Source organism: Scylla paramamosain, chromosome 14 (genome assembly GCF_035594125.1).
Source record: "Scylla paramamosain isolate STU-SP2022 chromosome 14, ASM3559412v1, whole genome shotgun sequence".
Taxonomy (NCBI): domain Eukaryota; kingdom Metazoa; phylum Arthropoda; class Malacostraca; order Decapoda; family Portunidae; genus Scylla; species Scylla paramamosain.
Window position 1 is genome coordinate 1083715 of NC_087164.1, and position 144179 is coordinate 1227893.

At 41.6% G+C, this 144179-nt stretch overlaps 2 protein-coding genes across 5 annotated transcripts in view; both read left to right on the forward strand.

Annotated features, from left to right (window-relative positions):
* The first annotated feature begins 14828 nt into the window (after positions 1-14828).
* On the forward strand, positions 14829-116387 carry LOC135106733 (structural maintenance of chromosomes protein 2-like). The gene is made up of 24 exons (XM_064015991.1): positions 14829-14969; positions 18473-18650; positions 23261-23410; positions 26800-26961; positions 27492-27602; positions 34852-34989; positions 37741-37881; positions 44128-44277; positions 48569-48758; positions 51180-51355; positions 56083-56201; positions 65846-65984; positions 66226-66372; positions 67179-67383; positions 67512-67633; positions 78803-78941; positions 86392-86585; positions 86768-86911; positions 87531-87725; positions 92765-92965; positions 98228-98344; positions 103330-103428; positions 108323-108532; positions 115596-116387. Exons 2-24 carry the CDS (start codon positions 18483-18485, stop codon positions 115716-115718), a joined length of 3540 nt encoding a protein of 1179 aa, XP_063872061.1. The 5' UTR covers positions 14829-14969; positions 18473-18482; the 3' UTR covers positions 115719-116387.
* A 23454-nt stretch (positions 116388-139841) lies between these two features.
* The window catches only part of LOC135106734 (GEL complex subunit OPTI-like), a 39169-nt gene continuing 34831 nt past the window's right edge, over positions 139842-144179 (forward strand). Inside the window, exon 1 of one of the 4 annotated variants that reach the window (XM_064015992.1) lies at positions 139842-140064. In XM_064015992.1, the coding sequence (XP_063872062.1) occupies positions 139957-140064 (108 nt within the window). In that variant the 5' untranslated portion in view covers positions 139842-139956. The remainder of the gene's footprint in view (positions 140065-144179) is intronic. The other 3 variants (XM_064015995.1, XM_064015994.1, XM_064015993.1) reach the window with 3 other exon arrangements.

A 144179-nucleotide genomic window follows, 5' to 3' on the forward strand; every position in this document is an offset into this window, starting at 1 on the left:
AAGAGGGTCAGAATGTGCTCCACTTTGGAAGTTAAGTAGTCAAAGAATTTCTTATAGTCAGAGGAGTTAGGAGAGAGGTATACAGCACAGATAAATTTAGTATGAGAATGACTCTGTAGTCGTAGCCAGATGGTGGAAAACTCGGAAGATTCAAGAGCGTGGGCACGAGAGCAGGTTAAGTCATTGCGCACATAAACGCAGCATCCAGTTTTGGATCGAAAATGAGGATAGAGAAAGTAGGAGGGAACAGAAAAGGGGCTACTGTCAGTTGCCTCAGACACCTGAGTTTCAGTGAGGAAAAGAAGATGAGGTTTAGAAGAGGAGAGGTGGTGTTCTACAGATTGAAAATTAGATCTTAGACCGCGAATGTTGCAGAAGTTAATGAAGAAAAAGTTGAGGGGGGTGTCAAGACACTTAGGGTCGTCGACGGAAAGGCAGTCCAATCTGGGGACATTTATGGTCCCCTCCCCAGATGGGGACTCCGAGGCTGGTGTAGGAGTCGCCATGATTTTAAAATTTTTTGAGTGAAGGGTGTGTGTGTTATTAGGTGCTTGTAGTTTTGTGTGGAGGAAGAGAGTTATTGCTTGTTATAACTGTTTCTTCCTAGTCGTGAACATTGATCCTTTCACAGCTGTGGGAGTTAATTGTTGTTAGAGTATTTCCCTTGTTTGTAGATAGGTAAAACAGACTGACAACCTCAATTAGTGTGACCTGGTATTACAACTATTGTGAAAAGGGTGCAGGAGTCACAAGTGACCCTGTACACCCGTTTTTTAGTTAGTCCAGTGTGAAGGGGTCAGAAATTGTGGTCATAACAAAGTATTGTTGCAGTGCTGGGGTTGCATTGGCAGTGCTGTGACACTGTGCAGGGAAGATAGGTGTTGGCAACACTGTAGTAGGCTACTTGGTGGTAGTGAGGCCTAGAGTGCTCCTGACAGGTGAAGCTGGAAGCCGGTGGTTAGCTAAAGCACTAGACAGTCACCTGCGAACCAAGTCTATGCAGGGAGCTGCTGTCACCGGAGAGTCACAGTGTGACTCTCTTTCTCCTACACAATACCTGTGCTGACAAGCTAAGAAGACGCCTGCAATACGCTCCCCTCATGCTATGCTAAGACACCCATCACCCACTGCTGCCACTACATGACTGTGCCCTGAAGCATGCTGTGAGAATTGCGTGCCCTAGCAGCCTGAAACATTGGTACTGGGAGCTGTGTTGTTTGCACACCTGTGTTGTCTGTGACGGCACGAACTGCGAGCAGAGACAGTGTGTGACTCCGCCTGCAAATTGTGATGCTTTTCTATGCTGTACCACTGCACTGTGAGGTGAGACACATTACCCAGTGAAAATATATGCTTTGCTGAGTGAGGCCATGTGGTGCATGCCTTGCTTGTTCTGTGATGTGTTGGTGTGCCTTGTGCCTTTAAGTGCTACTCTGTGATGTAAATAAAGACAAGAGTGCCAGATGAAACTGTGTCTTGTTACCCTTCTCTCTCAGTAGTCTGTTGAGTCCAGACAGTGTTGAGTGCCTGCCTTGCTTTTCACTAGCCAAATGAACCCGACAACAATGACAGTTGTGGATCCTTGTTGTGTGCACTGACTGCCCCTTGTCTGCTGTTGTGTGTAAGTGAGTACCTGAAGGTGCCTGAAGGCTGAAGGGAGCTGTCACAACAGTATTAAGTTATCATGTCATGAGATTTTCATGAAAATTTCACCATCTTCATAACTGATATGGTGTAAGATCATTACATTAGTTACACTTCTGATGCAAGTTCATTCCATAAAGTCTTCCATTAACACCCTGCTTTATATGGGCGACATCCCAAGACCTCTTGGTGTTTTCCATCCTGTGATGTCAGCAGAACCGCACTCCAAAATGCACATGTGATCAAAATTCCCTAGGAAGATCCATCTTATTGGTCGGCTTTGCACAGTACAAGGATGAAAGCACAGTACAAGGATGCAATACCTCAGTCACTCTGGCAATCATCCTACAGGACAGGCACAGAATCTGTGTGAACTGCAGGCTTAGGGAGTTGTGTGATGCTGCCTGCTTGGTTTGATGCTACCTGCATGGTGAGACGCATTACTCTGCAATAATGGACGCTGTGCTATGGTGAGGCCATTGGGGTGCATGCCTTGCTTGTACTGTAATGTGTACTGCATGCCATGTGCCCTGTGGTGCCGTTCTGTGCCATAAATAAAGACATGAGTGCCAGGTGAAACTGTGTCTTGTTACCCTCCCCTCTCAGTAGTCTGCTGAGTCCAGACAATAAGTGTGTGCCTGACTTGCTCTTCACTAGCTAAACGAGCCTGACTACGGTGTGGATCCCTGTTGTGTGCTAACTGCCCCTTGGCTGCTGCTGCTGCGGTGAGTACCTGAACATGTCAGATGGCTGAAGGGGGCTGTCACAACAATATGAAGAAAAAGTTGAGGTAAACAATAAGAATACAAAGAAAATAAGTGAAAAACAGAACCAGTGGAAGATTGAAAGAGAGGAAGGAAAGACAAGTTTTAAAGAATTTCTGGAGAAGCAAATAAAGAAAAAGCAGAAATCAGTGGTGAAGGTTATAAAGGAAAAGGAAGGGTTGGTGAGAGATACAGTAGAGAAAAAGAAATGTGTTGTAATATTTGTGATTAAAGAAAAATGTTCTACCGATATGGCATGTGGAAGAAAACAAGAAAGGAGTGCAGTAGTTAATTTAGTTAAAGATGTTCAAAATGAAGGAAGTAGTATTCATGAAGAAGTAGTCCGAATAGAAAAGTATACCAAAGGAGGGCAGTGACCACTGAAAGTCAAGTTTAGGTCACAGGTAGCTGCAGAAGAAGTGGTGGCTGGAGCCTGGAAACTTTCTAGGAAAGAGAAGATGAAGAATATATAGATTAGGAAAAATTTAAATGAGGAAGAGCAAGGAAAATTTAAATGAGGAAGAGCAAAAATGAACGAACTGTGGGAAGAAGCTAAGTAAAAAAAAAAAAAAATGAGGACAGGACAGAAGCAGAGAAAAAGAGGTTCCGTTGGAGGGTCAAGGACATGAGGTTAAAGACATGGTACTTCAGGCTAAGGGAGATGGAGGGAATGAACTGAAAATGTCACACACTAATGTTAAGAGGTTAATTTAATCACGGATGGAGTTAAATTACTATCTAAGAGAAAATCTAAGAGAAAATTAACTGCACATAATGGGAATAGTTGAAACAAAGTTAATAAATTAGTGTCCACCTCCTTTAAGGAGGGTTTACATGGGACTTTTTTTTTTTTCCACCTGGCTGCTTACAGCCACCCTGAGCAGCCGGCAGATTTCACCTGAAAGTATTCACATGGTGGAGAGCAGCCGCTAGCCTGCTAGCTGGCTGCATTAAAAAAAAAAAAAAAATTCAGGATGGAGCCCTCCTCCACCAAGCTGGTTGCTATAATTGCAGTTTTGCTGTCCATGAAGAAAGAGCAAAAGAAGAAATTATTGTGGACTTGTTTCCGGTCTATGTAGCCTTGCAGACTGTAGTGCTCATGATGCTTTCTGGTACACACATGATGGGCCGCTGCTTTGTCAGTGATTATGTAAATAAACTCATTCTGCGTCTGTTTTCCATTTTTTTTTTTTTTTTACAAAGAAGTTTAAATATTTCATTTGTTTATTTACAGTCAATGGTTATTACAAAGGGGAGGTTTACATGGGGCAGTTCTTGGCTGTTTGCAGCAGGTAATGCAGCTGGGCTGCACAATCCTGGCTGCTTCCAGTCGGTAGCTAGATGCAGCCATGATTTGCTGAACTGCCGGAGCAGCCAAGAAACCACTCTGTCTGTCTGATTGGCTGCCTTACCAGCAATTTTCTATGGTCAAATGAGAACAACTATTAATATAAAAATAAAAATAAAAGGAATGTTGTTGGAAAATGTTTTAATAATACCTATTGATTGTAACATTATATAAAATAAATAAATGAAATATTTCAAATTTATTTATTAAAAAAATGGAAAACAGACACGTAATTGGTTTTGTTTACATCGTCAATGACGAAGCCAGCAGCCCACCATGTGTATACCAGAAGGCATCATGAGCACCACAGCCTCCAAGGTTATATAGACCAAGAACAAGTCCACAATAATTTCTTCTTTTGCTTTTTATTCAAGCAGAGCAAAATCGCAACTATAGTACCCAGCTCGGAGGAGGAGGACTCCATCTTGATTGCTTATGTTTTGATGCAGTGGCTAGCAAGCCAGTGGCTGCTCTCGACTGTGTGAATGCTTTCAGCTAGAACCTGCCAGCTGTTTTGGGTGGCTGTAACTCACAGAAACTCACAGATGACTCCTGAGAGAGGCCGATCAAACCTGTGACCCCAGCTCCGAATTACACATTCTGGATCTTATAGTCATGTGGTCCATGTGGGCTTACTATTTTTGCAGTGTAATCAAATCTTTGTTCTTCATCTATCCATACTTTACCTAACTTTCTTTCAAACTCACAAACTGATTCAGCATTTACCACACTGTCTGGGAGGCTATTCTAATTATTTACTACTCTATTACAGAAGGAATATTTTCTGATGTCTATTTTTGCTCTTTGCTTGAATATTTTCTTTCCATGTCCTCGAGTTTTCAATCCTTCCTACATCTTAAACAAACCTTCACAAACTCTGTCGTACACTCCACTGACAATTTTAAAGGTTTCCACCATATCTCCTCTTGATCTCCTATATGCCAACATTGGTAGATCTAGTTTCTTCAACCTTTCTTCATAAGAGAGATCCTTCAGGCCTGGTACCAATTTTTGTTGCTCTGCGCTGAACCCTTTCAACAGCCTCCACATCCTTTTTCTTATAGGGACACCACATCTGACTGGTGTATTCAAGGTGTGGTCGAATCAATGCCACATACAAAGATATGAATATTTCCCCATCAGTGGCAACAAATGTCCTTCTTATTAAACCAACCATCATGTTTGTTTTATTTATTTTCTTTACAAAATGTTAATTGAAATTTAAATCCTGTTTGATCTTTACTCCAAAATCTTTCTCTACTTTAATCTGGTTCAGATCTTCATCCATAGTATATTGAAATATATCTGTATTTGTTCTACCAATCCTCATCAAATTGCATTTCTTGGGGATGGAACCTTAATAGCCATTTCTTTGACCATTCATTCATTCTACTGAGATCTTGTAATTTCCTACAGTCACTCTCATCCTTTATCATTCTGAACACTTTGGTGTCTATCTGCATACAAAGACATCTCATTATTCAGTATTATTTCCAGGAGATCGTTAATATACATAGCAAACAAGAGAGGACCAAGCACTGACCCCTGAGGCACTCCACTTATCACTTCCATCCAGTCTGAACTTGTCTATTTACAATTACCTGTTGTTTTCTTCCTCCAAGAAAATCCAAAACCCACTCCAAGATATCACCTACATTGAAGCCTTTTATTTTCTCCAGCAATCGTCTGTGAGGTACCATATCAAACGCCTTCTTAAAATCACAGTAAGCGACATCCACAACTCTTCCTTCATCTAATATACTTGTCAATTTTTCCATTGCAGTTATCAGTTGGAGCACTGTTGAACATCCACTCAAAGCCATATTATTTCCTTGCGATGAGCTCATTTTCTTTAAAATGACCAATAATTTTCTTCTAATTATGGTCTCTATTAATTTATAAATTACACAAGTCAGACTAACTGGTTTATAATTTTCTGGGTCCTTTCTATCCCGCTTCTTGTGTATTGCCATAATATTTACGGTTTTCCAATCCTTGGGCAATTTTCCCTGCTTTATCGATAAATCAAATATAATTTGTAATGGACATGCTATTTCATTCCTCACCTCTTTGATTATCCTAGGGTGAAATCCTTCTGGATATGGTGCCTTGTGTCTTTTTAAATTGTTAATAGCAAGTTTAACATCTTCACAAGCAAACTGTATTTGTGTTAACATGGAAACATCCTTCACCCGTATGCTTGGTACTTCTCCCTCAGGTTCCCTTTCTCTATGTCATTTTGTGTTTCTACTGTTTTTTCCTTGTTCATATACAAATTTCTTATACCAGCTGCAATTTTTGTCTTTATACGTATTTCCAAAATATTTTTGAATTTGATTTAACATTTTTGGCAATTACTTTCTCATTTCTTTTCACTACCCTTCTTGTTTCTCATCTAATCTGGTTGCTGATTTGCCTTTACTCCACATACACCATGCTGTACTCTCTTTCTCCTGCCTCATTCATTCTCTTCAGTCTCATCAAAAGTCTCTGTTTTTTCTTAATCTTAGACCACAATTTTTTATTCATCGTCAGATCTTGATTTGGTCTTTTCCTCAACCTTTCCTGACTTACAAACTACCTTTTCAGAACACAATCATCGATATCTTCCTGGAATTTCTTTTAAACTTATCCCACATCACCTCTACATCTTGGTAATTAAGATATTCATCCCACTTTATGGATAATAATTTGCGCAGTTTAATGTAGTCTGCTTTTTCATATGAGTACACATGTTTTTTATACTCTTCCTTCTGTGGTTCTATACTACACTTGAATTGCACACAGCCATGGTCACTTTTCCCCAGTGGGCTCCCAATCTTAATATTCTGTACAAGTAAATCATCATCCGGGAATATAAAATCAAAAGTATTTCCAACATTTTCACCTCTAAACCATGTAACTTCTGTAACGTGTTGAAGAAAGAAATAGTCACGAACTTTTTCAATAAAGCTTAAACTTAAATTATCATTTCCATGCCGACAAGTTGAGTTTTCCCACTTTATATTAGGCAGATTAAAATCTCCAACTATTAGCTTATGCCTTGTGTCATATTCACTGCTTTCTTGTAGCAACCTTAACATTCCTTCATTATTTTTCAATTGACTATTTGGACTCGTGCATATAGATACCAACAGCACATCATCAAATTCACCTTTAATTTTTCTTACAATATATTCACAAGCTTCATTTTTAAGCACTATTAAGTCGTACTGGATATTACTTTTAATATATAACAGCATACCCCTTTCCAATTCCTCCTGTAACAAATTTTTATCATACATCTTGTAGCCATTAATCTTATATCCCACCTTTTCTCTTTCAAATCTAAAATATTAAGGTTTTACTTCTTGAATAGCAATTACGTTAGGAGTTGTATGTTCTTCGCATACTCTCGATTTAAGTTCATCAATCTTAGAGAACCAAATATAAAACTCATTGATTCTATGTAATTGATTTTTTTTTTTTTTTCGTTTTTGCTTAGATCTACATATCCTTTTCTTTTACTGCCTTGATTAATAAATATGCTAGATTCTATTTCCTGCCCAATAGTCTCTCTATATTACATTTTTGTTTCTTTACTTACTGTCTTCTCTTCACTTTCAGAATACATCAGTTCCACGGACTTCCTCTGACAATGTAGTAGTTTCCAGAGCTCTGCGTGTCTTCATTCCTCTTTTTAGCCTCTTCCTTCAGTTCACTGTCTTTCTTTCTTTCCTCCTTGGTCATATCATGCAATATCCCAACTTTTGCAAAAATCTTTTTTTGAGGTCCTCCAGTTTGAACGAATTTCTCATAAATCTTTCTTTCGTACCTCCTCTGAGTTTTACAAGTATAGGTCTTGGCTTTGCTGAGCCTGATTCTCCCCCATATTTGCCAAGTAGTAGAGTGGAAAAGCAGCCCCATGTAAACCCACCTTAATAAAAGATCCTGGAGCAATGAAGGTCATCAGTCTATGATGAAGGACACAAGTGAGGAAATGGCAGAACTTAATAGCAAAAGTGACAACTTAACAATGGTGGGAGATTTTAATTGTAAGATGTGTTGGGAGTGGACAACAGAAAGAGGTGAAGGATCATGGGGAAATATGTTACTATAGATAGCAATGGACAACACACTGACACAGTGGATCAGAGAAAACAAGATTTCAAGGGAGTAATGAACCATCAAGGTTGAGCCTAATGTTTACTGAAGAGCCAGAAAAAATGGAAAGCATGAACCGTAGAACCCCACTAGGAAAAAGTGATCACGTAGTTATTGAGTTGCTAGTAAATGCAAGAACACAAAATTGGGAGATGCATTTACAATAAAGCAAAATTTACTCTAAGGAGGAAGTATTTTGAAGAAGCCAACTGGAGTAATTTTAATGAAGCACAGGGAGTAGAGGAAAAATGGATGTCTTTACTTAAGATTTATAATGAGGGCGTCAAGAGATGTTCCCAAAATGGGGAAGAGAGAGATCACTATTAAAGTTTGGTTTAATAGAAAATGTGAAATAGCAGAAGGTTAAAGGGATGTAGCATGGAATACAGTATTTGCCGGTGCATTTCACACACTTTTTTTCTTCCCCCCCAAAAAAATTATCTGAGAATTACCATACATCTAATGCGGCTGTAGTATAGACGCCCAGGCCTGTAAGCCTATGCCTTTAGATGGGGAGTTGAAGCAGTAGTACACTATGCACAAATATTGTTGCTAATAATATTACCACTAATAAAGTCTCTCTCTCTCTCTCTCTCTCTCTCTCTCTCTCTCTCTCTCTCTCTCTCTCTCTCTCTCTCTCTCTCTCTCTCTCTCTCTCTCTCTCTCTCTCTCTCTCTCTCTCTCTCTCTCTCTCCTTTCCTTTCCTTCTCTCCCTTCCCTGCCTTCCTCTCCCTTCCCTGCCCTCCTCTCCCTTCCCTGCCCTCCTCTCCCTTCCCTGCCCTCCTCTCCCTTCTCTCCTTCCCTCCCCCACATCCCTGTCCTCTCCCTTCCCTCCTTCCCTCCCCCATATCCCTGTCCTTTCCCTTCCCTCCCCATCTTCTCCCTCCATCCATCCAGCCACCACCACACACACACTCTCTCTCTCTCTCTCTCTCTCTCTCTCTCTCTCTCTCTCTCTCTCTCTCTCTCTCTCTCTCTCTCTCTCTCTCTCTCTCTCTCTCTCTCATGCATTTAACAGTTCTTTGGTGGGGTATTCACAGACTTGTGAGTAAGGCCACCACCCTTATGCAATACATACATACACAACACAGCTGTCATTGCCCTACAGGAGACCATGGTGACGGATATAACAGTTCTGAAACTTGGAAGGTAGTATCAACTCTTCCATGAACCTCACCGGCAAGACGGGTCATGAAGTCTTATCACACTGGTGCGAAAAGATATTACGGCCACCCTGATACTTGACCCTCCAGCCATAGGGGAACAGGTGGACTCTCTCTGTGTCATGCTCCATATCGGCCATGCCCCTGCAATAGACATGTACAATGTGTATTGCCAACAAAGATCAAATTTGAATATCTTCCCTCTGCTCAAAAATGCTGATGGAAGCCCCGTGCTGTTAAGTGGGGACCTCAATGCTCATCACCCACTCTTTGAACCTTGGAGCGGTGGAAGCGTGAACCAGGGAGGGCAGCACATCACACAGATGCTGGAAGGCCTCCCAGTGGTGGTGCTTCACAGCGAGCCGTGTCCCACCCACATCGCTGAAGGCAGTCTGGACCTCACCATCACGGTGAATGGGGACAGCCAGGACGTTCAGGTTACTCCTTTGCCAGAGCTCCTGAGCGACCACTTTGCCCAGGAAAGTCTTCTGCACATTAGCAAATAAAGTGGCACTACACCAACCACCAAACAAAGATTGGACACATGGAAAGCTAACTGGAAGACATTCAAGGAGTTCCTTAGTACCTGGTATGCCAATTATAATGTTCCTGAATCTGTGTAACTATTTGCAAGTGATCTCACCATCGTCATTGAAGCTGCAGCCAATGCCTCCGTGCACATTCAGGGAAAGGAAAAATACAGTCCAAACAAAAAGTGTCTCTGGTACTATGATGAACGAAAAAAATTCCTCACAAGGGCAACTCACCAGTTAACAGACATATATCACTCCACAAAAAAATGAGGCAGATGGGGCAAACTTGTGGGTATGGCTAATTTATGCAAGGGAAGAAAACAACATCATCCATGAGGAGAAATGGCTGTAGCACATGGGATGCCTCACCCACATCAACATGGCACAGGTGTGGCAGCACATCAACCGTGAGGGGCAAGCACTCATGCCCACCTGCCCACCCAAATATAGCAGGGAAAGCTGAACAGCTGATAACGGACTATCATGATGGCTCAGCGAGCATCAGGTTGCTGGAGCAGCAGCGACATAGAAAAGTAGAATTTGACCCTGCACGGTGGGTCATTATAACTGCCGCCACCCTCCTCCATGATGACACGGGCCACGAGATAATAAGGGATGAGCTGCTCAGGGCACGGAAAACAAGCAAAGACACGGCTCAGGGAACGATAGTATTACGTATTCTATGCTAAGCCATGTATGCTGCATGGTAGGAGACCCTCTGCTCTGCTTATTCAGTATGTCCCTCGCCCAGAGCATGCTCCCTGAGAAATGGAAAGCTGCAAACATCATTCCCATCCTGAAGATGCAGGAGCCCAACGATGTGCAGGATGATGGAACGAGTCCTCCTCAACTGTTTCCTGTGCAAGATCGGCAAATTCGACCCAAGGGTCAATGGCTTTGTTCAGCACAGAAGCACTGTTAACTGTCTGCAAACTATGAGTCAAACACAAAGGCAAAAACGGCTGTCTTCATTGATACAGAAAAGGATAGAGTGCAGCCTCTTGTCTTCCTGGAGGAGCTAACCAAACTTGGGTCAAAGGGAAGCTTCTGTGGATCCAAAGTTATTTGGATAACAGAAGAGCCAGAGTCATCTTTCAAGGCCAGGCATCAAGCTACTGCACACTAGAGAATGGAAGACCACAGGGAGGACTCATGAGTCCCACCCTCTTCCATGTATTAATGAATGTTCTGGCAACATTACCATACCCAGAAGGCACACAACACATCGGTTATGCAAATTACATTGTGCAGTAAACCACAGGGGAGAGCTCCATAGGAGACATGCAAATAGCCCTGGACACCCTCAGACACACGTGTGGAGATATTGGCTTCATTATCTTGCATTCCAAAACAAAAGCCATGGCAAAGACGCTCCACACACCCCCGACCCAACTCACATTTCAGGGTCACTACATCGACTGGGTAGCCACGCATCTCTACCTTGGTATGGTTGTGAGTTGCAATGGCAGCTGCAAGATAGAGGTGCAACTGTATCAGTCATAATAATTATTATTATAAATATTCATCATTCATATATTTCATCCCATGTGCCCATGTAGCCAGCCTCACTTATATTTAACCTTTTCTCCTTCCTATTGCCCTCTCAAGAGAATACCACGCATGTTGTCTTGCTTGGTCACTGGAAAGAATAACAGCCTCTGTGATTGGTTCCTTTACCCCATTTACAGGCACCTGATTGGTCATTTCTTCATTTCATGTTCTGAATACTGATCCATTTTTTAACATAAATAGAGCCTGTATGGGTGGGTAGCTAGAGGTCAGTTCAGAGAGAGAGAGAGAGAGAGAGCAGACAGAACAGAATTACAGGGAGAAGGAGCATCAGTTCAGTTCAGTCCATCAGAGAGTTCAGATCAGAGACAGAGTCAGTCTTCAGAGAATGAAGTATCGTAGAGTCCATCATAATCTGTCTCATTATCACACATGTACATCTCTGACCATCATTAAACCAAGAAGAAATCTGATCAGACCTTGAGTTCTTTTACTTGCACAATCAACCATAGTCCAGACTACTACCCATGATCTCCACGCTTTCAACAATATTCAATGGAGAAGCAGTCAGCCTCCACCATCTAAACTGCCACCGTCATCTCCAGCAACATCCAGTAAGTCAAGCAACCAGTGATCTTACCAATACCAGTGGTGTGCAGCCTCAATCAAAACAGTTGTGAAATAATCTTACCAGAACAGTGGTGGCCAGTGGTATCCAGCTACTACCAGGTCCTCCAGAGTTAATCACTACAATACCAAGGCTTATCTGCTACACAACACCTGAGGGACAAATGCCATGCTCGTAACTGAGTATTCAAGGCACTGTCTTGGGGAGGCATGGGGGCATCCAGTACTGTGATTCTGGCTACATATAAGACCCTGGTGCACTCATTAATTGATTACGCAAGCCCAATGCTCCTCACCATGTCTGACGGGGACACAAAAGTCCAGAATAAAGCATTGAGGACCATGTTTGGCTCCCCACACTGAATAAAAACAAACAATTTGCAGGCAGATGCGCACATCCCAATTGCCTAGTCGTCAAACTCTTTCATCTCCGTCTATCATCATCTACCTTCCCCTTCTTACTGGAAGTTTGCCTACATTCTGCCTGTTCCTAAGAAGGATGACCATTCTAATCCCTCAAACTGCCGTCCTATTGCTTTAATATCCTGCCTCTCTAAAGTTTTGAATCTCTCTTCAACAGGAAGATCCTGAAACATCTTTCACTTAACAACCATCAAGGCCGCTCTAATGGTGATCTGGCTTTCCTTGCTGAGTCTTGGTCATCCTCTTTTAGGGATTTTGGCGAAACTTGCTGCTGCCTTAGACATATCAAAAGCTTTTGATAGAGTTTGGCACAAAGCTTTGATTTCCAAACTACCCTCCTACAGCTTCTGTTTTTTTTCTCTATAACTTCATCTCAAGTTTCCTTTCTGACTGTTCGATTGTTGCTGTGGTAGACAGTCACTGTTCTTCTTCTAAATCTATTCACAGTGGTGTTCCTCAGGGTTATGTCCTGTCACCTACTCTATTCCTATTATTTATCAGTGATCCTCTAAACCAAACTTCTTGTCCTATCCACTCCTACGCTGATGATACCACGCTGCATTTTTCCACGGCTTTTCCTAGACGTCCAACCCTTAAGGAAGTAAGTAGTTCATGCAGGGAAGCCACAGAATGCCTGACTTCTGATCTCTCTGAAATTTCTGATCAGGGCAGAACAAACTTAGTATTGTTCAATGCCTTAAAACTCAATTCCTCCATCTATCAACATGACAACCTTCCAGACAACTATCCCCTCTTCTTCAATGACACTCAATTGTCCCCCTCTTCTACGCCAAACATCCTCGGTCTGTTCTTCACTTATCTAAACTAGAAATCTCACATATCATCTCTAGCTAAAACAGCTTCTATGAAATTAAGTGTTCTGAGTTGTCCCTTCAGAAAGTAAACAGTTCATGCAGGGAAGTCACAGAATGCCTTTCTTCTGATCTCTCTAAAATTTATGATTGGGACAGAGCAAACTTAGTATTGTTCAATGCCTCAAAACTCAATTTTTCCATCTATCAACTCGACACAACCTTCCAGACAATTATCCCTTCTCCTTCATTGACATTAAACTGCCCCTCTCTTCTACATTGAACATGCTCAGTCACTTTTTTTCTTATAATCTAAACTGGAAACTTCACATCTCATCTCTAGCTAAAACAGCTTCTATGACGTTAGGTGTTCTGAGTCATCTCTGTCAGTCCATGTATGGAGTATGCTTCACATGTATGGGGCGTTCCATTCATACTGCTCTTTTAGACAGAGTGTACTCAAAAGTTTCTCATCTTACCAACTGCTCTTCTGATCTTGCTTACTGCATGCCTCCCCTCCTCCTGCAGCCTCGCTGCACAAGACTTTCTTCTGTCTTTCACCACTTCTGTTCACCTCTCTAATGCAAGAGTTAACCATTATTCTCAATCATTCTTCTTTTCTCTGGTAAACTCTAGAACTCCCTCCTTGCTTTAGTATTTCCACCTTCCTATGACTTGAACTCTTTCAAGAGGGAGGTTTCAAGACACTTATCCTGTAATTTCTGACTATGGCTTTGTACTCTGTTTGGAGACCGGCACTTCAGTGGATATTTTTTTTTATTACATTTTTTGTTGCTCTTGACCGGTCCCCCTCCTACATGGAAAAAAAAAAAAACATTCAAACCTTTTGTTTTACTTTAGATTATTTTTAATTGCTTACTTAAACTGATTTACATGTAAATATGAAGAATAAGCAAAAAATAAATAACCCCCCCAAAAAAAACTTATTAAGCCGGGCATTTTTTTATTTATTTATTTTTTCCAATCCCGGCTTCCCACCTCTCACCCAAGTCCACCCAAGTTGAAAACAATGTATGATCTCACTTGTATGTATGATTTGCCATCCAAAATCTGGAGGCACAGCACCACACCACTAACTACCTTAGTCTTTTGTGGTCACAGATATGTTGGGCTGCTGAGAAGCAACAGCAAAAAAACAGGAAATGAGGAGTGGTACACCGGCCTTTCCCTATACTTTCAGTGCTCAGTTGGTAATGTTTTGGGCAAAGATTCTACATTCTTATACGTTCCTTAGTGTGGACACTCGGCGCTGCATTCAACACTGCCATCTGCTTCATGCACTGCTGCACGAGACTCTTAGGAGCATCAAAGAATCACTGAGAAAAACTACCTGAAGATGAAATATGTTAGCTGTAAGAGACTTTCGCAGGGATGGAACCTTCATCAGGACATTGCGTCTTTCCAGTCACTGGAGGGAAACTTGGAAAGAATGGCAAGCAGAAAACTCTTCCACTCCGAACACCATCAGCGGAAATGCTGAAGACCAACTCTTCCCACTCTCAGTTTTGAAAGTTCCGCCAAAAGAACGTCTCTCTCTCTCTCTCTCTCTCTCTCTCTCTCTCTCTCTCTCTCTCTCTCTCTCTCTCTCTCTCTCTCTCTCTCTCTCTCTCTCTCTATATATATATATATATATATATATATATATATATATATATATATATATATATATATATATATATATATATATATATATATATATATATATATATATAATTGTAATTTTGCTTCCATTTCACAAGTCAGTAATCTGGTGTGTTGTAATAGATGAGTATCCATATGATCTGGTAAATTAGTTTAATTTGTCAGCCAAAAATAAATCAAGAGACGGTCATTTGGCAGACACAGTTGTTCGCTTGATAAGTTTTGGCGCGCTGGTGGTTGTGTTGACGTTTGAAAATTTGTTACCCATAGTTGTATCTTCAGTACCTTTAATGGACCAATAAGTAATCGGAAACTTCACCGGCTGAGGAAGGAGTTGACAGGTGAGGGAACAGCCGTGTAGGCAGAGTGGGACAGGGCTGTGACACTGACAGGGGCAATAGGCAGGCCCAGTGTGCTCCCTCACCCTGGGTCCCTTGCTTGTCATCCCAGGATTACTTTGCCTTCTGATGCCTCACTCTTGACGCACTGACAACCAGGATGAGCTGCAGTTATCATCTACATATGAATCCAAAAATTTTCACTCATTCCATTGTAGGCCCTAACCTGACCTTGCTCTTGCCCACTCAACCCCTCCTGTGCCCGAGGACTGCTCCCGCCTTCCCCCATCACGCCTGTGTTTGAATTTGATGTAGTAAAGGCACTGTAGTCATTCATGCAGTGCAGCAGTAGAGGTGTAGGTAAGGTGCTCCGGCCAAGGGCAGCAAAAAGGCAGAGGATTGGTATATTTTTACTCTTGCACCAGTCTATTCTGGATGACTTTTTTTTTTTTTTAGTTTTCAGCCTGCTTTAAATCAATCTGCATGTTGTTTTTCCCACAAATCATTAGTTTCTTTTTTTTCTTTTTTTTTTATCGTATTCCCCCAACCCCCCAAATCCCTCAAACAAACTTAGGAGTCTGTGGGGAATCAGGGGTTGTGGTGGGAGGTGGGAAGAAAAATAAGTGAAATATGGACGTTCAAAATTTTAAGGAAATTTATCTTACTATTACCCAACCTAACCGGGAGGGCTACACCCCCCCGGACCAACCTGCTAGGACAGGGGTTCTCAAGCTTTTGCAGGCTGGGGCCCCCTAAAGCTGGTTCAATGCAGTTGTCCCCCCACACCTCCCTGCACCATCCACTCAACCCCTCTCCCCAACTATGCCATCATAGATAGATAGAATCGGATAGATAGATAGAGAGCTCTTGCTGCATCTCCTTTGTACTAATAGCCATTGAGTCCTTGATTTTCTGTGATTTTTCCCCTCCCATCCTGTGCTCGTGCCTCCCAGGAAAGTGTCCACGCCCTCCAGTTGAGAACCACTGTGCTAGGACGTTAACCTAACCTAGCATAACCTAACCGAACCACAGGGGGCCCCTGGACCACCACCCCCCTAGGATGTTAACCTAACCTAGCAAGGGACTTCAAAAATTATACCATTATGCCTTACCAGTGTGGTATAGAGACTCAGGGTTATAGAGGTGGGTAGTTTGGCAGCTTCCTTAATAAACACATACAACCTCTTCTTTATGTCTGTATATCACATCTTAAACATTACTATTGATGAATATCCCACAAAGGGACTTTTTTCTTGAAAACTGGCACTGTTTGTTTCACCTCCCTCCACTGGGTAGCCACATTAATAAATAACAGCAAGCCTCTTTCAGAATGCCTGACATGTCTCTAAGACAAATGAAAAGTGTAACTGAACCTACCATGGAGTCATAATGGCCTCACAAGTGGCAGTGTATGATTGGAGGGATCAGCTGTATAGATACCATGAAATCCTAATATGCTGCTACTCGCAAATCCCATTTATAAACAAAAGAAAATAATTTCAGTGTTTATTCTTGACTGGTGCAGAGCTTGTTGAACTTAGAAAATGTCAGCCACATTAGACACAGGTCCCCAAATTTTTTAACATTTACAGCAAGGTCACCGAATCTTCTACATCACACATGAGTTTTGTGCTTGTATGTAAAGCAGATGTGATATTCAGATTAACCTTTTTTCTTTTTTTTCTTTTTTATCCCCCGACTCCCAATCAAAAACTAAAGTTTTGCAATAATAATGAATAGCAGATTAATATAAAATAGATGGAAATGTACCAGAAAAAAATAGTTTTGTCCTCACAAATAAGTAACACAGCAGTAACACTCACTGGCAATATTTCCTTGAGAGGTCTGGCTGGCATTTGCCTGTGGCTGCCAGCTGGCCGTCTCATACTACAAACTAACAAAACCAGCCTAACCTAACCAAACTAATCTAACCTAACTAAACTAACCTAACTTAATCAAACCAACCTAACCAAACTAACATAACCTAACTAAGCTAACTTCACCTAATCTAACTAAACTAATCTAATCAAATCAAACTAGCCTAACCTAACTAGCAAGGCTAAGAAATGAATATGAAGTCATTACCTTATTTATCTTCATAAAATCTTGCAATAACAAAGAAAACATCTGCTGCTGACAGACATCTTCCTCAGACTAATTGAAATATTTCAAATTGAGCTGCTTTTCCCTCCTCAGGAGGAAATAAAATGCAGTGATTGGCTAAGTTAATTGTTTTTTTTTTTTTTTTTTTTTTTCTCTCCTCCAGTGGCTGCATTCTCACTGTGACTAATTTTGCGCTTGTGCAACAGATGTGATGTACACATGCATGAATGAACACACCTTCACCGGGGAAGATCAGTGCCTGCCTGTCCATCACATGCGTGGATGTGTCCACTTGCTAGTGTTGGCATGGCAGTGAGCAAGCTTGTTTTCAAAAACAGATAAATATTTAAGAATTGCTGTTGGCAAATGAGAAGCTTTATATGATGAGAAGGGTAAGAAAAGCCATGGTGGGAGTAGTGCAAGAGTAAAAGAATACCAGAGGATCCACAAAAGGCATCCATTCCCAAAGAGTGAAGATGCATGGCATATTAAAACTAACTGCATCTAAACCAATCAGAAAAATCTTCAGTACTGAGCCTTGGCCTTTCTTAGATACCCAAAGTTAAGCTAACAGCTGTGTGTCAGTCTGTTGGCCATGTAACAATGAAGGGCTTCTGGCCATGTAACAATGAAGGGCTTCACAAAACTAGATCCTGGCACACATTATAACCTAACCTTAGCTCCTTTGATCACTCCCAAAGTTATGGTGACAGCTGTGTCTGTTAGAACCCCAGCATGGAATCCCTAATGTCCTGCTTGACCAGGACCACCTATTGTTATATTGCAACATGTTGGGCATTGTTGCTCAGAGTTCTGGGCTCAAACCTCAACATGATGCCTTTCCCCTAAAGCTTAGAGTTGAGGTCCCAGATTAATCATTCTGTATTTCCATTTACTGAGAGTGTCAGGTTAGGCTCTAGTTTGAAGTCATGCAAGTGGGAATGCCTTAATTTTATTTATTTTTATTATTATTAATTAATTAATTGATTGATTTTTTATGTAAGAGGGTCACTGATGAAGGCCAAAAAAAAAAGGCACACTCAAATGCCAGTCCCCAAAGCAACATCAGATAGAAGGATCAAGTAACAGAGGCTGAGTGTCTTCAGGTGATACATGACGTGTGGTGCATTGTGCTGGACCACAGCACAATGCACTGCCATTGTCTTGTTATTTATTTTGCTCTAAATCTACCTTATTTTGATGAATTTGAGCAAATATTGGAGTGATTATGTCACCCTCTCTCTCTCTCTCTCTCTCTCTCTCTCTCTCTCTCTCTCTCTCTCTCTCTCTCTCTCTCTCTCTCTCTCTCTCTCTCTCTCTCTCTCTCTCTCTCTCTCTCTCTCTCTCTCTCTCTCTCTCTCTCTATATATATATATAAGTTATCCTGTCTCACACTTGCACAGGGCTGCCAAGATGTACATCAAGTCAATAGTCATTGATGGATTCAAGAGTTATGGACAGCGGACAGAAATCAATGGTTTTGACCCTCTCTTCAATGCCATCACAGGCCTCAATGGGTCTGGCAAGTCTAATATTCTGGACTCCATCTGCTTTCTCCTCGGTATTACTAATCTCAGCCAGGTTAGCATACATTGCCTTTGTGTGTGTGTGTGTGTGTGTGTGTGTGTGTGTGTGTGTGTGTGTGTGTGTGTGTGTGTGTGTGTGTGTATGTGTGTGTTTACCTAGTTGTATTGTACAGGGAACAACCCAAAGTTCATTATATCCTGCCTCCGTAACCATATTTATCCAGTTTCTTTTTAAACATGTGTACACTGTTTGCCACAACCACCTCTTCCTTCAAAATCATTCCAAATTTCAATAGGTCTATACAGGAAGCTGTATTTCTTGATGTCGCTCGAATATCTACTCTTCTTTATTTTCTTTCCATACTTCCTCATCTGTCTGTCTCCCTCCTCCATCTTTGGTACCAACTCATTTCTGTATATTCTTTCTATATTGTTTAGTAATTTGTACATTGTTATCAGGTCTCCTCTTTCTCAACTCTCTTGTAGTGTTGGTAATCCCATCTCTTCAAGTCTTTCTTCATAGTTTAAGTCTTTCAATTCTGGCCCCATCTTTGTCGCTTTCCTCTGTATTCTTTCCAGTTTACATATATCTTTTTTTTTGTGTGGAGTCCAAACTACTGCTGCATATTCCAATTTACGTTGTATTATGCTTATTATAATTTTCATTATTTCCTTATCTAAATAGTCAAACACCACCCTAATGTTTGTTAACAATCTATATGTAGAGCTGAATATTCCATTTATGTGCCTTTCAGGTGATAGTGTGTCCTGGATCATTAGTCTCAAATCTTTCTCTTCATTACGAGTACTTTTTGTTATTATCTGTCCTCCCATTTTGTAATTCCATGAATCTCTTACTTTTTCCTGTTTCCAACGTGTGGCATTTTCTGGCATTAAATTCTAGTTTCCATCATTGGCTCCATGCATGTATCTTGTCCATATCCTTTTGTAACTCCTTGCAGTCATTTTTATCCTTTATTGTTTTAGTTATTTTGCATCATTAGCAAAAAAAAGTTTATATAACTATTTAGATCATGTTACATCATTTACATGTATTTGAAACTTCAACTTGACACAACCTTCCAAACAACTATCCCCTCTTCTTCACTGGCACTCAACTGTCCCTCTCATTTACATTGAACATCCTCAGTCTCTCCTTTTCTTATAATCTAAACTGGAAACTTGACATCTCATCTCTAGCTAAAACAGCTTCTATGAAGCTAGGCTTTCTAAGATGTCTCCTCCAGTTTTTCTCACCCCCATCTGCTACCTCTGTACAAGGGCCTTATCTGTCCATGTATGGAGTATGCTTCACATGTCTGGGGGATTCCACTCATACTACTCTTTTAGATAGGGTGGATTCAAAAGCTTTTTGTCTTATCAGTTCTCCTCTAACTGACTGTCTTCAGCCTCTTTCTCATCGCCACAGTGTTGCATTTCTTCGTACCTTCTACCACTGTTTTCATGCTTACTGCTCTTCTGATCTTACTAACTGCATGCCTCCCCTCCTCCCGTGGCCTCACTGCACAAGACTGTCTTTTTTCTCTCACCCCTATTCTGTCCACCTCTTTAATGTAAGAGTTAACCAGTATTCTCAATCATTCATCCCTTTCTCTGATAAACTCTAGAACTCTCTGCCTGCCTCTGTATTTCCACCTTCCTATGACTTGAATCCCTTCAAGAGGGAGGTTTCAAAACACTTATCCTTCAATTTTTGACTACCACTTTAGACCATTTTCTGGGACTGGCATATCAGTGTTTCTCTCTCTCTCTCTCTCTCTCTCTCTCTCTCTCTCTCTCTCTCTCTCTCTCTCTCTCTCTCTCTCTCTCTCTCTCTCTCTCTCTCTCTCTCTCTCTCTCTCTCTCTCTCTCTCTCTCTCTCTCTCTCTCTCTCTCTCTCTCTCTCTCTCTCTCTCTCTCTCTCTCTCTCTCTCTCCCCTTTGCTGGTGTCCCTCCTACATAAACAATAAATAAATGAATAAATAAATAAAAATAATAGGAGCCAACACAGATCCTTGTGGTACCCCACTTATCACTTTGTGCCAACTTGAATTAGTGTCTGATTACTTTTCTCATTTCCCTCTCTTGTAAATAATCATCCATCCATCTCAATGTTGCTCCCTTTAGTCCTTCATTCTCTGATTTCCACATGAGACTTGTGGGGAACTTTATCAAATGCTTTTTTGAGATCCAGGTATACTGCATCAACCCATCCGTCTCTCTCTTGCACTCCATCCATTCGTCCATCCATCCATTACTCTTTTATAAGAACTCAGAAGATTTGTGACAGGATCTCTCTTTCCTGAATCCAAATTCCTTTTCTGTAATTATCTTTTCATCTTTTAAATATTGCACCCATCTATCTTTAATTAATATTTCACAAAGCTTGCCTACAATACTTGTTAGTGACACTGGTCTGTAATCTAATGGTTCCATTTTATTTCCCCTTTTGTATACTGGGACTATTTAAGCTCTTCCATTCCCTTGGTACTTTTCCCTCTTTTAACAAGCTGTTAATTATATCCCATATGAGTTTTTCCATTTGTTCTCTGCATTCTTTTGATATCCATCCATTTACTAGTTCTGTCTCCCATTTTAAAATTGTTCATTCCTGTGCAATACTGTTTCCTCCTGTAGTACTATTTCTATTGTTACATGATCACTTCCCAGTGCACTCAGACAATGTATACTTGGTCTACTTTCTGGGCTTTTTGTAAACACAAAGTCCAATTGTGATGGTTCTTCTCTGCATCTTGTAGGCTTGTTCACCCATTGTCTCATTGTATTCGCCATCATGGTATGCATAAGTTGTTTGCTCCATGACCCAAAATTTTCTTTCACTTCCATCTTCTGCCAGTTATTTCCTTTAGTGTTGAAGTCATCTACTAAGAGCACTTTGTTACTTTTCCTTATCATTTCCATTATGCTATTTTTTATTTCTAGTTGCATAGTTTTAGATTTATTGGTCTCCCATGCATTAGTTTTTGGTAATACATATATCACAATAATTATCCTTTTTTCACTTCCTTTGATCTTAATCACAACACTCAAAGTTTCTGCCATTCCATCACCAAATTCCACTTCCTCAACAACAATATCCTCTTTTATTAATATTATCACTTGTCCTCCTCCCTTTCCTTTTCTGTCTCTCCTCCATGTACTATAACTTTCCTTCGCAAAAATCATCTTTATTTCCTCTTTTTAGTTTGGTTTCCGTCAAACATACCACATCTGGTTTATTGTTCTTTTAGGTAGTCTTTTAGTTCCAATAGGCTCAGCGCCAAACCATCTACATTTTATTAATTATTATCACTTGTCCTCCTCCCTTTCCTTTTCTGTCTCTCCTCCATGTACTATAACTTTCCTTCGCAAAAATAATCTTTATTTCCTCTTTTTAGTTTGGTTTCTGTCAAACATACCACATCTGGTTTATTGTTCTTTTAGATAGTCTTTTAGTTCCAATAGGCTCAGCGCCAAACCATCTACATTTGTATACATGATTTTTAAGCTTCTGCTAGGTGATCTTCTGTGGCATCTTTGTGCCACCAGTTGCTCACTTTCATCTCAACTTTTTAGATGAATCTCCTCTCTTGTTCCTATGTTCTCTCCTTGTTTTCTGACTGGACCTCTGCTCTCAACTCTTTCAGTTTACTTCTCTCTTCTTCGTTCATATCTCTTTTTATCCATTTTCCTTCATTCCTTCTACTTTTGTCAATTTTCCTGTTCTTTGTAACACATGTTCCACTGCTGTTTGTGGCATGAATGTTATTTTCATTGGTCGTACTTTCAATCCCATAAACCTCTTCAATTTGTTCAACTGTCTCCTCTCCATCCCCTGCCACTTCTGCTATAATTTCCTTAGTCCTTTTTGCCTCTTCTTTCTCTCTAGCTATTTTCATGGTTAGGTTCCTCTCCTTGACCCCAAATACCACCACACACATCTTTCTCTGTATTGTCTCTCACAAGATTACATTTTTCCTTTATTATTTTAAACACTTGTTTTTCCATATCCTTATTGTGTTCCTGTTGCTGTTGCCTTATTATCTCCTCCATATTCACCTTTTGTTGTTCTCTTCTTTCCAACTTTTGACTTCCTCTGTCACTAACTTACTTTTCCAACCTTAATCTCTCTCTTGTAAAGCTTTCTTTAACTCCTCCTCTTTCTTGAGTTTCTTGATTTCTTCACAGTACTTCTTGTTTAAGTCCACTATTTTTGTCACCTCTTCTCTCAGTTCTTTGCTTTCTTTTTCTCTTTCCATCTCCCTTTTCTTTATTATATCACTCTGTGTATGTGTTTGTGTTTGTCATTTTGTTTGTTTTTCACCCCCCCCCACCCATGATCCTTTGCTGGTCTCAGACTGATCTTTGCATAGGACTGAGACCACAAGTAATTGTGAATTTTGTGTGGTGGATCCATTTCCTTTAAATTAACATGTCCTAGGAGGAATGTCAGCTTCCTGGATAGTGAGAGATGTAGGAGGGGAAGGGAGATAGGCTGAGAGAAGAGTGCACTTGAGAGAGGCTCTGACAGACAGTGGCAAAGTGACCATTAATCTCGTGAGATGCCAGGTTTGGGCGTAAGAGTGAGGTACAGGAGAGAGTGGAAAGATGCCAGCAACTGACAGAGGGAAGCACCCCGTGTTTGAACTGCCTGATGCTTTGCAGGTGCGTGCCACAAACCTGCAAGAGTTGGTGTACAAGAATGGACAGGCAGGTATCACCAAGGCAACTGTCTCCATCACCTTTGACAACACAGACAAGAAGCAGAGTCCAATTGGTTATGACCACTACTCAGAGGTCACCATCACACGGCAGGTGAAGATTTTTATTTTGTTTGTTCATTTTTTACACTGAGGATAAAATAGAGTTAATTTCATATACCTAGTTGTCTTATTTATATATTTATTTGTTTGTTTATGTTTTGTCTGTGGCTGGACAAAAATCATATGGTGCCCTTCAGTGCATTGCATTACCTCCACTTGTTGACAGGAATGTTTCATAAGTTTTCCTTCCTTTACATAAGACTTTCCCAGTTTCTTGCTCTCTAAGAACCTTGATTTTCTCTCTCTCTCTCTCTCTCTCTCTCTCTCTCTCTCTCTCTCTCTCTCTCTCTCTCTCTCTCTCTCTCTCTCTCTCTCTCTCTCTCTCTCTCTCTCTCTCTCTCTCTCTCTCTCTCTCTCTCTCTCATGATGCTAGCTCTATACAGGGTCTTGTTTTCCAAATATGTTACTCTTTCTTGGGAAGCTCCTCTCATGTAGCACTTTAAAGAGGGTATGCAACACTTAAAACTTTTCTCTTTTATTCAATGACAAACTCTTTCTCTGAACTTCCACAATCCCTTGCAGTGATGTTTATTATGACACCTCCCATCACAACTTTGTGCGCAATGACTTAACCTGCTCTCGTGCCCACGCTCTTGAATCTTCCGAGTTTTCCACCATCTGGCTTCGACTACAGAGTCATTCTCATACTAAATTTATCTGTGCTGTATACCTCTCTCCTAACTCCTCTGACTATAAGAAATTCTTTGACTACTTAACTTCCAAAGTGGAGCACATTCTGACCCTCTTCCCTTTTGCAGAGATCTCCATTCTTGGAGACTTCAATGTTCACCACCAGCTTTGGCTTTCCTCTCCCTTCACTGACCATCCTGGTGAACTAGCCTACAACTTTGCTATCCTCCATGACCTAGAGCAATTGGTGCAACACCCTACTCGTATTCCTGACCGTCTTGGAGATACGCCCAACATTCTTGACCTTTTCCTGACCTCTAATCCTTCTGCTTATGCTGTCACCCTTTCTTCTCCGTTGGGCTCCTCCGATCACAATCTCATATCTTTATCTTGTCCTATCACTCCAATCCCTCCTCAGGATCCCCCTAAGCGAAGGTGCCTCTGGCGTTTTGCCTCTGCTAGTTGGGGGGACCTGAGGCGGTATTTTGCTGATTTTCCTTGGAATGACTACTGCTTCCGTGTCAGAGACCCGTCTTTGTGTGCTGAGCGCATAACAGAGGTGATAGTGTCTGGCATGGAGGCGTACATTCCTCACTCTTTTTCTCGTCCTAAACCTTCTAAACCTTGGTTTAACACAGCTTGTTCTCGTGCTATACATGATAGAGAGGTGGCCCACAAAAGGTACTTAAGCCTTCCTTCACCAGAATCTCATGCACTTTATATTTCTGCCCGGAACCATGCCAAGTCTGTTCTCCAACTAGCCAAAAACTCCTTCATTAACAGAAAATGTCAAAACCTTTCAAGATCTAACTCCCCTCGTGATTTCTGGCATCTAGCCAAAAATATCTCCAATAACTTTGCTTCTTCTTCTTTCCCTCCTCTACTTCAACCAGATGGCACCACTGCTATCACATCTATTTCTAAAGCTGAACTCTTTGCTCAAACCTTTGCTAAAAACTCTACCTTGGACGATTCTGGGCTTGTTCCTCCCTCTCCTCCACCCTCTGACTACTTCATGCCTCGTATTAAAATTCTTCGTAATGATGTTTTCCATGCCCTCGCTGGCCTAAACCCTCAGAAGGCTTATGGACCTGATGGGGTCCCTCCTATTGTTCTCCGAAACTGTGCCTCCGTGCTTGCACCTTGCCTAGTCAAACTCTTTCAGCTCTGTCTGTCAACATCTACCTTTCCTTCTTGCTGGAAGTTTGCCTACATTCAACCTGTTCCTAAAAAGGGTGACCGCTCTAATCCCTCAAACTACCGTCCTATTGCTTTAATTTCCTGCTTATCTAAAGTTTTTGAATCTATCCTCAACAGGAAGATTCTTAAACATCTATCACTTCACAACCTTCTATCTGATCGCCAGTATGGGTTCCGTCAAGGACGCTCTACTGGTGATCTTCTGGCTTTCCTTACTGAGTCTTGGTCATCCTCTTTTAGAGACTTTGGTGAAACTTTTGCTGTTGCCTTGGACATATCAAAAGCCTTTGATAGAGTCTGGCACAAAGCTTTGATTTCCAAACTACCCTCCTACGGTTTCTATCCTTCTCTCTGTAACTTCATCTCAAGTTTCCTTTCTGACCGTTCTATTGCTGCTGTGGTAGACGGTCACTGTTCTTCTCCTAAATCTATTAACTGTGGTGTTCCTCAGGGTTCTGTCCTGTCACCCACTCTCTTCTTATTATTCATTAATGATCTTCTAAACCAAACTTCTTGTCCTATCCACTCCTATGCTGATGATACCACCCTGCACTTTTCCACGTCTTTTCATAGACGTCCAACCCTTCAGGAGGTAAACATATCACGCAGGGAAGCCACAGAACGCCTGACTTCTGATCTTTCTAAAATTTCTGATTGGGGCAGAGCAAACTTGGTATTGTTCAATGCCTCAAAAACTCAATTCCTCCATCTATCAACTCGACACAATCTTCCAGACAACTATCCCCTCTTCTTCAATGACACTCAACTGTCCCCCTCTTCTACACTGAACATCCTCGGTCTGTCCTTTACTTATAATCTGAACTGGAAACTTCACATCTCATCTCTAGCTAAAACGGCTTCTATGAAGTTAGGTGTTCTGAGACGTCTCCGCCAGTTTTTCTCACCCCCCCAGCTGCTAACTCTGTACAAGGGCCTTATCCGTCCATGTATGGAGTATGCTTCACATGTCTGGGGGGGTTCCACTCATACTGCTGTTCTAGACAGGGTGGAATCAAAAGCTTTTCGTCTCATCAACTCCTCTCCTCTAACTGACTGTCTTCAGCCTCTCTCTCACCGCCGCAATGTTGCATCTCTTGCTGTCTTCTACCGCTATTTTCATGCTAACTGCTCTTCTGATCTTGCTAACTGCATGCCTCCCCTCCTTCCGCGGCCTCGCTGCACAAGACTTTCTTCTTTCTCTCACTCCTATTCTGTCCACCTCTCTAACGCAAGAGTTAACCAGTATTCTCAATCATTCATCCCTTTCTCTGGTAAACTCTGGAACTCCTTGCCTGCTTCTGTATTTCCACCTTCCTATGACTTGAATTCCTTCAAGAGGGAGGTTTCAAGACACTTATCCACCAATTTTTGACCACTGCTTTGACCCTTTTAGGGACTGGCATTTCAGTGGGCATTTTTTTTATTAGATTTTTGTTGCCCTTGGCCAGTATCCTTCCTACATAAAAAAAAAAAAAAAAAAAAAAAAAAACTTGGAAAATAAACAGAACAAACATGACATAAGTAATACACCTGATGTTGGTGCCATTGCAGGTTGTTATTGGTGGGCGCAACAAATACATGATCAATGGCAGCACAGTACAGAACAGCCGTGTGCAGGATTTCTTCCGCTCCGTGCAGCTCAATGTCAACAATCCACATTTTCTCATCATGCAGGGACGCATCACGAAGGTGCTCAGCATGAAGCCCCCTGAGGTGAGCGTGTGGCTCCTTGGGCTTTGTGATGTCTCTCTCCCCGTCCAACTTCAAATTCAGTTATCAGATGTTTGTATTCTCTCAATTACAGATATTACTGCTAAGTGTTATTATTCCATCCAGTGAGTTTTATTCAGTGTCCTGTATTATGACAACCTAATCACCATGGGCTTATTTCTTATTAATACAACTATTGCTGTGACTGTTGCCACATGTACACTTCACTTGATTTATAAGATCAAAATAGTAATGTTTTTATAAGGATTTATTTCTTGCTCTGTTGAAACACTTTGATATGGAATTCATCCTTTTTTTCTGTTTTAGTCAAGGACAATTCAAAGTTGTTGGTAGCACTATTAAACAATAAGAATAATCTGCAATTATTTTTAGAAATTGCAAATTTAGATAATTGGAAATTAGACAAGACATAGATATGTGGTATGTGACTTTGTGAGAATAAAAGTGGCAGCAGTTGAGTAACATGACAATTGACAGCGAGCATTGGCAGTGTATTATGTTTTCTTTGGCAGATCCTGGCCATGATAGAGGAGGCAGCTGGCACCCGTATGTATGAGGCCAAGAAACAGCAGGCAGAGAGGACCATTGAGAAGAAGGATGCAAAACTGCTGGAGATGAATACTGTGAGTGGAGAAGTTAACAAAGACAGAATTTGCACAGCTCTACTATCATGTCAGAGTCCTTTACCTGGTGGGCTTCCTAGTACCTGGGATTGACATCCCAGGTGCCCAGCTGAAGCTGCACTCTGCTGGTGTACCAGCTTCAATATTATGTGCTATATTCTTCACAGGTCTTTCACAATTAGCTGGGTAGTGCATCATGTGCAGCAAAAAAAAAAACATAAATTCATAAAGATGGTCACCAAGATGAGCAGAAAGGGATGCCTGGAAATCAGATACTTTTTTGGCTGAAACAACATTCTGGGAAGAGACTTTCAAAGTGTAATTTCTCTGACACCGAATTGCTTGCGTATATCTACAGTCTGCGCAAAAAGTTACTGCGTCACGGGAATGGTGTGGTAACTTTTTGCGTAGATTGGAATTCTCCCGCAAGAGAGCTGAGAGGGTACATTCTCCTCCTCACAGCATGGGTGGAGATGCTCCTCTGTATGGTATCAGTTGTTAAGGATAGCACATATATGGTACTGCCTTATTTCCTTTTCCTGCTTTCTGCCCTCATATTGTACTTCTGTTTTTACATGTCTTGTACGCCAGGGATGGAGTGCACTTATCATGCCAGGGTGTTTGGGTGTTGGCCGGAACACTCGAGCTGGTGGCAACTGCACTCCAGTGCTTTTTTCGTTAGACAAGAGGGAGGAAGGGGTTGTGAGGTCGAAATGAAGGACAAATTAGTTAAATCTAGAAAGGTAACTAGCTCAGAGGTGAGAAATAGCTTAAGTGTTTATTACACAAATTATAGAAGTATTTTGAATAAAATAGACTTGCTCAGAGGAATGGCATGTGTAGAGAACCTTGATATCACTGCTTTAACAGAAACTTTGTTAGATATGTCTGGAAAAGTATTTAATCCAGAGGTTAAGATAGATGGTTTTACACTATTCTATAAAGACAGGGAAATAAGGAGAGGAGGAGGCATTGCATTATACGTTAGGGACAATTTACAGTGTTGTATTAACAGTAGAATTAAAACAGATAGAAAAACAGCGTCGATAAGAGTAGATATTAAAGAAGTCAATAGTACTGGGATTAGTGTACAGGCCACCAAACGGTATAAAGGAAATTAACACCTCACTATGGCAGGAGATAAATAGAGTAGGCAGGTACAGTCAGGTATGTGCGGTAGGAGATTTTAGGAACAATGACTGGAGCCTGATGGTGGGTAACAGGGAAGCAGAGGAATTTCTTAAGGTAATTCTGGATAATTTCTTAAAACAGGTAGTCATAGAATCCACAAGGGGGAACAATATTCTAGATTTAATTCTTACTAACAGTGAGGAAGCAGTCACGCAGGTAGAGGTTGGAGGACAGCTAGGTAACGGTGGCATTGGTAAATTAGGTACAAATTAAAATGTGAGGAATCTTTTAGAAGCAAAAACACTTGTGAAATACATGACTTTAGGAGAGCAGATTTTGAGGGATTAAAAAGGTACCTCCAACGAGTTGACTGGCAACAGATGCAGGTTGAGGTCAGGTCTGGGACGGAGTTGAGAGAGATAAGGCAGGATGAGAGAGGTGTGAGGGTGTAGGACAAGAGGAGGGAAGATGTGTCTGTAAGGAGGAGAGGAGAGAGGGGGAGATATGTGTATGTTGGAGGGTCAGGTCATGCTGAGATGAGAGAGGTGAGGTCGAGGCGAGTAGATGAGGGAGTGGAGAGGATGGAATGGACCGAGATGTGAGGATTAGGTGAAGTAAATGTAGATGAGTTGTATAAATATTTTGTAGATAAATTGTATACAGGATAGTTAGCAAAAATCCCGTATAGAGCAATAAGATCACAGAAAAATTACCCTAAATGGATGACTGTGAAGTTAAAACACTATACAGGGCAGAAGAGAAGTATATGTAAGAGATTAAAGGCAGGGGTGGAGGTTTTTAAGTATAATGAATTAGAACAGTCAGGAGGTTAACGAGGAAAGCTAAGGGCAATTATGAATTAAAGCCAGACAAAGATGGACCCCAAGGGATTTTATCAGGTGTACAGGATGAAGAATAAGGATACTATAGGTCCATTAAAGGCAGCAGATGAGGAGCTGGTTAGTTCTGGGGAGGAGATTAGCAAAATTTTGAATGAGTATTTTCTAACTGTCTTCATCCAGGAAAACATGCAGGATATGCCAAATAGTGTGCAGATGTTTAGAGCAGATGAGAATGAGAAGCTGACAGATATTTCCATAACTAAGGAGATATTGGAACAGGAGATAGATAGGCTAAAAAAATTCAAGACACCAGGACCAGATGAGATATATCCCAGAGTACCTAAGGGATGCAAAGAGGTTATTACTGAGCTGTTAGTTTCTGTCTTTAAGAAATCACTTGAGTCAGGTGAGGTACCAGTAATGTGGAGGCAGGTTAATGTAGTACCCATCTTTAAGAAAGGTGATAAAACTTAAGCATCTAATTATAGACCTGTCAGCTTAACTTTAGTTGTAGGTAAAATATTGGAGTCATTAGGGAGCATTTAGACAAACATAACTTGATAAATCAGTCACAGCATGGCTTCATAAAGGGAAAGTCTTGCCTGATGAACTTGTTAAGTTTTTATAGTAAAGTGTATGAGGCAGCAGATAATGGTGATAGTTATGACATCTTATATCTGGACTTTAGTAAAGCATTTGACAAGGTACCCCATCAGAGGCTCCTGAGGAAGGTTAGGGCACACAGGATAGATGGGAAGGTGTTAGGCTGGATAAGGTCATGGCTAAGCAACAGGTGACAAAGAGTTGTAATAAACTCTAAATCCGAGTGGGGTCATATAATTAGTGGAGTGCCACAGGGATCAGTATTAGGGCCATTGTTGTTTTTAATATATATTAATGACTTGGATAGTGGAATTAGTAGTGATGTTAGTAAATTTGCGGATGACACAAAGATAGGTAGATTAATTAGGTCAGAAGCAGATGCCATTGCCTTGCTCGCAGATTTGGATAGGATGAACGAATAGACAGACAGATGGCAAATACAGTTTGATATCAACAAATGCAAAGTATTTAGCATAGGTAGAGGGAACCCACACAGTAGGTATACAATAAATGATGAAACTGGTAGGTTCAGGGTACAAAAAAAAATTTAGGAGTTATAGTTAGTTCTGAACTCCGTCTAGGAAAGCAATGCATAGAGGCCAGATACAGGGCAAATAGGGTGTTAGGATTCATTTTTAGGAGTGTTAAAAGTAGAAGGCCCAAAATAATATTAAAGTTATGTTTGGTGCTGGTCAGACCTCATCTAGACTACACTGTGCAGTTCTTTTCCCCACATTACAGGAAAGATATAGGTCTATTACAGTCAGTACAAAGGAGAATGACTAAAAGGATACAGGCAATGAAGAGGTGAGATTGAAGCTGTTAAATTTACATTCTTTAGAGAGATATGTTAAGAGGGGGCCTGATAGAAGTTTAAATGGTATAAGGGTTATAACAAGGGGGACATAAGCAAAATTCCTAGGATCAGCAATGAGGACAGAACAAGAAATAACAGATTCAAGCTTCAAAAATTTAGGTTTAAGAAAGAGATAGGAAAAAATTGATTCTCATATAGAATGGTGGATGTTAGTGCTAGGACATTAGGGAGCTTTAAGAGAAGATTAGATGGATTTATGGATGGGGATGATAGGTGGAAATAGGTAGGTATATTTCATACAGGGACTGCCACGTGTAAGCCTGGTCGCTTCTTGCAGCTTCCCTTATTTCTTATGTTCTTATTAAAATTCTTCGCAATAATGTTTTCCATGCCCTCGTTGGCCTAAACCAACTTATGTTCTTATATCAGAGCCTAGTAGAAATGGAAAGTGCACTGATGAGCAAACTATTCTAGCTATCTTAGATCTCCATAAAGCAGGTCTCGCTAGCAGCATATGTACATTTCATACGGTTGGTAGCGACATACATACATTTCATACAGGGACTGCCACTTATAAGCCTGGTGGCTTATAAGAAAGGGTTCAAAAGGGGTTGAAGCTCTGCACTGTCCAGGAGCTAACACAAAAATTCAAAGCTGGCTGGAGCAAAAGTTTACCGCTCCCACGAAAGCAATCTGATGGCCCATGCAAGGTACCTTAGAGGACAAGGACACTTCTCAGGAGGTAGCTGGAGATCAATCCCAGCCTTAAAGGATACCAAATTAAGGAAGTGAGTCCATATATATTAACTGGTGTCTCTCTCTCTGCACTGTCCATGATATTTTGCAGCGTGATCTTGGGTACTGCAGTTACTGCGCAAAGAAAAAACCTCTTATAAATGACTCATAGAGAAAGAAAAAGATCCAGTTTGTAAAGAAATATCAAGATTGGACCTTAGATATGTGCTGTACAGTATTGTAGTCAGATGAAAGCACTCTGTGTGAATGGTACATCTACCAGATGCAGATGCCCAGGGTCTGATCCCAGTGACACCCACTACACTCAGAAAACCACAAGACATCCTCAGAATTTAATGGTTTGGGGATGTTTTACTTTCAATGGCCTCAGTGATTTTTGTGTTCCCTAAAAACACTACCATCACTAAAGAAGTGTATTTGGAACTCTTAATGAATAATCTTTAGTCATCATTTGAAATAACCAAAGCTAAAATTTTCCAGCACTATGGGGCACCAGCTCATACTGCTAAAATTGTTAAGGGATGGTTAGATAACTGAAGTCAACACCATAAAAGATTGGCCTGGCAATTCACCAGATATGGGCTATAATTAAGGCCAAATTACAAGACACCTCCACACTCTCCAAGTTGGAAAAAGAGTTTTGCAAATGTTGGGCAGAATTCAAGCCTGAGACACTTCAAAATTTACCTGATAGTGTACTAAAACATCTCAGAGAGGTGCTCAAGAAACAAAAAAAATACATTAAAATGCTAAATATTGTGTGGAGGTAGATTTTTTTTTTTTTTTTTTTTTTTTTTTTTTTTTGACAGGCATGTGCAACCAAATACCACTGGCACAGTAACTTTTCGTGCAGACTGTAATTGTGTTCTCATGTGAGAAATCTTGTACTAATGACCTCTTGTGGTATCTAGTGTTTTGGTTACAGAACATACCTTAGGGAGCAATAGCACAATGACTGAAAAATTTGCCATTACTTTACCATTTTGTGGCACAACAGTTGACCAAAAACTGAGTTTAAATCCAAAGCTTTCAGTCTTTGGAAGTAATCCAGGTGTTCTATGCCTTGAATGTCCTTTTTTCCATTGTCTCAGAACAGATTCCACTAGCCTTTGATCTGTAATATATCCCAAATTCCACCGAGATGAACAGTATTGCAGTGGGGCCCGTAAGTGTGCTATATAAATAGGAATGAGAAAAGATGCCTCAATTAACAGTAGATTTAAGTAAGTTTTGAGCCATGCCACTTGTTATATGCTGATGAAATTTCAGAGATGAGTCTGTAGTTACTCCAAGGTCAATTGCTGAATTCTTAATTGGAATTGGTGTGTCATTCATAAAGTATAAAGCCCGAGACTGGTAAAGTTGACCAGTCCACAGGTCATCTACTGAATCATAATACTACTCATTTATTGGCATTCCTGGACAGTCTCCAAGAGGATGCCACTTAATGAAGACAACATTTGACAAATAGTCATATCCTGCTCAAGAGCATTTGGAGAGCTTGTGTTAACTGTGATAAATAATTTATGGTCATCAGCAAAAATTTTTGTGCTTGATTTAATGTTAGTGTGAAAAAGCAATGGACTAGGAATAGAGTCCTTTGGCACCCCACTCACTACATCACCAGGGCGACTCAGTTTTTGATGCATTACCACATTCATCACTCTGTTGATCAAAAATTCTCTGATCTAACCCAAAATGTTGCCTGTGATACCTAGATTACTTAGTTTGTTTAATAAAATACTGTGGCATACTGTGTCAAAGGCCTTGGAAAAGTAAAAAAGAATGAGATTAACATTGCCACCTTGATCTAGTGCATAGGAGATATCATTATATGTTAACAAGATTTGGTCCTCAGTAGATCTTTCTGGGTAAAAGCCAAACTGGTCATTACATAATTGGTGGTATAATCTTCAATAATTTTGCACAAAATACATTTAAAATGACTTTCCACAAACTGATGTCAAAGATACTGGTTGGTAATTTAAAGGATGGTGCCTAATCCCCTTTTTATAAATTGGAACAATGAAGCACCTCTTCCTTATAGAAGGCAGGGAGCAAGAGTTATGTGAAGCTTTGAAAATAAGGAATAAAGGATATATATAACTTCATCCATACTTGATTTCAATAAGCAAGGGTGAATCTCAGCTGGTCCCATTGAAGACAACACATCAAGAACAGAGAGTGTGGCCTTAACTGAATCCACAGTAATATCAGTATGCCTTTATACTTCCATCAAAAGTTTATTGCAGCTCAGGATGATCAGGAACCTCTTGAACATATACAGCAGAAAATACTGCAGCAAAAATATTGGCCATGCCCTCAGCATCATTAACAACACTTCCATCACTTAATTGGACCCACTTTAGGTTTACCTACCTTGCTTCAGTGTCAATGAGAGTTCTGCAGTGTGTATGTGGGGCTCTGGAGCTGTGTGCATTGTGGCTGTATGTCCTCACTGATGCCATCTCCTGCTGTTACTGTAGGAAAAGAGAGTTGTCAAAAAAAGAGCATCCAAGATTGCAGGAAGTGGCTTAAAACATTCCTTTTTAAAGTGTTGAAGTTATGCCTGCAGGCTCATTATAGTACTTAGTGATTGGTTCTTGGTTCACTGCATCCCAGTGTTGAGTGGTGGGTAGTAATGGTTTGAATGATGATGACCTATCAGTCTGCTGGGATGATCTGACAAGAGGGGTGGTGTATTTCTCATCATTAATGAATGATGGGATGATGGAGAGGGGTGTGGGATGCTTATTGTAATGATGATAAAGATGATGCTAGGATGTAATAATAACAGTGCAACACAATACTGTTATTGTATTACATATACCACTTGTGTGTATTTGACCCAGCACCTAAAAAAAAAAATTAAATAACAATGAAATATGTTTAAAAAGTTTCTCTCTTGTTTCATAGAAGAATAAACTCTTTAGGGGAGGTTTCTCTCCTCTCCTTCCATCCCTTTTTATTAAGTATTTGATGTGTAAAGAATGAGATATATATTTTAAGTGTATAAGCATCAGTGATAATAATGATGAATGCAGCAGGAATAGTAATAATGGAAATTATGATGCTACCAATACTGTTATTTGTGCGACAGATCTTGGCTGAAGAGATCAATCCAACACTTAGCAAACTAAAGGAAGAGAGGTCAATGTACTTGGAGTATCAAAAGGTACAGAGGGAGCTGGAACACCTATCCAAGTTGTATATTGCCTACAAGTTTGTTACAGCACAGGTAAGGTGTATTTACCTAGTTGTGGTTTACAGGAGGGGAGTAATCTCATTGTATCCCATCTCTATATCTCTATATCTATCCAGTTTGGTCTTAAAAGCATGGACAGTTACGGCATTGACAGTGTGTGTGTGTGTGTGTGTGTGTGTGTGTAATAGTAATAAACAGTGTATTTTAGCTAGCAGCTGTGAGGCTGGAAATGTACATGTTAAAATTACAAGATTCTTGGGAGGATACATAGTGGAGGTAGTTGACAGTGACAAGTGAAAGTCTCACATTGAAATTTAAAGAAATCCTATGTGCTTGGTTGTGTGTGATGCCTCCCAGGCAAGGCTCATTCCTGGGTGAGGGGCAGGGTGTCAGGGAACTGGCACAAAGCAGCAGGAGGCTGTGGGGATCCTTCAGCCTGGGCTGCACTGTGGGTGGCGAGACACAAGTGGGAGTTGTGGCTTGTGCATGGTGTCAGGTGGCTGCCAGTGGGGATGTATGGGTCAAGGTGGTTGATAAGGGTGGAGCCTAGGTTATGGGGAGGTGGTGGGGTTGTGTAGGGTGGCAGGGTCTCTGTGCTAATGGATACCTTGCCCAGCAATGATTAGCACTCAGATACAGATGCCAGTCGTGATCACTCTTCTGCTCCACACCTGCCCCATGCACCCACTCCACTCACCATCCAGCTTCATCATCAGAACTGACCAAGACACAGGTGAAATCATTGCTTCACATTTGTTGTCCTGATGTTTATAATTTGACTTAATTTTGGTGCACTTCCAGTTGTCACGGAAGGATGAGGCTTGATAGGGTTGGGGAGGGGTTGGGTCACGTTGTGACGTGTGGCTGTTCCAAGGAGTGCCAGCACACAGGTCTTAACCTTTTTGGAGATCTGGAAATGTGTGTGTGTGTGTGTGTGTGTGTGTGTGTGTGCGCGCGCGCGCATGCATGCGCACACACACACACACACACACACACACACACACACACACACGCAAGATAAATGCGCGCGTGCATTTACCTTGTGACATACAGGAAAGCAGCTTGTGCTTGTGCTGTAATGGCTGTTATTATCCGATTGTGCTTCAATTTCATGAATTGCCCTTAAGTTAATCTTTACCTTTTCCAGCCCATTCCACACTATCACCATGCTCTGTGGAAAACTGTCCTTGACATTTCTTCTGCACATACCTCTCATTTTCTTTCCATGTGCTTGTGTCATATGTCACTAGATCCTCTGTTTCCAGTACTCCCATTCCTTTCATCACTCTATACACCGTAATTGGGTTTCCTCTTTCCCTTCTCAGTTCTAATGATTTTGATAGTCTCTTCATTGGTCAGATCTCTTAGGCTGGGAGACATAGTTGTTGTTAATAATCATGTCCTTAGATTTATGGTTTTTTCATGATCAGCTTGATCATCTCCTCATCCAGATATGCAAATGCCACTCTCATGTATCTTAACAAAGTGTGTCTCCATCAATTTTATGTACAGTAATCCCTCACTTAACAAGTTAGTTAGGCTCTTGGAAAGTTGTTCATTAACTGAAATTTCATTGTGTGAGCCCTTAATAATATGGGTTTTGACTTTTCCTCCCATTCACTCATTTTTTTCCTCATTTCAAATCAGTTTTTGTATATTATAACTCCAAAACCCATTTTCCACTACTGGCTTAGTTTAGATACTGGCTATTTAGACATGCAGGCACGTGCAAGCTTGTGGGGGTTACAGGGGCGACTGTTCATGTGTGGTGGCTTTATTTTAACTCACAGCAGCACATAAAAGTGAGAGGGATGTGTTGCTAGAGACACTGGTGTTCCATCAACTCAACAGCTGCCAGTCATGTGCACAACCTGCATCTCACAAGCTCAGTGTGAATGGTTCTCAACAAAGGATTTGTTAAAACCGAGTGTGGGTGTTTGTTGAACAAGCAAAGGGTATTAAAATACGATTTTTGTTATGGAAAATTTTGGTACACTTTGTCAGTTCCTTTTATTTAGATCCTCTTTATTCTTTTTCCAATATTCTCACTCTCCTTTTTATAGTTTTTTTTTTATTGTGCATTGAGAAGAGTAAGTACTGAGCTGCTTTGGCCTTCTTAAACTGTAGTTGCTAAAGTTTCTTGACTCTGTTGAACTGTGGCCAACCGTTGCTTGAGATAAATACTTGTGAGAATGGCTTGCCTGCACATTCTTCTACAACTAATATATATGTGTGTGTGTGTGTGTGTGTGTGTGTGTGTGTGTGTGTGTGTGTGTGTGTGTGTATACACGTGCACGTGTGTTCGTAGTATATGTGTTAGAATTCACTGAGAGAAGTAAGCACGGTATTAATGAGGATGGTGTGCCAGGAGCTCAGAGGAACACAGCACAGGTTGGGACAAGATGTGAATATTGCAATTTATTGATGTTTGCAAATTTTCTAGGTAATTTTAAAAATTGTCTGTTCTTTTGCCCTTTAATATTTAGTATGTAAAATTCATATTTCCATAAAGAACCTTAGAAATTATTAAAAAATGGATTAAGTAGGAAACATTTAAAATCTACTGTTGATCCTAATTTAGAATTTTCTTTTATATGAATAATTTCTGAGGATGCTGGTCATTATGTAGTAATTGAACTGTGTGCAATGGTTTGTGATGGGATGCCTCTGGGTTATTTCTTGGATACAATAAGATGCATGTTCTACCTCTTATGAAGTTATAAGCATTGGAACAGGGCAGGATAGAGCGACATTCTAAGATGACATCACCTTTGGTGGCTGCAGGAGACAAGTGAGAAGGTGCAGGGAGGCCTGGATGAGGTGAAGCATGAGATGGAAGAGCTACAGCAGAAGATGAGTGATGGTGCAGTGGAGATCAAGAAGCTTGAGAATGAGATCATTGTTTTGCAAGAACAGCGAGATAAAGTAAGTGTTGTGTATTTATTTACCTAGTTACCTAGTTTACCTAGTTGTGCTTTATGATAAAAGAGTTATGCTCGTGCTGTCCCATCTCCATATCTTTTAATATCCAACTTAGCCTTGAATCCATGTATACTTTCTGCATTTACTATCTCCTCATCCAGACTGTTCCATATATCAATACTTCTATATGGGAAACTATACTTTTTGACGTCTTTTCTACAAGTACTCTTCTTCAGCCTCTTCCCATGTCCTCTAGTGTCCCGTGTATCCCAGACCATTAAGTCGCTCCGGTCCAGCTCCTCTACTCCCTCATATGATTTATATATCACAATCAAGTCTCCCCTTTCTCTCCTCTTTTCCAACGTTGGTAGATGTAGCCTTTCAAGTCTCTCTTCATATGACAAGTCCCTGATACTTGGTACCATCTTCATAGCTGCTCTCTGAACTCTCTCCAACTTCTTTATATCCTTTTTCTTGTATGGCGACCACACTACTGCATATTCTAGTCTAGATCTTATCAGCGACACAATCATCTTCCTGACCATCTCTTCATCCATATATGCAAAGGCCTTTATTCTCAACAAGTTATAGGTTTCTCCTGTAATTTTGCTAATGTGTCTCTCCAGGGTCAGGTTCCCAGTCACTGTAACACTGAGATCCTTTTCCTCTTCTGCTCCACTCATCCGTACACCATTCAACACATAATTTCTTTTTACTCTTCCTGTACTTTTTCCAAATTCTATTACCTTACACTTCTTTAAATTAAATTCCATTTCCCATCTATGACTCCATTCTGATATCTTGTTCAGGTTTTTTGTAACGTTCCACAGTCCTCTGCACTCTCAACTTTCTTCAACAACTTTGCACCATCCGCAAAAAGGCTCATGTAGCTGTTCACACTCTGTCATATCATTTATATAGACTGCAAACATGATTGGTGCAAGTACTGAGCCTTGGGGTACTCCACTTATGACTTCCCTCCATGATGATTTTTGATCTTTTACCACCGTTCTCATTTCTGTTTGTCAAGAAATTTTCCATCCATCTCAGCAGGCACCCCCTTAGCCCACCATTATGCTTCAACTTCCACAACAATTTCCTGTGTGGCACTTTATTAAAGGCCTTCTTCAGGTCAAAATAAACACAATCAGCCCATCCATCTCTTTCTTGCATTATATCCACCACTCTAGAATAAAACTCAGTAAGTTTGTAACACATGATCTCCCTCTCCTAAATCCAAATTGTTGCTTTATTATCACTTCATTTCCTTCTAGGTACTGCATCCATTTATCCTTCACCAATCTTTCACACATTTTGCACACCACACTTGTTAGAGACACAGGTTTAAGTTTAAGGGCTCCTCTTTATTACCACTTTTGTAGATTGGCACTATGTTGGCTCTCTTCCATTCAGTTGGGACTCTGCTTTCAATTAGGGAGCTTTCAATAATGTTATGTATTACCCATGTCAACTGCTGATTGCACTCTTTTAGTATCCATCCTGACACTCCATCAGGTCCAGGGGCCTTCCTAACGTCTAGTCCCTCCATCTGTTTCTGGACATCCTCTTCAGTCACTTGGATTTCCTCCAGACCCATTTGTTACTCATCTCACTCAGCCCCACAAATGTTTTCTCTTTTGTGAATACTGATTGAAAACTCCTGTTCATTATCTCTGCCAATTCAGCTGGATCCTCACACATTTGACCATTCACCTTCAATCTGCTTATTCCTTTTTCTATTTTTCATTTTGCTGTTCACATATCTAAAGAATAGTTTTGGTTCCTCTTTGCATTTGTCCATAACATGTTTCTCATAATTTTTCCTTTCTTCTCTAATAACCCTTACATATTCATTTCTTGTAGTTGTGTAGTTTTGCCATATCTGCGTATTTTTCCTCTGTCATCTATTCCATGCCGTTTCCCTCTCCTCCCTAGCTATTTCACATCTTCTATTATACCAGTCATTGTTATTTCTTCTCTTTGTCTCTACTTTTGGTACATATCTTTTCACCCCCTCTTCATAAATATTGATGAAAGCTTCCCACTTCTTTTGCACATTACTTGCTATGATAAGTGTACTCCAGTCCGCTTCACCAAAGTATCTTCTCATTTGTTCAAAATTTGACTTACCATAACTAAATCTTTCACTGTTATAATCTTAACATCTACTTTCCTCTCTTTTTTCTTTAATACAAAACCTTATTATGACATGGTTGCTTTTTCTTAGTGGACAACTATAGTTCATGTCTTCTATAATATCTGTTTCTTTTGATAATACCAAATCAGTCTTGATAACTTCTCTCCTCCTCTGTATCTAGTGTTTTCCTCAACCCGCTGTGTCATAATATTGTTCATTGCCAGTTTCAGAACCTTATCTTCCTATGAGTCTTCTCCTCCTCTTGTGTTCCACTCCTCCCAATTTATCTCTTTACAATTAAAATCTCCCATTATAACAATTTTGTTGTTTTCTTTAAATTTCTTTACAAGCCATTCTTTTGTCTCGCTCAGCAACTGTTCATGCTCTTGTCTATTCCAGGTCTTTATTTTTGGTGGGACATACACCACTGTGACATATCTTCCTCTTCTTCCATTTATTAATTGTAAGTTTAGGCCTTCCATGAAGCCTTCTGCCTTTTCTACACTCTTCACCCTGATACCCTTTTTAACAAGCATCATCACTCCACCTCCTCCTTTTCCACATCTGTTTCTTATCCACATATTGTACTTTCCCTGTCCTAAATTTGGTGTCTCTGAATCTCTTAGTTTAGTTTCTACCATTGCCATGATGTCTGGTTCGTTTGCTTTTATAAATTCATTCGCTTCATCCATCACTGAAACTAAACCATCCACATTAGTGTATGCCACTGTCCATGTCCCTCCCTCTCTTACAGCTGTGCCTCTGCACCCCTCACTCTTTGCATGTACCACTTCCTCAACCTTAGGTCCATTACTCTCCAGAAAAAAAGTTCCTTTTCCTCTTGTGATCTGTGTTCGTTCCTTTCTCTTGCTTCACTTCTCAATTCATTAAGTTTCTTCCTTTCTTCCTCATTCATTTCTCTTCTAATCCAGACTTGTTTAAACTCATTACTTTTGGCAGGCTTCCATGCATTTGCCAATGTTTCTTCAGCTGCTGTTTGGGGTTTTAGTTTGATTTTCAATGGTCTACTTTTTCCTTGATCGTATTTTCCAATCTTGTACACCTCCTCTATTTCGTCCTCCAGCTTTGTATCCTCTTCGTTTATCACACTCAGTATTTATCAAGCTGTTTTTCTTTGTTCTGTTTCTCTTTTATACCAATTCTTTTATCTCACTTTCTTCCAGGCCAAAGATCATTATGCTCTTCTTTTTATCTACAGTGTCTCTTACCAGGTTTTCCTTTTCCTTTTTTACCTTTATAACCTCTTTCGTCAAGCCTTCTTTACTCCTCTGGTCCTTCACTACTTCTGTATAACTCATTTTTTTCTCCAACTCCTCGCACTTATTTACAGATCTTCCTTCCATTTCCTTAACTTGTTCTTGGCTTTCCTTAATTTGCTTATCCCTGTTTTTGTCTTGGGCTTCAATCTTTTTCATCCTTTCCTCCAGCATATTCATTCATATTTCTCTAGCCTTCATCATTTTATCCATCATTCCCATTTTCATTTCCAGCATTCTAATTTGGTTTTCCTTATCACGTATCTCTTTCTGCAGCACTTTCTCTTCATTTTCCAATTCCTTTCTTAGTGACTTGTTTTCTTGTTCCATCCTCCCATTTCTTATTTCTAGGTCTCTTTACCTTCTCCCGTATCTCTTCAGCCTTCACCTCCAGCATGGTTAATTTCCTTGCATTCAGTTTCTCCTGTAACTGGCCATCATCCTCTGCAAAACCACTGAAATCCAAGACTCCTCTTCCTGTGGGTGTCCTACTGGTCGCCATGATCAGCTGTCCGAGTTAAACAAACCTTTCAGCTCTTGTTATGGATGCCAAAAAGTATAGTTTCCCACCTCTTTTGAATTATTTCCTTTCCTTTCAAATTTCTTATAAAATTTAACTTAGGACAGCAATGAGTCTTAAAACTTTCAACCAGCACAACAACTAGGTAGTATCCCTGTCGTCCAGGAGTTCCTGTTGTATGTCCATTCGCTAAGATGGTCCAAGAGTGTGTGTGTGTGCAATTTATATATATATATATATATATATATATATATATATATATATATATATATATATATATATATATATATATATATATATATATATATATATATATATATATATACACACAAGGTGTCTCATGAGTTAAGGTACATACTTTGGGATTTGATAGTTCAAGTAATCATAAGTTGAAAATATTCTATTCTAAGTTAGGTGTTACAGGAGCCGCTCGTCTGGGTGAACCCCCACCTCCTTCCTTCCCTCCTTGGCTCGCTATGTGCTGAGTGGTATCGCGTGGCATTAAGTGATAATTTCTTGTGTACAATCTATGCAGTGAAAGCCTTACAGGAAACTGTTAGCAAATAATAAATTAAATTTTTGTATGTGTCAATGAAGAAAAAAATGTACTGGTAACACAGCTATGCAGTAGTTGTTAAGTGCTACTTTTTAAACACACATGGCAACTCACCAGCTTCATGACAGCCTGTTGTTCCTGCCACTCCTGTAAATGTTCCTTCAGATTATACGTTATTCTTTCTAAGTACAGTAAAGTCAAATTGCGCTGTGTTCCATGAATTTTGCCCCTTTATGTATCTGTGTATTTGTGTTTGTATTCTTGTACTGATGGTGGGGCTTCGTATTGCCATCTGGATAATACCGTTTTGAGCTGCTCCAATACATTCACCTGCTGCAGAAGGAGCGGAAAAACATCCTCTCACGGAGATGCAGGTACACTTAGTAGAATACTTTGCTGTGTTGGTGTCTTCTGTTTGAGTAACTGCATCTGTATTCTGCTGCTGAAGCCTGGGCATTCCCATCACAGAGCGAATACCATGTGGTGAATATCATGTCACTGTTACTGAATGTGAAAGGCATTTTTCACATTAACAGAAAAATGCACTTTGACAAGGTCTGTCACTGGTATCAAGACATCAACTGTTCGAACGTTGGGTGTTGAGGGGGTGATGTGATAGTTGCAGTGAGTTGCTGTGTATGTTAATAAAGTAGCACTTAACCACTGCATAGCTATGTCACATGTACATTTTCTTCACTGACACATACAAAACTTTGACTAAAATTTGTTATTTGCTAACTGTTTCCTGTGAGGCTTTGACTGCATAGATTGTACACAAAAAATTATCACTTGACACCGGGCGGCACCACTCAGTACATAGCAAGCTGAGGAGGGAAAGAAGGAGGTGGAGGTCTACCCGGGCAAGTGGCTCCTGCAACACACAACTTACTTGTTAATTTCTCATAAAATAAAGCAAAACAGTATATGTGTATGGAGCATTTTCAACTTAGAATTACCTCAACTATCAAATCCTAAAGTATGTACCTTTACTCATGGGACACCCTCTATATATATATATATATATATATATATATATATATATATATATATATATATATATATATATATATATATATATATATATATATATATATATATATATATATATATATATATATATATATATATATATATATATATATATATTTTTTTTTTTTTTTCTTTTTTTTTTTCTTTCTCAGCTGTTTGGTTCAAGCATGAGCTTTTTTCCTCCCAATGATTCTCTTTCTCTCTCTCTCTCTCTCTCTCTCTCTCTCTCTCTCTCTCTCTCTCTCTCTCTCTCTCTCTCTCTCTCTCTCTCTCTCTCTCTCTCTCTCTCTCTCTCTCTCTCTCTCTCTCTCTCTCTCTCTCTCTTCTTTCCAGTTTATTTATTGTTTATTCTTATGTTAGTCTTGTTGTAGTGAACTTATTGAGGAGTAGTAAAGTTTTATCCCTCTGAGACTGATGCCTTGCTTTGGTGAAATTTATTGAGTGCTAAGTCTTATCAATATCAGACTATCTGTTGTCCAGTTTACTCCTACCCCACTGTCTTGTAAGGTGCATCCTGTGGTAGAAATACTTCTAGAATACTGTATCAGTGTTAATGCCTTACTTTTTTATAAGTAGTGTAATACCTCTTACAGTTTATAGCCTTTAATATATATGTATTATGCCCTGATACATGGCTCATAGCAGATGTTGAATACCTTGGGTGGACAGGAACATTGAGTATAAATGTAATGTGTGTGTAACCATGTGCTAATCCATACTGTTGGTGCAGGATACCGGGGAGCAGCTGCAGAACCTAGAGAAGATCCTGAAGGAGAAGGAGAAGGAGCATGTTATGAAGTGTGCCTCCCTGAAGAACATGAAGGAGACACTCAAGGCTGAGGAAAAGAAGAAGAAGCAGCTGGAAAAGTCCCTTGCTGATGTAAGTGTCTACTGTGTGTGTGTGTGTGTGTGTGTGTGTGTGTGTGTGTGTTCTTACAGAATTGTACAGTACTTGCATAAAGTTTATACCAGGCACTGCAGTGAAGTGCAGATTGCTACAAAACTCACGTCATGTGAAGAATCCTGAAAGAAATGCTACACCAGCAAAAATGTTTTAATTGATCTTTGTAATGCTGCTTGAGTTCAGTGCTAAGTAGTGGCAGTAGTGCAAGAGAGATGCCAGTTACATTTTTCAAACTGAGTAGTGGATAGTCATCCCTCCACTCCTCCACACTCCATGAGTGATGTGTATTATTTATGTGGATGTACTGACTGTGTTGTGAATTGTGTATATAATATGAGGAAATATAAGCAACTATCACAGGATAAATTTGCAAAGATAGTTGCTTTGTATAATGTGGAGCTGCAACCCAAAGACAGTGTGCAACAACTTGGTATGTGTGAGCAATTTGCGGGGAAGTATATGGCCAGATTTAACCAGGATGGCGGTAAGGATACTCCCACTCAAAAACCATGGCCTGGTTGCCCTTGTAAGGCCTTACAGCATGTGAATATTATAAAGAGACAATTAGAGACAAATCTATGTCTAACAGCAAGGCGAGTGAAAGTGAAACTAATCCTGAGGTGTTGGGGAATCAGCTGGCTGGACCATCAGCAAGTATGTTCATACTCAGGGTTACAAATCCCACTGGCCAGTGAAAAAAAAACATTCTTGCCCCTGTGCAACAGCATCTTAGGGTGGCTTTTGCCAATAAATATGTAGCTTGGCCTAAGGATAAGTGGCTTAACATGCTGTGGCTTGATGAAGCCACCTTTATTGTGATGTGTAATAATGGTATTAATGTGTACTGAGGGGTGGCAGCAACCCCCTTGGCCTTAACTGGGTGCATGGGACATTAAAACACCCTGATTCCTTTATGATCTAGGGTTCCTTTAGTGATAAAGGGTTAGGAACTCTTGTAGTGTTGCCTGAAAATATAAGTTTTAACCAGGATGTATATTGCGAGCTACTGAACAATCATTTACCAGACGTGTTTGAGAGGTCCGCTGGTCGGATATTCTAGCAGGATGGAACACCAGCTCACGCTGCCAAAAGTGTGATCCAATGGCTTAATAACTGTGGCATAGAGTTCATCAGGGATAGAGGATATCAGCTCACTACCCAAGCTGGAGGCTGCCATCAGAGAGGCCTGGGACAATCTGTTTCTTCCTATCCTACATAAGCTTGCTATCAGTTCTCCAACATCTCCAGTTGGTGAAGAAATGGTCTTGGCTAACTACAAAATAAATATTAAGGATAAGAAAAAGAGCCCAAAATTATTTTAATGAATTATTTTATTCTATATCACTTGTTATTCAGGTAAAGTGTGCTATCCAGCATAAACTTTATGTGAGCACTGTAATGTCCAATCTTTCAAAGTTAAGATGTGTATTTGAAACTAGTCCAGGACATTTGAGTGTTGGTTTTATAAATGTTGTGATTATTTTGTTGATCATGTTATCTATGTATCTAAATGCTCTCCTCAGTTTGTCAGGTGGTGCACTTTGTTACTTATATGGTGTTCTGGTGATAGCCTGCTGTTTATTATTATGTCTAAGACTTTGCTTTTCAGATGCTTGACCTGTATTTTCTAATTTATGATTCCTATCAGGTCTGAACTCCTGCCAGATTTTATCACATGACATTTATCTACATTAACCTCTTCACTATGGTGTGGTGAAAATGGTGCCCGCCCTGTATCCAGCCTGTCAGTGCATGCAAAAATTTGAAGCCTCACTACTGAATATAAGTTTTAACTCAACATAATCATCACATACTATATGTAAAAAATGCAGAATAAAATGGTGTATATAATGAATCACTTATTAATTGATAATTGTGAGATGTGTCATTAATTATAGGGAAATCTGAACTATGACAAGATTCCCTGAATTATATTTCCTTATAATAGTTGTAATAAACAAGTAGATTTGTGGAAAAAAAAGTGGAGGTCTGGATGGGTGTGTCTGTGTGTGTGTGTGTGTGAAAGAGATAGAGAGAGGGGGGGCACTGTGAAGGAAATATGATAGTAAAAAAAAAAAAAAAATGATTAGAACATTGGTTGTCAACCAAGCAGACACTCTCCCAGTAGGGGCATAAGCACAGAACAGGAGGGGGAAAAAAAATCATGGAAAATCATGAACTCACTGGCTATTATTAGTACAAAGGAGATGCAGCTGTTATGCCCTTTGGGATATCTCTGCCCCCATGTAGGAGGAGAAGGAAGAGGAGGAGGAAAAAGGAAGAAGAGGAAGAGAAGAAAGAGAAGGAGGAAAAGGAAGAAGAGGAGAGGAAGGAAGGAAGGGAAAGGCAGAGAGAGAGAGAGAGAGAGGGGGGGGGGGGAACAGGGTGGTCGAAGCATTGGAATGCACAGGGAGCCTAGTGGTGGGCTTTCCATAGGCCTGTTGGTGTGGGGTCCTGGTGGTGGTGGTGGTGGTGGTATTACTACTACTACTACTACTACTACTACTACTACTACTATTACTGTTTTCATTAGGCGCCAGCCGTATCCACTCGGGTGAAGCAGACATATGGCAGGCAAGTGACTTGCTCCTTCCAAATATTTCTCCTCTTCAACTCACCATCGCCATAACTGGTGCACGTAGAGGCATTTGGATGACATTATTAGAAAGAGGATTGCAGGCAAAGTTTAAGGTGCACCTGAACACTGGCCATTTTTGACGTTTAGTGCTGGAGGGCCGGTCCTAACAGAATGAAAATCACCACCACTGCGGGTCCTTTAGGGGTTAATCACTTCTCATCCCTCTGTCTTGCAGATAATCTTCCATCTATTTTAGAAATTTAGTCTTCAAACTACCTATGTTTTCCAACTTCCATAGCAATCTTATGTGAGTTACCTTGTCTTTTTAAATCCAAATATGCACATTCCATTCATTCATACTGTTCATGTACAATATAAGTTACTCTTTAGTGTGTGTGAGTAGTTAATGAAGGTCTTGTTGCTTGTTGTTTTCTTTTTGTATAGCTGTCAAGAGACATGAAGTTGACTGTGGTGAGAGACTGTTTGGAGCTTGATGTTTTTCTCCCACATAGTACACTTCTGCAAACTTGATAACAGTGATACTGAACTTGAACTGATTTGATTAACTCCTACTTATAATGTACAGACTGTCCATATTTATAAAGAAAACTGACAAAGCTACCAGCTTCAGTACAGATCAGAAGTTGGAAAGTGAATAACGTAGTCATTCTTCTGGCATCCTGGTCAAGTAATTACTTCCTTGACAAAGAGTCACTCAGACCCTTTCCTTGGGGATGATGCGAGGGAAGGACTGTCTGTCATATACTGGTTTCTGTGTACTGGGTTGATACTCCCTGAAAAGAAATTTAACACACACACACACACACACACACACACACACACACACACACACACACACACACGTTTACAGTCATCCCTTGCATATCATACTTCAGGTGTAATTGAAACTCCCCACATCTAGCTGGACTTTAATCCTTGACACTGATCAGCTGACATGGGTTACTTCTTTCTGTAATATTATTTTCTTATAAACATGAATGACACACAAATATAATGGTATAGTAGAACATATGTGCACTAAAATTAATACGTACATCTGTTAAAGTTACTGCGTATTACAAGATGGCGTCTGTATAAAAAATATGTACAAACTCTGCAAATGCCACAAGTGGTGGGTGCATCACTAACCAAGATTATAGCCCTTCCTAGTTCTTATGAGTAGGCTCCTGGACTTCCTAGGCACCTCCCAGCAGGCATCAACCTTATGCTAGTACACAGAGGCAGTCATCGCCCATGTCATCATCTTGTTCAGCAAAAATCCAGGTTACATAAGGCAGTGGGGCATGAGTGCCCTTCAAACACTGCCCTTCCCTGGCTATGTACCTTCATGTTGCAGTGTGCACTACACATCCACGAAATCCACAAATATTCTTTCCCTTCCAATAATGTGCGATAACTAATCCCATACTATATTATAGTAATATTACGTGCGTATAAACATATAAAACTAAATTATAAGCCATAGTAATTATAATTGGCAAAGTTGTCACATAACTTCAATTCAAGTACCAAATTTAAAATGGCCCTGATGGCACTTACAGTCACTTCTACAAGTATTCCCTCTCATCTTACCTTCATAGTAACAAGCATCATTTTCTCATATGCAACAATAACAAAGTATCATATAGTCAAGGTGTAAAGTACTGAAATTCTTCCATTTACATAAAGGACAAGAAGGTGATGGAGAAACAGAAAGCTGAAGGTGATAAGCTTCAGGGCAAATTTGATGCCATGCGTGCCCAAGATCAGGCAGACGGTGAGGCACTAGCAGCAGCTGAACGCCGGCTGCAGGCAATCAGCTCTGGCATGTACTCTTCTGGCGATGGGGAAGATGCCACACTACAGGAACAACTTATCAGTAAGTACATGTTTGTGCATTTGATTGAAGAAAATAGGATACCCATATTCTCTCTCTCTCTCTCTCTCTCTCTCTCTCTCTCTCTCTCTCTCTCTCTCTCTCTCTCTCTCTCTCTCTCTCTCTCTCTCTCTCTCTCTCTCTCTCTCTCTCTCTCTCTCTCTCATGTGAAAATAGAGAATTTTTTAAAATAGACTTTCAAAAAATTTTAAAGGAGAGGGTTGCCAATCTTCATGTTGTGTTCCTTTTAGTTACTTTATTGAATGCAAGGATTACAGGGGCAGCATTCTTCCCATACAGCCACAGAGTGCATAAATGGTGAAGCAGCAGCAGCTCCTCCTCCTCCTCCTTTCATGAACGTAAACAAAACACCTGGGCCAGGCAAGATATCACCCAGGCTTCTTAAAGAAGCTAGAAGTGAGCTCGTGAAACCGCTTACAATTTTATTCAATAAAACTTTACTAGTGGGTAAAGTTCCCCATGAATGGAAACTAGCAAATGTCATGCCAATCCTTGAAAAGGAAATAAATCTCTCCCAGCCAATTACAGGCCGATCAGTTTCACTTCAGTAGTGTGCAAGCTGATGGAAACAATAATCAGAGATAAAATTGTTAAATATTTAGAAGAAAATAAAATCATAAAGGATTTGCAACACGGTTTTAGAACCAAACGTTCCTGCTTAACAAACTTACTAGACTTCTTTTATGAAGTATTTAACTCGTATGGCGAGACAAAAGCTGTTGATATCTACCTTGATTTCCAGAAAGCTTTCGACACTGTTCCCCATAAGAGACTCATCAGTAAAGTAAAAGCTCACGGCATTGCCGGAAACACCCTGAAATGGTTGAGAGACTGGCTCTCTGACAGAAAACAGTGTGTTGTGATAAATGGAAAAGAGTCAGAGTGGCAAAAGGTAAATAGCGGCATTCCTCAAGGCTCTGTATTAGGACCAGTACTCTTCCTAATGAACATTAATGATATTGATGAAGGGATAAATTGCAAAATAAGTAAATTTGCAGACGACACCAAAATAACAAGTAGAGTAATGTCTGTGTCACAATGGCAGGAACTGCAGTGTGATCTCAATAAACTAATAAGCTGGGCAGAAAAATGACAGATGAGATTCAATATAGAAAAGTGTAAAATTCTACATATTGGAAGCAACAATGTTCAGGCAAGATATGTAATGAATATTTTGCCACTGTCAAGCACCGATAAAGAAAAAGATCTTGGTGTCGTTGTGTCAAATGACCTAAAGGTGAGTCAACACTGCACAGAAACAGTAAAGACGGCAAATAAATTAGTAGGGTTCATTGGAAGAACCTTTGAATTTAAATCAGATAAGGTTATACTTGCCTTATATAACTCACTGGTGCGCCCTCATCTAGAATACTGTGTACAGTTCTGGTCACCATACTACAAAAAAGACATTGAAAGACTAGAAAAGATACAGCGCAGAGTCACAAAGGTGATTCCAAGATTGCGCAATAAGCCATATGAGGAACGACTGGAAGAACTAAACCTATTTAGGTTAACAAAGCGCAGGATAAGAAGAGACCTAATTGAAGTGTTCAAAATTTTCAAAGGATATAGTAACACTGATGCACATAAATATTTTACCATTGATCATTCTAACCTAACAAGAAATAATGGATTCAAGATTATACCCAAACGTTTTAAATCCCACGAGGCCAAACATTTTTTCTTTAATCGTATAGTAAATGTATGGAATAAACTTCCTGCAGAAATTGTGAACAGCAATACTACTGAATCATTCAGAAATAAAATAGACAAATATTTAAAAGCAAATCCCCAACAAGTTCTCTTCTTGTCTGAATAATTACTAAATTCACTAATAAACTGTTATTTTACAGACGCCAGTTTTAATATAAATTGTGTTAACTTTCAGATAGGTGTATAGAGTTCACCGTAGGGTGAATAGTAGAACTTCCTTTCTTCCTTTCCTATGAAAATTCCATGTCAGTTTTTCCATACTGCATGGTGCTTTTCCCAACTATTTCCATGCCAGCGCAAGCTGGAGAGAGTGGTGGGTGGGGAGGAGCCTTCTGCTATGCTGTCCTGTCTGTCTTCCCTGTAGCTAGTTAGAAGTAGTTACCAAACAGCCTTGCAAGGACCGAAAGGTCTATTGCTGTTTGGCTTTCCTTTTGTATTCCTCCTCCTCCTCCTCCTCCTCCTCCTCCTCCTCCTCCTCCTCCTCCTCCTCCTCCTCCTCCTCCTCCTCCTCCTCCTCCTCCTCCTAGAGAAAAAAAGATAATTTATTGGAGGCTGTTTGATTTAATATATTGATATACAGGGTGACCACAAAAACACTCCTTGATTTCAAATATTTACAATATAAAAACTTAAATAAATATTCTTACAATTTTGGTCAAGAAGAATATAACTCCTATTTTCCTATGGTAGAGACCAAAGCAAATATCACTGAGGCCAAGACTGCCACCAAGCAAGCTGAAATGAAGCTGAAGCACAGCCGGGAAGAGCTGAAGCGGAAGCAGCAGGAGATGCGGTCCACAGCGGCACAGTATGAGAAGGACAAATCTCTGCTGGATCGCATGGAGAAACAAGTAGCAAATCTGCAGGTAAGTGATAGGGGTGATGAGTGGCTGGTGCATGTTTGGTCAGGTAGTTGATGAGCTGACCTGGTGTAGGTTAAAAAAGTGTGGACTGAACTTATTTGTGACCCAAGGTTGCTTCAGGTTAGCCTCAGCCTTGTAATAGATCTCTCTGTTTCAATACTAGGCTGTGGTTCTTTTTAATTCACTAAGTTCCAGGTCCGTATGTACATGGACTAACTTGCCCGTCCTTCTAGTGCCTAGTCCATGTGTATACAGACTTGGCTTTAAAAAATCATCACGTCATAAGTACTTGAGTTAATACTTTCATATACGTCTGGCAACTACCCCATGGTGTGTGCTCCTCCCCCTCTCCCTTTTTTTTTATAGGAGGGCCACTGGCCTAGGGCCAACAATCCAATAAAAAAAAAATAAAAAAATGCCAGTCCCAGAAAAGGGTCCAAAGCAGTAGTCAAAAATTGAAGGTTAATTGTCTTGAAACCTCCCTTTTGGAGGAATTCAAGTCATAGGAAAGTGGAAATACAGAAGCTGGCAGGGAGTTCCAGAGTTTACCAGAGAATGGGATGAATGATTGAGAATATTGGTTAACTCTTGCATTAGAGAGGTGGACAGAATAGGGGTGAGAGAAAGAAGAAAGTCAGTCCGGTAGGCCTATTCTATTCATGAGGGTCGTTGCAGGAGTTGTCATGCTTCAGTCATTGTCTATTCATCATAGAGTGACCATTTCATGCCATCTGATTGACATTGTGTGTACTCCAGATTTCCAAAAGAGGATCAGTGAAGCCCCTAGTGATTTCACTGACTCTAATGCAAATAATAGTGGCGATTCTTGGGACGATAAGAACTATGTGAGTAGTGGAAATGAAAGTAGTACTGGTAACGAGAGTGAAATACCTACACTGCATCGAGAGAAATGGCAAGCTTTACGTTGCACCTGCTCCTCCCTCCCCAAGGACTTTACTGCATGAAGTCTTTTACATGACAATGATAGTGAAGATGACGCACCTGTTGCGTCTACACCTTACTTGTCCTGGGCTGCAAAACCACCTGGTATAAAATGACATAGGCTGTGTGAGGTGGCAAGTCAGGCAGGTTTATTTACTGTGTTGCCACCACCACCACCACCACCCCTCTCCTTCATGGGTGGTTTCTACATCTGCCTCCACGTGTGAGGACACTCCTCGACCAGCTACATTACTCTCCACTCCATCTAGAACTACAAAGAAAGGAAAAGGCAGAGGGAAAGGACATGCTAGGGATGCATCTGTGCCTCCTCTTGGTTGTAGTCAACACCACGGGTGTAGGCATGCTCGTGGAGGCTCCTTGCCACCAGTTGGCCCTGCTCCAGACCTGACAATGATGGTGACGATGGTGATGGTGGTTGTATTGTTGGGGACCTTGGCAATGACAGGAGTATTGTGTGGGAGTGGGTGGTTGGGAGCGGCTTTGAGCCCACCATTCAGCCTTTCACCAGGGGTGACACAGCTGGGTGTCAGGTGCCTGGGCTAATGAGAGAGTCCTTTCATCTGGACTTCTTCACACACATGATGCCCATCACCCTCATCCCTTAAACTGTCAGATTGATAAATTTGCACCAGACTTTCAAAACTGGCAACAAGGCAAGGTCAATACCTCACACTCTCACCTCATTAGCTAGGTGCCCCTGATGGTGGAGGAATTCTATGTCTTGGGTGTTGTCATAATGATGGGGATAGTGGAAAAGCCACATATGAATCAGTATTGGTTGATTGATCCTCTATTACACATCCCTATACTTGGCAAGGCAATGACACGCAACTGGTTCCAAGCTATTCTGTCTAGTCTCCACTTCTTTGACACACTTGACCCTGCCACGAGAGACAGTGTAAGGAGAGATTCAACGTCTACTCGACAGCCTTAGGACAGTGTTCTCCAACAGTTTCAGTCCTTACAAGAACTTAGTCATTGATGAAAGTTTGGCTTTGTAGCACAGTCACATTAGTTTCCAGCAATATATAAGGACAAAATGCCATTGATTTGGATTAATTTTTTTTGTGATGTGTGACTGTAAAACAGATTACATCCAAGACATAATTTTGTACACCGGTCGGCAAATGGACATCATCCCAGACCATTCTCTTGGCATGTCAGGGGCAGTTGTTGCCTCACTGTTGGACAAGTACTTGCAATGTTGTCATGTCCTCTTTATGGACAACTGGTACACCAGCCTACTTGCTTACTTCTTGAGAAAAAAATCAAACAGGTCTGTGTGGCACTGTGAAGAGGATGAGGAAGAGAATCCCAAAAGCAGAGGCACTGCCAAAGAAAGAGGAAGTTTTTGCTGCTAACAGTATCATGATCACCCAGTGACATGACAAGCGTGAACTTTTCCTCTTCTCCACCGTCACCAGGCCACTGGTTCATCTCACAGACACCATCAACTGGCAAGACAACAAAAAGCAGAAGTGGAAACCTGAGCCTATGCCAGAATACAACCTCAACATGCAACAGGTAGACTACTCTGATGCAATGATATCAACCATTAATTGCAACAGAAATAGTAAGAAATGGTACAAGAAAATCAACTCATCCATTTTCAGTTCACATGTCCTTTACCGTCATGTCACAGGAAATGAGGAAATCTTGAACATGTGCACCCTGGAGATTGCTTGTGAGGTTTTCATAAAGTATGGAAAGGAGAAATTACCCCAGCATCACCAAAGGATATGTGACACACTCAACCAGCTTGCTCCTGGTCACTTCCCCAACCTCATAGAACCCACTGAGACATGGATAACAGATAGAGGCAATGTGTTGTAATACTACCAGACAAAACCTAAATAAGAAAAGGACACTTAATGTGATGTAGACTGTGATGTAGTGGTGTGTGTGGAGCCATGCTTTAGGGAGTACCACACCCTGCTGCACTACTAATAAAAACAGAAAATGCATGTATAGTTACTTATAAATGTGTACATTATTGTAATATGTAATTGTTATATAAGTGTAGTATGTAAGACTAACTGGAGTGAAAAAAAGGTGTCAAAAAAAACACTTTAAAATTGTGGTTCCTCTCTTTTGAGTATGTAAATCCTGAGAAAACATGTGCATGTGAAAAGTAGTAAATGGTGAAACCTTCACTACCTCAAGCTCCTTGGCCTGTGCAAGCAGGTTGCTGGGAGCAACTGCAAAATAGGTGGTAACAGATATGACAGTACAATCTACTGGGACTACATCAAAGGTTTTGCTGCTTCATCAGAAACTTCAGAGCCATATTTTTAAATGAAAATGGCCAAGGTGAGACGTGTTATGAATACTAGACATGTTTTTTCAACCATTTCAATAGATTAAGTAAAGAAAAAAAAAATATCCCTGGCACTGGTGGTAAGTTTTGGTTCAAAAGCCTTTGGCATTTAGTGGGTTAAAGGGAAGAAGCCTAGGCGGTCTCCTTATTCCCTTCCTTTTTTTAGTTGCCTGTTCTGATATGTAGGAAATATTGTGGCAGTATTCCTTATTGTAAATGCATTGGTGACTGAATAGATAACATATTTTTTTTCATATTCATTCCTTTGCAGCAGACCTATTAATAATAGTTCAACAAATAATACACAACAAAATATTTGCTACATTTTTCCCCATAAGTTTTTCCTTGAGTAGAAGCAAATAATGCAAAAAACAACACTTTTTATTCTATTAGTTTTACCAAAATAAATAGTAAAAAAAAAAAGAAAATACAAAAAAGAAATTGATCAAAGTTGAAGATTTTTGTAGTTGGTAGAACTTATTTAGATGTCTAGATTTTTAAATTTCTAAAATTTTTTATTTATTGATTAATTAATTATTTTTTTTATTTTTATTTATTTATTTATTTTTATTTTTACTTTTACTTTTATTTATTTATTTATTTATTTATTTATTTATTTATTTATTTATTTATTTATTTATTTACTAATTTATTATTTTTTTCTTTCTTTCCAACTAACCTTTTTTTGGTGAGTTTGAAAGAATTGCAAGTTAATATTAGTAGATTGTAAAGTTGTTTAAGAGACAAGAAAAGTCTTAATTTCTGGGGTAAAATTTCCACACCTTTCTTCCACCTGGATATGTTTTCTGGAATGACTTGGGTGGAATTGATAGGAAAATTGTGTTCTTTATTTGTTGTGTCATTGTTGGATTAATTCTCTGGCATTCTTTTAAGGGAAAATCAAAAGAAAAGTGCTGGATTTTTTTTGCTATAGTTGCTATATTTCTCTATTAGTAGATTCCAGACTCTTGGTTGATAGTGCAAAGAAAATCTCTTCATAATGCTTTGTTAAGCATTACATGTTGAGACATATTTTATTATTGTACTTTTTAGCATTTTTATTATTCTATTGCCAGCCTTGTATTGAATAGTTGATTTGTAAGTCATCATGGATCCCCTGAGTGATGGTGTTGGACCATAGTCTTATTAGTCAGTGACTCCAACACTGAGATTGAACAGAATATTTTTTTTATTTGCCATTGTGGGCATTTTGGTTTAAAAGATATATGTGGAAAGACAGAAAAGTTCTTAATGGAAAGTTGCTCTTTTCTTTTGTTGTTGGTAATAACTTCTGTAGTGTCCTGTACCTTCAAGCTAGTCATGGGTGCCAAATAGACTGCTGTCTTAGTACCCATATGTCACCCCAGGCACCTGTCTATGGATGTGGGTGTTTTTGTGTTGATGTGTGTAGGTGTGGGTGTTTTTGTGATGTGTATGGGTGTGCTTGCAGAGCCAGTTGGAACACCTGGACTATGATGACAGCCGGGTGGAGGAGCTGGAGGGGCAACACCGCAGCCTCAACCATGCTATTGTGAACCTCCAAGAGAAGATTGACAGACTTGAGTCAAGGTATGTCAGATATTCTCTCTCTCTCTCTCTCTCTCTCTCTCTCTCTCTCTCTCTCTCTCTCTCTCTCTCTCTCTCTCTCTCTCTCTCTCTCTCTCTCTCTCTCTCTCTCTCTCTCTCTCTCTCTCTCTCTCTCTCTCTCTCTCTCTCTCTCTTATTTAAATATAGGTACATTATCACCCGAAGGCGCACTGCCGTGTGCAACCTATTTTAGGGGTGTGACACAACACACAAATATAAAGATATATACATATATATACATTCTTTATGGCCTTATGCTAATATTGTTAGCAGGGGGGTTGGGAACGAGCCCCTCCAGTGGTGTGCTGCTAACTTCACGTCCTGGGTATCCATCCCCCTGATATGAGGGACAGAGGACGTGAAGACGTTCCACAGTCTGGAGACTTGCCCCCAAAAGGTGCGCTGGTGTTTACTGGAGCGGGAACGCAGCACTTCCACTGAGTCACCACTGGATAACACCATTCTCGTGTCCCATGAGGTGACTCTGGGGGGCAGCTGTAGTCCCGTCAGATGTGGCACACTCTGCACCAGTGCCTTGTGGAACACCACAAGGGCCGCCACGTCCCTGCAGTGTTCTAGTGTGTCGACGGGAGCCTCAGGATGGGCTGGGGCATCTGCTGCTTCCACCAGTTGCAGCACCCGTCACTGGATGCCGTTGAGCTTGCTGATATGTGTGGCAGCACAGGACATCCAGGAGAGGGTGGCATACTTTAAATAAGGCTGTATCTGGGCCTTGTAGAGCAAGAGCCTCCCTCTTCTGTCGAGCAAGCTGGCCACCCTTCTCAAGGAGGAGACTTGTTGTGAGGCCTTAAGGGCAATGTGTTTGATGTGGCAGTCAAACCGCAGCCCTCAATTCACCTCCATCCCCAGAATCTTGACGGACTCCTGGACTCCTCCCTCCACTGCTGGCTCGGCAGTGGGGGATCGAGAGACTACCATTGCCTGTGTCTTCTCTGGAGCAAAGGTCACCTGCCAGTGGGGCCCCCACTCCTTTATCACCCCAAGCTGCTGGTTGATCTCTTCAGCAGCACACACACTTTCGTGTGAGGGTAGGTACAGGAGAGAGTGCAATCGCCAGCATAAGCTGAGACTGTCAGCAGCTGTCGGAGAAGATCGTCCATGTAGATGTTCCACAGGACTGGCCCCAGCACCGAACCCTGTGGCACTGACGCTCTCACCGGGAGGGACTCGGACACTTGCCCATTGTCAACGACCTGGAGGGTCCTTCCTTGGAGGTAGTTGCCAAGGACCTGAAGGAGGTCACCCTGGATCCCCTTTGCCCTCAGCTTTTCCAGAAGGCCCTCATGCCAGACCCTGTTGAAGGCGCCCGCTATATCCAGGGCCACCACAACAGTGTCAAGGCCGCTGTCAAGGGCGTCTTGCCAGCCCCCAGTGAAGAGCATGAGGTGATCAGAGGTGGACCGCCCAGGTCTGAACCCAAACTGTTGGTCTGAGAGGAGGTAATTGTCCTGGAGGTGGCGACACACCACATCTGCCACCACCCTCTCGAACACTTTCCCTACCACAGAGAGCAGGGAGATGGGTCGATAATTTTTTGGGTCAGACCTAGAGCTCCTTTTGTGTATGGGAACTACCCGGGCCTCTTTCCACACTAAGGGCCAGGTATTTTCCCGTAAGCAGGCAGAGAAGACTGTGGTGAGGGGGACAGCCAGCTCGCAGGCACGCTGTTTCAAAACGTGCGGGCTGATGTTGTCGGGACCGGTAGCTTTTTGCACATCGAGCCCCTGCGTCACCTCCAACTTGGTGATAGTCTGCACTGCTGCTCCAGAAGAGGTGGTGAACTTTCAGGGTCGTCCACCTCCATCTTCCTTGTGAGAGGAGGGACAGTGTCTTGACAGTTAAGACCCTGTCTGCCTTAACGAGGGACCACCAAGTCTTGTTGCCCACTCCAGGGCCTCCTAGCTGGCACTGCAGGTCCTCCTCCCACCTCCCTATGGCCCACTGGCAGGTCATCACCATCCTTTTGCAGGCCGCATGATGTAGGTCTTTGTTGCGCCGAGTAGGACTCTGCTTGTAGCGGAACCACGCAGAATACTTCGCCTCAGCGGCACCCAAACCAAGGCTGGTCCATTGGTCTGGTGACGAACTCACGGTGGGGCACATGTTGCTCCTGGAGCGCCAAGAAGCGGGAAGTGGAGGCTCGCGCCTGTACCTTCACTCCACCCTGCAGGATGGAAAGCCAGTCAGTCCTGCGCAGGTCTCGGCGAAGGGAGCCCCAGTCTGCGCTATCCCATAGCCAGACTGCGAGTGGTGGCCTCGTCGCAAGCCACACCCATATCCACCTGGGTCAGGACAGCATGGTGGTCAGAGCTGCCCACGAGACCCAGCTGGTGGCAGCTGAGTTTGTCCTCCAGGTCGGATATGATGGGGTCCAGGGTCCTGCCCCGCTCATGAGTGGGGAAGGTCACATGGTCCTTCAGGCCCTGCACCATCAGGAGGTTCTCTTAGGCATCGCGCTCCAGGTGGTGGTTGAGGTCACCCACAAGCAAGATGTGTTGGCGGTGGTGAGTCACAAGGAGGATGTCTAGGGCCTCCATGAGGTACAGGAGCGAGTCAGACCCCTGCCTGGGGGGTGGGGGGCGGTACATGGCACACAGCAGGAGGGCAGAGTGGTTGGCCAGCACAACCTGGAAGAACATCACCTCCAGTTGAGGCGGTGTGTCCACATCGAGTTGTTGTGCCTGCACTCCCTCCCTGAAGCAGACAGCCACTCCGCCTCCAGCTCTATCCTGTCGGTCTCTCCTGGCCCAGTGAGTGTAGCCACCTATTTTGCCGAATGATGGCTCCACCTCTCCGTTCAGCCAGGTCTCCATCACCACAACTGCATCTGCACCGTGTCGTAGTACACAGTTGTGGGTTAGGTCTCCGATGTTTGTTTGGAGACCACGTATATTTGCGGAGATAACCTTGAATTGGTAGCGGTCGGGCCTTACCATGTTGGAGAGAGTTGTGGTCCGGCCTGAAGGGGTGTGACAGGGCTCAGTTCGGGGTACCGAAGGCCAGGCGGGATCCATTGCCAGCCCTGGGTGTGGCCCCAGTTAACAGGCTGAGCTGAAAACGGGCGAGACTGCGGAAAGGGCTGCAAGTGTGGTGTTACTGATGGGGAGGCAGCGGCCAAGTATCCCCCCTCCGCGAGGACCTGCCGTAGCAGTTGCTCCTGCCTCAGTTCAGCAGTCCTGGTGTGGCAGTCTTCAGTACTGTGGCCCTTCTGATTGCAGTACTGGCAGATATGCATGGGTTTGGCAGGAGTCTGTCTCCTTGAGGGGCCAGCCCCCTGGATGGTAGAGGCTCCTCTGACCTTGCTGTTCCGGTCCTTTTTTTTTATACTTTTTTATTCTTGGTGGTGGTGTTGCCAGCGGTGCTCGTGGAGGAAGCCGGGACTGCTGGGGCTGGTGTTGCTGGGGGAGTCGGTAGTACTACTGGCAAGGTATTGGTGTGGGTTTGGTTCTGTGTGGAGGTTGCATTACTGTGTGTCTGCGAGGTGGAGGTGTTTAAGCCAGAACTTGTAGGAAGGGAGACAGGTGTAGAGGAGGTTGGGGGTTCGGCTAACGATGTACTGCTGGGAGTAGCCTCTGGTGGTGTTCGGTTGCCTGGCTGGGTGGGCGGGACGGTGAGTTCAGGGGCGTGCTGCAGTTGTTTTGGCCTACCTGAATTCCACCAATCCCTCCAGCACTCAGAGCCCTGACAGACCTCCTCCCAGTGTCTGTCTGTGGTCTCTGGCAGAGCACTGACTCCTTGTGTGCACAAGGCAACCTTTGCCTCACGCTGCTTGGAGGCGACGAGCCTGTCAGCGAGTCTGAGCGCTGACGTAAACACCTCCCTGTATTCTATGATCAGGTCCCTATCCTGCTGGAGGGACCTGAGGATAATATTTGTTCGAGAGGCTTCTTCTGTGAGCTTCTCAACCAAGGAGATTAATTCAGTTTTCTCCAGGTCTTCCCAGTGACTCCGTTCTGCGGCCTGTTCTTGATCTCCTCGGAGTGGTGGAAGGAGTGGCTGGGAGGATGGATCAGCCTCCCTGTCAACGAATGTCACGGGGTCCTGTATGTTGGCTTGCTCCCTCAGCAGCCCTGTCTCGGCACACCGGTAGACTGGGTTGTCGCCCAGGCAGCCGGTATGGCACAGATTAGGGTAACTGTCGTCATCACAGCTGACGTGGGCAGCTTTTGATGTTGCCTTCCCACAAACAACACACCACAAATTACACTGTGCGATGAGTTGGTGCACGGAAGAAGACATGAGGAAGGGAGGGAGGAGTGGTCAGATAGGTCTTTGGGTGGTGGTGAGGTGAGGGTGAGGGTGAGTCAGGTCGGGACAGGGCACGGCAGGTATTTAATCCCTCATGGAATGCAGCGCAGCTGTGGACTGATATCCTGAAGGGATAAGGGTGCAGCGATACACGGGAAACACGTGACGAGCACCGCGCTGCCACTGTGCAGGCAAGGTGAGGGTGAAGGTGAGTCATGTCGGGACAGGGCACGGCAGGTATTTAATCCCTCATGGAATGCAGCACAGCTGTGGACTGATGTCCCAGGGGAATAGGGGCGCAACGATACACAGGAAACACGTGACAAGCACCCCGCTGCCAGCACTGCACCACACCTATTTACTGCATTGTTCACCGTACACTGCACTTTCACTGCTTATGTATACTACACTTCAACCTCAGTAGTGCTGTTGGTGGAGGTGTAGTGAAGTAAAGACAGCAGACACACAGGCACAGTGACACAAACAAACACTCAGTGACCACGTTGCCAGCACTGCTTCACACACTGTACTGCACTGTTCACTATTCACCTCACTTTTATTACCTGTACACTCTGCACTGTAATCTCAGTTGTGGTGATGGTATTGTGAAATAGTGGAGACTTGCTCAGGAACTAAGTCTATGACCTGACCTGTTGTGGTGGAGCGCTCCTAAACCACATCCTCACCCGATGACCTTTGACTCTCTCTCTCTCTCTCTCTCTCTCTCTCTCTCTCTCTCTCTCTCTCTCTCTCTCTCTCTCTCTCTCTCTCTCTCTCTCTCTCTCTCTCTCTCTCTCTCTCTCTCTCTCTCTCTCTCTCTCTCTTTTTTTTTTTTTTATTTAAACAAAATTTACATCAGGCTTAAAACAACACGTTTTTTATGCTGTTATTTGAAAAGCCTATACTTAAATGTAAAGAAGAAAATATATACAAAAAGTGAACTCATTCTACTATATATATATATATATACACATGATTAACACAGCACTAGTGTGGGAGGTTGTGTTTTTCGCCACCTGTGTGCAGCCACTTTCACTTGGTGGAGTGTCATTGTTTGTGTATCACTCGTGGCTGCCGTAAACACATTCCACAGTCTGGAGGTTCTGGCTGTGTAAGAGCGCTGGTGCTGCCTCGAGTAAGACCGAGGCACTTGCACCAGCATGTCACTGGAGGTGGTGGTCCTGGACTCCCTCTGGACAGCTCGTGGTGGGAGCCTTAGCGAGCTGAGATGAGGGACCTCCAGAACCCGGGCCTTGTGCTGGACCACCAGCGCCGACACGTCCCGCCGATGCTCCAGCGACGTAACTCTGGTCTGCTCCTCCTGCTGCTGCTGCTGCTGTCCGTCCATCCCCACCAAGCGCAGGGCACGGCGTTGCACAGCTTCCAGTCTCTGCAAGTGGGTGGGGGCACTCGACATCCAGGACAAGGCACTGTACTCCATACAAGGCCGTATCTGAGCCTTGTACAGTGTGAGGATGCCCCGGGAGTCGAGGTTTCCTGACATCCAACGCAGTGCAGAGACTCGCTGGGAGACCTGGTGGGCAACAGCAGCAACATGGCGGTCAAAGCGCAGGCCACAGTCCACTGTCACTCCCAGCAACTTGACGTGTTCCTGGAGGAGAAGTGTCTGGCCTCCAAAAATCAGACAGCCTGAGACGGCTGGGGAGGCAGCTGGGGACCATGAGATGACCATGGCCTGCGTCTTTTCTGGTGCGAAGCTGACTTGCCACGCCTCTCCCCACTCCATCACCAGCCGGAGCTGTCTATTCAGCTCTCTAACGGCTCGCTGACTGTCGGAGCGGCAGTAGGAGCGGGAGAGACTGCAGTCGTCGGCGTATGCAAGCAGAGTCGGTATTTGCCGCAGGAGGTCATTGATGTATATGTTCCACAGGATCGGGCCCAACACTGAACCCTGTGGAACTGAGGCCTGTATAGGTAACGGCTGGGATGCCTGTCCATTGATGACTACCCAGAGGGTTCTCCCCTGGAGGTAGTCCTCGAGCAGTGCAAGGAGGTTGCCCTGGATACCCTTGGCGCAAAGCTTTTTTACAAGCCCCACGTGCCAGACCCTATCAAAGGCCCCAGCAATGTCCAGGGCCACCACAAGAGTATCCAGACCTTCGTCCAGGGCATCCTGCCAGCCTTGGGAGAGGAGGGTGAGGAGGTCCGCTGTTGAGCGGCCAGGCCGGAAGCCGAACTGTCTGTCTGAGAGGAGGCGGTCCTCACTCAGGTGATGACAGATGACACCTGCCACTACCTGCTCCAGCAACTTGCCCACCGCGGAGAGCAGCGAGATGGGTCTGTAGTTGCTGGGCTCAGACTTTGAGTTCTTCTTGTGGGCTGGTACCACTCGCGCCTCCTTCCATATAGAGGGCCATCTGTGCTCCATCAGGCAGGCCCTAAAGACGCTGGTGAGAGGACCTGACAGCTCACTGGCGCAGCGTTTGGTCCCGGTCCACAAGAAAAACTCAAGGTCTGAGCCCAGCAGCAACAGACCCATCTCCCTGCTCTCAGTGGTGGGCAAGCTGCTGGAGCAAATAGTGTCTGCTGTCATCTGCCAATACCTGAGCGAGAACCACCTCCTTTCAGACTGGTTGTTTGGCTTCAGGCCTGGCCAATCCACTGCAGAACTCTTCCTCATCCTCTCCAAGGACTGGCAAGATGCCCTGGAAGAAGGCCTGGACGCCCTTGTAGTGGTCCTGGACATTGCTGGAGCTTTCGACAGGGTCTGGCATGTGGAGCTTGTTGAAAAGCTTTGTACCAAGGCTGTCCAAGGTGACCTGCTAATGCTGCTCAAAGACTACCTCCAGGGCAGGACCCTTCAGATAGTAGTCAACGGGCAGTCATCAAGGCCTTCACCTGTCCGGGCCTCAGTTCCACAAGGCTCCATCTTGGGCCAAGTCCTATAAAACATAGACACTGATGACCTCCTCCAGCAACTGTCATCTGTGGCAGCAAACGCTGATGACTGCACACTCTCCCACTCCTACTGCTGTCTTGACAGTCAGTGTGCTGTCACTGAGCTGAACAGGCAGCTCGGACAGATGGAGCAGTGGGGAAAGATGTGGCAGGTTAAGTTCACTCCTGAGAAGACGCAGGCGATGGTCATCTTGCAGTCTCCAGGTGCCTCACATGCAGTCTCAGGACAGCTGCTACCACTTCCAGCAGAGGCAGGGGACTCGGGTCACGAGTCACCCCTGCTACCTCCATGACTTAAGCTGAATGTGGGGCACAAACAAGATGATGAAACAAACAAACTGCCACCCCATGTAGCAATGAACTACCAGCTATCCTGGTGAGATTGCCAATTTCTGTTTCGACCACTGTTTCCTGCCCCTTCACAAAGCTGCCGCAACTGGACTAACTCCCCCTGTCACCTCCTATGCAACTGAGTGTAAGGCTTAATATGGGTTACAAGGTCCACTTTTGACTCATGCATCCTTCTTACCAACAGTCATGACACCAGGTTACATGAATGAGGTTGTCAGTCTGTTTCACCCACCCACAGACAAGGGAAATACAGCAGCAATCAACTCCCACAGCTGATAAAGGATCAACTATCACACCTAGAGAGAAACAATCCTAATGAGAGAGAACAACACATATGGTCAAGGTATAATACCCCAGGGGAATATCGGCCTCATAATGGATCACCCAATTCCTGCCCAGTAATACAATATCCCTCTCCCTTAAAAGGAAGAGAGATAAATTACGCAAGACAGTTCAGCAGAACCCTCTGTGTCAGAAAGGGCAATGGGGATGCCCACCTGATCACAGTAACATTTACACAACAACACAAATACAGAAAAGTGCCCACACACGAATAGGAGGGTAATTCACCGCTCACTGTACAAGAACTCGGCCCACACACGCATGCAGCAAAGAGTCACATCCCTGGATATGGAATGCGTTATACTTCACTACACTCCCTGGCAGAATACTATGGAGACTCCTGTGCTGCTGAGATAGGCTGGGGCATGTGGCCAGTAATTACTTACTCATCCCCTTAAAGTAACTGACCCATCTAGCTGTAATCCCTTCCCAGTCTCTATCAGACAACACTACCTGCCTTGGTACATCCATCCTGTGTAAGCTCTGGATAGTGACTGACCCTGGGAAAGCGTGCCCATATGCTCTCTCACTCTGTTACTACAGGAGACGGTACAAGGGAGGGGAGGGTGGGGTGGTGACATACATACATACACACATACCCCATCTGCCATCTCTCTCCAAGCACATGCTAGCATGAATAAAACACTTCACTTCTGACAATTCTAATGACTAAGCTATAGGGGCTAGGTGGATACTGATCACTTAGTCTTCAAGGGCAACTCTTCAACTAAATACTGTGTGAGACTCAATCAAAAGGGACAACTAGAAATAGGATAAATTAATATGGAAAAGAGAACATCTGTGCACAGAGATTCTTACAGTAATTTAAGAGCAGTGAACAGCCACTCTTACACATACATCTGGTGTCTGTATCCTCACTCTCTCTCTTTCTCTTCCTTCATTCTACCCTGCTTTGTGCTCTCACTTCTTTTTTCCTTCGTGTTACATCACTTTATCTCGCTGCACACAACAGTATGTGTGTGTGTGTGTGTGTGTGTGTGTGTGTGTGTGTGTGTGCGTGTGTGTGTGTGTGTGTGTGTGTATATATATATATATATAGAGAGAGAGAGAGAGAGAGAGAGAGAGAGAGAGAGAGAATAAAAAAAAAATGACCTACAATAAATATCCATTTCAAAATTTTTTTATATCTAAGTGGCTTCAAGTCACAACAAATTCTGCAAAGTTGTAGAAGCAATCATTTGCTTTATCATCTCATATAAATTTTAATTATTTTCCTTACAATCAATAATTACTATTGAACTATAATTTTGCTATTGCCTGTTTTGCATTAAAATTTAACAACTAAATGAAGCCACTTTGGAGAAAGTGTTTGGTGGGATACATGTGAGTTGGGTCCCTGGCCCAGATCCTGGTAACACTCTTTCAGTGTGGCTAAAACTCATTTAACTAAGTGAGTAGGTGTTCATCCATCACAAACCCACAATAGTATTCATAACATCTAGCTGCAGGTTCATTATGCTCTCTCTCTCTCTCTCTCTCTCTCTCTCTCTCTCTCTCTCTCTCTCTCTCTCTCTCTCTCTCTCTCTCTCTCTCTCTCTCTCTCTCTCTCTCTCTCTCTCTCTCTCTCTCTCTCTCTCTCTCTCTCTCTCTCTCTCTCTCTCTCTCTCTCTCTCTCTCTCTCTCTGATTGTGGGGTGCATTGTATCAATGAGACATTCACATATGGCAGTGGTTGCCTGTGTATGTAGCATGTATACAGGGAAAAACCTTAACATGTTCCTACAGGTACCCTCAGCTGAGCTTCAATTACAAGGACCCTGAGAGGAACTTTGACCGCTCTTCTGTCAAGGGCCTGGTATGTAAGCTATTGACCTTAAAGGACTCCTCCACTGCCACAGCCATTGAGGTCATTGCTGGAGGAAAGGTGAGGAAGTGATTCTTTCTCCTCCAATATATACAGTTACCACAGTAGTTTGTGTCGTGTGTTGAATTAAGATTGTCTTCCATGGTATCATTCACCTTTCATATCACATGTGAAGCTCACTTGAAATTCTGCAGCTTCATCATGAATGCATGCTCTTATTGGCATATGTGTATCTGTTACTTTTTTGTTTTAGTTTTCTATTTTGTTTAATTATCTTGCAATTATCTGTCTGTGGCCACAGTTGTACAACGTCATCACGGACACAGAGGTCACAGGCCAAAAGCTCCTGAAGAATGGGAAACTGGCAAGACGAGTCACCATTATCCCTCTCAACCAGATAGCTGGGAGGTCCATTGACAATCGTACTGTGCAGCAAGCTGAGGCTTTGGTGGGTGTGGAGGGCAAGGGTGTAGTGATGGAGGCACTGTACTGGGTGTGGAGGGTGTGGGTGTAGTGATGGAGGCACTGTACTGGGTGTGGAGGGCAGGGGTGTAGTGACGGAGGTACTGTACTGGGTGTGGAAGGTGTGCAAGCTTGACTGGGTGTTAAGAATGTTTGGGATTATATGTACATGACATGAATATCACCATGTTGTAGTGAGTTGAGATGTTGGGTGTTAAGAATGTTTGGGTTTATATGTACATGACATGAATGTCACCATGTTGTAGTGAGTTGAGATGTTATTATTGGATGGAATGTACTACATAGCCCAATAGTTTTTGTGTTTTATGGTGATTATGGATCACCATATGGATTTGTTATTATAGGATGGAGTGTACTACATTGCCCAATAGTTTTTGTGTTTTATGGTGATTATGGAGCTCTCCAGATACTCAGCAACTCTTGACCTACTTCCTGATGAAGTTTAAACTGTGAAATTCTTATTGTGTACTTGCTCTTATTACTCATTACAGAATAGTAGCAAAATGATAGTTAAATACATCATCATCATCATTTTAAAGGCTCCACACTCATGAATATTAGACTTTTTTACCTACCAGTGGTTCAGTAGGCTAGTAGGGTGTATGTTCTTTAGCTCCCACTAATACTAGCCTGCATCTTTAAAGTCATGCTGGACCACCTTACTCCATTCTCTACTCCTATCGCTCTTTTATTTAGTCTTGATTTTAGAACATGTGAATGACTGACAAACACTACTTACTGCCATGTTATACCTTTACCATCACATAACAGGTAGGCAAGGAGAATGCACAGACAGCCCTCTCCTTGGTGTGCTATGACTCAGAGGTGCACAAAGCCATGGAGTGGGTGTTTGGCAGTTCGTTTGTGTGCCGTGATATAGACTCGGCCACGAAGGTCGCCTTTGACAAGAATATCATGCGCAAGGCAGTCACTCTAGAGGGAGATGTTTTTGACCCTGCTGGAACACTGACAGGAGGTAGAGTATTCATGTGTGTGGGTGTGTGTGTGTTGCAGGAGTTAGTGATATACTGTTGTATAATTTGTCTAATGATTTTGGTAGTGAGCAAGCAGTAGCAAGTGTTACTTTCCCCATATGTGTGTTAGGTTCCAGGAAACAGGGAGGCTCCATCCTGGCCCAGCTGGATTCCATGCGTGAGTTCCAGAATGAACTAAACATGAAAACCAAGCAGCTTGATGAAGTGAAGCAGCAGTTGCACCACCTCCAGGTAAGCCCTATGCTTTGACTCACCCACTGCCAGCATGCTTACTGCTGATTCAGTTACCTGTAGATTGTTAAGTTCATCATTATGCCTTCTTTTTTTTCACAAGTCTTGTCATGTATAAATAGATTATTGAAATGGATTTTAATTCAGTTGTATGTGTTTGAGTTGGTGGCCTTTTCTTCATCCATTTTGTGGGGGATGTGTGCCTAATATTTGGATAGAAAGATTATTTTTGATATCTGAATGTGAGAATAGGAAGCTTAAGATTGTTACAGTTTGAATGCAGCAAGGAATGTTTATGTTTAGAGAGATGAAAGTGTCATTAATGATAAAGGAGGAAGTAAAGAAGATGAAAGCAAGGAAATTCTATTGAGATTTAATTTGAAGAGTGGCAGAATTTGGTATAGTAAGAGATGGGTTTATGAAAGATTTTGTATATTTATGAGGGAAAGGTTTGAGAAAGGCCACACTTGGAATGAATGAACTGTGAAGAGAGGAATGACTGTGCAGCAAGCAACAACAATTGTGCATGATGGAGGTGAATGGAAAGTGACAATGGTGAGTGCAGAAAAATGATGTGGTCTTGTCAACCCTTGGGAAAGGGATGTGGGTGCACATGTTGGGACACATTTCTGCTGTGGTCTCAGGATTGGAGTAGGTGCAGGGTAAGGGACAGTCTCATTATGAAGGGCAGGGGTAAACCAGTGTATGCTGTTGGGCTTTGCTGTGAATGTGCATGGCCAGCTGTGCTGTGCCTAGATTCCTGGGGCGTGTTGAGATTGTTTTGGTTTATCAAGCCTTGTCTTTGTGGCTGGAGTGTGACTTGTGGCAACAGGAGTAGGAATCATTGTAACATGTACTAATGTGGGGATGGAGAAAACTTAAGTTTCTTGTGCTTTTCTATATTCACTGTATTACAGAGGTAGATAAAGGAAAGAGGAAAACAGGTGTAAAGTGTTGGTGACAGACAATCATTCCAGACAGTGTTTATCGGTGTTTACTTCACACTGGCTGCTGCAGGATGGCTGCTGCTGTGCTGAAGTTTGGAGTAACCCATCTGTGCTGGAGGGTGTTGACCAAAAATAATTTTCTGTTGCTGTACACATGTATAAGAGGAAAAATTCTGAATACAGGAAAATATGTAATTAGTAATTACATAGAAGATTACTTGTCTTTAATGAGACACTTTTTATCGAAATGCCAGATTTCCTTAGTTAAGAACTGTGAGTGAAAAGCTCCATTTCAGCTTCAAATAAAGGTGACTTTCTTGAATGCTTACTTGACACACACACACACACACACACACACACACACACACACACACACACACACACACACACACACACACACACACACCCACACCCACACACACACACACCCACACCCACACACACACACACACACCCACACACACCCACACACACACACCCCACACACACCCACACACACACACACACCCACACCCACACACACCCACACCCACACACACCCACACACACACACCCACACACACCCACACCCACACACACCCACACACACACACACACACACACACACACACACACACACACACACACACACACACACACACCCACACCCACACCCACACACACCCACACACACACACACACACACACACACACACCCACACACACACACACACACACACACACACACCCACACACACACACACACACACACCCACACACACACACACACACCCACACCCACACACACCCTCACCCACACCCACACACACCCACACCCACACACACCCACACCCACACACACCCACACACACCCACACACACACACACACACACACACCCCCACACACCCCCACACACCCACACACACACACACACACACACACACACACACACACACACACACACACACACACACACACACACCTGGCTTGAGGAAATGCTAAGGGGTGATAAAGTGACTGATGGGAAACTAATTGTAAGGTGTGCTGGGAAGAGTGACACACTGAGGGAACAGAATCATCTTGGGGAAATATAACTGGCAATGGATAATGTATTAACACAATGGATAAAAGGTTATACAAGATGTGGAAAAGAATGAGGAACATTGAGACTACATCTATTATTTAACAAGGAATCAGAAGGAATTGAAAATGTTCAGATAGAGTGTCTGTTAGCCAAAAGTGACCATGCTACCATAGAATTCAATGAGGAAATAGAGGATAGAAGGAAGGAAGAACATCATGCTGGGAGATCAAACTACAGTAAGGCAGACTTTGACAACATGAATTTTTCAAGAAGAGAGATGGGATATGTTCCTTAAGGCTACAGGGGTCCAAGAGAAGTGGGATAAGTTTCTTAGAATATACAAAGGAGAAAAAAAGTTTGTGCCTAAAAGACAGACAATAATAGTTGGTAAAAAAGCATGGTTTGATAAAGATGTGAACCAGCAAAAAGGATGAAAGAGGGTTCATGGAAAAAGCGAAGGAAAAGTAAAAGAATTAACCGATGGAATAATTACAAAAAAGCAAGAAATCCTTACATGAAGATCTGGAGAGATGAACAGACAGATTGAAAAAGATATAGACAAGTGTAAATATGAGCCTAAACTCCTCTATAGACATGTGAATGGTAAACTGAAAAGCAAGATGAGGATAGAAAAACTAAAGATGGATGAAGTGGTATACGAGGACCTGAAAGAGATGCCAGAAGTGATGAATAACTAGAGGTGGATGAAGTGGTATATGAGGACCTGAAAGAGATGCCAGAAGTGATGAATAAGAGTTTCAAGGAAGTTTTTACAAAGGAAGAGGAATTTATAAGACCACTGAATGTACAGAAAAATAGAAAATTGGAGTAATTTCAAGTAATGATGCAGTAAATTAATGAAATCATCATAAATAGATGTGAGAAAGGCCACAGGACTGAATGGAGTGTTGGGATGGGTATTAAAAGAATGCAGTAAATAGCTAAAAGATTCCATCATGTGTGCCTCACATACCATCATATGTACCTCTCGTAATGAAGGAGTAGTCCTACAGGATTGGAAAAGGTCAAACATCATGCTCATATTTAAAGGAGACACACAAGACCCACTAAAAGACAGACCAGTTTTGCTGACGAGTGTGGTAGTGAAAGTATGATAAAAAAAACAAATGGACCAAAATTTTGGAAGATAAAATCCTTCCAAATTGTCAGTTTGGTTTTAGAAAAGGGGAGATCTTGTCCTATCAATTTGATGTGTTGTTACTCAAGAGTGATTGATATAATACAGGAGAGAGATGGGCAGATTGCATGTTCCTAGATTTAAGAAAAGCTTTTGATAAGGTGCCACATGAAAGACTTCTATGGAAACTGGAAAAGATAGGTGATGTAAATGAAAGACTGCTGGAATGGATGGAGTTTTTTTTTTTTTTTTAACATATTCCTCTTCCTTTGTAAAAACTTCCTTGAAACTCTTATTCATCACTTCTGGCATCTCTTTTAGGTCCTCATATACCACTTCATTCACCTTTAGTTATTCATTACTTCTGACAAATGGTAATAAGGAACCAGACATCAGTGTGGAGCCTGATATTAATTGGGATCCACCAAGGGTCAGTGTTAGCACCAGTAATGTTCATGGTGTATGTAAACAATAGGGTGGAGAACGTACCCAGCTATGTGAGTCTTCTCTGACAGTGCAAAACTTATGAGAAAAGAGAAGAAAATTGAAGATTGTGAAGAATTGCAAAGAGATCTAGGCAAAGTTTGGGAGTGGAGCAACTGATGGCAAATGGAATTTAGCTCTGGGAAGTGTAAAAAAGATGAAGTTTTAGAAAAAAGTAACAGAAGGTGTAATTATAACTATAAGATGGGGAATGAAACAAATAATAAGACAACAAAGGAAGATCTGGGAGTGATATCCTCAGAGGAATTATCACTGGAAAACTATATTAATAAGATAACAAGTGAAACTCTCAACACACTAAGAAATATGAGTTTATATATATATATATATATATATATATATATATATATATATATATATATATATATATATATTTTTTTTTTTTATGTAGGAAGGACACTGGCCAAGGGCAACAAAAATCTAATAAAAAAATGCCCACTGAAATGCCAGTCCCACAAAAGGGTCAGAGCAGTAGTCAAAAATTGATAAGTGTCTTGAAACCTCCCTCTTGAAGGAATTCAAGTCATAGGAAAGTGGAAATACAGAAGCAGGCAGGGAGTTCCAGAGTTTACCAGAAAAAGGGATGAATGATTGAGAATACTGGTTAACTCTTGCATTAGAGAGGTGGACAGAATAGGGGTGAGAGAAAGAAGAAAGTCTTGTGCAGCGAGGCCGCGGAAGGAGGGGAGGCATGCAGTTACCAAGATCAGAAGAGCAGTTAGCATGAAAATAGCAGTAGAAGACAGCTAGAGATGCAACCTTGCGGCGGTGAGAGAGAGGCTGAAGACAGTCAGTTAGAGGAGAGGAGTTGATGAGACGAAAAGCTTTTGATTCCACCCTGTCTAGAAGAGCAGTATGAGTGAAACCCCCCCAGACATGTGAACCATACTCCATACATGGACGGATAAGGCCCTTGTACAGAGTTAGCAGCTGGGGGGGTAAGAAAAACTGGTGGAGACGTCTCAGAACACCTAACTTCATAGAAGCTGTTTTAGCTAGAGATGAGATGTGAAGTTTCCAGTCCAGATTATAAGTAAAGGACAGACCGAGGATGTTCAGTGTAGAAGAGGGGGACAGTTGAGTGTCATTGAAGAAGAGGGGATAGTTGTCTGGAAGGTTGTGTTGAGTTGATAGATGGAGGAATTGAGTTTTTGAGGCATTGAACAATATCAAGTTTGCTCTGCCCCAATCAGAAATTTTAGAAAGATCAGAAGTCAGGCGTTCTGTGGCTTCCCTGCGTGATATATTTACCTCCTGAAGGGTTGGACGTCTATGAAAAGACGTGGAAAAGTGCAGGGTGGTATCATCAGCGTAGGAGTGGATAGGACAAGAAATTTGGTTTAGAAGATCATTAATGAATAATAAGGAAAGAGTGGGTGACAGGACAGAACCCTGAGGAACACTACTGTTAATAGATTTAGGAGAAGAACAGTGACCGTCTACCACAGCAGCAATAGAACGGTCAGAAAGGAAACTTGAGATGAAGTTACAGAGAGAAGGATAGAAACCGTAGGAGGGTAGTTTGGAAATCAAAGCTTTGTGCCAGACTCTATCAAAAGCTTTTGATATGTCCAAGGCAACAGCAAAAATTTCACCAAAATCTCTAAAAGAGGATGACCAAGACTCAGTAAGGAAAGCCAGATCACCAGTAGAGCGGCCTTGACGGAACCCATACTGGCGATCAGAAGGTTGTGAAGTGATAGATGTTTAAGAATCTTCCTGTTGAGGATAGATTCAAAAACTTTAGATAGGCAGGAAATTAAAGCAATAGGACGGTAGTTTGAGGGATTAGAACGGTCACCCTCTTTAGGAACAGGTTGAATGTAGGTTGTGAAGTGATAGATGTTTAAGAATCTTCCTGTTGAGGATAGATTCAAAAACTTTAGATAGGCAGGAAATTAAAGCAATAGGACGGTAGTTTGAGGGATTAGAACGGTCACCCTCTTTAGGAACAGGTTGAATGTAGGCAAACTTCCAGCAAGAAGGAAAGGTAGATGTTGACAGACAGAGCTGAAAGAGTTTGACTAGGCAAGGTGCAAGCACGGAGGCACAGTTTCGAAGAACAATAGGAGGGACCCCATCAGGTCCATAAGCCTTCCGAGGGTTTAGGCCAGCGAGGGCATGGAAAACATCATTGCAAAGAATTTTAATAGGTGGCATGAAGTAGTCAGAGGGTGGAGGAGAGGGAGGAACAAGCCCAGAATCGTCCAAGGTAGAGTTTTTAGCAAAGGTTTGAGCAAAGAGTTCAGCTTTAGAAATAGATGTGATAGCAGTGGTGCCATCAGGTTGAAATAGAGGAGGGAAAGAAGAAGCAAAGTTATTGGAGATATTTTTGGCTAGATGCCAGAAATCACGAGGGGAGTTAGATCTTGAAAGGTTTTGACATTTTCTGTTAATGAAGGAGTTTTTGGCTAGTTGGAGAACAGACTTGGCATGGTTCCGGGCAGAAATATAAAGTGCATGAGATTCTGGTGATGGAAGGCTTAAGTACCTTTTGTGGGCCACCTCTCTATCATGTATAGCACGAGAACAAGCTGTGTTAAACCAAGGTTTAGAAGGTTTAGGACGAGAAAAAGAGTGAGGAATGTATGCCTCCATGCCAGACACTATCACCTTTGTTATGCGCTCAGCACACAAAGACGGGTCTCTGACATGGAAGCAGTAGTCATTCCAAGGAAAATCAGCAAAATACTTCCTCAGGTCCCCCCAAATAGCAGAGGCAAAACGCCAGAGGCACCTTTGCTTAGGGGGATCCTGAGGAGGGATTGGAGTGATAGGACAAGATAAAGATATGAAATTGTGATCGGAGGAGCCCAGCGGAGAAGAAAGGGTGACAGCATAAGCAGAAGGATTAGAGGTCAGGAAAAGGTCAAGAATGTTGGGCGTATCTCCAAGACGGTCAGAAATACGAGTAGGGTGTTGCACCAATTGCTCTAGGTCATGGAGGATAGCAAAGTTGTAGGCTAGTTCAACAGGATGGTCAGTGAAGGGAGAGGAAAGCCAAAGCTGGTGGTGAACATTGAAGTCTCCAAGAATGGAGATCTCTGCAAAAGGGAAGAGGGTCAGAATGTGCTCCAATTTGGAAGTTAAGTAGCCAAAGAATTTCTTATAGTCAGAGGAGTTAGGAGAGAGGTATACAGCACAGATAAATTTAGTATGAGAGTGACTCTGTAGTCGTAGCCAGATGGTGAAAAACTCGGAAGATTCAAGAGTGTGGGCACAAGAGCAGGTTAAGTCATTGCGCACATAAACGCAGCATCCAGCTTTGGATAAAAAATGAGGATAGAGAAAGTAGGAGGGAACAGAAAAGGGGCTACTGTCAGTTGCCTCAGACACCTGAGTTTCAGTGAGGAAAAGAAGATGAGGTTTAGAAGAGGAGAGGTGGTGTTCTACAGATTGAAAATTAGATCTTAGACTGCGAATGTTGCAGAAGTTAATGAAGAAAAAGTTGAGGGGGGGTGTCAAGACACTTAGGGTCGTCGACAGAAAGGCAGTCCGACCTGGGGACATTTATGGTCCCCTCCCCAGATGGGGACTCCGAGGCTGGTGTAGGAGTCACCATGATGATTTTAAAATTTTTGAGTGAAGGATGTATGTGTTATTAGGTGCTTGTAGTTTTGTGTGGAGGAAGAGTTGTCTTCAGAGGGCAGGCTGTGACTGCCCTCTTGTGTTGTGAGAAACAAAGGGAAACGTTCAGTGAGGTCACAGCTGGGTTTAATGATAAGTTCACAGCACCCCCTGAACAGTGCTTTAGACCTCACTGGGAGTAATTATCGTTTCGGCAGGTTTCTACTGCCTCCTCCTGACATGTATATATATATATATATATATATATATATATATATATATATATATATATATATATATATATATATATATATATATATATATATATATATATATATATATATATATATATATATATATATATATATATATATATATATATATATATATATATATATATATATATATATATATATATACAAAAGCAGACAGGGAGTTCCAGAGTTTATGAGAGAAAAGGATGAATGATTGAGAATACTGGTTAACCTGCATAGAGAGGTGGACAGAATAGAGGTGAGAGAAAGAAGAAAGTTTTGTGCAGTGAGGCCGCGTGAGGAGGGGAGGCATGCAGTTAGCAAGATCAGAAGAGCAGTTAGCATGAAAATATGGATAAAAGATAAGAAGACATGCAACATTGCAGTGAAGAGAAAGAGGCTGAAAACATAAATTTAGAGGAGAGGAATTGATGAGACAAAAAGCTTTTGATTCCACCCTGTCTTGAAGAGTGGTAGAGTGAAACCCCTCCAGACATGTGAAACATACTTCATACATGGACAGATAAGGCAGTACAGAGTTAGCAGGTGGAAGAGTGAGAAAAACTGGCGGAGACATCTCAAAATGCCTAACTTCATAGAAGCTGTTTTAGCTAGAGATAAGATGTGAAGTTTCCAGTTTAGCTTATAAGTAAAGGACAGACAGAGGATGTTCAGTGTAGAAGAGGGGGACAGTTGAGTGTCATTGATAAAGAGAGGATAGTTGTCTGCAAGATTGTGTCAAGTTGATAGATGGAGGAATTAAATTTTGGAGGCATTGAATAATACTAAGTTTGCTCTGCCCCAGTCAGAAATATTAGAGAGATCAGAAGTCACTCTGAGGCTTCTCTATGTGAAATTTATAGTTCCTGAAGGGTTGGACGTGTACAAAAAGATGTGGAAAAGTGCAGGGTGGTATCAGAATAGGAGTTAATAGGACAAGAAGTTTGGTTTAGAAGATCATTGATGAATAATAGGAAGAGAGTAGGTCACAGGACAGAATCCCAAGGAACACCACTGTTAATAGATTTAGGAGAACAGCGACTGTCTACCACAGCACCAATAAAACGGTCAGAAAGGAAACTTGAGATAAATTTAGATAGAGAAGGATAAAAGATGTAGGAGGATAGTTTGGAAATCAAAGCTTTGTGCCAGACTCTATCAAAAGCTTTTGATATGTCTAAGGCAACAGCAGAAGTTCCACACAGATCTCTAAAAGAAGATGACCAAGAATCAATAAGGAAAGCCAGAAGATCACCTGTAGATCGGTCTTGATGGTAGGTTATGAAGTGATAGATGCTTAAGAATCTTCCTGTTGAGGATAGATTTAAAAACTTAAGATAGGCAGGAAATTAAAGCAATAGGATGATAGTTTGAGGGACTAGAACAATCCCCCTTTTTAGGAACAGACTGAATATAGGCAAACTTCCAGCAAGAAGGAAAAGTAGATGTTGACAGACAGAGTTGAAAGGGTTTGACTAGGCAAGTTGCAAACATGGAGGCACAGTTTTGGGGAACAATAGGAGGGACCCCATCAGGTCCACAAGCCTTCCAAGGATTTAGGCCAGTGAGGGCTGAGAAAACATCATTGAGAAGAATTTTAATAGGTAGCATGAAGTAGTCAGAGAGTGGAGGAGAGGGAGGAACAAGCCCAGAATCATCCCAGGTAGAGCTTTTAGGAAAGGTTTGCATGAAGAGTTCAGCTTTTGAGATAGATGTGAAAGCAGTGGTGCCATCTGGTTGAAATAAAGGAGAAAAAGAAGCAAAGTTATTGGAGATGTTTTTGGCTAGATGCCAGAAGTCATGAGGGAAGTTAGATCTTGAAAGATTTTGGTACTTTCTATTAGTGAAGGAGTTTTTGGCTAGTTGTAGAACAAGCTTGGCATGGTTCCGGACAGAAATACAAAGCGCATGAGATTTAGATGATGGAAGACTCAAATACTTTTTGTGGGCCATCTCTCTATCATGTATAGCACAAGCACAGTCTGTGTTAAACAAAGGTTTGGAAGGTTTTGGTTGAGAAAAAGAATGAGGAATGTACGCCTCTATGCCAGACACTATCACCTGTTATGTGCTCAGCACACAGACAGGTCTCTTGACATGGAAGCAGTAGTCATTCCAAGGAAGATCAGCAAAATACCTTCTCAGGTTCCCCCAACTAGCAGAGGCAAAATGCCAGAGGCACCTTCACTTAGGGGGATCCTGAGGAGGAATTTTAGTGATAGGACAGGATACAGATATGAGATTGTGATCGGAGGTGACCAACAGAGAATATAGGGTAACAGCACAAGCAGAAGGATTTGAGGTTACGAAAAGGTCAAGAATGTTGGGACTATCTCCAAGATGGTCAGGAGTATGAGTAGGGTATTGCATCAGTTACTCTAGGTCGTGGAAGATAGCAAAGTTGAAGGCTAGTTCATCAGAATGGTCAGTGAAAGGAGAGGAAAGCCAAAGCTGGTGGTGAACAGTGAAGTCTCCAAGAATGGAGATCTCCACAAAATGGAAGAGAGTCAGAATGTGCTCCAATTTGAAGGTTAAGTAGTCAAAGAATTTCTTATAGTCAGAGGAATTAGGTGAGAGGTATATAGCACAGATAGATTTAGTTTGAGAGTGAGTCTGTAGTCATAAGCAGATGGTGGAAAACTCAGAAGGTTCAAGAATGTGTGCACGAGTGCAGGTTGAGTTGTTAAGCACATAGATGCAACATCCAGCTTTGGATTGAAAATGAAGATAGAGAAAGTAGGAGGGAACAGAAAAGAAGCTACTCGAGAAAGTAGGAGGGAACAGAAAAGAAGCTACTTGTAGTTGCCTCAGACACCTGTGTTTCAGTGAGGAAAAGAAGATGAGGTTTAATAGAGGAGAAGTGATATTCTACAGATTGAAAATTAGATCTAAGACTGCGAATGTTGTGGAAGTTAATGAAGGAAAAGTTGAGAGGGGTGTCAAGGCACTTAAGAGTCAATACCAGAAGAGCAGTATGACCTGAGGACTTTTGTGGTACCCTCCCCAGATGGGGACTCCAAGGCTTATCTAGATGAAGAAATTATAAGGAAAATAATCACCACAATGATATGTCCAAGATTAGAATATGTAGCAGTAACTTTGTCGCTGCATGAAAAAAAAAGTTCATAAGAAAGTTGAAAGGTGTACAATTGCAAGATCTGCCATACAAGAAGAAACTAGCTAGGATGCAATTCCCAACCTTGGAAAGATGAGAGAGAGAGAGAGAGAGAGAGAGAGAGAGAGAGAGAGAGAGAGAGAGAGAGAGAGAGAGAGAGAGAGAGAGAGAGAGGTGACATGATTGCACTTTACAGATTACTAAATGGGATGGAAAAATTGGATAGGGAAAATCTGTTTGTAATGAACAAAAGAGAAACAAGGGGACATAGCAGAAAACTAAAAGCAACCACTTGCAGAAGGGACATAAAAAGTTTAGTTTCCCTCATAGAAGCATTGAGGCATGGAATGGACTGGAGGGGGGAAGTGGTGTGTGCTAGAAATATTCATGACTTTAGGGAAAAGTTGGACAAAAACAGTTATGAAGATGGGACAGTAAAGGCTTAGCTCCTCTCTCATATGTCACAACTAGGTTTATACAACTAGGTAAATACATACACACACACACACACACACACATTGATGGACACTTCATAACTGTCAGGACTCAACTCTTATTTTTATAACTTATTGACTTCAGAGAAATGCGGACAAATATGCATCTGTGAAGCAGGAGTACACCTTGCGTAGCCACGAGCTGCAGTTGTGTCGGCAGCGCATTGAGCAGAGCACCCACTACCAGCACCAGGAGGAGATCAAGGCCCTGGAGGAAATCATGAGTGAGTACCATCTCCATCACTGGTGGATCTTCTGTACCTCCATCTCTGTACACTCCTTCCTATCCATTCTTGTTCCTTACTCATTGGTTTGTTGTCACAGCTGTACCTCTCATCATATCACATGTTGACTTAATGTGTTGCATTATTACGGATATATATGTAGTGTACCTGTTTTTCACAGGATTATGTTCCAAAGGCACCCATGAAGTGCTGAAATCTACATTATATTTTTGCTACCCCTAAAATCCCTTCGGACAAAATTTTGCTGATTGATTCCTTGTTCTTTATGGACTTAACCATACTTTCGTTTACGCTGTAATGGCGCCCAGCTGTGGCATGGCCACTCCCTTCCTGCAGCATGTCAAGGAGTTCAGCTTTCTCCTGCAGCATCATAACCTCCTCTTCACTTCCTTGGCACCAGGAGGTTTACAAGATGCAGGTTGTTTGGGTGGCATTGTAGGAGCTTCAGGAAACCAAGAGAATGCTGCAAAAATAAGTGGTGAATAGTTGAAGTGGGCACGGCGATGTAGCTAAGGCAGAAACACATGGTGAACTGGGAAGTGCTGGGTGGAGAGGCAGTGTGGTCCCACTCCTTTGAAGTAGGAGCATCTACAGCAGCCAATCAGAGGCAAATAAGAAAAGAGTGTTTGGGTTGGCTACTGGTAAGGCTCCAGCCAATTGTGTCCCACCTACCAATACATCTGGGTATTTCCTCAACACATGCCATAATTTAGCTTATGTTTTATCAACTATAATAACCAATTTTTTTGCAATAAAGTTGATATATATATATATATATATATATATATATATATATATATATATATATATATATATATATATATATATATATATATATATATATATATATATATATATATATATATATATATATATATATATATATATATATATACACACACACACACACACACACACACACACACACACACACACACGTGTGTCTTGACACCCCTCTGAACTTTTTTTTCATTAACTTCTGCAACATTTGCAGTCTAAGATCTAATTTTCAATCTGTAGAACACCACCTCTCCACTTCTAAACCTCATGTTCTTTTCCTCACTGAAACTCAGGTGTCTGAGGCAGCTGACAGTAGCTCCTTTTCTGTTCCCTCTTACTTTCTCTATCCTCATTTTTTATCCAAAGCTGGATGTTGCATTTATGTGCACAACGACTTAACCTACTCTCATGCCCACACTCTTGAATCTTCCAAGTTTCCACCATCTGGCTATGACTACAGAATCACTCTCAAAGTAAATTTGTCTGTGCTGTATACCTCTAACCCAACTCCTCTGACGATAAGAAATTCTTCGACTACTTAACTTCCAAAGTGGAGCACATTCTGACCCTCTTCCCTTTTGCAGAGATCTCCATTCTTGGAGACTTCAGTGGCTTTGGCTTTCCTCTCCCTTCACTGACCATCCTGGTGAACTAGCCTTCAACTTTGCAATCTTTCACGACCTAAAACAATTGGTGCAACACCCTACTTGTATTCCTGACCATCTTGGAGATATGCCCAACATTCTTGACCTCATCCTGACCTCTAATCCTTCTACTTATGCTGTTACCCTCTCTTCTCCATTGGGCTCCTCCGATAGCAATCTCACATCTGTATCTTGTCCTATCACTCCTGTCTCTCCCCAGGATCCTCCTAAGCGAAGATTCATTTGGCGTTTTGCCTCTGCTAGTTGGGGGGACCTGTAGAGGTATTTTGCTGATTTTCCTTGGAATGACTACTGCTTCCGTGTCAGAGACCCGTCTTTGTGTGATGAGCGCATAACAGAGGTGATAGTGTCTAGCATGGAGGCGTACATTCCTCACTCTTTTTCTCGACCTAAACTTTCCAAACCTTGGTTTGACACAGCTTGTTCTCATGCTGTACATGATAGAGAGGTGGCCCACAAAAGGTACTTAAGCCTTCCATCACCAGAGTCTCATTCACTTTATATTTCTGCCTGGAACCATGCCAAGTCTGTTCTCTAACCAAAACTCCTTCATTAACAGAGTGTCAAAATCTTTCAAGATCTAACTCTCCTCGAGACTTCTGGCATCTAGCCAAAAATATCTCCAATAACTTTGCTTCTTCTTTCCCTCCTTTATTTCAACCAGATGATACCTTTGCTATCATATCTGTTTCTAAAGCTGAACTCTTTGCTCATACCTTTGCTAAAAACTGTACCTTGGATGATTCTGGGCTTGTTCCTCCATCTCCTCCACCCTCTTACTACTTCATGCTACCTATTAAAATTCTTTGCAATGATGTTTTCCATTCCCTCGCTGGCCTAAACCCTCAGAAGGCTTATGGACCTGATCAGGTCCCTCATATTGTTCTCCAAAACTGTGTCTCCATGCTTGCACCTTATCTAGTCAAACTCTTTCAGCTCTGCCTGTCAACATTTACCTTTCCTTCTTGCTGGAAGTTTGCCCACATTCAGCCTGTTCCTAAAAAGGGCGACTGTTCTAATCCCACAAACTACCATCCTATTGCTTTAATTTCCTGCCTATCTAAAGTTTTTAATCTATCCTCAACAGGAAAATACTTAAACATCTACCATTTCACAACCTTCTTTCTGATCACCAGTATTGGTTCCGTCAAAGCCGCTCTACTGGTGATCTAGCTTTCCTTACTGAGTCTTGGTCATCCTCTTTTAGAGATTTTGGTGAAACTTTTGCTGTTGCCTTGGATATATCAAAAGCTTTTGATAGAGTCTGGCACAAAGCATTGATTTCTAAACTACTCTCCTACGGCTTCTATCCTTCTCTGTAACTTCATCTCAAGTTTCCTTTCTGACTGTTCTATTGCTGCTGTAGTAGACAGTCACAGTTCTGCTAAATCTATTAATAGTGGTGTTCCTCAGGGTTCGTCACCCACTCTTATTATTCATCAATGACCTTCTAAACCAAACTTCTTGTCCTATCCACTCCTACGCTGATGATACCACCTTGCACTTTTCCACATCTTTTCATAGACATCCAACACTTTAGGAAGTTAACATTTCACATAGGGAAGCCACAGAATGTCTGACTTCTGATCTTTCTTAAATTTCTGATTGGGGCAGAGCAAACTTGGTATTGTTCAATGCCTCAAAAACTCAATTCCTCCATCTGTCAATTCGACACAACCTTCCAGATAACTATCCCCTCTTCAGTGACACTCAACTGTCCCCCTCTTCTATATAGAACATCCTCGGTCTGTACTTTACTTATCATCTGAACTGGAAACTTCACATCTCATCTCTAGCTAAAACAGCTTTTATGAAGTTAGGTGTTCTGAGATGCCTCCACCAATTTTTCTCACCCTCCCCCAGCTGCTAACTGTACAAGGGCCTTATCCGTCCATGTATGGAGTATGCTTCACATGTCTTGGGGGATTCCACTCGTACCGCTCTTCTAGACAGGGTGGAATGAAAAGCTTTTCGTCTCATCAGCTCCTCTCCTCTATTTGACTGTCTTCAGCCTCTCTCTCATCACTGCAGTGTTGCATCTAGCTGTCTTCTACCGCAATTTTCATGCCTCAAAACTCAGTTCCTCAATCTATCAACTCAACACAACCTTCCAGACAACTATCTATCACCTCTTCTTCACTGACAATCAACTGTCCCTCTCTTCTACACTGAACATCCTTGGTGTGTCCTTTTCTTATAATCTAAACTAGAAACTGCACATCTCATCTCTAGCTAAAACACCTTCTGTGAAGTTAAGCATTCTGAGAAATCTCCTCCAGTTCCCCCCTCTAGCTGCTAACTCTGTACAAGGGCCTTATCCATCCATGTATGGAGTGGAATCAAAAGCTTTTTGTCTCATCAACTCCTCTCCTCTAACTGATTGTCTTCAGCCTCTCTCTCATCGCTGCAGGTGTTGCATCTCTAGTTGTTTTCTACTGCTATTTTCTTGCTAATTATTCTTCTGATCTTGCTAACTGTATGCATTCCCTCCTCCCTCGGCCTCGCTGCACAAGATTTTCTTCTTTCTCACCCCCATTCTGTCCACCTCTCTAATGTAGGAGTTAACCAGTATTCTCAGTCATTCATCCCTTTCTTTGGTAAACTCTGGAACCCCCTGCCTGCTTTTGTATTTCCACCTTCCAGTGACTTGAATTTCTTCAAGAGGAAGGTTTCAAGACAGTTATCTTTAATTTTTGACTCCTGCTCCAGATCCTATTCAGGGACTGGCATCTCAGTGGGCTTTCCTTTTTTGCCCTTGGCCAGTGCCCCTCCTACATAAAAAAAATAAATAAATAAATAAAAATAGAGAGGTGGACTGAATAGGGGTGAGAGAATGAAGAAAGTCTTGTGTGCAGTAAGGCCATGGGAGTATGGGAGGCATGCAGTTAGCATGATGGGAAGAGCAGTTATCTCGAAAATAGCAGTAGAAATTAGGAAGAGATGCAACATTGTAGTGATGAGAGGCTGAAGACAGTCAGTTAGAGAAGAGGAGTTGATAAAATGAAAAACTTTTTTATTCCACCCTGTCTAAAGGAGCAGTATGCATGGAACTCCCTCAGACATGTGAAGCATACTTCATACATGGACAGATAAGGCCCTTGTGCCACAATGAAAGAGGGACTGAAGACAGTCAGTTAGAGGAGAGAAGTTGATAAGACGAGAAACTTTTGAGTCTACCTTGTCTAAAAGAGCAGTATGAGTGGAACCCCCATACATGTGAAGCATACTCCATACATGGATGGATAAGGGGGGTGAGAAAAACTGGCGGAGACGACTAGGAACACCTAACTTTGTAGAAGCTGTTTTAGCTAGAGGTGAGATATGAAGTTTCCAGTTCAGATTTTAAGAAAAGGACAGACAGGATGTTCAGTGTAGAAGAAGGGGACAGTTGAGAGTCATTGAAAAAGAGGGGATAGTAGTCTGGAAGGATAAATGGAGGAATTGAGTTTTGAGGCATTGAACAATATTAAGTTTTGCTCTGCCCCAATCAGAAATTTTAGAGAGATCAGAAGTCAGGCATTCTGTGGCTTCCCTGTGTGAGCTGCTTACTTCCTGAAGGATTGGAGGTCTATGAAAAGATGTAGAAAAGTGGAGGATGGTATCATCAGCATAGGAGTGGATAGGACAAGAAGTTTGGTTTAGAAGATCATTTATGAATAATAGGAAGAGAGTGGGTAACAGGACAGAACCCTTAGGAACACCGCTGTTAATATTCTTTGGAGAAGAACAGTGACCATCTACCACAGCAGCAATAGAATGATCTGAGGGGAGGAAACTTGAGATGAAGCTACAGAGAAGGATAGAAGCCATAGGAGAGCAGTTTGGAAATCAAAGCTTTGTGTCAGATCATCAAAAGCTTTTGATATGTCCAAGCCAACTGCAAAAGTTTCACCAAAATCCTTAAAAGAGGATGACCAAGACTCAGTAAAGATAACCAGAAGACACTGGTGATCAGGTAGAATGTTGTGAATCGGTAGATATTTAAGAATCTTACTGTTGAGGATAGATTAAAAAATGGTAGAGAGGCAGGAAGTTAAAGCAATAGGATGATAGTTTGTGGGATTAGAACAGTCACTTTCCTATCATGTCCATAAGCCTATAAGGGTATAGAAAATGTCACTGCAAAAGATCTTAATGGGTAGCACAAAGTAGTCAGAGGGTGGAGGAGTTAGGAACAAGCACTGAATCGTCTAAGGTAGAGTTTTTAGCAAAGGTTTGAGCAAAGAGTTAAGCTTTAGAAATAGATGAGATGGCAGTAGTGACATCAGGTTGAAATAAAGGAGGGAAAAATGAAGAAGCAAAGTTATTGGAGATGTTTTTGGCTAAGTGCTAGAAATCACAAGGGGAGTTAAATCTTGAAAGATTTTAACACTCTTTAATGAGCAATTTTTTGGCTTGTTGGAAAACAGATTTGGCATGATTCCAGGCAGAAATATAAAGTGGATGAGATTCTGATGATAGAAGGCTCAATTACCTTTTGTGGGCCACCTCTATCATGTATAGCATGAGAGCAGGCTGTGTGAAACCAAGGTTTGGAAGGTTTAGGGCGAGAAAGAGTGATGAATGTACGCCTTTATGCCAGACACTATCACCTCTGTTGTGCTCAGCACACAGAGATGGCTCTCTGACATGAAAGCTGTGGTCATTCCAAGGAAAATCAGAATAATACCTCAGTTCCCCTGATTAGCAGAGGCAAAACACCTGAGGCACATCTCTTTGGGGGATCCTGAGGAGGGATTGGAACAATAGGGCAAGATACAAGGTTGTGATTAGAGGAGCCCAACAAAGAAGATTAGGTGAAAGCATAAGCTGAAGGATTAGGGATTAGGAAAAGGTCAAGAATGTTGGGCGCATCTCCAAGACGGTCAGGAATACGAGTAGGGTGTTGCACCAGTTGCTCTAGGTCATGGAGGATACCAAAGTTGAAGGCTAGTTCACCAGGATGGTCGGTGAAGGAAGAGGAAAGCCAAAGCTGGTGGTGAACAATGAAGTCTCCAAGAATGGAGATCTCTTCAGAAGAGAAGAGAAACAGAATGTGCTCCACTTTGGAAGTTAAGTGGTCAAAGAATTTCTTATAGTCAGAGTAGTTAGGTGAGAGGTATACACCACAGATAAATTTAATTTGAGAGTGACTCTGCAGTTGTAGCCACATGGTGGAAAAAGAGCATGGGCATGAGAACAGGTTAAGTCATTGCAAATGCACATAGATGCAACATCCAACTTTGAATTGAAAATGAGGATAGGGAAATTAGGAGGGACAGTGAAGGGGCTACTGTCAGTTGCCTCAGACACCTGTGTTTCATAGAGGAAAAGAAGTTTAGGTTTAGTAGAGGAGAGGTGTTCTACAGATTGAAAATTAGATCAAAGGCAGTGAATGTTGCAAAAGTCAAGGGGGAGTGTCAAGACACTTACAGTTAATACCAGAAGAGTAGTCCAACCTGGGGACATTTGAGGTCTCCTCCCCAGATTGGGACTCTGAGGCTGATGTAGGAGTCACCATATTGCATTTAGAATTTTTAGTGAAGGGTTTTCATGTAATTAGGTGCAACTAGTTTTGTATGAAGGAAGAGAGTTGTCTTAAGAGGCCAGGCTGTGACTGCCCCTTGTGTTGTGAGACACAAAGGGAGATGTTCAGTGAGGTCACAGCTGGGTTACTGGTGAGTTCATAGCACCCCTAATCCAGTGTTTGAGATCTCACTGCAAGCAATTATTGTTTTGGCAGGTGTCTACTGTCTCCTCCTCCAGATTTATTGGGCTTATAATTAACAAATATTTGTGTGAAAGTATCTTATTTTTTTGTGATGTGATATGTGATATCATTGTTCTATGCTCACATACAAATTCCAGGGCTGTCTCCCTAAAAAGGGCAGTGGCCAAGACAAGGCAAACAGCTTTCACTTACATACTCATTCACACCAAATTCCTCCTTCATGGTATTTACTCTCCTGGCACCATATCCTTCCTCATGTCTGCTTCTTCCATAGCTGAGTGTGTGGCAACCCTTGAGAGGTGCAAGCAGGTGGACGTGGAGGGAGAGGCCAAAGTGAAGGAGATTGAGAACAAGATCAAGAATGCCAAGACTGTTAAAGAACAAGAGATGAAAGCTGCCAAGGCAGAGCTCGAAAAATGCAAGAAAGTGGCAGCCGAGACCAGGAGTAAGTGGAATCTTATGAAGCAGGTGAGTTCATTAATCCCCTAAATATATTCTTCATATTGTTTTGGTAGAAGTTTGTGTGACCTTCATGAAGTTATGACTGAAATTGTAATGACAGAAGCAGTGATGACTACAATGACCATGATGCTGCTGCTGCTGCTGCTGTTACTGGTGGTGATTATGATGATGCTGATTTCTTCATACAGGATGAAGAGAGCCTCAAGCTGGAGTTACATGAGTTAGAACAAAGCATAGAGGCAACACAGAGCCAGATTGCCACCTGCATTGAGGTGATCCAACAATACGAGGAGCAGGAAAAGAGTCTGGCAGAACAGGTGACTCTCAGCAAGGTGAGTCACTATTTGTCATTCATTTAGGCCTTCCCTGTTGTTTTTCATTAACCATCTCCATCATCTTCTCTTATCTGTTTCCAAGTCTTTCCTTTTTTTCTAATTTTCTGTGTGGTTTTCTTTACATCTTGTTGTCTGTCTACCTAACTGATACATGTGATGCCTCCTGTTCCAGAATTTTTTCTAGTTTACTCTGTATACTTAACAAAGAATTGCACAAATGCCTGAACTTTCACCACATCCATCATTTTGCCTCACCTTAGTCTGCAATGGTCTCAGCTAATATTACCCTTCAGAATTTATCATAATAGGCTGGTTACTAAGTATCTCTTCTTGTAGTTCAGCACACAGCTCCTGATGACAATGACATTGACTTTATGGAACCTAACTTATCCATCGTTATACCAGGATAACATTCCTGTAAAGAAAGGGAACAGAGATAGGCGACTACATGCATACATATACATTCATGTTTGTAAATTTTCCCTTGTATCTTACATACTGTAGAGTTGTGCATTTTGGTGTGTGGCTGTGTCCTTAACCTATCACTTACCAAGATGGTGCATTGAGTCAGTCAGTCTGCTGACCTTCACTGAGTTGTTCCTCTTTGTGTCCTCAGGGTGAGGTGGAGGCATCTCAGACAGCAGTGAAAGAAGCAAAAGAGAGAGTGAATGCACAGAACAAGGAGATCAAACACATGGCAGCACGTAAAGAGGAACTCAGCAAGATGAGGGATGAGGCCCAACTTGCCATCCAGCAGCTGGAACATAAACTGTCAAAACTGAAGTCTGAGGCCAAGGATGCAGAAAACCATGTAAGCCGTGGATGTTGAGATGTGTGTGTGTGTGTGTGTGTGTGTGTCTTTTATATAACTATTTTTACAGGATTGAGTCGAGCTGGCAATGTTTTGGCTTTTAAAGTTAGTTTATTTGTTATGATTATCTTAATGTGTGTGTGTGTGTGTGTGTGTGTGTGTGTGTGTGTGTGTGTGTGTTTTATGTAATTGTATTTTTACAGAATTGAGTCAAGCTGGTAATGTTTTGTCTTTTAAAGTTAGTTTATTTGTTATGATTATCTTTAAAGCTATGAATGCTTCTTGGATACACACAATTTTGCTATTCAATTCATTCCACTGCATTGCTCTGTCAGGAAAACTATATTTTCTCACATCTTTCTTTTTTATATTTTTTTTTATTTATTTATTTATTTATTTTTTATCTATTTATTTTTCCTTACTTTGTTGTGGCACCACAAAATCTGTGATATCAATTTTTTTTTCCTTCTACACATTTGAGGCATCCTGCATTAGAAGGGCTGCCCCTTCTACCCCATCCAAAACTGAGATAATTGCGTATAAGCAATCTATTGAGGTCTTAACTTTCGCCTGGGAGTGGATGAGTGTCCCGTCAGTAAGGCTGAAAATCTATAGGAGAGAATCATTTTGATGTCTAGTTGACCATCAGTGCAGGTGTAACATGCTTCTTAGCAGTATTTTGTGTTTGATGGGCTGCTTATCCAGGATGAGTACCCATTATAATTCGGAAAATTTTCTTGGGCAAATTCCATATAAGATGGGCAGCTCACTCCAGTGCAAGGAAGGCATCAGCCAGTCAGAGCCCTCCCCTGTGATAATGTGATGCTCTCAGCCGATGGGAGGCCAGTTGCATTCACCTGCCATGATTTCCTTTTGTTTTGGTGTTTTGGTTGAGACAGAAAGGACACTCCCAGCTTTTCTGCTGGGTACATATGTATTAATGCTACAATCACCCAACTTTCCCAAAAATGTCTGACAATGGTGTACGTGTTCTGCAAGAGGAAGGGCTTACAGGGTTGTCATCTTGTGGTGATCCGTGTGGTGCAGTGACTGAACAGATGCCTTTTCTATGGAGTAATAGCAATGGTAATGGAATGTAATTGGATGAGCAGCCCAGTTTTTTCACCATTTTTCTACTTTGTTATTGTTAATATTGTTATTTTGTGTTTTTATGTTCCAACATTCATGAATTGTCACCATTGCAGTATTCAGAGAAAAAATGCATTCAAACGTCAGTGAACTTTTGAAACCATAACACAATTTGCAAAGAACTATGCAAAACTTGGGTAGTGAATACCATGATCTTGAACGTTTTTTGAGACCATCATGACTTCATTGTCTACCAGTCATTTTGAGACCAAGTTCATTGTCATAGCATATATAAGAAAATTATGATTGTCGGAAGTTCGCCAAACTTTGAGCGCATTTTTCTCACTTTTTTTTTTTTTTTTTTTTTTTTTTTTTTTTTTTTTTTTTTGTCTCACCCTCCTACTGTGGGATGCCTCATTTGTATATTAGGATCATGTCACCTTGTTTTTGTTTCTGCTGTAGTTTTGGAAGCTTCATTTTGTCAAACATTTCTTGATAGCTAAGATCTTCAAAGTCTGGTATCCATTTTGTAGCTGCTCTGCACTTTCTCTTATCTTTTCAAGTTTTTTTTTTTTTTTTTTTTTTTTTTTTTTTTTTTTTTTTTTTGATTCCAAACTTGCTGCATGCTCAAGAGTTGTTTTTTGAAATGTAATTATTTTCTTAATCATTTCCTCATCTGTGTATCTAAATGCTATCATATTTGCCAACAAGTGCTGCATGCTCCTTTGTCATTTATATGGTGTTCTAGTGACAGCCTGCTGTTTATTATTATAACTAAGTCTTTCTGCTTTTCAGATGCTTGAATTGTATTGTCTAATTTATAATTCTAATCAGGTCTCTGAACTTTTGCTACATTTTATCACATGATATTAAAATTGATTTGCCATTTTGTATTCCATTCATAGAGTCCCATGAAGTCTTTCTGTGACTCCTTGCATGAGCTTTCATCATTTATTTTCCTTTACAACTTTGCATCATCAACAAACATGTCAATGTGAGTCTCTGTTCTGATACTTGCATCTATACCATTGTCATATATCAACATGATTAGTGCTAACACTGATCCTTGTGGGACTTGGCTTGTTTCTTTTCTCCAGATTGAGTATTGTTCTCTTAGTATTGCCCTTATTTCTCTTCCTTGTTTGAATATTCTAAACAGAGACTTGTTTAATTCCTTTGTGCTTTCTTTTAACACCCAATTAAATATTTCATGTGGTCTATCAGCCTTCCTTTTATGTAGGTTTTCCAATTCCTTTATGATTTTCCTTTTATCTAGGTGTTAGTTTTCCAGTTTGTGTGGTGTAGTGTGTCCTGTCATCTATATGAAATGGCAGTTCCCTCGTAAATACAGATGGAAAGCTTCTGTTTGAAACTTAACATATTTCTTCTTTTATATAACTTATGCCTTCATTGGTTATACTTTGTATCTTATACTTGACTTTACTTTTACTTTTTATGTAGCTGTAGAAGAGTTTTGGTTGGTGCTCTTTACAGTGAGGTCTTTTTTTTTTATATTTTTTTTTAGCTTCTTTCCTCATTCAAAATTATTCATATCTTGCTGCTTGTATCTCTTATTAACCTGGTCACTGCTGTGTCTTCTGTATCTTTTCCACAGTAGGTCTTGGTTTGCCTTGGCTTCAGCACATTATCAAATCAGTGCTTTCTCCTCTTTTGCCTTTCTTTTTAGCAGGGAATGTATTCAGTAACTCCTCTCATATATTTCACAAAATGTTTCATACTGTGTGTACCTGTCTCCTAATTCTTGGTCACAGTTTATTACTCAGAAAAATTTTCAGTCCATCATAGTTTGCCTTGTAATTTAGCTCTTTCTTATAGTCCTCTTTTTCATTTATAGCATCATGTATTACAATAAAATAATATTCTACCAATAAGTAATCACTTTTTGCCAGTGTGGTACTATAAATTATGTTTCCAGTAGCCAGTAGGCTCAGCTAAGCCCCTCTTTCTGGTACTGGACATGAGGTATTGCCATAGGAAAAATTATTGAGTTAATTCTGATAACAAACTATCCTAGTGGTTCTCAGTACTCTTGACTTCCATCTTCTGCCAATTTATATTGCTGTTATAGTTGCCATTCATTAGTATTATTATTATTCTGAATCTTTCACCCATTCTCCCATATTTGGCAGTACTGATCCTAATGTATTTTCAGCAAAGTTTTTGAGTTCATCTGAATGCCATGTTCATGTGAGGAAGCACATATAAGGTTGCTACCATTATTTTACCTTCCCTTGTTTTAATTTTAACTTATCAACTCCATTTCATTAGATGTTTATGTTTTTGTTTCTGTTCTGCATAACAAGTTCTTTACTTGTGAGTATCATGACTTTTTTTTTTTTTATCTTTCCTCAATATGTGGTAACCTTGTATCCCTAAGATCTCATCCTTCATTTTTTTTGTTGAGTTTACTCTCAGTGAGGTAGATTCTCTCTCTCTCTCTCTCTCTCTCTCTCTCTCTCTCTCTCTCTCTCTCTCTCTCTCTCTCTCTCTCTCTCTCTCTCTCTCTCTCTCTCTCTCTCTCTCTCTCTCTCTCTCTCTCTCTCTCTCTCTCCTCCTCCTCCTCCTCCTCCTCCTCCTCCTCCTCCTCCTCCTCCTCCTCCTCCTCCTCCTCCTCCTCCTCCTCCTCCAGGAATTCATCAATTTAGACAGTTTTGCTACATTCTGGCTCAGCATACTTTTCCTTATTTACTTTTTTATTTTCTTTATGTACCACATTTTTTGTAGTCATGACTCTACCTAGAAAAATTATTTTGTTCATGTGTCCTTTCACTTGTTTTTCTTAGCTTCTTTGTATTTTCCTTCAGTTTTTCTCAGTCTTCCTTAGGCAGACACCTGCTTATTCTTGTGTTGTTTTCATTCTCATCTCCCTTTTGCTTGCCAAGATTTTGTTACTTCCTCCATCATTGCTGATGTTTGGAAAGTTATTTTAAGTGGTCTAGTCTTGCCCTTTTCATATCTGCCAATCCTGTGGTATCAGTGTCTTTCTCTGATATTTGATCTGTTATCTTATTTATTACTTCTGTGATTGTTGTTATTTCTGCTCTGTCAGATGTTATTCTATTGGGAATGTTTTTTTTCCTTTTTACCATGGACATAGTTATATTAATGCCCACTGTGGCCCTGGCTGAAGAGTTCACCCCTCTTCCTGATTATTTCCTTTATTTCTTGTTTAATATTTGTTGCACATTTTTGTTTTTCTTCCATTTTTTTTTTAGCATATCAGCATAGGATACTTTGATTTTTTCTTTTACTGTGTTAGCTTCCATGACAGTCTCCTTAAGTACTTTCTTTTCTTCCTGAATATTATTTGCTTGTATTATTTCATCATCATTGATTTTTCTTATGTTTAATACTTTAATTTTTCTTTTATTGTATCCACATCTGATTTAGCACTAATCATTTCTTGCTGATTTTGTTGTATCTGTAGTTCTTAATTTTCTTTTCTCAGTGTTTCTTTCTTTTTGCTTATTCAGATTCTCATTTTAATTCTAAGATCTCTTTTTCTAGTTTATTCACTTTCTTTTCTAGTTTATAGAGTTGTTATTCATCTGCAAAGTCAATATATGAAGAGTCTTTCTTTGGCTTATCTCTTGCTCTCACTACAAAGCTATTTTCTTTGAAGTTCTTTTTTTAGGGGCTGTCTGCCTGGAGAGACAGAGACACATCTCTGCCAGTCTGCTGTATGTGTGTGTGTGTGTGTGTGTGTGTGTGTGTGTGTGTGTGTGTTCTCATCATAATATTTTTACACCTCTAATCCTCATTGTAACTCCTTATCCTTATCCTAACTAATATTCAAAGTATTCTCTGCCTTAATCTCAAATCTTTAGCCTTATTGTAACCTAATACAGCATCAGTCTTCACCCCAAGCATTGTCTTCAATCCAATCCTTAAATAGCAGTGCACTTCACACCTTCATCCTATATATTCAGGTAAAACAGCTGCTCAGTGCTCACGAGTGGATTGCTGAGGACCGCAAGTTCTTTGGCAAGCCAAACACTGGGTACGATTTCAGCGCCAATGATCCCGTGGAGGCCGGACGCAGGATAACCCGCCTGGAGGAGGCCAAGACAAAGTTGTCCAAGAATGTTAACATGAGAGCCATGAACATGCTAGGAAAGGCTGAGGAACAGGTGAGTGAGAGATGGGTCATGCCTTAACACAAGCAATGAGGGGTGAGTGTACAGTCCCCTCCACATCCACATTCATTACTTAGCATTGCCAGTGTGTGAAGAGCAAGCTTCAATGTGTATCTGAAACAAATTTGGCCAACCCCTCTATCACCCTCCTGCTTACATTGCTGGAGTGTGTCTTGGATATGAGTTAAATCAGGCGAGGTGGTTCACAGCTGGTAATTCATACACTGGCAATGCTAAATGATGAGGGTGGCAGTAGAAGGGACTGTACAGTACTTGGAATTTCTGTACTTTTTTTTTTTACCTTATTTTTTTTTATGTATACTGTACTTTTTTTTTTTTTTATACATATCACACTTGAAAATTTACCTCACTTGTTTTACAGCAAAGCTATAGTGGTCCAAATTGGCTCTGGTGTCTAAATACCATAATCTAGCAACACACCTTAAGTAAAAATTTATCAGAATAATAATAAAGCCAAATCAGTAATGTTTGCACATGTGAAAACCTATGGAATGGTTTAAAAAATATATTCAAACTTATAAAACTTACCAATACTCATCTTTAATTTAATCATCTTTGATGATGATTGGTGATCTGTTGAATCACACTTTTTTGTTGATATAGCATGGGATTTCCACCAACAATGGATGATAGGTAAAAGGATTCGGAGACACACAAGAAAGCCTGATACGCCACCACCCGCACCTTGTTTACAGTTGTTCTGCAGCATCTGCATCACTAATCAGCTGGCAGCATTGCCAAAATAGTCTTCCAATACTAAGATACACCACTTTGGCATACCATTGTTATTATTACATTACAGTGGTCAGTTTTAATTTGAAAAATTATAAATTAATTTTTTTATTGATATATCAGTTCCTGTTGTGTGAAATATCTCCCACCGCTGAAAAAACTCCCACTAACACTGCTGCAAATGCATTGTGCTCTGAAGTAAACAAAGATAGTAGGATGGAAGGACATGTGCATCATACTTTCAGTACCTTTAATAAAGTTTTCTAACTGTCTGACTATTGAAAACTACAAAGGGACTTTGTTATATTGGTGAGTAGACAAAAAGTAATTGTTGGATATAATATGTAGTGCTGCTCATGGCCTGGTCACACTCAAGGTCACCAGCCAGCTACAGTAGTCTTTAACAGCTACACACACCATAACTTGTGTACCTCTCAAGCAAAACTGGGGTTAATGGTAGTAAGAACTTATAATAAACGTAATTTGTTATACATGGTACCCATTATATAGTGATGCATAAGAAAACAAAAAGGTTAGCCATATTTAATGATTTGGAGGCATTTTAACACCTCTTTGTAATTTTTTATTTTTTTTCCACACACTCCCATTATGTGATAAATTTATTTTTCCTTCTTACCTTTCATAGCATTATCTTTTTTCTATTTCACATCTTTACATGTCATCTCTGTTCTAGTTTGTTTTTCTTGCAATCCCATTACATTTCTTGTTCCTTTTCTTTCTTTCCCTCTTTGTCATCTTTTCCAGTGTGGCAGTTTGTTTTCTTCCTTACCTTCACATTTCTTTCCATCTTGTACCTTACCCTACTTTCCTTTCTGTTTTTTCCCTTTTAGGTGTTCACACACACACACACACACACACACACACACACACACACACACACACACACACACACACACACACACACACACACACACACACACACCATCTTGACCTCACACGGGAAGGACGTGTGAACTTAGACACTCTCGAGCAGCCTCGGCCAGCATGTTGGCCTTCCCCGTCCCCTAGTGATAGTGACCTCAGTTTTTTCTGTTTTCAACTTTTAGTTTTTAGTTTTAGGCTCGCCCTGGTGGGATTGTTGTACTTATGAACACATTTAGCGAGTGCACGTCAACACATAAAGAATAATAATGTTTGCTTCAGTGCAAATGTATGAATGCAACTACCTCCTGCATCGTAGGCGAGGATCCAGTTATCCACCACCCAACGTGTGCCTTAAGACCTTGAAACTATTTCGGAACCGAGGATCGAGAGGAGGTAAAAGTGTGGTGCGTCCCATCAAGGTAGTGACCTTCAGTGCCAGAGAAGACTGCAGGGTGGAGAAGAGGGAATACAAACACTTTGAAGTGCCGCATGTGTGGTATAGTCTTCCCTCCCTCCTCTTATTTAATGCGACGTCTCTGGCCAACAAGATGGATGAGTTGATTGTGATGGTGAGTTCTACTGGTGCGGACATTGTGGTGGTTTCTGAGGCATGGCAGATTGTTCCTGAGGTGTGCATGATGCAGGACTACCAGCTCTACCATCACCTCAGGACAGGACGCCGGGGGGGTGGGGGGTGATGGCCGTTTTCTGCCACTCTGCCCTCAACCCCTCACACCTCCTCCCTGTCGATATTCCTGCTGGAGTGGAGGCCCTGTAGGTGAGAGTTACACCCCCCTGCCATCCCAGCAACACAGCCTCCATCATCGTGTGCATCGTGTACCACCCCCCACGAGCTGCCACAGCACAGTTACTCAACGCTCACATCATTGACACTGCTGATGCCCTGAGGGTGAGGTATCATGCTGCCAAGCTGGTCATCTGTGGGGACTTTAACAGATTAGATATCAGTGACATCCTACACCATCTACACCTCACCCAGGTCGTGGACTTCCCCACCTACCAGCAAGCCATCCTCGACCTTATACTGACAGACCTGGGCCAGCAGTACTCGCCCCCCCCCCAAGGTGCTGCCTCCCATGGGACAGAGCACCCACTTCTCCATACTGTGGACACCTACACCCACCACCTCGACCCCCCAGTCAGCTGTCATCAGGATCCACCGCCCCATGCCTGACTCAGCCATGAGGGAGTTTGGGCAGTGGGTGACAACACCCATGGACCGAGGTGCTGGATGTGGAGGACGTCCACTTAAAATGGCACAATTACATCGCCACCACCACAGAAGCCTTCCACTGCTACTTCCCAGCCAAGGGCGTCACAGTGCACCCGTCTGATGCCCCCTGGATGACGCCCTGCATTAAAAGACTCATGCGTCAATGGACCTGGGCATTCCACTCCTGCCCAGTCCTATACAGGAAACTAAGAAACAGAGTGATCAGGGAGATTAAGGCTGCCAAGGCAAGCTATTACCCAGACAAGATACACTACCTCAAGCTGGCCAACAACAGACAGTGGTATGCTAAGATCAAAGCTGTGTGGCCTACAAAAGCACACTTCATCCCTTCCTTGCACCTCATACCTTCCTGCTAATCTCGCGGCTCAGGAGATGAACGATCACTTTGCTGCTGTCTGTCAAACCTTTCCTTCCCTCCACACGACTCTGCTTCCTGCCTATCTTCCCACTCCCTCCCCTCCCTCCATTGTCCAGGCAGTGGATGTTTTTAAGAGAATACTCAAATTCAAACCAAGGTCCACAACACCCACTGACCTTCCTATAAAAATTTACAAGGAGTTTGCTGTAGAGCTAGCGACCCCGCTATGCTCTATAATAAATGCCTCTCTCTCTCAACACTCTTGCCCTGCGGACTGGAAGACATCTTATGTCACCCCCATCCCCAAAACTTCCAGTCCACAGTCACTCGGTGACCTCAGGCCAGTCTCTATCACCCCCATCCCTAGCCTTATTTGTGAAGATTTTGTATATGACTGGGCCTACACCAAAATTTGTAATACTGTGGATATCAGACAGTTTAGGAATATTAAAGCCACCTCCACCTCCCATTACCTGACCAGCTTCCTTGAATTCATCCACAGCCACCTGGACAAGCTAAACACCTCTCTAGCTGTTGCTTTTGTGGACTTCAAAAAAAGCCTTTGATCTTGTTGATCACACTGTTGTCATCAGCAAGGCAATAAGTCTGGGTCTCCCTCCTAACCTGGTAGCGTGGCTAGCCGACTTCCTCACAGGGAGGCATCAGTCCGTTCGCTATCAGGGCTCTGTCTCTAATTTCCAACAGCTGACATGTGGGATCCCCCAGGGAACCAAGATGGGTCCACTATGCTTCTTCCTCCTCATTAACGACACCCTCACTGACACCCCCCATCGCTGGAAGTATGTGGACGACTGCACAGTAGGCGTCCCAGTTTCCACCAAGAACCCGGACTACTCGCCACTGCAAGCAATTCTGAAGTGACTGCAGACATGGAGGGAGGAGAGCAGGATGACCATCAAAGACAGCAAAACTGTGGTGATGCATTTCTGAACCTCCTCTATACCAGTGCCCCCTCCCCAGCTCATAATGGGCCCTCACCCCCTCCAGGTGGTCTGATATGGCAAGCTTCTCGGAGTCATGGTGGACAACCAGCTGACCTGGAAGTAGCATGTCGCCAGCATTGTAAGATCTGCTACCTACAGCCTGTACATGCTGTGCAGACTCAGGTCACTGGGGACGCCGACAGACGAGTTAAGGGGGGTGTACCTTACCTTCATCCTCCCCAAACTCATGTATGCCTCCCCAGCATGGTCATCCTCCCTCACACACACTCAACAGCTACAGCTGGAGAGTGTGCGGAAAAGGGCGTGCAGGGTCATCCTTGGCCGTGCCTACACCACCTATGATGAAGCCCTGACCACCCTGAGTCTGTCCAGACTATCCACCAGGCACAGAGAGGCTCTGGAGAAGTTTGGAAGGGGATTACTGCACCATCCATGTCTCAGACGCATGCTGTCGCCTGATGCGGCTCTCCCGGTCCGTGCCACCAGACACCACAACAAGATAACACCCTAAAGACACCGCGCACAGACTGGTACAGACTCAGCGCGATTCCCACCATGGTGCAAGCCATCAATCAATAGTCCCTTCTAGATTAGACTTTCCTTTAGGATTAATGTTAAGTATTTCCCCACCCCCTCTGTACATTTTCAGTTTGTTAACTGCCTAAATAATAAACTGTTTATTATTATTATTATTATTATTATTATTATTATTATTATTATTATTATTATTATTATTATTATGGTTATTATTACACACACACACACACACACACACACACACACACACACACACACACACACACACACACACACACACACACACACACACACACACACACATTCTCTTGGTCTTTCTTTTGGCCTGTTGATAATATCTACCTTTATAACTTTGACTTACACCCTCTTGAGTTTTCACATGTTTATAATTATAGTTTTTTTTGTACTTTTGTTTTGTTTATATGATGCCATATGACCTTGTAGTGCAAGACTTGAATCAGTGAGTGAAGCAGTAAGTCAGTGTGTCAATGGCCTCTTTGCAGTACAATGACCTGATGAGGAAGAAGCGCATAGTGGAGAATGACAAGGCTAAGATTGAGAAGGTTATTCTTGAACTGGATGAGAAGAAGAAAGCAGCTTTGAGACAAGCATGGGGACAGGTGAGTACGATGCACATGGCGCTTTTTATTTCCTCATTTAAGTTGGACTATTCAGTAATATTACAGAATTACATCCTCTCTAGTGAACAAAACTATTTTCTGGAAAGTTACTTGGTTTATGTACTTCCTTACTATTTACATATATATATATATATATATATATATATATATATATATATATATATATATATATATATATATATATATATATATATATATATATATATATATATATATATATGAGATGAACAGGGACACACCCGAGTTTTTTCTTCATTTGTTGCAACATTTCACATTATACAGAAGGCATCATCACACATTGCATGACATGGAGGTGTGGAGTCTTCAGTGTGTGTGTGTATATATATATATATATATATATATATATATATATATATATATATATATATATATATATATATATATATATATATATATATATATATATATATATATATATATATTGTTAAAACCACAATTTCTAGCCCCCCCTCACAAAGCTACCACAACTGCACTAGCTACCTTCAATGTTTCTTCTATTGAATTTGTGAGACTCAATCAAAAGGGGACAACTAGAAATAGGGTAAATTAATTTTGGAAAGAAAATCTACGCGTGTGAGGATTCTTGTGGTAATTTTGTGGCAGCGAGCAGCCACTCTTATTCATACATCTGGTGTCTGTACTCTCTCTCTCTCTCTCTCTCTCTCTCTCTCTCTCTCTCTCTCTCTCTCTCTCTCTCTCTCTCTCTCTCTCTCTCTCTCTCTCTCTCTCTCTCTCTCTCTCTCTCTCTCTCTCTCTCTCTCTCTCTCTCTCTCTCTCTCTCTCTCTCTCTCTCATTCTTCTTCTGTTCTTGATACATCGCTTAATTTCACTGCACACAACAATATATGTGTGTGTATTTACCTAGTTGTATTTACCTAGTTGTATAGTACAGGGTCTGAGCCGAAGCTCAATTAGTCCTGTCTCCATACCCGAATTTGTCCAATTTCTCTTTAAACATGTGCACACTCTTTGCCGCAACTACCTCTTCTTTTAAGTTATTCCATATTTCAACCGTTCGATGCGGAAAGCTGTATTTCTTAATATCTCCCAAACAATGACTCTTCTTTAATTTCTTCATATGTCCCCTTGTACGTCTATCTCCTTCCTCCACTTTTACAACTAGGTCATCTCTGTCTATCTTCTCCATGCCCTTTACTAATTTGAACACTGTTATCAGGTCTCCTCTTTCCCTTCTTTCTTGCAGTGTTGGTAATCCAATTTCTTCCAGTCTTTCCTCGTAACTTAGGTCTTCCAATTCAGGTATCATTTTCGTAGCTGTTCTTTGTATTCTTTCCAATTTCCTTATATCTTTCTTTTTTTGTGGAGACCATACCACTGCTGCGTATTCCAGTTTGGGGCGTATCATGTGTGTTATGATTTTCTTCAGCATTTCTTTGTCTAGGTAATTAAATGCCACCCTGATATTTGCTAGCAAATATCAGTGTGTGTGTGTGTGTGTGTGTGTGTGTGTGTGTGTGTGTGTGTGTGTGTGTGTGTGTGTGTGTGTGTGTGTGTGTAATTTGTCTGCTAAACGGATAGACATGTGACCCTACGAATGTCACGTGACCAGCAGAAATATTTCCAGAATGCTGTTTTCACCAATTTTATGAATGAAATAAATATTGTATTAAGAATAATGTTATTAAACTTATCAATTTAATCCGTACCCTTGTTTTACTTGCGGAATTAACGCAATATCTGTCACTGTTAGACAACCAGAGGCTGTCAGTGGTATTTACCTGCGGAAACTGTCAGAAGAGACCCAGACTTCTTTGGGTTTATGTCGAATTCCTGCAGCGTGAAGTATTTTGAGGTGTCACATCTATTACCAACACATACTGCATCTTATATCATGTGAGTGTTACTCTGTATTACAGCTAATATGTTAACATTATCATTTTCACACTTCTGACTGTAGATAGGTATGGTTAAGTCACCCTTAAGTTTGTTTGTTACTTACTCTGAAGATAAAAAAAACAAAGTGAGGATGCAAACATACACTTACGTGAAATGCATTTATCATGTATTTTATCCAGTAAACGTACTTTGAAGTAACTGAAAGTATTTTCACAACATTTACCATCACCTCAATAGAACCTCAATAGAAAACGGCAGAAATTTTACGTCACTACCAGCTACGGAAAAACGACAGCCCTGGCGGTACCTCGAGTTATGAGTTTAATTAATTCCATGACAGGGCTCATAACTCAGTTTGCTCTTATGTCAAATCAATTTTTCCCATTGAAATTAATTGAAATGTCATTAATCCGTTCCAGATCCCCAAAAAACACCCAGATTTTTTTATGTTTTTAACCCTTAAACCGCTGCAAACGCTTATATAATCAAGCCTCTTATGAAAAAGTGACGCAGCAATCGCTTATGTAATCATAAATTTTTGCGGCATATGTTTTGAATTTTCACGGCGGGCTTTGCTTCAGCTGTGTTCTAGTGATTGCTGGCAACTTATTCATGCCATCACGAGAGCTTGAAATCCTATAACAATGCCCTCACTTGAGTTTTTGTTAAAAGTAGGAGACCTCTGGCAACTCTTTGTGACTGGCCAGATAGAATCTACCCTGTACATAATAGAAAATGTGGTAGTGAAGGAGAAAATTAGGGTTGTAAAGGCAGACACTACAAATTTTGGATGTTTACATAAAGCTGAGAGAGAGAGAGAGAGAGAGAGAGAGAGAGAGAGAGAGAGAGAGAGAGAGAGAGAGAGAGAGAGAGAGAGAGAGAGAGAGAAATTTCATGAATGAAAGGAGGAATCAGTGAGAGGGAATACATACATGGATGTCAAAAGGAGTTAAGGAACCTGATATGGAAAGGGGGAATGAGGAAAAGCAAGATGTTAAAGAAGGAAGGAGAGAATGAAGAGAGGAATTGTAGAAGGTGAACACTTGTATAGAGAGAGAGTCGAGGTGTGTGTGTGTGTGTGTGTGTGTGCACGCTTGGGAGAACCATCAGCATCACTGATGCAAAGTATAATATGATACTGATAAGTGCAAAAAGTATACATGGAAGAAAAAAGTACTATGATAATTTACTTGCATTATTTTGGTAAGTATTGGTACACTGCAAAAATGGAAAACAGAGTGGCAACACAGAACAGAGCGATAAGAATACCCTTATTTTGGTAAGTATTGTTACACAATGCGAAAACAGAAAACGTAGAGTGGCAACACAGGTCAGAGTGATAAGAATACCCTATCTGCATGGGTAATGGGTCAGTGGAAATGCAGCCTCACTAATTCATGAGAGGATGGCAGAAGCATTCCCCAGTTCTAGTGACTCTGAGGCTGGTATATCTCCACCTGAGAGTCTCCACCCCGATCTTGGATCACATTCTTCAGATGAGGAAGAAAGCATAAGTGAATCAACAGTGCTTGACACTGATGAAAGCAGTAGTGACAATTTCACAGAGAGTAACAGTGAGCCAGAGTTTGAGCACGCACCAAGTGACAGCAACAAACAGTGAGTATCAACATCTAATGTCACATTAGGAAAGAGGAAGAAACATAGAACTGTACCTCGCAGAAGGAAACAGGTGTGTACAACCACACCAGATATGTATACTTTTGAGTGGAGTGAAGGAAGTAATTTTGTGCCACATCCAATGCAATATCAAGGCACACTAGAAGGGAGAGGAAGAGGAAGAGGAAAACACACACACACAAAATGCAGAGAGAGAGAGAGAGAGGGAGAGGGAGAGGGAGAGGGAGAGGGAGAGGGAGAGAGAGAGAGAGAGAGAGAGAGAGAGAGAGAGAGAGAGAGAGAGAGAGAGAGAGAGAGAGAGAGAGAGGAAGCAACAAATGGAGTGAGCACCCTACATCAGACTAGTGGCGGCGCACACTGCTGTCCTCTACTCTTCCCTGGAGCCATCACCATTCCTGACGTGTCTATTTTCCCGTGCTTTTGGAAACTGCGTGAATTTTGAGGGCCTATTATTTCTTCCATTTATTAATGTATCACTTTGAATTGCTGTAATAAATCATATTACATTTTTATCATAGATGACATACTATCAGACTTGTATTTTTGGTTCTAATGATAATGCCTATAATATCAGGCATAGTAAAAATGTCAACATTTAGGAATTGGCTTTTAAAGGGTTAAATACAGTAAACTGTTGATACAATGAATCTCTGTTTACCACATTTCTGGTATAATAACCCCTTTAAGGCTATCGAACACTTGTTTTAGTTTATGAAACTTCACAAACTATGGCATATTTCAAAATTATCAAATGCATGCTTTATTTTACGGACATTATAGGTCTTAAAGTGCGGGAGAGTTGGCTGACACAGTCAATTGCATGTTTTGAGAGGTTCGTTAAGTGACAGTGAGGGTGGACAGGGTGGTACTACTGGTACATCAGGTGAAAGCAGAGTCTGTACTGGTTTGGTATGCTTGATTAAAAGTACAGTATAGTACTGTATTTATTACTTTCTCTTTCATAATGTATAAATGACCACTGCACTTCATTCTATTCTCTTTAATTTTACTCTGCATTGCCTTGTTCCCACTGGAAATTTCCCTCAAGGGTTGGTTTTGGCAGATATGTCCCCATATATCCCTATTTCAGGATTCACCTCATCTTGTGGTCAGAGCTTCATTCATCATTTGCTTCATCTGCTGTCTGTTGCAAGTTAGATTTTTTAATGATGTCCCATTTGTTTTACTTTGTTGTTTTGTATCCCTTTAAAATATGACTGTCATACTGCTAATAGCTTTATTCAGATATGACTGTCATACTGCTAATAGCCTTTTTCACTCCTAAATTGACTTGCCTTTTTTATCATGTCCTTTCTCTATTTTCTATGGTAATCACCATACTTTTTTTCTCTCCTTCCCTTTCTATTTCCTTAAAGACAGATTCCATACAACTTGATTTCAATACAAGTTAGTGACTACACACTCACCAACTTTTCTCTCTGCCACAGGTGAACAAGGACTTTGGCTCCATCTTCAGTACACTCTTACCTGGTGCACAGGCCAAGCTGCAGCCACCCGAAGGACAGGATGTGCTTGATGGACTTGAGGTGGGAGGCAGATCTCTGTGTCACCTTCATATTTATTATTTATTAGAATGGGGTGTAATATGGTGGACCACAAGACTATCCATTTTTACCAGGGGCCAACAGGGCTAAGAGTGTGAATGACATGAACATGTGTGGTGCTTTATCTGGGCTGCCCTATGTGGCATTGCCAGCATGGTATATAGATAGATAGATGGATGAATTTATTAGAGTGAAAGTGGTGAGTGCATGAGAATGATGTGATCTTATTGACCTTTGGGGGTGGGAAGAGGCATGTCTTGTCTAGGCCCATTGGTGTATAGTTCCCAGTTATGGTGAGGGGCACTCTGTAGGAAGTACCTCAGCAAACGTCAATCTTGCATCATGGCAGCACATGCAGCTCAGGAAGAGCATTTTACTTATGGCTTCCCAACAAGCATAAAAATGGGCTGGTATGAATTGACTTCTTGGCGTCTCTAGTGCATCTTTCCTTCTCACTCACGCCCATAGCAACAATGAATCGCAGGCTTGCGAATCATTGTAACGGTGATGGGTGGACATTCATCAACAACTGGGACCTCTTTTATGGTAGGGACACCTTGTATGCCAGGGATGGAGTGCATTTATCACACCAGGGTGTTCGGCTTTTGGCTGGAACACTCGAGTGGGAAGTAACTGCACTCCAGCGCTTTTTTCATTAGTCGGGAGGGAAGAAGGGGTTGTGAGGTGAAAACGAGGGACAAATTAGTTAAATCTAGAAAGATAACTAGCTCAGGGAAGATGAGAAATAGCTTAAGTGTTTACTACACAAATTGTAGAAATATTTTGAATAAAATAGACTTGCTTAGAGGAATAGCGTGTGTAGAGAAATTTGATATCATTGTTTTAACTGAAACTTGGTTAGATATGTCAAGAAAAGTATTTAATCCAGAGGTTAAGACATGGTTATACACTGTTCTATAAAGATAGGAAAAACAGGAGAGGAAGAGGCGTCATGTTACACATTAGGGACACATTACAGCGTTGTATTGACAGTAGAATTAAAACAGATAACAAAACAGAGTTGATATGGGTAGATATTAAGGAAGGATCATAGTCAGTAGTACTGGGAGTAGTGTACAGGCCACCAACCTGTACAAAGGAAATTAACACCTCACTGTAGCAGAAAATAAATAGAGCAGGCAGGTACAGTCAGGTATGCGTGGTAGGAGATTTTAATTTTAGGAATATTGACTGGAGCCTGATGGTGGGTAACAAGGAAGCTGAGGAATTTCTTAAGCTAATTCAGGATGAGATGAGCAGATGAGAATGAGAAGCTGACAGATATTTCCATAACTAAGGAGATAGTGGAACAGGAGATAGATTGGCTAAAAAGTTCAAGATACCAGGACCAGATGAAATATATCCCAGAGTACTTAAGGAATGCAAAGAGATTATTAGTGAGCCATTAGTTTCTGTCTTTAGGAAATCACTTGAGTCAGGTGAGGTACCAGTAATGTGGAGTAATGTAGTACCCATCTTCAAGAGAGGAGATAAAACTTTAGCATCTAATTATAGACCTGTTAGCTTAACATCAGTTGTAGGTAAAATATTGGAGTCAGTAAAAGCGAGGAACATTAGGGAACATACAATAAAGTGTACGAGGCAGAAGATAATGGTGATAGTTATGATATCTTATATCTAGACTTTAGTAAAGCATTTGACAAGGTACCCCATCAAAGGCTCCTGAGAAAGGCTAGGGCACACGGGATAGATGGGAAGGTGTTAGGCTGGATAGGGTCATGGCTTAGCGACAGGTGACAAAGAGTTGTAATAAACAGCTCTAAATCCCAGTGGGGTCATGTAATTAGTGGGGTGCCACAAGGATCAGTATTAGGGCCATTGTTATTTCTAATATATATCAATGACTTGGATAGTGGAATTAGTAGTGATGTTAATAAATTTGCGGATGACACAAAGACGTAGATTAATTATGTCAGAATTGGATGCCATTGCCTTGCAGGCAGATTTAGATAGGATGGATGAATGGACAGACAGATGGCAAGTGCAATCCAATATCAACAAATGCAAAGTACTTAGCGTAGGTAGAGGAAACCCACTCAGTAGGTACACATTAAACAACGAAACTCTGGTAGGTACAGGGTACAAGAAAGATTTAGGAGTTATAGTTAGCTCTGAACTCCGTCTAGGAAAACAATGCATAGAGGCCAGAAACAGGGCAAATAGGGTACTAGGATTCATTTTTAGGAGTGTTAAAAGTAGAAGGCTGGAAGTAATATTAAAGTTATACTTGGTGCTGGTCAGACTTCATCTGGACTACACTGTGCAGTTCTGGTCCCCGCATTACAGGAAAGATATAGGTCTATTAGAATCAGTACAGAGGAGAATGACTAAAAGGATACAGGGGATGAGGAGTATTCCTTACGAGGCAAGATTGAAGCTGTTAAATCTAAATTCATTAGAGAGATGTAGGTTAAGAGGGGACCTAATAGAAGTCTTTAAGTGGTATAAGGGTTATAACAAGGGGGATGTAAGCAAAATTCTTAGGATCAGCAACCAGGGTAGAACAAGAAATAACGGGTTCAAGCTTGAAAAATTTAGGTTTAGGAAGGAGATAGGAAGAAATTGGTTCTCAAATAGAATGGTAGATGAGTAGAACGGACTCAGTAATCATGTTGTTAGTGCTAGAACATTAGGGAGCTTTAAGAGAAGATTAGACGGGTTTATGGATGGGGATAATAGGTGGAAATAGGTTGGTATATTTCATAAAGGAACTGCCACGTGTAAGTCTGGTTGCTTCTTGCAGCTTCCCTTATTTCTTATGTTCTTATGTTCTTAATGATTAGTATTAATTAATAGGGTTAGTACTAGCTTTTTCTCAGATTGAAATATATTTTGCTCTTCATGCTGTGGTTTTTGTAGTAATGAGTGTGAGACAGACAAGTCATGGTGACTTCATTCAATCATAGATCTTCACATGCTAAGCTTGAATGGTGTCATTGTAACAAAATTAGAAGCTGCAAAACTTCTAGAACCTCATATGAATATTCATCAAGGGAAGCAGTGAGGAATTAGTTATCTTTTCATAACCACAGTGGTGGCATCCCACTTTTTCCCTTCAGCTGCCTTGCTGTAAGAGTCAGATTAGAGTCAACTTACCTTCATGGAGAAGCTAGAAGCTGTTGGGTAAAGGTAAAAGGGTGCCACCACTGTGGTTGTGAAAAGACAATTACTCACCGCCTCCCTTGATGAATTTTTGTATGATGTTCTGGAAGTTTCAGGTTTCTAAATTTACTTGTTGTACTATATTGACACCATTCTAACTGACTGTCTTCAGCCTCTCTCTCATCGCCGCAATGTTGCATCTCTAGGTGTCTTCTACCGCTGTTTTCATGCTAACTGCTCTTCTGATCTTGCTAACTGCATGCCTCCCCTCCTCCCACGGCCTCGCTGCACAAGACTTTCTTCTTTCTCTCACCCCTATTCTGTCCACCTTTCTAACACAAGAGTTAACCAGTATTCTCAATCATTCATCCCTTTCTCTGGTAAGCTCTGGAACTCCCTGCCTGCTTCTGTATTTCCACCTTCCTGTGATTTGAATTCCTTCAAGAGGGAGGTTTCAAAACACTTATCCTTCAATTTTTGACTACCGCTTTGGACCCTTTTATGGGACTGGCATTTCAGTGAGCTTTTTTTTTTTATTGGATTTTTGTTGCCCTTGGCCAGTGTCCCTCCTACATTTAAAAAAAAAAAAAAATCAAGGCTGATATATGTTAAGATCTATGATGGAATGATATCACTGTGACTTGTCTGCCTCACACTCATCACCACAAACACCACAGCATGAACAGAACATAATGCATTTCACCCTGAGAACAGTGCTGGTCACATGTCACCAAAGATACAATGAACACTGACACTGGTAACTTGCTTATTACTGGTTATTGTTGCTATGGGCATGAATGAGGAAGAAAGATGCACTTGAGATGCCAATAAGTATATTTGCCCCAGCCCAGTTTTTATACTCGTTGGGAGGCCTTAAAACTCATTCCCCAAGCAGCATATGCCACCTCAACACAAGATTTTAGTGTTCGCTGACTGTGCCCTGCATCGGCTGCTGGAGGATAGGGAACATTCTCATTATGTGCTGGATTGCTGTCATGGTAAATAGATACATTTATTAGACTTCCTTATTTTATACGTGTAGAGAGGCAAAGATGTAAGTGAATGCTTGTGATTATGCATGTGCCTTCCTTTTCAAAGAATGTGAGCCTGATATATAAATAGATGGATCTATACCCCTTGATACAGGAGTTGAGAGTATATGTCTGTTGTCCCTGTGTATTGTGGAAGGAAGCTAAAAGGGAAGAAGGTGGAGAGCTGACATCTTCCTTAGGAATTTGATATTCTCATATTATGAAATAGAAGTAGAAAGGCCTCAATATAATACTTATAATTATATTTTTATTTATTTATTTTATTTTTTATTTCATTTTATTTTATTTTTTTTATTTATTTTTTTTATTTTTTTATTTATTTTATTTATTTTCATTTTATTTATTTATTTATTTAGTTAGTTATTTATTCTTTTTTATTAATTAATTAATTTTTTTTTTTTATTTATTTATTTTTATTTTATTTCATTTTATTTATTTATTTATTTATTTGTTTATTTATTTTTATTTTTATTTATATATATATATATGTATATATATATATTTTTTTTCCCTCCAGTTGTTGATGGCATTTAGAGACATTATCCACCTCTATTTTTTTCTCTCATTTTCCAAGTTCAGGAACAAATCACCTCCCTTTCTTCTCAGTTTTTCCAGTTCAGGGCAAGTCACTTCATTTTCTTTCCAGTTTAGGATAGCATTTTTAGAAAAAACCCAGCTCACATTTTCCTTTTCATAACCAGTTCAAGGTAGCATTTGGGGATGTGTGGAAGGAGAGCCTGACAGAGCTGAGTGGTGGACAGAGGTCACTTGTGGCACTCTCCCTTATTCTGGCACTGCTCCTCTTCAAGCCAGCACCGATATATATCCTGGATGAGGTGGATGCAGCACTTGATCTCTCCCACACACAGAACATTGGCAACATGCTCAGGATGCATTTCAGACACTCACAAGTAAGTCTTGTGCTACTGTTTTGAACACCAGCCAACCATGCTATTTTTAGGGTGGGCTGTTGTTTTAGCTTGCAACTGGAGCTTCAGGAATTTTTGTAACCTTGCTGATTGGACAGTAGTTCTTATAACTCTGTCACTGATTGGTTTATGGCTTAGTCTGCACGTCTCCTACTTAGTGCAGCCACTGGCATCAAGTTTTTTTTTTTTTTTTTTTTTTTTTTTTTTTTTTTTTTTTGTTTAATTTATTTATTTATTTATTTATATATATATTTTTTTTTTGTGAGTGTGTGTGTGTGTGTGTGTGTGTGTGTGTGTGTGTGTGTGTGTGTGTGTGTGTGTGTGTGTGTAGGAGGGACACCAGCTAAGGACAACAAAAATCCAAGAGTAAAAAAAAAGCTCACTGAGATGATGGTCCCCAAACAGGTTCCAAAGCAGTAGCCAAAAACTGAAGGATAAGTGTCTTGAAACCTTCCTCTTGAAGGAGGTCATAGGAAGATGGAAATACAGAAGCAGGCAGGGAGTTCCAGACTTTACCAGAGAAAGGGATGAATGATTGAGAATACTGGTTAACTTACATTAGAGGGGTGGACAGAATAGGGATGAGAGAAAGAAGAAAGTCTTGTGCACCAAGGCAACAGGAGGAGGGGAGGCATGCAGTTAGCAAGATCAGAAGAGCAGTTAGCATGAAAATAACAGTAGAAGATAGCAAGAGGTGCAACATTGCAGCAATGAGAAAGAGGCTGAAGACGGTCAGCTAGAGGAGAGTTGATGAAATGAAAAGCTTTTGAATCCACCACGTCTAGATGACCAGTATAAGTGGAAACCCTCCAGATACGTGAAGCATACTCCATACATGGACGGATAAGGCTCCTGTACTGAGTTAACAGCTGGAAGGGTGAGAAAAACTGGTGGAGACATCTCAGAAAACCTAACTTCATATAATCTGTTTTAGCTAGAGATGAGATGTGAAGTTTCCAGTTTAGATTATAAGTAAAGGACAGACCAAGGATGTTCAGTGTAGAAGAAGGGAACAGTTGACTGTCATTGAAGAGGGGATATTTGTCTGGAATGCTGTCAAGTTGATAGATGGAGGAATTGAGTTTTTGAGGCAATGAACAATACCAAGTTTGCTCTGCCCATCAGAAACTTTAGAGGGATAAGAAATCAGGTGTTCTGTGGCTTCCCTGTGTGAGCTGTTTACTTTCTGAAGGATTGGACATCTACAAAAGATGTGGAAAAGTGCAGGGTAGTATTATGAGCATGGGAGTGGATAGGACAAGAATTTTGGTTTAGAACAGTGGCTCTCAGCCAGGGGGGGTCACCCCTTTAGGGGGCACAGACATTCCCTGGGGAGTGCAAGCACAGGATGGGGTGGAGAGAATTACAGAAAATCATGGACTCACTGGCTATTAGTACAAAGGAGATGCAGCAATGACTATCTATCTATCGATCCATAGTGGGATAGTTGGGTAGAGGGTTGAGTGGGTGGCACAGGGAGGAGGGGGGCCCCAACTACACTGAACCAGCTTTGAGGGGCCCAGCTTGCAAAAGGTTGAGAATCCCTGGTTTAGAAGATAATTGAAGAGAAGTGGGCGACAGGACAGGAAGAGAGTGGGTGACAGGACAGAAACCTGAGGAACACCACTGTTGATAGATTTAGAAGAACAGTGACCATCTACCACAGCAGCAATAGAATGGTCAGATAGAACTTGAGATGAAGTTACAGAGAGAAGGATGGAAGCTGTAGGAGAGTAGTCTGGAAATGAAAGCTTTGTGCCAGACTCTGTCAAAAGCTTTTGATATGTCTAAGGCAAGAGCAAAAGTTTCACCAAAATCTCTAAAAGAGGACCAAGATTCAGAAAGGAAAGCCAGATCACCAGTAGAGTAGCCTTGACAGAACTGATACTAGCGATCAGATAGAAGGTTGTGAAGTGATAGATGTTTAAGAATCTTCCTGTCAAGGATAGATTCAAAACTTTAGATAGGCAGGAAATTACAGCAATAGGGCAGTAGTTTGAGGGATTAGAATGGTCATCCTTTTTAGGAACAGGCAGGAGGCAGTAGACACCTGCTGAAACGATAATTACTCTCAGTGAGGTCTAAAGCACTGTTCAGGGGGTGCTGTGAAATTATCATTAAACCCAGCTGTAACCTCACTGAACGTTTCCCTTTGTGTCTCACAACACAAGGGGGCAGTCACAGCCTGCCCTCTAAAGACGACTCTCTTCCTCCACACAAAACTACAAGTGCCTAATAACACACACACCCTTCACTCAAAAATTTTAAATTCATCATGGCGACTCCTACACCAGCCTCGGAGTCCCATCTGGGGAGGGGACCATAAATGTCCCCAGGTCGGACTGCCTTTCCGTTGACGACCCTAAGTGTCTTGACACCCCCCTCAACTTTTTCTTCATTAACTTCTGCAACATTCGCAGTCTAAGATCTAATTTTCAATTTGTAGAACACCACCTCTCCTCTTCTAAACCTCATCTTTTCCTCACTGAAACTCAGGTGTCTGAGGGAACTGACAGTAGCCCCTTTTCTGTTCCCTCCTACTTTCTCTATCCTCATTTTCGATCCAAAGCTGGATGCTGCATTTATGTGCGCAATGACTTAACCTGCTATCGTGCCCACGCTCTTGAATCTTCTGAGTTTTCCACCATCTGGCTATGACTACAGAGTCATTCATACTAAATTTATCTGTGCTGTATACCTCTCACCTAACTCCTCTGACTATAAGAAATTCTTTGACTACTTAACTTCCAAAGTGGAGCACATTCTGATCATCTTCCCTTTTGCAGAGATCTCCATTCTTGGAGACTTCAATGTTCACCACCAGCTTTGGCTTTCCTCTCCCTTCACTGACCATCCTGGTGAACTAGCCTACTACTTTGCTATCCTCCATGACCTAGAGCAATTGGTGCAACACCCTACTCGTATTCCTGACCATCTTGGAGATACGCCCAACATTCTTGACCTTTTCCTGACCTCTAATCCTTCTGCTTATGCTGTCACCCTTTCTTCTCCGTTGGGCTCCTCCGATCACAATCTCATATCTTTATCTTGTCCTATTGCTCCAGTCCCTCCTCAGGATCCCCCTAAGCGAAGGTGCCTCTGGTGTTTTGCCTCTGCTAGTTGGGGGGACCTGGGGAGGTATTTCGCTGATTTTCCTTGGAATGACTACTGCTTCCATGTCAGAGACCCGTCCTTGTGTGATGAACGCATAACAGAGGTGATAGTGTCTGGCATGGAGGCGTACATTCCTCACTCCTTTTCTCATCCTAAACCTTCTAAACCTTGGTTTAACACAGCTTGTTCTCATGCTATACATGATAGAGAGGTGGCCCACAAAAGGTACTTAAGCCTTCCATCTCCAGAATCTCATGCACTTTATATTTCTGCCTGGAACCATGCCAAGTCTGTTCTCCAACTAGCCAAAAACTCTTTCATTAATAGAAAATGTCAAAACTTTTCAAGATCTAACTCCCCCCATGATTTCTCGCATCTAGCCAAAAATATCTCCAATAACTTTGCTTCTTCTTTCCCTCCTCTATTTCAACCAGATGGCACCACTGCTATCACATGTATTTCTAAAGCTGAACTCTTTGCTCAAACCTTTGCTAAAAACTCTACCTTGGACAATTCTGGGCTTGTTCCTCCCTCTCCTCCACCCTCTGACTGCTTCATGCCACGTATTAAAATTCTTCGCAAGGATGTTTTCCATGCCCTCGCTGGCGTAAACCCTCGGAAGGCTTATGGACCTGATGGGGTCCCTCCTATTGTTCTCCGAAACTGTGCCTCCATGCTTGCACCTTGCCTAGTCAAACTCTTTCAGCTCTGTCTATCAACATCTACCTTTCCTTCTTGCTGGAAGTTTGCCTACATTCAACCTGTTCCTAAAAAGGGTGGCCATTCTAATCCCTCAAACTACCGTCCTATTGCTTTGATTTCCTGCCTATCTAAAGTTTTTGAATCTATCCTCAACAGGAAGATTCTTAAACATCTATCACTTCACAATCTTCTATCTGATCACCAGTATGGGTTCAGTCAAGGCCGCTCTACTGGTGATCTGGCTTTCCTTACTGAGTCTTGGTCATCCTCTTTTAGAGATTTTGGTGAAACTTTTGCTGTTGCCTTTGACATATCAAAAGCTTTTGATAGAGTCTGGCACAAAGCTTTGATTTCCAAACTACCCTCCTACGGTTTCTATCCTCTCTGTAACTTCACCTCAAGTTTCCTTTCTGACCATCCTATTGCTGCTGTGGTAGACGGTCACTATTCTTCTCCTAAATCTATTAACAGTGATGTTCCTCAGGGTTCTGTCCTGTCACCCACTCTCTTTTTATTATTCATTAACCCTTTCCTTCCGGTGCTTAAATTATTTTCCCGTTTTGTATGACGGCTAAAAATGGTAAACCTAGAAATTGTCAGAAAATTGTTTGAATACTAATAATTATTTTCTCTTTGTTATTCTGAATACAATGATATACTTTGTAGCTCAATGTGACCTTTGAAAGTTGAGTTTATGCCCTATAAAGGATTCCTCCTCCTCCCGCTGTGTGATCCGTCATCCAGAAACAGCCCGGAGAGCGAGGACGCCGCACGCACGCACACACACACACACACACACACACACACACACACACACACACACACACACACACACACACACACACACACACACACACACACACACACACACACACACACACACACACACACACACACACTCTCTCTCTCTCTCTCTCTGTCTCTCTGTCTCTGTCTCTGTCTCTCTGTCTCTCTGTCTCTCTCTCTCTCTCTCTCTCTCTCTCTCTCTCTCTCTCTCTCTCTCTCTCTCTCTCTCTCTCTCTCTCTCTCTCTCTCTCTCTCTCTCAGATAAGTTAGCAGAGAGAGAGAAAGAGAGTAGGGCAGAGGGGAGGGAAGGTAGTCAGCAGCAATCAGGAGTTAGGTGCATGTAACATCACTGCAGAGGGTGCAGCTGGCCTTCTCTTGAGAAAACCCTTACCATCTTTCAAAAATACACAGTTGACTACATGTCAGCCAACTCACCCACATTTTAAGACCTAGAATGTTTATTGCATAAAGCAAGCATTCAATAATTTTTAAATATGCCATAATTTGCAAATAGTTTGTAAAAGCCTTAAAGGCCTTAAATGGGTCATTATACCCAAAATTCAGTAAATAGAGGTTCATTATATTAAGGGATTACTGTATACTGGATCCTGCCATCACTGTAGACAACCTTTGGAACACTGTGTTGAGCAAATATGGATTTCATTTGTGAGAGAACTTGTGAAGTGATGGAAGACAATACTGCCATCTCAATATACCTCCTGTAGTAACCCATTAATAATAAATAATTCATACCACAGAACTATTAAGTGGTCTGTTACCACCATTTGTCATGGACATTGGTAGTGTCGCTGACATAAAAGGTTCTGCCTGGTTGGTGCGCTCTCTTGATCATATTTTACATTGTCTTCAGAACTTTATCTCATACCACTTTTCTTTGTATACAGCATTATGATAATTCTAGAAAGAAAAAAAAAAACATTAAAAGCAGATAAACATTTTGAATTCCATTCATGGCATCTACTTGAATTATCTCAACTAATTGAACTATGTACCAATCAGTGGTGAAGCTCCAAAAGCCACTGTCCAGTCAGTGGCAAGATACAAAGATAGCTTAGGATCCAGGGCTGGTATGCAGAAAACTTCATAAAAGCTCCTCTTAAAGCCACTCATAATTTCAAAATCCTCATAGTTAGGAGCTAGACTTGTGAGTCATGTAGATAAACTCACAAGGTGACTCTCAACTGTGAGCTAAGTGATTTATGTGGTACTGATAAGAAGGCACTATGCAGTGTATCTTCCGCTACTAATGGCACTAATGTTTGGTTAAAAATGTTCTTATCACGATAATAAGGATATGGTGGTATGTTGTTATCACTTTAAAGTGAAAAGTAGGAATTTTGTTAATATAATAATTGCAGTAATGAGAATCTATCAATGTATTATAACTCAAAAAGAATATGTGTAGATTTACTTTGGCGGCAGACACTGCTTACCTCAGCTCAGAACAACACGGGTCACAAGAATAAGTTTACTGAGTACCAACAAGCAGTACCAGTAAACTTTGACAGCACGGAGCCAGCCCTGCAGTTATGCAATTGCTTAGTAATATTTACCTAAACATTATTCTAATGGCAACACCATATTTTCAGAATAGAAGTTAAGATGTGTGGTCCCACCCAATTGCTCTAGCCCACTGAATCCGCACTTTTTTGTTCTAACCCATTTCACTAACTACCAGTCTAGACTAAATAAAACACAGCCACACTTAATCTAGCTTAACTACTTTGACATAGGTTAGTTTTATTAATTAATGTTTGGTTAGGTTTAGTTGGGTGAGGCCTTGGGCTGTGCTGCTCTCAGTGTAGATTCATTGGGTTCACCTTGCACTCAGGGTCATGCGCATGCATGAACAGTGAGTGTGCCAGACATACAATTCAAGTGAACCTACACCAGCTCCACCTTCACTCGCTTGTAATGCCCATTAAATTCTTACAAAACTTTGAATTAAAGTTTTCAAATAATATCTATCCAAACCTGACCAAAATGTTTCAGCATTATGGTACTAAGAGTTGTTGCTACTCTGCCATTGTCATTGTTAGTAGATCATACACTTCTTAGGAGTCCTTGTCCACAACTCATAATGTCTTGATGTGCAATGACTACTCATAGCTCAATGCAGTTTTTTCTGCATTATTCATAAGGCTTATGAGCTCCTCTTACAAAGTTTAGGAGCTGCATCCAGCTCATAACAGACTTACAACCTTTTCTGCATACTGCTTCAGTTTCAGGCTAGAAATGAATGGACTAATTTAGCCTAAGCTAACATAATCCACCTAAAAAGTAGCTGAAATGGCTTATCTTGTGTGACCCAGTTTACTTAAGCTTGAATTACCATTTGTGTGTGTGTGTGTGTGTGTGTGTGTGTGTTGGATAAAAATTATATTTTTTTATTTATTTATTTTTCTTACTTGATCTCTTGCAGTTCATCATTGTGTCTCTTAAGGATGGAATGTTCAACAATGCCAACGTGCTCTTCAAGACAAAGTTCGTAGATGGCATGTCCACCGTGACCCGCCACACCCAGCATGCCCAGCGGAAAAAGTGAATTACACACTTGTAGTGCGTAGAGTAGACCAGTACCTTTCTTGCATTAGAAAAAATAATAATAATAATAATAATAAAAATAAGATGAGGTAATAAATGGCAAAACATGGCAGGAAGAACAGATCCATATGCATAATTGATTTATACAACCTGTACAATTTAGATTTTATATTTCTTACAAAATGAATGCCATTGAAGCATTATTTTTCTTCTTACTCCATTTCCTGTCTCATGTTGATTATACAGTAATTAGTTTCATTATATAAAGATGGTGTGTCATTCTCTACTATTCCTATCTCTTGTACAGATTTCCTTTACCCATCGTATCTTACTATGATGAGGGCAAGTTATCTCATCATTTTTTTTTTTTTTTCCCATCATATGGGGGTTGGATGACTTATTATCTGTTCTTTGATTATCATCCATCTCATTTCTTCATGCATATCCTTCCAGATCTTTCCTTTTCTCATTGGGAAGAAGTAAATGGCTCTAAAAAGTATAAGTAATGTTTTTCAGGTATATTTGCATTTGTTATTCATTAAATTTAATGGTGTTTAGTATTTAGACTACTTTGAAGAGGTGAATTGACTTGTTAAAAATTTTTTTTTTTTTATCTGAGACAGGATAAGCATAAAAATGTTACAAATTAGAATAAAGAGTATTTTCTTCAGCATCAGATTTAGTAACCTTTTAAAAGCCATTGTGGGTCTGGTACCTCAGTCTTTTTATTCTTTTATTTTATTTATTTACTTTTTCCTTAGACTCTACATAGAAAAAGAGACCTTTGGGTATAAATTAATAACATCTATTGAAAACTTTACAGGCAAATATTTACTCTGGCTCATTTGGATGAATGATTTTGAACATGATTTAATGTATTACACACTTGTCCAGCTTTCTATTTTGTGAATGTTTTTCACATAAAGGAGGCTGGTTAAATGTAGGAAATTAATAAGAAAAAAATGCAGTTTGCTTGAGAGTGATATCAAAATTGGCTGTCCTGCAGCAGTATAATTTAAATTTTGTCACTTTTTTGGTAGAATTTTGGGGTATCATCAGTATTTTACAGTGAGCAATATTGAATGACTGAAGCATCAGTCATTCAAGTGTAGAATTAAGTTACATGAATCTGAAAGACAGAATAAGGTTTCAGAATTCAATAATTGTACTGTTTGTGGAGACAACAACAAGAACCTAAACTATTTCATTTTTTGCTGCCCTGCTTGCCTTGAAGAGAGAAGAAAAAACATCAACCTACAGTGCAAGTTACTTTTTGACAATAATGAGAATAATAACATGCAAAAATATATTCTGGCAAATAAGAGAGAGAATAAAATACAAGATTCACAACCATAATAATAAGGCCCCAGACTGGGACAGTAGAGACCTTATCAGCCTGCGAGTACCATTACAAAGACCACATACTTCCAACCACGAACTGAACACTGTTCCTTTTCTGATAGGAACTATGGAACACTGTGTGGATGGGAATGCAAGGAAGTACAGATGGTCTGAATCTTGCAACAAAGTGTGCCATATAGGCTATGTGATATGTGTATAGATGAGGACAAGGTCCAGGGATCTTCCTCATACCTTAGGTGAGGATGGAATGATTGATATTGCATTAGACAATAATATGTATGTGGTAGAGTGCATGATGTGTAGTAAGAGTAAACCTGAAAGCAAAGTAAGAAAAAAAGTGAAGATTCAGAAATGCTAATTGGGAAGAATTTCAAGTGTGTGTGAGTGAATGTGGAACCCAGGGAACCTAGAGGATGCAGATGAGGTGGTGAATGACAGATTAACAAAGTCTGGAAAGTGCTGGAGTCAGGAAAATATATTTTGTAAGAGAGGGGGAATAAGGATATTAAGAAAGCAAGAATGAAGTGACAGATTGAACAGATAGTGAAGGTGGTTGAATGAAGAAAAAGGCATGAGAATGAAGAAGAGGAATACCAAAATGCATGAAAAGAATATGTCAGACAGCAGCAAGGCTAAGAGAAAGATAGAACATGCCCACGTTAACTATGAGACGGGAAATTCAGTCCCAGAGAGAGAGAAGGGAGTAGGAGGGCATGAGTGGTGCACGCTCATGAGAGGGGAAAAGCATATCTGAGGGTCAAAATGTGAAAGTTTGTTTTAAAAGTGAATGGGGAATATGTGACAAGTGAGAAAAGAATGAGATGCAACAAGAATTTTTTTTATTTTTATTTATTTATTTTTTTTGAGGGACACCAACCGAAGGCAACAAAAATTGTAAAAAAAAAAAAAAGAAATACCCACTTAGATGCCAGTCCCAGTACAGAGTTAAAAGTGTTGGTCAAAAATACAGGATAAGTGTATTGAAATCTCCCTCTTGAAAGAGTTCAAGTCTTAGGAAGATGGAAATAAAGAAGCAGGCAGGAAGCTCCAGAGTTTACCAGAAAAAGGGATGAATGATTGAGGATACTGGTTAACTCTTGCATTAGAGAGATGAACAGAATAGGGGGTGAGAGAAAGAAGCAGTGAGGCTGCAGGAGGGGAGGCATGCAGTTAGCAAGATCAGAAGAGCAGTTGGCATGAAAATAGTGGTAGGAGATATCAAGAGATGTAACACTGCAGTGATGAGAAAGAGGCTGAAGAGTCAGTTAGAGAAGAATTGATAAGATAAAAAGTTTTTGATTCCATCCTGTCTAAAAAGAACGGTATGAGTGGAACTCCCCCGTGTGTGTGAAGCATACTCTATACATGGATGGATAAGGCCACTGTACAGAGTTAGCAGCTGGGGTTGAGAAAAACTGGCGAAGATGACTCAGAATGCCTAACTTTATAGAAACTCTTTTAGGTAGAGATGAGATGTGAACTTTACAGTTTAGATTATAAGTAAAAGATAGACTGAGGATCTTTAGTTATGAGGGTGAGAGTTGAGTGTCATTGAAGAACGGATAGTTGTCTGGAAGGTTGTGGCAGACTGATGGATGGAGGAATTGAGTTTTGAGGCAATGAACAATACTAAGTTTGCTCTGCCCTAATTGGAAATTTTAGAGATCAGAAGTCAGGCATTCTGTGGCTTCCCTGCATGAACTGTTTACTTCCTGAAGTTCAAAAACTTTAGATAGGCAAGAAATTAAAGCAATAGGACGGTAGTTTGAGGGATTAGAACAGTCACCCTGTTTAGGAACAGGCTGAATGTAGGCAAACTTCCAGCTAGAAGGAAAGGTAGATGTTGACAGAGTTGAAAGAGGCAAGGTGCAGACACAGGCACAGTTTCAAATCCATAAGCCTTTCAAGGGTTTTGGCCAGCAAGAGCATTTTTTTTTTTTTTTTTTATGTAGGAAGGACACTGACCAAGGGCAACAAAAATCTAATAAAAAATGCCACTGAAATGCCAGTCCCATAAAAGGGTCAAAGCAGTGGTCAAAAATTGATGAATAAGTGTCTTGAAACCTCCCTCTTGAAGGAATTCAAGTCATAGGAAGTGGAAATACAGAAGCAGGCAGGGAGTTCCAGAGTTTACCAGAGAAAGGGATGAATGATTGAGAATACTGGTTAACTCTTGCGTTAGAGAGGTGGAAAGAATAGGGGTGAGAGAAAGAAGAAAGTCTTGTGCAGCGAGGCTGCGGAAGGAGGGGAGGCATGCAGTTAGCAAGATCAGAAGAGCAGTTAGCATGAAAATAGTGGTAGAAGACAGCTAGATATGCAACATTGCGGTGGTGAGAGAGAGGCTGAAGACAGTCAGTTAAAGGAGAGGAGTTGATGAGACGAAAAGCTTTTGATTCCACCCTGTCTAGAAGAGCAGTATGAGTGGAACCCCCGCAGACATGTGAAGCATACTCCATACATGGATGGATAAGGCCCTTGTACAGAGTTAGCAGCTGGGGGGGGGGTGAGAAAAACTGGCGGAGACGTCTCAGAACACCTAACTTCATAGAAGCTGTTTTAGCTAGAGATGAGATGTGAAGTTTCCAGTTCAGATTATAAGTAAAGGACAGACCGAGGATGTTCAGTGTAGAAGAGGGGGACAGTTGAGTGTCACTGAAGAAGAGGGGATAGTTGTCTGGAAGATTGTGTCGAGTTGATAGATGGAGGAATTGAGTTTTTGAGGCATTGAACAATACCAAGTTTGCTCTGCCCCAGTCAGAAATTTTAGAAAGATCAGAAGTCAAGCGTTCTGTGGCTTCCCTGCGTGATATGTTTACCTCCTGAAGGGTTGGACGTCTATGAAAAGATGTGGAAAAGTGCAGGGTGGTATCATCAGCGTAGGAGTGGATAGGACAAGAAGTTTGGTTTAGAAGATCATTAATGAATAATAAGAAGAGAGTGGGTGACAGGACAGAACCCTGAGGAACACCACTGTTAATAGATTTAGGAGAAGAACAGTGACCGTCTACCACAGCAGCAATAGAACGGTCAGAAAGGAAACTTGAGATGAAGTTACAGAGAGAAGGATAGAAACCGTTAGGAGGGTAGTTTGGAAATCAAAGCCTTGTGCCAGACTCTATCAAAAGCTTTTGATATGTCCAAGGCAACAGCAAAAGTTTCACCAAAATCTCTAAATGAGGATGACCAAGACTCAGTAAGGAGAGCCAGAAGATCACCAGTAGAGCGGCCTTGACGGAACCCATACTGGCGATCAGATAGAAGGTTGTGAAGTGATAGATGTTTAAGAATCTTCCTGTTGAGGATAGATTCAAAAACTTTAGATAGGCAGGAAATTAAATCAATAGGATGGTAATTTGAGGGATTAGAACGGTCACCCTTTTTAGGAACAGGTTGAATGTAGGCAAACTTCATGGAAAAACATCATTGCAAAGTATTTTAATGGGTAGCATGAAGTGGTCAGAAGATGGAGGAAAGAGAGGAATGAATAGAGTTTTTAGAAAAGATTTGAGTGAAGACTTCAGCTTTAGGAATAGATGAGTAGTGGTGCCATCAAGCTGAAATAAAGCAGGGAAGGATGAAAAAGCAAAGTTATTGGAGATTTTTTGGCTAGGAGCCATAAGTCATGAAAGGAGTTAGATCTTGAAAGATTTTGACACTTTCTATTAATGAAGGAGTTTTTTGCTGGTTGGAGAAGAGAATTGGCATGATTCCAGGCAAATACAATGTGCATGAGATTCAGCTGATGGAAGGCTCAAGTACCTTTTGTGGGCTACCTCTCTATCATGTATAGCATGAGAACAGGCTGTGTTAAACCAAGGTTTGGAAGGTTTAGGTGGAGAGAAGGAGTGAAGAATGTACACCACCATGCCAGACACTGTCACCCATGTTATGCACTCAGCATACAGAGATGGGTCTTTGACATGGAAGCAGTAGTCATTCCAAGGAAAATCAGCATAATACCTCTTCAGGTCCCTTCAGCTAGCAGAGACAAAACATCAGAGGAACCTCTGCTTTTAGGGATCTTAAGGAAGGAGTGGAATGATAGGACAAAATACAGATATCAGATTGTGATCGGGGAGCCTAACAGAGAATATAGGGTAACAGCATAAGCAGAAGGATTAGAGATTAGGAAAAGGTCAAGAATGTTGGGCATATCTCCAAGATGATCAGGAATACAAGCAGGGTGTTGCACCAGTTGATCTAGATCATGAAAGATAGCAAAGTTAAAGGCTAGTTCACCAGGATGGTCAGTGAAGGGAGAGGAAAGCCGAAATTGGTGGTGAACATTGAAGTCTCCAAGAATGGAGATCTCCACAAAAGGGAAGAGAGTCAGAATGTTCTCCACCTTGGAAGTTAAGTAGTCAAAGAATTTCTTATAGTCAGAGGAGTTAGGTGAGAGATATACAGCACAGATAAATTTAGTTTGAGAGTGACTCTGTAGTCATAACCAGGTGGTGGAAAACCTGGAAGATTCAAGAGTGTGGGCATGAAAGCAGGTTAAGTCATTGCAAACGCACATAGAAGCAACATCCAACTTTGGATTGAAAATTATGATAGAGAAAGTAGGAGGGAACAGAAAAGGGCTACTGTCAGTTGCTTCAGACACCTGTGTTTTAGTGAGGAAAAGAAGATGAGTTTAGTAGAGGAGAGGTGTTCTACAGATTGAAAATTAAATCAAAGACTGTGAATGTTGCAGAAGTTAATGAAGAAAAAATTGAGGGGGGGTGTCAAAACACTTAGGGTCAATACCAGAAGAGCAGTCTGACCTGGTGACATTTGTGGTCCCCTTCCTCAGATGGGGACTCCAAGGCTGGTGCAGGAATTTTGAGAGAAGGGTGTGTGTGTTATTAGGAGCATGTAGTTTTGTATGAAAGAAGAGAGTTGTCTTTAGGGGTAGGCTGTGATTGCCACCTTGTGTTGTGAGACACAAAGAGAAATGTTCAGTGTGGTGACTGCTGGGGTTAATGATAAGTTCACAGCACCCCCTGATCCAGTGCTTTAGACATCACTGGGAGTAATGATCATTTTGGCAGGTATCTTTGAAGTGAGAGCAGTGTTTAATACTAGAGGGAAAGAATATAGAAGAAATGAATGCAAGAATCAGCAGAGATGATGTAGAGAAGTGTGTGAGAAAGCTCAAGAATGGTAAGGTGGCAGGGTCAGATGACATCCCATATGAATTGTACAAGAATGGAGGTGATTGGTAGAATGACCAATTTATTTAACAAGGTGTGGTAAGAGAAGGGAGTGCCAAAAAAGTGGAATGGATACAGCATGACACTTTTACATAAGGGAGGATACAAGGGTAAGAATGAGCTAAAGAACTACAGCCTAATAACATTAGTGAATACAGTAGGTAAAATTTTTAGTGCTGTGTTCTATCAAATATAGTACAAATAGATTGAGAGGGCCAGAATGTTGGGTGAAGAACAGAATGGCTTCTGTGTGGATAGGTGAGCAGAAGGTAACATGTTTGTTGTGAATGAGATGATTGACAGAAAGAATGATGGAGGTAACCTCTACTCAGATTTTCTAAATATAGAGAAGGGTGCATACGATACAGTGAACAGAGAAATGCTGGGCAGGGTCTTAGAAAGGACTGGATTGAGTTAGGAGATAGTTAACTTAGTGAGATGTATGTTGATACAAGAGCCAAATACAAACTAGAAAATATACATACATAGAAACAGACAAAGTGAAGAAAGAGAGGAGTCAGGCAAAGGTGCATCTTACTAACAACTCTTTTTAGCTTGTAAACAGAAGAATTAGCAGTCAGTAAGAGAGGAATGAATGCTGGAGTAAGAGTGGGGAACGTAAGATTGTTGTATGCAGATGGTTTGGTGGGTATGAGCAAATTAGAGCTGCTCCAAAACATGTTAGATGTTGTGAATGAGTATGGTAGAGTGTCCTGCATATTATGTATGTTATGGATGTGATTGCATGAAATGAAAGTGAATTAGATAAATTAAAAGTAGAACAGAATAGTGTAGCAAGGATGGCACTGAATACACTAATGTACACAGCAGTAGAAGCCTTGAGAGGTGATGTAAGATGGAGCACTTTTAGGATAAGGTATATGAAAGTAACCCTGAGATATAAAGTTAGACTGGAGCAAATGGAGAATGGAAGATTACCGAGAAAAGTGTATCTATGGACTGTGAGCAAGTGTGGAAGGAAGTGTACGAAGGTGATACAGATAAGTGGAATGCTTGTTGGGTGTAAATATCAACCATTTGAAGGAAGACAGATTCTAGATGGCTTGAGAATGACTGATAGAAACAGAGGGATTAGAGTGGGATGTAAGAAAGGGGAAAAGTGAGATTGATAAAGCAATGAAATGTGGGGAACTGAAAGAATGGAAGAATGAGATGGAATGAAAGAAGGCTGTGGAATGCTACAGTACAAGGAGAAATAGGGTGGCCATTTCCAAATTTCTGAAATTGACTCTTTCTTTTCCTTCTTTCTTTTTTCTTCTTTTTTTAAGATAAACACCATCTATTTTTCAGATTATATTTAGCTCACAGTTGTGTAAAATTACTCAAACATAGGTACATGGATTCATACAATATTTGTTCATAAATTAAGGTATCTTCTTCAGTTCTTTACAAGTGCCTCAGAAACAAGCATTTTCTGATGCATTCCTTTCGCACAGGTCTCCTGGGAGCCTCAGAACCTTACAACTATCCTGGGCCACAATGTGAGGCAGCGATGCAAACATGTTAGGTGAAAACAAGCTAATGTACTTGTATCGTTTTCAATAAAATCTCAAGCATACAGAATTATCAATGCACGTCACTCATGGGTGAAAACCATTATTAAAACTGTACTGTGAATTGTTTCAAATTAAGTGAATAGTAACATTTGCTTACAATGAGCACGGAACAGTCAAGCCTTCCAGCGGCGTGCGGCATTCTGGCAGAGCAGGTGAATGGCCTCCCTGTCTTGGGCCATGATTTCCACCACATCGTTCTGTTCTGGTACAATACTGTAATGCAGTGTGAGGTCATGACTGATACAACCAATTCGTGCTAAAATACTCTGCAGAGTGGCTTGTATTTGCACAGGTGATGAAGTAGGACAGGTCTGAAGTAGCAATATACAGGGTAGAACATGGCCTTAACATGGTGGAATCTGAGGAGTGGGACAAGGACACTCTCACATCTGTGAATGATCTGTTACCTGGACAGCTGCTAGACATGCTCCATACATGTTTCTCATAGCTCCATAATTGCTTATAATGGAAAATAATTTATTATATTATAACACCTGCAGTCTGTCTAGACAAACTAGCATGATAAATAGGAATACCTAATAGATGGAATGCACCCAAAACGCGCAAATAGTGTGAAAATACCATCAAAGAGACACTTTAACATTTCATTCAGCAAGTTTTATGAGTCATATTTGGCCAACATCAGGCATCATTTTGACTAAGAATGTTATAACCAGGCTTTTCTTTAGAAATAACAACCATTAAACAAGAATAATCAATGTGTCTGCCTATCTCTCTGTTTCGATCAGAAAAAAGCAAAGATTATACGTTATAATTATGTCATAAAAGCCCCTCTTGTATTCCACACCTCACTTACACTCAGCTCCTGGTTGGACCTCAAACTGCATCAGCGTGGCCGTGGCCACAGAAGATCAGGGAGAGGGGAGAGGGAACACTTGCACACCTACCTCCCCAAGCCACAAAAAGGCCTGGGGAAAGGGTTTCACTAGGTCCCTGTAGTCTGCTCATGAGGGAAAACATCCTGTCCAGCCTGGTGGAGGTCTGTCATGATAGTCATCAACACATGGGGGCAAGAGAGAGAGACACCAGCTGTCGCAGGGCATGGTTGCTTCCCCCACCCCAGAAAAGCCAGACATAATGGCTGTCATAGTACAGCAGTTGGCACGGCTGTCAATGGCACACCAGGCACAGCAGACACAGAAGAGGGTGGAGGATGCTAGACTTGTCCTGCAGAGTGAGATGCAGGCAATGTACGACCTGGGCCAGCAATACATTGACAAGAGCTTTGCTCTCCAGAACTCCAGGAGACCATTGACAAGTGCTGTGCCCATGTTGTGGAGGAACTGCAGGAGTCCATTGATGAGCACCATGACTGTGTCAGGGAGGAACTGCAGGAGACTTTGACTGTCATCAAGAGGCAGGTCAGAGGAGTGGTGCGAGAAATGGCAACATGCCGTCGAGAGGTAGCAGAGCGGTGCGTCATCTGGGAAAAATTGGTGGGAAATCAGGAGGATGCGTGGGAGCCTGTGTGGGCCATGTGCTCTGTTCCTATGCTGAGAGGTTGCACCACCTTTCCTCTGACCTTCCTTGCCCCCAGCAGCAAAGAGCAGGACAGCAGGAGCCATTGGTTGCCTCCTTCTTCCCCAAGGTGCCCAAGGAAGCCAGCAGAGTTTGACAGTAAGGCTCCCTGGGAGGCTTACCAGGACCAGTTTGAGATGCTGGTGAAGGTCCAGGGGTGGAGCACGGAGGAACGAGCCCTGCAGTTCGTCATCAGTCTATGGGACCAGGCAGTGGAGATCCTGGGGCACCTGACGCTGGTCCAGAGGTCATCTTACAGCGACGTGGTGTCACCACTTTGGCCACCTCCAGCAAGCTGAAGTGCACTGGGTGCACCCGAAGGTGCAGGTGAGGGGCATAGGAGAGCTTCTCGTGCAGCTGGCGCAGGGAGTGGAGTCCTTGGTCCACTGGACATACCTGATGTTGCAGGAAGACATGGTGAACCTCTTGACAAGGGACTGCTTCATGGACGCCTTTCAGGACTCGCAGCTGCAGATCTACGTGAAGCAAGTCCACTCAAAGGACATTCAGGAGGTGCTGACCTGAGCCTCCAAGATGGAGTCTTTCATGAGGACTACAGCCAGTGCTCCAGGGCTGGCCCCACCCCATTATGCAGGGGGATCTGATGCCATGCCTCACCACATCAGAGCCAGGAGGACAAAGACTAGCAAGGCAGACCACCAGAGGATGGGAAGCCTTGAGGGGTTCAGAGGAGCTTGCTAGGGGTGTGACAAGGTGGGCCACCAGAAGAGGCAGTGTGGCCAACTATGAAGGTCATGCTCACTGGAGGATACCAGCTGGGTAATCTTCAAGCCTTGCTGCTGGAGCTGTGGCCAGATGGGACATCATTCAAGCGATTGCCAGAATCCCAAGGGCTGGGCAGTGGGGCAGTGCCTCAGCTGGGGATTGCACAGCCCCACCTAGAGTAAGTTGTTTGCTCACAGCAGCACCCACAGCTATGCAAGTGGTAGACACAGTGAATGGGTGTCCCGCTTGGCTGGTGGTGGACACAGGCTCTAAGAGGACATCTGTGAGGGAGGATTTGGTGGAGTTGCACAGCATGCTGGAGGCCACGCAGTGGCTGTATGGCATCACCTGTGAGTGTGTCTCAATGCAGGTCCCTGTGATGGTGAACATCAGTGTGGGGAGCATGATGGAGTGCATGTCAGTCTTCATCACTGCCCCATAAGACTCATGCCTGCTGGGGATTGACTTCCTCATGCAAGTAGGAGCATGTGCGGATCTCCAAGAGGTGAAGTTAAGAATACATGGCCAGGAGGCGCCCTTGATTCTCGGAGGCAATGCACAGAGCAAGGGGAGTGAGCAGCAGGGCTACATGACTCATCTGGCAGCTGAAGGGATGCACTGTTGGTAGGTAAGAGAGGATTCCCACCCAACGACTGCCACCGCCCTGCCATCCCAGGAAGAGCCACACCTCAGAGTCAAGGGAGACGAGGAAGTAGCTGTGAGGACAATGCCCCTGCACCTGAAGGATTATATGCTGATGTAATTTTAATTTAATTTGATTATGTGTTGATGTAATTTGTATGTTTTTCTTTTTGTACTGTGTTTTAGCTAGCTAGTGCTTGTGATAACCAGGATTGGCTATAGTTTGTAGGGGGTGGGGGGGTAGTGTTATATATATATATATATATATATATATATATATATATATATATATATATATATATATATATATATATATATATATATATATATATATATATATATATATATATATATATATATATATATATATATGCGTGTGTCTGTCTTTATGACTGCACGAGTGTGGGTGAGCAAGGAAACAGTGGAGATGGTGGGAAAGCAGTGTGACCCAAGGCGATGTCTCGATGCATCCCCAGAGGGATGTTATTCTCAGCACCAGTTCCACTGTGATCCTCATAAAAAGGGGTCAAGTAGATGGTGTGGGGTCAGCCGTTTTTCACATAAACACAGGCCCCCCAGCCACGTCTACTATTCTCTCACAGCTCATGTGCGCGCCCATAAGTGCCCTCCTGGGTACTTGTGTGTGGATATTTGTGTGTGGGTTTGTGTGTTATGCATGGAGCATAAAACAGAGAGAGAGAGAGAGAGAGAGAGAGAGAGAGAGGTCGGCAGCAAACGTTGGTGGAATCTCATTAAGGAACAACAGGGTGACACGCGGGGATGTTCGGTGCCTGCTCTCATCCGGCCAGACGGTAGTGTTGTTCAAACCGCCACAGACAAGGCGAATCTCCTGGCCGCCCACTTCGCCGCAAAAATGTGCATTCCCGAACCAGGAAAAACGCCACAAATACTACCACAGATAGTGAGTGAAAAAATAATGAGCATAGAAACCAGTGAAAAAGAAGTGAAAGTGCTGCTCCGAGACCTGGACGACAAGAAAGCGGTGGGGCCTGACAGCATCAGCCCCCGCCTGCTTCGACAGTGTGCTGAGGAGTTGGCGCGCCCTCTCGCCGCCATCTTCAATAATAGCTTGAGGAGCAGCACCTGGCCCAACTTGTGGAAAGTGAGCAGTGTGGTGCCAATTCACAAGAAAAGCTCAAAAACCGAAGCAAAAAATTACCGTCCTGTGTCCCTGTTGCCGGTGCTCAGTAAAGTGTTGGAAACGATAGTGGCCTCGAGACTCACGCAGCACCTTGATAGGCACCACCTGCTGAGCAACAGACAATACGGCTTCAGGAAGGGGAGGTCGGCGGGAGACCTGCACCTGCAACTCACGAGTGAGTGGAGCGCTGCCCTGGACAGGGGCAAGGCCGCCCTTGTCGTCGCTCTCGATATAGAGGGAGCTTTTGACAAAGTTTGGCATCCGGCGCTCGTCACCAAGCTCTACGCTGCCGGCGTGGACGGGCCGCTCCTCAAACTCCTCGAGAGTTACCTGAGGGACAGACACTTCAAAGTGACCGTCAATGGGCGTGATTCCAGGCTTCATCCCATCAGAGCGGGGGTCCCACAGGGTAGCTGCCTCGGCCCTCTGCTCTGGAATGTTTATATAAATGACCTGCTGCACCTTATCCCGAGCGCGAGAGCATACGCGGATGACCTCACCCTGTCTCTCTGCTACGGTCCTGAGGAGGAAGACGCCACTGTCAGCACGCTGAACGCCACTCTAAGCCGCATAGCAGCGTGGGGCGAAAAGTGGAAAGTAAAATTTGCGGCACACAAAACGCAGCTGCTCACCATCTCCAGACTCGGGACGGCCCCACGCCTTGTCTTCCAAGGCGACACGCTGACCCCACAGGACGAGGTGGAGGTGCTGGGGGTCACATATGATAGAAAGCTGTCCTTCAGATCCCACATAGAGCGGCTCGCCAGGGAGGCCTCAGGGAAGCTGGCATCCCTGAGGAGAATGTCACCTCTCCTGGACAGTAAGGGAATGGAAGTCCTCTACAAAGCCCAGGTTCGCTCGTCCCTGGAATACGCGTGCCTGGCATGGGGAGGTGCGGCCAACAAGCACCTGTCTCTACTGGACAAGGTACAGGAGAGGGCGGCAAGGCTCATCAGAGAGGCAGGACACCAACCAGCATTACAGAGTCTCCAACATCGGCGTGACGTGGCGGGACTCACTGTAATGTTCAAGGTGCAGCTACAGTGTGTGCCGCACCTACAGTCACTCCGGCAGCCTCCCCGACTGGCCCAGGTCGCTACCAGAGCCGTCACCTCAGCCCCGGAGGAACTGCTGCAAACCCGGTGCAGGACATGGCACCACCAAAGACAGTTTATTTACACTTATGTGAGCTGGTGGAATAAACTCATAGCCAGTGAGCAAAACATTGAAAATATTGCGAACTTGACAATGCAAAATTTTAAATGTAAAGTGAACGAGTGGCTGACACAATACAGACAGCAGTGATAAAAACAGAGTGAGGCTTTTAGATAGGTAACATTAACTATGTAACCTTTAGTCTCTAAGTTGTCACGATATTCTATATAATGTAGTGGTGACACCCTCTGTAAATTATGATGTATTTGGTATAAATAAAAAAAAAAAAAAAAAAAAAAGAGAGAGAGAGAGAGAGAGAGAGAGAGAGAGAGAGCATAATGAACCTGCAGCTAGATGTTATGAATACTACTGTGGGTTTGTGATGGATTACACTTAGCTAAGTGAGTTTTAGCCACACTGAAAGAGTGTTACCAGGACCCAACCAGGGACCCAACTCACATGTATCCCACCAAACACTTTCTCCAAAGTGGCTTCATTTAGTTGTTAAATTTTAATGCAAAACAGGCAATAGCAAAATTATAGTTCAATAGTAATTATTGATTGTAAGGAAAATAATTAAAATTTATATGAGATGATAAAGCAAATGATTGCTTCTACAACTTTGCAGAATTTGTTGTGACTTGAAGCCACTTAGATATAAAAAAATTTTGAAATGGATTGTAGGTCAATTTTTTTTTATTCTCTCTCTCTCTCTCTCTCTCTCTCTCTCTCTCTCTCTCTCTCTCTCTCTCTCTCTCTCTCTCTCTCTCTCTGTATATATATATATATATATATATATATATATATATATATATATATATATATATATATATATATATATATATATATATATACACACACACACACACACACACACACATACTGTTGTGTGCAGCGAGATAAAGTGATGTAACACGAAGGAAAAAAGAAGTGAGAGCACAAAGCGGGATAGAATGAAGGAAGAAAAAGAGAGAGAGAGTGAGGGTACAGACACCAGATGTATGTGTAAGAGTGGCTGTTCACTGCTCTTAAATTACTGTAAGAATCTCTGTGCACAGATGTTCTCTTTTCCATATTAATTTATCCTATTTCTAGTTGTCCCTTTTGATTGAGTCTCACACAGTATTTAGTTGAAGAGTTGCCCTTGAAGACTAAGTGATCAGTATCCACCTAGCCCCTATAGCTTAGTCATTAGAATTGTCAGAAGTGAAGTGTTTTATTCATGCTAGCATGTGCTTGGAGAGAGATGGCAGATGGGGAACGTGTGTATGTATGTATGTCACCACCCCACCCTCCCCTCCCTTGTACCGTCTCCTGTAGTAACAGAGTGAGAGAGCATATGGGTACGCTTTCCCAGGGTCAGTCACTATCCAGAGCTTACACAGGATGGATGTACCAAGGCAGGTAGTGTTGTCTGATAGAGACTGGGAAGGGATTACAGCTAGATGGGTCAGTTACTTTAAGGGGATGAGTAAGTAATTACTGGCCACATGCCCCAGCTTATCTCAGCAGCATAGGAGTCTCCATAGTATTCTGCCAGGGAGTGTAGTGAAGTATAACGCATTCCATATCCAGGGATGTGACTCTGCTGCGTGCGTGTGTGGGCCGAGTTCTTGTACAGTGAGCGGTGAATTACCCTCCTATTCGTGTGTGGGCACTTTTCTGTATTTGTGTTGTTGTGTAAATGTTACTGTGATCAGGGGGGCATCCCCATCGCCCTTTCTGACACAGAGGGTTCTGCTGAACTGTCTTGCGTAATTTATCTCTCTTCCTTTTAAGGGAGAGGGATATTGTATTACTGGGCAGGAATTGGGTGATCCATTATGAGGCCGATATTCCCCTGGGGTATTATACCTTGACCATATGTGTTGTTCTCTCTCATTAGGATTGTTTCTCTCTAGGTGTGATAGTTGATCCTTTATCAGCTGTGGGAGTTGATTGCTGCTGTATTTCCCTTGTCTGTGGGTGGGTGAAACAGACTGACAACCTCATTCATGTAACCTGGTGTCATGACTGTTGGTAAGAAGGATGCATGAGTCAAAAGTGGACCTTGTAACCCATATTAAGCCTTACACTCAGTTGCATAGGAGGTGACAGGGGGAGTTAGTCCAGTTGCGGCAGCTTTGTGAAGGGGCAGGAAACAGTGGCCGAAACAGAAATTGGCAACCTCACCAGGATAGCTGGTAGTTCATTGCTACATGGGGTGGCAGTTTGTTTGTTTCATCATCTTGTTTGTGCCCCACATTCAGCTTAAGTCATGGAGGTAGCAGGGGTGACTCGTGACCCGAGTCCCCTGCCTCTGCTGGAAGTGGTAGCAGCTATCCTGAGACTGCATGTGAGGCACCTGGAGACTGCAAGATGACCATCGCCTGCGTCTTCTCAGGAGTGAACTTAACCTGCCACATCTTTCCCCACTGCTCCACCTGTCCGAGCTGCCTGTTCAGCTCAGTGACGGCACACTGACTGTCAAGACAGCAGTAGGAGTGGGAGAGTGTGCAGTCATCAGCGTTTGCTGCCACAGATGACAGTTGCTGGAGGAGGTCATCAGTGTCTATGTTTTATAGGACTTGGCCCAAGATGGAGCCTTGTGGAACTGAGGCCCGGACAGTTGAAGGCCTTGATGACTGCCCGTTGACTACTATCTGAAGGGTCCTGCCCTGGAGGTAGTCTTTGAGCAGCATTAGCAGGTCACCTTGGACAGCCTTGGTACAAAGCTTTTCAACAAGCTCCACATGCCAGACCCTGTCGAAAGCTCCAGCAATGTCCAGGACCACTACAAGGGTGTCCAGGCCTTCTTCCAGGGCATCTTGCCAGTCCTTGGAGAGGATGAGGAAGAGTTCTGCAGTGGATTGGCCAGGCCTGAAGCCAAACAACCAGTCTGAAAGGAGGTGGTTCTCGCTCAGGTATTGGCAGATGACAGCAGACACTATTTGCTCCTGCAGCTTGCCCACCACTGAGAGCAGGGAGATGGGTCTGTTGCTGCTGGGCTCAGACCTTGAGTTTTTCTTGTGGACCGGAACCACATGCGCTTCCATACTGAGGGCCACTTCTCCCTCAGGCAAAATGTGAAGACAGTGGTGAGAGGGGCTGACAGCTCTCTAGCGCAATGCTTGAGGAGCCATGGGCTGACGTCATCAGAGCCTGTGGCTTTACCCACATCCACCGCATCTCTCTCTCTCTTTCTGAGCTATCATAATCCTACTGTTCGGTTACAATGATCTCTCTCTCTCTCTCTCTCTCTCTCTCTCTCTCTCTCTCTCTCTGAATCATCATAATCCTACTATTGTCTGTTACAATGATTCTCTCTCTCTCTCTCTCTCTCTCTCTCTCTCTCTCTCTCTCTCTCTCTCTCTCTCTCTCTCTCTCTCTGAATCATCATAATCCTACTATTGTCTGTTACAATGATTCTCTCTCTCTCTCTCTCTCTCTCTCTCTCTCTGAATCATCATAATCCTACTATTGTCTGTTACAATGATTCTCTCTCTCTCTCTCTCTCTCTCTCTCTCTCTCTCTCTCTCTCTCTCTCTCTCTCTCTCTCTCTCTCTCTCTCTCTCTCTCTCTCTCTCTCTCTTCTAGTTTCATGGGTAGCATGTATACAGAGACTTGGTGGTGAACTTATCAATCATGACTTTGAACTCAATGTCCAGCAAAAGAGCTGATGTGGGTGGGAAGTGGCTGGGTAGGTTGTGGAGGGGGGGGTGGAAGTCCATTGCCATGGCAACTCCCACCTGAAATCGTTTCCAATGTAGCCACTCACTCACCCGACCTCTCAGATCATAGTAACAGACAATAGTGGGGACTGCCATGTCTCAGAGAGAGAGAGAGAGAGAGAGAGAGAGAGAGAACCTTACCACCTTTCAAAAATATCATGCTACCCTTCTCTGATTAGCGTGATTTTGGGTAGTTTTTAATTTCATGTTTCATGTCAATATGAGATTGAACTAAGCTACTGAACTTACTTAGTACTTGTTATGTTTTTTTATAGTTTTATCGTGAGATGATGCAGGAGAGAAAGTAAAACACACACAAACACTGTTTGACATGCACCCTGTTATCCCTCACTTATGAGTCATATGTTCTTATATTTTGACGTGAAATACTGCAGGAGAGAGTATAATAACTACACTAAAGATATATACCAACACACACACACACACACACACACACACACACACACACACACACACACAAATAATAATAATAATAATAATAATAATAATAATATTAATAATAATAATAATAATAATAATAATAATAATAATAATAATGATAATAATAATAATAATAATAATAATAATAATAATAATAATAATAAATAAATAAATTAATTAATTAATTAATTAAAAATATACATGGGAAATTTACTGTATGGCTGGCAAGGAGGTAGCTGTCAGCAGTGAACTTATTCATCAATGATTTTCATGTTGTCATATTGCTTTGTGAGCGATCGAAAGAAGAGTATAAAATATCATAGATTAGACCGAATTTTTTTGCAGATTTATTTTTACATAGTCATTCTTTGTCAAATTTTGATTAACACAGTAAGAATAATTTCCTAAAACTCTCTCTTGTTTAGAATTGTTTTATTTGAAAAAAAAAAAAACTCCCCTGGGTGGTTCGTCTTTGACCCGTGCCACAGTTAATAAAATTAATGCCGTGCAGCACCACCAAGCTGTTCCTGCAACACACAACTTACGAGTTAATTTCTCGCAAAATACAGCAAAACACAATATATGTGTAAAGAGTTTTTTCGACTTTGGATTATTTGAATTATCAAATCCTGAAGTATGTACCTTAACTTGGGGGACACCCTGTATAGCCTTGTGGTGTTCATAATATCTTCTGGTACATACATGCTGGGCCATTGCTTCCTCAATGACGATGTAAATAAACCAATTCCTCGTCTATTGTCTTTTTTTTTATGAATAAATTTAAATGTTTTATCTATTTGTTGTATTCAATGATACTGTCAATGGTTATTACTAAAACACAATAATGTTCCTCCCATTTTCAATTTTATATTGATAGTTATTCTCATTTGACCATGGAAAATTGCTGGGAAAGCAGCCAATCAGATCTGACAAGAGCAGTTTCCTGGCTGCTCCGGCAATTTACTAAATCCTGGCTGCTCAATCCCGGCTGCAAGTAGCTGTGAATTGTCCCATGTAAACCCCCTGTGAGTGCCGGAGCGGCAGGGAAACCACTCTGTTGGTCTGATCAGTTGCTATTCCAGCAATTTTCCAGGGTCAAATAAGAACAACTATCAATATAAAACTTAAAATAGGAGGAACATTGTTGGAAAGTGTTCAAAGGGTGGTTTATATAGAACAATTTGCAGCTGCTTGAATCCTGGATTGTGCAGCTGGCTGCATCTTGGAGTCAGGATTTGGTGAATTGTCGGAGCAGCCGGGAAACCACTCTTGTCGAATCTGATTGGCTGCTTTAATTCCCGGCAATTTTTCCAAGGTAAAAAATAAGAACAGCTATCAATATAAGACTGAAAAGAGGAGGAATATGGTTGGAAAATGTTTTAGTAATAACCATTGACTGTACCATTAAATATAATAAATAAATAAAACATTTAGATTTATTTATAAAAAAAAAAATAGACGCGGAATTAGTTTGTGTACATCATCACTAAGGAACCAGCTGCCCAATATGTGTGTACTTCAGAAGGCATCATGAGCACCACAGCCTCATCTTGCTAACTGCATACCTCTCGTCCTTTCGCGGTCTCACTGCACAAGACTCTAGTTTCTCTTATCCCTCTTCTGTACATCTCTCCAATGCAAGAGTTAACCAGTATCCACAATCATTCATCCCTCCTGGCAAACTCCGGAACTCCCTGGCTACTTCTCTATTTCGTCCTTTCCATGACTTGAACTATTTCAAGAGGGAGGTTTCAAGACACTTAACCTATAACTTTGGATTATTCTCCAGGAACTGACATTTCAGTAGGCATTTTTATTTATTTATTTATTTGTTTATTTTATTTATTTATTTATTTTTGTTGCCCTTGGTCAGTGCTCCTCTTAAAAATAAATAAATAAATAAATAAACAAATTAAATAGGACAAATTAACGTCCGATTTGAGGTGGTATCAGATGTAGGACAGACTGTCCAGCGAAAAACCGGACGTTTAGTCCTCTTATCCCCAATGTGTGAAAAGTGGTTTAAGGGAGGCCTGGTTAATTTTCTCTTCCAAGTTACTGTAAAATGTATGAGTGTGAATGCAATACAATGTTCCCCTCCTACTTTCTCTATCCTCATTTTCGATCCAAAGCTGGATGCTGCGTTTATGTGCGCAATGACTTAACCTGCTCTCGTGTCCACGCTCTTGAATCTTCCGAGTTCATCTGGCTACGACTACAGAGTCACTCTCATACTAAATTTATCTGTGCTGTATACCTCTCACCTAACTCCTCTGATTATAAGAAATTCTTTGACTACTTAATTTCCAAAGTGGAGCACATTCTGACCCTCTTCCCTTTTGCAGAGATCTCCATTCTTGGAGACTTCAATGTTCACCACCAGCTTTGGCTTTCCTCTCCCTTCACTGACCATCCTGGTGAACTAGCCTACAACTTTGCTATCCTCCATGACCTAGAGCAATTGGTGCAACACCCTACTCGTATTCCTGACCGTCTTGGAGATACGCCCAACATTCTTGACCTTTTCCTGACCTCTAATCCTTCTGCTTGCTGTCACCCTTTCTTCTCCGTTGGGCTCCTCCGATCACAATCTCATATCTTTATCTTGTCCTATCGCTCCAATCCCTCCTCAGGATGCCCCTAAGCGAAGGTGCCTCTGGCGTTTTGCCTCTGCTAGTTGGGGGGACCTGAGGAGGTATTTTGCTGATTTTCCTTGGAATGACTACTGCTTCTGTGTCAGAGACCCGTCTTTGTGTGCTGAACGCATAACAGAGGTGATAGTGTCTGGCATGGAGGCGTACATTCCTCACTCTTTTTCTCGTCCTAAACCTTCTAAATCTTGGCGGGAGTAACTATGACTCCTGGAGGTCCCGGGATGGTGTCATGCCGTGACTCCCCGAGTGACGTGAAAACCCTCCTTGAGACTTAGTTACTGGGGAAGTCTGCCTCCTAGTGGCTCCCGCTGGAAACGTAGGAACAAGCCTAAAGGATTGGGCCTACAGCTAAAATGCTTCCCCACAAGATGAATGTGAGGAGGGGAGGTGGACAAATATTCCATCCTCCCTTCTCATAGACGTTCATAGAGTAATGGGATTCCGCCAGGCTTCGGAGCCCAGAACAGCTTCACTGATCTGGAGTCCTTCTGCTCCTTCGAGTTCTCTATCTCGTTGGGGTGGGGGTCGTCAGGGTGATTTGCCGCGTCGGTGGGCCAAACCCACTTACCCTTGACAACGGTAGTCACTCTGGCGTTTCCGGGGTGACGGCCCGCTGGTGGGGAGGTAGCGCTCTTCTTGCCTTCAAATACCAGCGGGTTCATGGCTTTGATAATGGGGTACACGGTGCAGATGTGGTACCAGCCCCCACTGGAGTCCAAGGGGCGGGTATAGAACCTGTGTTCGTCCTTCGGATCAAGGGCGTCCTAGCAGAGCTCGTAGTCTGCAAACCAATGTTTCGTGCTGCAGCAGGTCTAGTAAAACAGATAGCCAACTGCCTGGCTGAGGGTGGCGTCCTCAGACCAGAATCCTGTCGGGGGCGACCTCGGCAGGTAGGTTTCGCATCACCTGTGCCGCTGAAGACGGTAGGTGTGAATAGTGCTGGCCCAGCCCGCTACCCTGTCGTCCCCCCAAAGGGGTTGTCCTAGCTGCCTGCTATCGGCTGCTTGGTCACCAAGCGCGGGTAAACGGCGGTCGGACAAAGCATGACTCAATCATGTTTTGTTCTCTTTGTTCTTTGTTCTCATGTTCCTTGTTCGAACAGCTTGTTCTCGTGCTATACATGATAGAGAGGTGGCCCACAAAAGGTACTTAAGCCTTCCATCACCAGACTCTCATGCACTTTATATTTCTGCCCGGAACCATGCCAAGTCTGTTCTCCAACTAGCCAAAAACTCCTTCATTAACAGAAAATGTCAAAACCTTTCAAGATCTAACTCCCCTCGTGATTTCTGGCATCTAGCCAAAGATATCTCCAATAACTTTGCTTCTTCTTCTTTCCCTCCTCTATTTCAACCAGATGGCACCATTGCTATCACATCTATTTCTAAAGCTGAACTCTTCGCTCAAACCTTTGCTAAAAATTCTACCTTGGACGATTCTGGGCTTGTTCCTCCCTCTCCTCCACCCTCTGACTACTTCATGCCACGTATTAAAATTCTTCGCAATGATGTTTTCCATGCCCTCGCTGGCCTAAACCCTCGGAAGGCTTATGGTCCTGATGGGGTCCCTCCTATTATTCTCCGAAACTGTGCCCCCGTGCTTGCACCTTACCTAGTCAAACTCTTTCAGCTCTGTCTGTCAACATCTACCTTTCCTTCTTGCTGGAAGTTTGCCTACATTCAACCTGTTCCTAAAAAGGGTGACCGTTCTAATCCCTCAAACTGCCGTCCTATTGCTTTGATTTCCTGCCTATCTAAAGTTTTTAAATCTATCCTCAACAGGAAGATTCTTAAACATCTATCACTTCACAACCTTCTATCTGATCGCCAGTATGGGTTCCGTCAAGGCCGCTCTACTGGTGATCTTCTGGTTTTCCTTACTGAGTCTTGGTCATCCTCTTTTACAAATTTTGGTGAAACTTTTGCTGTTGCCTTGGACATATCAAAAGCTTTTGATAGAGTCTGGCACAAAGCTTTGATTTCCAAACTACCCTCCTACGGTTTCCATCCTTCTCTGTAACTTCATCTCAAGTTTCCTTTCTGACCGTTCTATTGCTGCTGTGGTAGACGGTCATTGTTCTTCTCCTAAATCTATTAACAGTGGTGTTCCTCAGGGTTCTGTCCTGTCACCCACTCTCTTCTTATTATTCATTAATAATCTTCTAAACCAAACTTCTTGTCCTGTCCACTCCACCCTGCACTTTTCAACGTCTTTTCATAGACGTCCAACCCTTCAGGAGGTAAACATATAAAGCAGGGAAGCCACAGAACGCTTGACTTCTGATCTTTCTAAAATTTCTGATTGGGGCAGAGCAAACTTGGTATTGTTCAATGCCTCAAAAACTCAATTCCTCCATCTATCAACTTGACACAACCTTCCAGACAACTATCCTCACTTCTTCAATGACACTCAATTGTCCGCCTCTTCTACACTAAACATCCTCGGTCTGTCCTTTACTTATAATCTGAACTGGAAACTTCACATCTCATCTCTAGCTAAAACAGCTTCTATGAAGTTAGGTGTTCTGAGACGTCTCCGCCAGTTTTTTTCACCCCCCCCAACTGCTAACTCTGTACAAGGGCCTTATCCGTCCATGTATGGAGTATGCTTTACATGTCTGGGGAGGTTCCACTCATACTGCTCTTCTAGACAGGGTGGAACCAAAAGCTTTTCGTCTCATCAACTCCTCTCCTCTAACTGACCGTCTTCAGCCTCTCTCTCACCGCCGCAATGTTGCATATCTAGCTGTCTTCTACCGCTATTTTCATGCTAACTGCTCTTCTCATCTTGGTAACTGCATGCCTCCCCTCCTTCCACAGCCTCGCTGCACAAGACTTTCTTCTTCCTCTCACCCCTATTCTGTCCACCTCTCTAACGTAAGAGTTAACCAGTATTCTCAATCATTCATCCCTTTCTCTGGTAAATTCTGGAACTCCCTGCCTGCTTCTGTATTTCCACCTTCCTATGACTTGAATTCATCAATTTTTGACCACTGCTTTGACCCTTTTATGGGACTGGCATTTCAGTGGGCATTTTTTTTTTATTAAATTTTTGTTGCCCTTGGCCAGTGTCCTTCATACATAAAAAAAAAAAAAAATGGTCTAAGTATAGCAGCAGAGTGCCACTTGTGCGATGGAAGATGATGATACAGTGGAGCATGTGATATTGGACTGAGAGAGGTATGGGTAAGACTCTTGAGACAGGAAAGAAATGATAGGAGAGTGATTGACTGAGTTAGGGTATAATGGAATGAAAGAGTGGAAAGGGAATGGATGCTGCTGCAGCTGGGACTGCGTAGAGATACAAATGAAAGAATAATTGAAGAAGTGAAGAAGTTTTTGGAAGAAATTGTGGTGTGCCAAATGTAGGACTATGAAAGGACGGTTGAGGCAGTGAAGTTCCTGGAGAGACTGCGGTGTGGCAGATGCAGGAATTAGTGCTGTGATGGATAGTGTGTGTGTGTGTGTGTGTGTGTGTGTGTGTATATATATATATATATATATATATATATATATATATATATATATATATATATATATATATATATATATATATATATATATATATATATATATATATATATAGAGGAGTTGCCGTTCTAAAGGCCTGACTTAAGAACAACCTTGAGTACCACCAAACTCATGTTGAAAATTTTCACTTTTAATGATATGAGCCAGATGGGGTTTTCCAGCATTGTGTGTCCAATGGTATGGCATGCCGAGGTGATCTTTGATGGCCTGAGATGTGTATCTTTCACCAGCCTGTGTGGCAGTGTCAATGCAAAAATGGATCTCGAATACAGGACAGAAGTATATTTATAGTCTGTACTCTACCTGAAATAACTTCAGGATCTATATTTTCCTTTAATATGTAGTTAATACAAATCAAGACAGTGGATTTGCAAAAATAAGAAAAGAAAACATATCACCTGTAGAAATAATAACAGAACAATAAGTTGGCGAAACAATAATCCAGCACTGGCGTTGAGACGGTTCACTCCGCGCGGAACACTCAGTGTGTGGCAGACTGACAAGCAAGGCGAGGCTGGTCGGGGCGCACAGGCTGTTGCTACTAAAATGTCTAAAACAAAATCTACTTCTGAAAGAAATGGTATCAACAAAGAACAGTGTTTGGGATCGGTGATCAACAGAGCACTTACCTGCAATTCTCAGTGGCCCGATAAGGTGAGTGGGTCAGGGGATGCCTGTTTTGTACTGGGGTGTGAGTGACCTGGCTGACCATTAGCTGCCACGAGTGACCCCTCGGTTAGTCAGTCGCTGCCCCGAGTGATTCCCTGGCTGGCCAGTGGCTGCCCCGCGTGACCCCCTGACTGGTCAGTTGCTGCCCTGAGTGACTCCTTGGCTTGTGAGTGGCAGTCTCGAGTGATCCCCTGGCTGGTCAGTGGCTGCCCTGAGTGACTAGCAGTGTAATATAGGGAAGAAAGGTATGGCCAAAGTGGAGGACAGCTACTATTTGCAGATATCAAGTCCCAAAATGAGAAATGCTTATTGCAGAATACAGCATAGTGATTCCTAACCAGGGTTCCACAAAACTCTGGGCTTCTGCCGATCTTCACCAGGGATTCTGCAAGAAACCAGAAAATAATTATGTGCTATTGCATATATATATATATATATATATATATATATATATATATATATATATATATATATATATATATATATATATATATATATATACTATTTATAGGGGTTCCTTGAAATATGAAAAAAAATTAGTACAGAGGTTCCTCTGAGGTGTAAAGGTTAGGAATCATTGATATATCACAACACATTCTGGTGAGGGACTGAGATGGACACTTCTGGAGAATGTGGGGTCCCACCTGGCTTGATCCCACAGTTCGCGTGTGGTTGAAGGATTTTTTCTGTGATTGTATGAATTTCAATGGAGAAAAGATTTAAAAATCTGGAATGCTTGTCTTTACCATCTTTTACTTCGTCAGTCAATGGTATCCCATTCCTTAAATATCAGTCACACATGATATTCATCTTGTGACCTAAAAGTTATTATTTTCTTTAATATGATGAACAGTGGTAGAGAATCTTTGTGACTGGCATCTCAGTGGGCTTTTTTTTTTTATTGGATTTTTGTTGCCCTTGGCCACTATCCCTCCTACATAAAAAAAAAAAAAAACACTTTACAAGATGCTCATGTCATGAGCATGTTATATCATGCGTCAAGTATGATTAAGGGTGCTGCAGGAAGTGTGATAGAAAGTTTGTGAATGTGTGTGGTATTGAACATGTTAATATCAGACTCAAGATGCCTGTCTTTTGACTTCAGTAAATGTAATGTTATGAGTGTGTGATTCAGATGGTTCAAATGTTGGTGATAAATGTAATGTTATAATGTGTGATTCAGATGGCTCAAATTTTGGTTTCCTGTAGGTGTGTGTGTGTGTGTGTGAGACATTGTGGAAGAGAGTGTGATAGTGTGGCAGAAATTATGGTGGAATGTGTCTGAGAGTGGCAGAATGGTGCAGAATAGTAGAGTGTGTGGGGTTATCAAAGTATGGGAGCTTCTGTACAGCAACAAACCAATCAATCAAGCCCCCAGTGTGCACATTAGCTGCGTATCATGACATCCCAGTGTGTTGCAAGCTGGGTTCTAAATCATGATTTAGAAAAAGTAGCTTAAAAAAATTGATTGATTTAAATCAGATTTTTATTATTTAAATAAATTTTTAAGTGATTTTTTTTTCTTTTTTTGCAGTAACCCTTGTTTGTTTGCAATGATTACTTGTTTCAGTCTCATAAGGCCATTTTCTTGTATCAAACTTGGCCAGTGTTAAATGAAACCTTAGTTTCATTTAAGTTGTACACAAAAATCATAAGTTTGACCATTTGTTTAATCAGATCTGTTACATTAAAGTAACTAGTACATACATATAAAGGAACAGAAGAGGAACTATAATGAAACAAACATCTAAATATACAGTATATATATATATATATATATATATATATATATATATATATATATATATATATATATATATATATATATATATATATATATGTATATATATTATATATATATATATATATATATATATATATATATATATATATATATATATATATATATATATATATATATATATATATATATATATATATATTTTTTTTTTTTTATGTAGGAGGGACACTGGCCAAGGGCAATAAAAATCCAATAAAAAAAAAAGCCCACTGAAATGCCAGTCCTCAAATAGGGTCTGAAGCAGTAGTAAAAAATTGAAGGATGAGTGTCTTGAAAGAGTTAAAGTCATAGGAAGGTGGAGTTCAATATGGAAGAGGAGGACAGTTGAGTGTCATTGAAGAAGAGGGGATAGTTGTCTGGAAGGTTGTATTGAGTTGATAGAGGAATTGAGTTTTTGAGGCATTGAACAATACCAAGTTTGCTCTACCTCATTCAGAAATTTTAGAGAGATCAGAAGTCAGGCATTCTGTGGCTTCCCTGTATGAACTGTTTACTTCCTGAAGGGTTGCACATCTACAAAAAGATATGGAAAAGTGCAGGGTGGTATCATCAGCATAGGAGTGGATAGGACAAGAAGTTTGGTTTAGAAGATTATTGATGAATAATAGGAAGAGAGTAGGTGACAAAACAGAACCCTGAAGAACACCACTGTTAATAGATTTAAAAGAACAGTGACCATCTACTGCCACAGCAATAGAACAGTCAGAAAGGAAATGAGATGAAGTTACAGAAAGAAGGATAGAAGCTGTAGAAGGGTAGTTTGGAAATCAAAGCTTTGTGCCAGACTCTACCAAAAGTTTTTGATATATCTAAAGCAACAACAAAAGTTTCACTAAAATCTCTAAAGGAGGATGACCAAGGAAAGCCAGAAGATTGCCAGTAGAGCGGCCTTGACGGAACCTATACTGGCAATCAGTTAAAAAGTTGTGAAGTGATAGATATTTAAGAATCTTCCTGTTGAGGATAGATTCAAAACTTTAGATAGGCAGAAAATTAAAGCAATAGGACAGTAGTTTGAGGGAATGAAAGTCACCCTTTTTAGGAACAGACTGACTGTAGGCAAACTTCCAGCAAGAAGGAAAGGTAGATGTTAACAGACAGAGTTGAAAGAGTTTGACTAGGCAAGGTGCAAGCATGGAAGCACAGTTTTGGAGAACAGTAGGAGGGACCCCATCAGGTCCATAAGCCTTCTGAGAATTTAGGCCTGAGAGGGCATGGAAAACATCATTGTGAAGAATTTTAATAGGTAGCATGAAGTTGTCAGAGGGCGGAGGAGAGGGAGAAACAAGCCTTGAATCATCCAAGGTAGAGTTTTAAGCAAAGGTTTGAGTTAAGAATTCAGCTTTAGAGATAGATGTGATAGCAGTGATGCCATCTGGTTGAAATAAAGGAGGGAAAGAAGAAGAAGCAAAGTTATTAGAGATGTTTTTGGCTAGATGCCAGAAGTCACGATGGGAGTTAGATCTTGAAAGGTTTTGACACTTTCTGTTAATGAAGGAGTTTTTTGGCTAGTTGGAGAACAGACTTGACATGGTTCTGGGCAGAACTATAAAGTGCATGAGATTCTGCTGATGGAAGACTTAAGTATCTTTTGTGGGCTACCTTTCTATCATGTATAGCACAAGAACAAGCTTTGTTAAACCAAGGTTTAGAAGGTTTAGGACGAGAAAAAGAGTGAGGAATGTACGCCTCCATGCCAGACACTATCAGCTCTGTTATGTGCTCAGCACACAGAGATGGGTCTCTGTCACAGGAGCAGTAGTCATTCCAAGGAAAATCAGCAAAATATCCCCTCAGGTCCCCCCAACTAGCAGAGGCAAAACACAAAAGGCACTTCTGCTTAGGTGGATCCTAAGGAAGGATTGGAGCAACAGGACAAGATACAGATATGAGATTGTGATTGGAGGAGCCCAATGGAGAAGAGGGGGTAACAGCATAAGCAGAAGGATTAGAGGTTAGGAAAAGTTCAAGAATGTTGAGAGTATCTCCAAGACAGTCAGGAATATGAGTAGGGTATTGCACCAATTGCTTTAGGTTGTGAAGGATAGCAAAGTTGAAGGCTAGTTCACCAGTATGGTTAGTGAAGGGAGAGGAAAGTCAAAGGTGGTGATGAACATTGAAGTCTCTAATAATGGAAATCTCTGCAAAAGGGAAGAGAGTCAGAATGTGCTCCACTCTGGAAGTTAAGTAGTCAAAGAATTTTTTATAGTCGGAGTTAGGTGAGAGGTATACAGCACAGATAAATTTAGTTTGAGAGTGACTCTGTAGTCGTAGCCAGATGGTGGAAAACTTGGAAGAT

What these genes read in the sequence shown, in the direction of transcription:
- LOC135106733 (XM_064015991.1), top strand. Translation starts at nt 18,483, where the DNA reads ATGTACATCAAGTCAATAGTCATTGATGGATTCAAGAGTTATGGACAG. An exon ending in TGCAGCAAGCTGAGGCTTTG is followed by an intron (nt 66,373 to 67,178) that starts GTGGGTGTGGAG and finishes ATCACATAACAG; the next exon opens with GTAGGCAAGGAGAATGCACA. An exon ending in AGTGGAATCTTATGAAGCAG is followed by an intron (nt 86,586 to 86,767) that starts GTGAGTTCATTA and finishes TTCTTCATACAG; the next exon opens with GATGAAGAGAGCCTCAAGCT.